The sequence below is a fragment of the Palaemon carinicauda genome, chromosome 5, assembly GCF_036898095.1.
Source record: "Palaemon carinicauda isolate YSFRI2023 chromosome 5, ASM3689809v2, whole genome shotgun sequence".
In the NCBI taxonomy this organism is placed as follows: Eukaryota; Metazoa; Arthropoda; class Malacostraca; order Decapoda; family Palaemonidae; genus Palaemon; species Palaemon carinicauda.
Genome location: NC_090729.1, coordinates 167,892,001 through 168,014,500, shown reverse-complemented (window position 1 = coordinate 168,014,500; position 122,500 = coordinate 167,892,001). Strand labels below are relative to the sequence as shown.

The following is a 122,500-nucleotide window of genomic DNA, read 5'->3' as shown; positions in this document are numbered from 1 at the left end:
TTTCTTAGCTTTTAATGTTCCCTAATCTTTAGGTAGTAGGTTGCTGAAGTAACAGCCACCCGTTGAGTTACTACTGTATCGCTGAATGGTCTGCATTTTCCTTTGCCTACACACATTGCATAGTCTGGCCTATTCTTTACATATTCTCTCCTTTTCTCTTACACCTAACAATACTAAAATAAAAAAAATAAAAAAAATTAACTCAAGGGTTAACTACAGAACTGTACATGTTCACTGGCTACTTTCCACTTGGTATGGGCATAAGAAACTCTTTAACTGGGGTACGCTGCTATTTCAGGAGGAGCTAACTCCAAAATCAAGCCATTGTTCCCTAGTCTTGGGTAGGACCACAGTCTTCCAGTCTGGGGTAAAGTTCTCTTGCTTAAGGGTACACTCAGGCAGACTATTCTATCCATTTCATTTTCTTTCTGGGCTATTTTCCCTGTTGGCATCCTTGGCCTTACACCTTCCTGTTTTTTCCAACTAGGGTTGTAGCTTAGCTGATGATGATGATTATAATTGATAAACAAAACTGCTCAAAATATTTCTTACACATTTCCCACAATATCCTACTTTTAGCCTCAGGCTGTAGGCTACAGTATATATCGTATCTTTTTCTAATCTTTTAGTTTTTTTCAATTCCCTCTATAAATTTTGCCCTTGTACATTTATATCTTGTTCTTTATTAAAGGCTATACATATTTTTTGTATTTAGAGGAGTCTTCTCTTATTCATGTCTGTATACTAGTTTTGTTTTCATGGCAGACTTTTTTTTTTTTTTGAGAATTACCCTTATACACTTTATATTCAGTTTTCCTGCCTTTTTGAGTTCTACTACTGTCTAGTAATTTTGATTGTTAAATCCCTGTCTCCTTTACCTGCATTATCTAGAACAGATTTATTTAATTTTTAGTAGCGATCATATTTTGTTCTTTCTTTTAGCAAAGGGACTCGATATAGCCTACCTACCACAATGACTTTGCTTATATCACTTAGTTTTTACCTGAAACTAACAGTTCTTTGTTGTTATCAAGTACTATCTGCTAAGATATTACATTATCAATCTTTTCACATATCACTTTCTGCTTTTTATTGTCAATTATTGGTTTACAGAATTACATATTTTTTTTTTCTTATATATATTGTTTTGTTTCTTGGAGGCATGTATTTATCCTTATCTAAAATATTTTATCATCTATATTAAGCTACAAGTCTCGGTATACTTTGTAGGAATTTTTCATACCCATAGTGATTTTTTACATTCTCACTTTACTCCTAATAATACTCTTCTTTCTCTGTTCCTGTTAAAAGTAAATAGTTTACAGCCTGTTATCTTCTCCGTCTTATCTTCCTATCACATATGGTTTTTGCAGATAATGGGAGTTATGACGAAGTTACTTAATCAGTGGTGCCTTTTCTTCTTATATAGACTTTGCTTTACATGTTCTTTATATTTTACTTATATCTTCCCATTTCTTGTCTTCTTTCTACCTTTCCTGAAGTACACGGCAATAAAGCAATCACTTTTTCCCATAAATTTAGTCCATGGAATATATGTTATTCAGCTTATATCACTAATGTCTAACTAACCTACTGCTCAAATATTACTAAGGTATATTTGGTGTATCATCTGGCTCTATCTCTCTACCAACCCCTTTAACATTCCTTCAGCGTGACATTTCATTTACGCCTTTGGAAGTTCAAGCCATTCACAAATAAGTAAACCCCTATTCTATGGCTCAACCCTTCTAGTTAGTAGAGTGTTTTAGGTTACAGGTTGCCCATTCCACAAAACTATTATTGTGGGAACACTACTAGAGGTGTAGGTGCAAAGCATTGTAATCTGCAGAAATTTCATTGTCATTAGTTACCTCCTACACAGACAGCACAGCTTTAAAACTTTTCCTAACTTCCATAGCCTGTCTAATATATTAAGTAACCCTTTTGTTGTCTATTCTAATTTCTATAATTCTATGGTACTGCAGAGTTTTCTTACTTTTTTACAGTAAATATATATGCTCTGTTGTCTCTTCTGCCTCTTCTTATTCTTGTTTCTATATTTCTTTAAGTATAATATTCAACCTTGTCATCATTACTATTACATCTTCCTTGGTGTTAAGTTCACCCATGTAATCTTCTGCTATTACCATTTTCAAACCTCTCCTTGGTCATTTCTGCATTTTTTTTCTATTCTTCATTCAATTTCAATTGCCACTATACATTTTACTTCTTTCAAAATTTCTTGCTTTCTATACTTACTTTCTTGTTACTAAAAGGCTTTCCCCATATAGTTCCCTTATTTGGTCTTCCATTATCTCCTTAATTAGTCGTTTATCACCTGGTGTAATGATGATGTGAAGCAAGTCAAGAGAGATAGAGAGTAGGATTTATATAACCATAACCTAGTGGTCGGAATTTTTAAAGCTTAAACTTGAGATTCGAGAACAAGAGAGGTGATTGTGCTGTCCAGTGGGTGCGGTGACAATCCTCTATGTATCTTGTTTTACTAATTATTGGTTAAACAAACATCTGAGATACATTTGTTGGAAATTCAACCTGGAAAATTTCACAAAGAATGACGACCAAGTGGAATGTATACGAAAGTTTTCAAGCCTTACTTCAGGTAATCAGGGCCATTTGAATAAAACAGGGTAACTTGTGTGCTATAAAGAAGTTTTGCAATAGCATATATTTCACAAAGAATTTGTTTTCGCCATGAATGGTTCACGTGAAACTTTTTCCTTTAACCATAGATATTTAAACTTTGTAATATTTATATACAATTTTTCTCTCATTTTCTCTTGAATAACAAAATATTTAATACTTACAATTGAAGCTGTTAAAAGAGACTGAATCTCTCTCTCAAATAAGAATCCAATTTAATGTTTTTACTTTATCCATTTAGACAGACTGTTGTGGGCATCCTGTGGCCTTGAACTAGTTGTTATTTGTAAAATAGATGCATTTCAAATCACTTCAATGATAGGCTTACACTTGCATTCTGTACGAATAAGCGTCCAACATTGAAAAAAATATGGAATTAAGGAAAAAATGTGTGATTTTCCTTGTAAAGAGTACAGAAGACCTGTGTAAAACAGCCAGGAGGCTGTGATATGCCAGGGATGTGGGTGTTGGCAGTGTCGAACCTGTAAAACAGGGATATGAAGGGAAAGGTATAGAAAAGCTGTGACTCGAGGGGATTGAGAATATCGAGTGGGAATGCATAGAATGTAAGGTAAGTAATTTCTTCAATCCTTTGAAAATATGGAAACAAAAGAAATAACATACAGTGTAACAAACATTTTCTTAATATCCATGAAGAAAACCAAATTATAGTGTGTGTGTTTGTGTCTGCAAACTTAGTCTGCTAATTATCGAATTATCCTTAACTCAGTTGCAACATAAGTTAACTGTTGCAGTTGGGAATCCTTGGTACTTTCCTCACTCCCTTAGGAAGTTGAAACACTGCTGTCAAGTTAAACTTTGGCAATCAGGCCAATATTTTTAATGTTTTCCCTTCATTTTAACATCTGCAGTACAGTATACTGTACACAATTTTTACTAGAAAAATAAATAAATTTAGAATTTTTCTGCTAACTTGGAAAAGAAATATTTCAAAAGCACAATTGGGGAAATGGGGGACCAAATGTAGCTGTCTCGTAATTTTCATTGCTTACTTCCTTGGCGTGAGCAAACAGGGGGCAGATTGACCAATTTTTTCTGAGGGACTTTCATACAATAAACTTCCCAGCAATAAAAATGGTATGTGTAGCTTGGAATAAGCACATTGTCGTGCACAAGTTACACAATCTAATGGCACCTACTTGAGTAATGATGGCATCCTTCTGTTCTCTCTCCCATAGAGAAACTATTTAGTCGTAAATTCCATAGAAGTAGCTCTGGCAAACTCATACAAGGTAAGGGGCAGCAATTGTGAAAACCCTTCTGCAAGATAATTGTGTCTTGTTAACTATCTACATACATACTGCGCATAGACCGTGCTGGATGTTTCCAGTGCTGGGGTAACCCTTCCGGTCGATCGTATGTTTATATGTAAAAGGGTCCACATGTTTTGGTAATATTTTAGTATGTTTCCAAAGTCTATAAGGCTATTTAACTGTGAATGCCCTCGGTTCTATTCTGTTTAGTCATTCAATCTGTCAGTTAGTTGTATCCACATAGTGTTCTATTTATATTTGCTGATATTCTATAGAAGAGTGTTTATCAAGATGTAATAAGCCATCTGATAATTAACGTAAGATGGTATGTGTCAATTCTATATTGCCTACTGCTCACGCCAATAATGTCACTTATTAACACAGAGGCAGCTAAATGGGTATTGAATTCATCAAAGTCTATATAAAAGATTGCCGATTTTATTTATTATGAGTCTGGAACTGACACTGCTACAGTGAGTGCTGAGTGCCTGTGACTGAAGTACTGATTTCACCTATTCATCACTAGATATACAGGGAAGTGACCACTATTTATCGATTATAAACACAAACTTAGTAACTTCTAGAATTCACAATCCATTGTTTACAACAATATGGCAGAAGCAAATTTTAAGTGATACACGTTTCTCAATAGTATATATTACAAGATAAGCTATAACCCTACTTGGGAAAGCAGGATTCTATATGCCCAAGGGCTCCAACAGGAAAAAAAATAGCCCAGTGAGGTAACAAAACCAACAGAAGTAATAAACAATCAAAATAAAATATTTTAAGAACAGTAACAACAATAAATTAGATCTTTTGTATATAAACTAAAAAAAAAATTAAAAAACAAGAGGAAGAGAAATAAGCTAGAACAGCATGTCTGAGTGTACCCTCAAGCAAATTAACTCCATTCCAAGAGAGTGGAAAGCCATGGTACAGAGGCTATGACACTACCCAAGACCAGAGAGCAATGGTTTGATTTTGGAGTGTCCAATCCTAATTCAAGAGAAAGTTATAAGAAATAGAGTCATTTGTTAGATGTTTATTTAGTTGCATCTGGCATGTCGGCAAAGAACAAAGCTGTCCAGCGAGCAACTGTTTTATACATTGCGGGAACATCATTTTGGCATGTGGACACTTCCCTTGAAAAAAGGAAGTTGAAACTGCTATCATAAAGAAGGATTGATTGATTACAAGTTATTTGGCATCCTAACATCCAAGGTCATTGATACTGATATGTTATACATAAAGAAATGAATAAATAAATGGTAATTCATTTCAAAATAATGCAAAATCACCCTTATAACAGTTAAATAGCTCTCAGAAGACCTGATTCTGATATAATTTTAAAAATACCACTAGTTTGGTACTACACATCATGCCCATGAATCTTGGCAAGAAGGAACCGGCCATCCTTACCTCGAGCCTCAAACAGATGTCTATTTCTTTCAATACTATAAGTGGGCATTTTATCAAATATCTCACTGTCAAGGGTACCAAACATTCATCCCAATATGGCTGATGTTGCCCAGTCATCAAAAACTCATGTCAACCGTGTGGGACCAATACGGAGACGACAAAGACGCGTCTCCCACTTTTGGGGCATCATGTTATACCTCCAAGGAGATAGGCCATTTGATATTTCTTTCATCTTATTTCCATCTAGACTATCCCAATGCTTTTGCCAATTGTTAAAAAAAAATTTCTTGATGGAAGTTCAAAATCATTACAGGGAACGGGATACCTTTCTTGGTAGCAACTCAGATGCAGCATTCTTTGCCCGGAAATCTGCCATTTCATTCCAAGACACATCTACATGTGCTGGAACCCAACAAAATCAAGCAGTTATACCTTTCAGTCCAATAATAAAAAGTCATTCTAAAATCTTTAAAACTAAAGGGTTACTGGAATTAAAAACTTCTAAAGCTTGAAAGACACTTCTTGCTTCACCAAAATTGGTAAAATTTCCTTACTCCTTTGGCGCTATTTTCTCAATAGCAGTTAGTATGCCATACAGTTCAGCAGTAAATATGGGAGCTGTTAGAGGAAGTGCACCTCTACAATTAAAACCATTACTTTATACTCAAAATCCAATGCCAGCATCAGATTTGGAACCATCAATGTATATATAAAAGTTGATTCCCTATGTTCTGCAATATGTTCTATAAAAATGACCTGGCTTCTAAGTCAAGTCATTCTTTTTAATACAAATGAAATATTAAAAAAAAGATATCTCTGGTAATTTCCACAGAGGGGTTGATATCTTATATGGAAGCACCATACTTCTAATTATATGACGACTGTTTAATATACATCTTTCATCCAAAAACCATAAGGTTGAAGAGATTTTGGGTGCAAATCAAAGTAGGTTGAGTGCCTTACAAGGCTTGCAGTCTGAAAGGCTAAAGAATGTCTTTGCAACCTAAATCAATAATGATCAATAGAAGACCTTTGGTAAAGGTCTAAAGGTAACTCTCCAGCGTCAACAAGGAGGTTTGGGATAGGTGAAGTTCTAAAGGCTCCTGTGGCCAATCTGATACCAGTATGGTGTATAGAATCTAAAATCTTTAGTTAACTTGGGGTGGCTACGGATTGATTGATGGATTCATTTTAGGTTTTCTGGCATCCTGACATCAAAGGTCATTGATACCGATATTTATTATATATAAAGAATAAAAAATATTAAATTAAAACCATAAAAGCAAAGATGTCATTATAAAAGTTAAATAGCTTTCAGAAGACCTGCTTCTGAAATAAATCGGAAAATGCTGCTAGTATAGTATGACATATGTCTAAGAATCTTGGCAAGGATGAACCTGCCATCCTTACCTTGAACCTCAAACAGATATCTATTTCTCAAGTTGATATAATTGGGGCATTCAATCAACAAATGCCTCACTGTTAAGGGTACCAAACAGTTGTTGCAATATGGTTGGTGCTGGCCATTTAGCAGAAACTTCTGTGTCAACCGAGTGTGACCAATGTGGAGATGACAAAGAGTAGTCTCCCACTTTCACAGCATCATGTTATATCTCTAGGGGGTTATAGTTTCATTATTTCTCTCATCTTGTTTTCAACTAAATTATCCCAATGTGGTTGCCAATTATCATAAACCAAATTCTTAAAGCTAGGTAAAAAAATCATTACAAAGAATGGGATACCTTCTTGGTAGCAATTCTGCTGCATCATTCTTTGCCAGTAAATCTGCCTTCTCATTTCCACACACACCTACATGTCCTAGAACCCGAGAAAATTTAATTTTTATACCCCTCAGTCCAATAATAAAAAGCCACTCTAAAATCTTTAAAACTAAAGGGTTATTGTAATTAAAAACTTCTAAAGTCTGTAGAACACTTCTTGCATCACTAAAAATGGTAAAATTGCCCTCATCTTTTAATGCTATTTCCTCACTAGCGGTTAGTATGCCACATAGTTCGGCAGGCAATAAGTATAGAGGATACTAGATGTGCACCTCTACAATTTAAAGCACAACATACTCCAAATCTAACTCCAGCATCAGGTTTGGGGCCATCAATATATTTATAAGTCAATTCCCTATGTTCTCCATGTTCTATAAAGAGCAACCTGGCTTCTAAGTCAGTCATGTTCTTTTTTATACCAATAAAATATTTACACAGAGATATCTTCGGTAATTTCCATGGACGAGTTGATGATATCCTACATGGGAGCACTTTATTTATACCTACAGTATATCTAGACTGTCTACTAATGTTTTTACACGGGAACCATAAGGTTGGGGAGATTTTGGGTGCAACTCAAAATATCTAAAATGGCTTACAAGGTTTGCAGTCTGACAAGCTAAAGAATTAGGAATTCTTTGCAACCTAAACCAATTATTATCATTATTATTACTAGCCAAGCTACAACCATAGTTGGAAAAGCAAGATGCTATAAGCCCAAGGGCTCCAATAGGGAAAAATAGCCCAGTGAGGAAAGGAAGTAAGGAAATAAATGAGAATAAATTAACAATAAATCATTCTAAAAACAGTAACAACGTCAATACAGATATGTCCTATACAGTATAAACTATTAACGTCAAAAACAGATATGTCATATATAAACTATATAAAGACTCATGTCAGCCTGGTCGAAATAAAAAAACATTTGCTCCAACTTTGAACTTCTGAAGTTCTACTGATTCAACTACCCGATTAGTAAGATCATTCCACAACTTGGTAACACCTGGAATTAAACTTCTAGAATACTGTGTAGTATCAAGCCTCATGATGGAGAAGGCCTCGCCATTAAAATTAACTGCCTGGCTAGTATTACGAACAGGATAGAATTGTCCAGGGAGATCTGAATGTAGAGGATGGTCAGAGTTATGAAAAATCTTATGCAACATGCATAATGAACTAATTGAATGACGGTACCAAAGATTAATAACTAGATATATAGATTCGGGTCTGAATGTACTCCCCGAATATGACAGAAATGGACAACAACAGTTTTGCTTGTCGAAAACGTAAATCCATCCATATCAGCCCACTGAATAATCTTGTCAATTGAGAGTTGTAGTTTTCTCTCAACCACTGCCATTCTAGCTACAGCAAATGATATAGAGAGATCGTCTACAAATAATGTTGAGAGAGGATATCCCATTAATGGCTAGTGCAAATAAGGTTACACTTAGCACACTACCCTGGGGAACTTCTTCCTGACATTTCCTCTCTGCTAGAGCTTCCCCCACTCTCATTTAAAAATATCTGTGAAATAAATAATTGAATTAACAATGATAGCTCTCCTCGAAATCGCAAATTATGAATGGTTTTAAGTATTCTATATCTCCATGCAGTACCAGATGCCTTTTCAAGGTTTAAAAAAAAAAAAAAAAAAAAAAAGACTGTTACATGGTGCTGTTTGGAAGCAAAGGCTTCACAAATAAAAGACTGAGTCGTATCAACAAATCAGTCGCTGAGTACACTTTTCCAAATCCACACTGGATGGGTGATAAAATACTTTTCTTTCGAGGTACCACATTAGTCTTGCATTGACCATCTTCTCCATGATCTTACATAAGCAAGATGTCAATGCAATTGGTCAATAATTTGCTTCTAAAATCTTATCCTTACAGGGTTTTAAAAAGGCTAAAATCATGCCATATTCTGTTAATAATGCTTAATACAAATAACTTGGTATTAACAGGTACTGTACATGTTCAATCATTGCACATGGAATTCCATCGGGTTCAGGGGCTGTATCATTACACATAGCAAGTGCGGAATCAAATTCTCTTTCAGTAAAAGGAGAATTGTATGACTTGACTTCCTGTTGCAAAATTCTAAATTTTCTTCTCTTCATTGCTCCTAAACTGGTAACCAGGAACTGCTTCACACTTGCATTATACATTTGAGAAATGATAAGCCAGGGCATTGCACACCTTAGTTACTCCAGTCACATAATGATCAATCACTTTCATAACTGGTGGTGGGCTGGGGGTGAATTTGCCTGCTATCTTTTTTACTTTCCTCCACACAGATGATGATGGTGTTCTACTGTTAATGGAGGAAACAAAAGATACCCAAGACTTGCGCCTAGCTTCTTTCATGGCATGACGGAACTTTGCTCTACATTTCTTGTACAGTATATGATTAAATTCTTTTCAGAACAGCGTGTGCGCAATCAAGTTAAAGATCTTCTTGTGGCTCTGTGCAGGACAGTTAGTTTTGAGGACCACCAGGGGACTGCTCGTCATTTGAATAACCCTGCTGTTTTAGGAATTGAATTGACTCCTGCTGTATGAAGAGTTCCATTCAGTAAGTCTATGGCATCATCAACACTTGCAAACTGTTCTGCATTCCCTTCAATTTTGCTTAGCTCACGAAATCTATCCCAGTTGGCTTTGTCAAGATTCCATCATGACGAATCTCTGTAAAGGTGGTCCGTTGTTGGTGTTTATAATGATTGGTGCATGATCACTAGTATGCCAATCATCTAATGTTCTTCAATTAAAATCTTAAAGTCAGTTACAGCTAGCAATCTACAGTATATGTCAATAAAGGACAAGATACCTGTCTGAACATGAAAGTGTGGGGGCTCTTCTGTATTAAGGAGTCCTACATCTTCGTTCTCCACAACTAATGATATAATATTACCCCTTGTTTATGCCAAAACATTGCCCCATAAAGGATGTCTACTATTAAAACTTCCCAGTAATAAAAAAGGTTGTGGGAGTTCTTGAATCCTCTCTAACAAATTATCTTATGATATGTTATCATTTGGAGGCAAGTAAAGAGAGCAGATTGTGTATTTTCTCCCTATATCTATTTGCACAACCACTGCCTGCAGAGGGGTACAGACATACAAAGATATTTGGGGAACATCTCGATGAACGTATATGTCTTACGACATGGGTCCCAGTCGATCATATGGTGTCCTATAGCTAACATACTCTCGAGGACAAGAAGTATTAGCATCGAGCTTGCTCTCCTGTCGACATACAATTATAGGAGTGCGCTTATGAATGAGGAGCTCAAGTTCTTCATATATGGCCCTTAAAACCTGACAATTACATCACTAAATGGAGGAAAAAAAACTATAGTCTACTTTTTGGAGGAAACCTTGGATGAAGTCTTCCCATTGGCAATTTTTGATCCAACACTATTCCCCAGCAATTTCTCTAGAGAGGGTCTTGATATATTGGGTTTTGTGTTTGTCTTTTTCTTTGTGTCCTATTGATTAATGTGTTGTTGGACTTATACATGAATTTATAGTTTATTTAAGTTGTCTTCGAGTTAAGAAACCTCAGCAGACAAGACATCAAATTTAATTGAAGTCGTAACTTTAATGTTTCTTATGGAAGGGGCCTAGAGAGATGGAGGTCTTTTTTTTATTAAATGGTTGTGAACTACCAGGTTTTTGCACCTTCCCCACTACAGATGCACTGGGTAAATTGATTCTGATGTGAAACCTCCACCAAATCAGGCAAGGACACAGCCTGAGAGAGGTTTGTACTATTGTTTAGACCAGGAGTAGATGGTCCTTTAATATCTTTCTGTTCTTTTTAATATCTTTATGTTCTTTAAATATCTGTTTTGATTTTTCTACACATTCCGGATATAATTTTGCAATTGGACTTCCACCTTCCTTAACTACTTTCATATCTTTCTTTGTGTGTGAAGTGAAGACACTATATTTGTTGGTGTGTTTTGGCAAGTTTTTCTTCAACACAAGTGAAACTAATTGCCCTGGCCTTATCTGCTTTTCAAGAGTTCTTTTAAAGGCCTCTTTAAAAGTAACTTTTCCATGGTCCTAATGGCCTGAATTTCTTTTTCAAAAAACTTGACACAGGTTTTAGATGTAGCTGGGTGTGCTTCCCACAGTTAATACAATTTGAATTTTCTGTGCATGCTCCACGACTATTTTTTACACAGTTGGCACAAACAGCTGGCTTATTTAGTTTTCTTTGCACTTATGGCCCAAATGGCCATTCATTTGGTAATGATAACATCGCAAGGGTGACGGTATGTATGGTTTTACCTTTAAAGATAGTCAACCTGCATTAATAAAATTGGGTAGCCTACATTGATCAAAGTTTAGACTAAAGTGGCTAGACGAACACGTTCTCCTACTCTCTTTCTCATTCTAACTATTTTTACTACTCCTTGATTTTTCAGTTCATCTTCAATTTCTTTTCCCTCTATCTCTAACAGCTCTGGAGCATATATCATACCCCTACTCTGGTTAATAATGGGGTGAGAAAAGAATTTGACATTATGACCATCCAAAGTTGAAAGTACTTTTAATCTTTCACTTTGTATGGAGGATAGTGTCTCTATTAATAGAATACCATTTCCCCGGGGAGGAGTTTTAGGCTGCCCTCCACATACGTTTACTACTTCCCTATTGGCTTCAAAAACATTCACATTTTCAGGTCTTCCATTTTCAAAGTCTAAAATTAAAAAAAAATCATAATTCACTAATTCATAGTGACCAGGTAATATTTCAGCTTTTCTATATTTTTCTGTTCTGCAGATAACCCTTATTCTCTGTCTCTCTTCTTCTCTACATAGTGTGAGTAGGCTTCTAATGTCACAATATCAGAACCCGAGATGGAATTGTTAATACGGAGTTCCATGTTCGTATTTTCGAGGTCGTCACCAGAGAGGTTGGTTTCCAAAGGAGCAAGCCGGTTATCAACCTCTAATCAGAGGATGTCAGTTTTCCTATCCTATGTGGCTCAACATGAGAAAGGGTTTCAGCTGGGACCAGTCCTCTATTACAGTGGGCATACACTGATTGATGGAGGTAGTTACCTCACCCACTGATGACTCAAATGCCTGGCCTCACCCATTACCCACAAACATGGGAGGACTTAAAACTGAATCACTGGAGTCCGACTCTTAATAGACTAAGTCTGCACCCAATGGGGTCTACCATAGGGGGATGGCATCTAAATTTGAAGCATATACAAAAACTGGTCAATGTTCTAATAATGGTCATCAACAAATTTCAGATAGAGCCAGAAGAGAAAAACTGAAATAAAGGAGAAGCCTTATAGAGGTTCAGTCTTAGTATGGTCTCTTAGAGCTTAATAAAGGAGAAGTCTTATAGAGATTTTCAGCAAAGTAGATGAAAAAGATATATTTTGGCATGTAAAATTATCATGCAATCTCAAAAAACTAACGACAATAACAACACCTTGGGGAAGATTTCGATGGACAAGGCTTTCACGTGATCTAAAAGAACATTATCAAGTGTGATATTTCAAGAGCTGCTGATATTGTTGTGCTAGGACATGGAGGCACCAGTGAAGCTGAAAAGGATGTGAAAGGGTACATATCCTCAGAGCAAAGTGTGACAGGAATTCGCGTCCAATTGTACATTACGTAACGTACTGTACAGTACTTGTGTACCCAATATAATTTTTGGTATGCAGTATATATAAAAGTATATTTACAAAAATAAAAGTTTAAATATTACAGTACAGTACATGACTTAACTTACCAGACAATATTCTGCAATAAGGTACAGTTGGTGGGGTAGATGATAAATCGTGCAATTACAAATTGAACAATGAAGGTACATAACTGCACGGCATGACACATCTACGTGGACAAGCCAGCCATCACTGCTGCAAAGAATGGGTTAGTCCCGAATAATACAAAAATCGTATAATAGGACTGTGCAAGTACTAGAGTTATGTACAGTACTTTATATATACAGTTTAAAATATTAAACTATAAAAAAACACTGTTAAAGTTAATGTTACAGAGTAATTGTTAATTGAACTTCAAAGTTATAATTTCATTTGTATAGAAAAAATTAAACTATTAATGCAGTTTATCAAAATAATGTCCAAACCTTTAGTTTTACCAGTAATTTTTAATCAAAATTAAAAGTTGTACAATTACAATAATGTGCAATGTTTAATTCCTATTTTATGGTACTTTACAACTCTTAACTGAACCATTTATTGTACATACGATACAAATGGGAAATTTACTAAAACAAACATCTTTCCAATCAGCAAGGGTAGGATTATTGTCTGCACCAGGGGTTCTCAATCTGGGGATTTTGGGGGTACGTAACAAGTTTCTCAAATTACTTCAATTTTGAGATTGCAAACCTTTTTGTAGAAAGTGGGCTTCATGTGCTACGCTGGATGTTCTTCCACTAGAACCGGGTCAAAAGTACCAACACTTACAAGGAGCGATGTGAAGCCTCTTGAAGTTTTCATTTGTTTGTCCTAGTTATTTGCCACCGAAATATGCCAAATAATTATGAATACCATTGAAATTTGTTGTATGTAACATTTTATTAGAAAAATTACTTGATCATCATTAAGATAACGATAATAAGACATGAAACTGTCATGGTTGTTATTATTACGATAGAAAAAAATTGGAAATTTTGGAAACTCAAAACATGGAAAAACATTTTGTGGGTAAAGTACATCCCTCACTATACAATGTACATGAACCTTATAAAGTATTTAATTATTAATAAATGTCAATGTTAAATGTCAATGGTATTCATAGACACCTGGCATAACAGTGTTAAATTCCCTCATTACAAGTAAATAAAAAATAAAGAAACTCCATATCACTAGTAGGTAAAATTAGTTTTGTTGTTTTATGCCATCAGGCTTTCCACCAACAAGTGGATCATGAAGCTGCCTTATCTGAACAGTTACTTTCTTGTATCAACGCAGTCAACAAATCACTTACAAGTTACTTGGTAACTGTAACTGATTTTGTCGAAAAGCTGCAATTTTTTAAATGAAACTCAAACTTTGTGAATAAAAAGTGACAGTGGGCCAGTATAACGTTTTTGAGATTATGAATGAAAGTTTGTCAACTCTGTGTAAAGATAGCGTGGATGAGATCAGTGGTCTCACTCAGAAGCACTTGCTTTCTCTCAATCAAGTGTTTGATAACTATTTTCTTGATATCACAGACTTATATTAATAACTAATTCAAAATCCATTGAAGATGGACCCTAGATCCCTTACATATGAATTACATTTATTCATTAACTTTGTCAATGATTCACCTGTAAAAGATTCTTTCCATAGTTTGTCATTGACCAAATTCTGGTCAACAACGGCAAGCGTTTCTACTTTAACAAAGAAACGTATACAGAACCTCTAGATGTTTCCTTCTACATACCAATGTGAGCAGGGATTCTCAACACTGTGCTCGATTAAAAACAAGTTATGTACACGTCATACAGTCTAAGACAAGAATTGACTTGATAGCAAACAAACAGGCCCAACCACCTCATCAAATTAGTCTATATTGCCGTCACACACCAACTTCCCTTAGGGTTGTGGTGGCCTGTTGATAACGTCCTTGCCCGGTGATTACCAGACTGGGGTTCAAGTTCCGCTCAAACTCGTTACTTCCTTTGGTCGTTGCATCCTCACCATCCTAGTGAGCTAAGGAGGGGGGTTTAAAGGAATCTATAGGTCTATGCGAGTCATCAGGAGCCATTGCTTGGCTCTCCCTGGTCCTAGGTTTGGTGGAGAGGGGGGTTGGGGACTGATCATATGTACTGTACCTAAGGTCAGTCTCCTGGGCATTGTCCTGCTTGCTAGAGAAATGTACCATCCCTTGCCTCTGACCTTCATGAGCAACCTTTAACCCTTTAAAAATCTTAACCTTTAAACCTTTATTATTTTAAAGTCAGTAACTAATCACTAATAATTAGTTGCAAGGCCTAACAATCCGGATTAGTTCACAGTCAGAGGAACACAATGCCGCCTTATTTTTTTTATGCTCATGACACTGGTCATGCACAGTCATTTCCCCCATGAGCAACTAGATACAGTATAAGTTGTATAATGTATAGCACCTCTACCTCACAGTCACAGTTATTGGGAGAATGTGCCGGATTTATTTCAGTTTTATTATTTTCATATGCTATTCTCACACACACCGACTTACTTATCACTGTAACTATTAAAAAGTTTCAACTAGCTGCAAGCGGCACTAGTTCACTACCACAATGATCGAAAACTAACTGATATAGTTGCATTTTAGTAAACGGTCCAAAGCACAGCTGACCTCGCCTCTCTGCAGGTGAGACTTATTTCCCTTGTGCATTCTACGTATAGAAATAATACTTTGAGGGAGGGTATTTGGTAAAGTCTAAAGACTAATATCTTTGTGACTCGAGTTCCTATGTTAAAGACCAGTCGCACTGCTAGTTTTACAACCACACAAGGCTCTACAGGCCGCTAACAGTGCATAGCAATTGATTTTAACGAGGGTAGGATTCCAACAACTTTGATCACATATTGAAGCAAAGAGAACCCCGGCTCATTACCAAGGACAGTTGGTGAGGGCTTCCTCCCTCCTATGAGTGAGTCACCCCCATAAATAGCGAAGGGTTTTTATTTGTGCAGGAATAAATGAGAAATTTGTAAGCAATTTATGTTTTCCCAACATACAAACCTGTAACTATTAATACAAATTGGCCCACCACCCTGTCTCCCAAGAAGTCCTGCCAGTAAGCAAAGTGGTTGTTCTGCCCAGGTGTGTGAGTGAGTGGGGTAGCCGTGCTAGACCATTCTCTGCTAATTAGTGGTTGGGGTACTTATCCCACACTAAAATTATCATGACTCTTCTTTCAGCTTCGCAGAAAGTATTACCCATATAAATAGTTTCAGGTTTTTATGTTATGGAAAATACAACTTATTTATGCTAAATTTGTCATGTTTACCAAATATTGTATTCATGTAGATGAAATTTAGGACCTGATTACCCTTTTCTTTCATAATTTTCAGGCTGGACCTTACCACTTGGCTTTGGATGGAGTATTGATCCTCTGCATTATTTGGCTTTTTACAGCTAAGAAAAGGCCATCTAGACTAATCAAACTAACTAAAGAAGTAAGATATTTTTCTTCTAAGACTGGTTGATGATAAAAGTACAGTATAGTTTATACGTTTGTTCCTATGCAAAAGCAAACCTTTTGTCTTTTAATATAGAAGATACTTTAAGCAATCCGGATTGCCATTGAATTGTTAAAAAATTAGCTGGAAAATAACTGGTGTGAGATGAGGGGGGCTTCACTTACCCAACTGCCCGGCTAAATCAAGCTAATCAAGACATTAGCGGCTTGGTAAAAGGATGTGCTACTGTATCTCTTCGTTTTGTTGTTGGATTTTCTCTCTCTCTTGGTTTATTTGAGTAAAGTACTGTATTTGTTTGGCATACTAGTTATGGAAGCCTGTAAAATGTGTGATATAAGTAAGTGGCCTGGGAAAGGCATGTTTTGTGGAAGGTTTTATTTGTTCCTATGCAGATACAAACCCTCATCATTTACTGGGTTAGTGATGGTGCTGTTTTTCTTACAGCCATATTGAGGAATTACCATGGGTCTGGCAACATTGTACAATTGCATCACAGACCCACTATTGCTTCGGTGAAAGTGCTAGCTTTTGTATTCTCACGCTGCTCTTGGTCAAGACGATGTTCGTTTATCCGTTACAGACCTTACTACAATGCCTTTTGTAGTGCTTTTCCTTACCCTCAAAATTGGTGTTAAACCTCAACTGTTCATGTAAACCTGCCAAAGTTTTGAAGGTTTCCCCTGTGGCCCCTTCATGAGCAGAGTGGAAATTGATCACCATCCCTTATGTGCAACGTGTAAGAAAAAGATATGCGAAATGAACTCCTAGTGATATTTTTCTGGGTGTGGTCACCCTCCCAATGGGTGAAGTATAAAACCACAGAGAAAAGAAGCATCGTTTCCCTCCAATAGATTCTTCCTCAAAGGGAAGCAAGAAGCTGGCGCATTCTTTTCCCAACCGAGAACTTTCCCTGTCTGATCCTTTGTTATCAGTTTCTTGAGATGTCAATAACAAAGGATAGCAACCGATCTTTTATGCATGAGTTTATTGATGTAATGTTTCCTGCCCTCCTTAGCAAGGCCGAGAATACCATTAGTGATCCCAACTTCAGCATCTGCCCTTATTCAAACTGAGGATAATGCCTCAGTAGAAGTGCCTCTGATATCACAAGAGTTTGAGAATCATGGTCATTTTTCATCTCCTCCTCCAATTGTGTGAAGCTCTTATGAGTGGTAATTTCAGATGTGGGGGTTCAGAGACACTACTCCTCAGTTCCAGAAGTTTCCCCTAAACCAGTAATGCATATATCACCACAACGTGCCCTGAAACTTATGTCTTGTCATTCTATGACCGTACACCATGCATCTCTTCATATGCCTACTATGGCATTGGAGGATTCTTATTATTCGACTTCCCTCATACATAAACTTTTCCTGTCTTTACACACAGTTCTACAGGTACAGTTACCCCTAAGAGTAAAGTGGTGAAACATTATTCTCCTAAAAAATCCTCAGCCCTTCCTCTTACCCCACAGGGTTCTACAGGTTCAGCTTCTCCAAACAGGGAAGTACTGACTTTAGGACAAAAAGATCAACAGATTAGATATTGGACTAGTGCTAATGCCTCAGCAAACCTGCAAACAACCCCTTTGTACTTTTTTTCACAAAGCTTCAAAGTGTTTGCTAGTGCATCCACATGAATGAGCCACACGCCATAGTACTTGTGCACCCTATGAACGCACCACCACTTTGTGTCCTCCTGTTGGTGTCCCCTGAAAGTGCTACCCCCTAATATTTTGCATCCCCTGCTGAAGCTGAATGCGCCCCTGCCATTACAAGTTTCTACTTCAAGGGTTTTGCCCTCTATCCCATTATCCATTTTGGAAATTGTCAGATGTTCATCAGTGATTCACAAGTCAAAACCTTCAGACCAATGTAGGGAATCTTTGGTGTTAGAAGTTAGATTGATTGATTGATTTAGTTTTCTGGCATCTTGACATCGAAGGTCATAGACGCCGATAGTTTGTCATAAATAAAGAATAGATAGAATTAAATTTTAAACCATAAAAGTGAGGTTCATTTAAAAGTTAAATAGCTTTCTGAAGACCTGCTTCTGAAATAAATCTAAAAATACTGCTAGCATAGTACAACACACACAGCCTAAGAATCTTGGCAAGGATGATTCGACCATCCATACCTCAAGTCTAGAACATTTATACATTTCTTAAGGTGCCAAAAGTAGGGCATTCAGTCAACCTTGGTCTCAATCTACTGATAGAGTGCAGAGCCTTATGCTCCATTTACAAAAGTTATTCCTCCTGCTTCCCAGTAACATACGCTAATAGTATATAAACATCAAGACCCCGAGTTCTCCTTAAGAATTTCAAGTTATATCATAGATACAGCACAGAATCTACAGTTGAAAGCTTGGAAAGATCTGATTTTCACACAAAAGATTATAAATTATAGAAATCTAATTTTCACTGTTCATTAGCTGAGAAAGAGGTTAAACTCCACTATTCTGTAATGAGACTTTCACTGGAATGGGTGACATTCAATTGTGATTTTTCTTGATCTCCCCAACTCTCCTCTGCTTATACAACAAAGGTTTGGCATGAACAAAAAGATGTTCCAGAAAAGAATAAGAATTCCAGGACAGTTTCAAAATAGAAACAAAGTCCGTCAGTATCCAGGCTAAGATATGTCTTCAGGTCCTTCATCCCTTTTGGTTATTGAAGATTTTCCGTAACTTTCTTCTGCAGCCGATTCCTGTGGGGTGACACATGCTGCTTCTCTGAAGGTTCCAGTGTAGGGTCCAGGCAAAGCATCCATTTTCTTGAAAATATGGAGTCTTATTCGCTGTATTAACAGCCGTGGAGAAGCCCCTCACTCTCCTGTGGTTGGGAGATTTATTGATGGTTTCTTCCTGGAACTCCATAGTGCCTGTTGTAAGTTAACATTCCTACTTTAGTGTTGTTAAATGAACCAAATAAGTAAAATCTTCCTTAGGACAAGCAGGTTGGCAAGACTACTTTCTCCTGCTCTCTCCCGTCAGCATAAGTTTTACATTCTTATGGAAGCATATACCAATCCCTTACCTACTGACCAGAATGTGGCTCCCCAGACACGAGGTACCTCCGGTGATTGACTTATCCAATAAACAATGCCTTCTCTGCCTCAGAGTTGCAGATCTAGAGCCTGCAACCACATTAGTCTTTTTAAACTTGTACATTCTAAAGCTAAAACTCTAAAATTCAGGCTCCACCTGTGTGCCTTTATCTGGGGGTAATTAGATCCTCAAAAAGAAGGCTGCTGTTTCTTCTAAATTTTATCAACATGTATGTTAGTGATATATTTGCCCTGAGAAACACTTGTGTTATAAACCACTCAATACTTTTCACCTGTGGAAATGGCCATAGAAGTTGAGAAATGGGAGAAGTCTAGCCAGGCTTCTTTTTCCAGGAGAGTAGCAGCAAAATAATTTTCCACTCTTCCCCCAGCTATGTCTAGACCATCTCCGACAAAGCAGATACCCTAGCATTGTCTTCTGCCAAAAATGGACAGCACACAACAGTAGAAGTATAAGAGACATGGATTCCCCATCTTCCTTTCAATATGGAGGTAATCTCTCATCCAGAAAGAACAGATCTCTGCAGTGCCAGTTATGGGTGGCATGTCTCCCAATTCACTACCAGTGGGGGAATGCCAGCAAAGTCTTTGGACAAAAGAAGTTGAGAAATGGGAGAAGTCTAGCCAGGCTTCTTTTTCCAGGAGAGTAGCAGCAAAATAATTTTCCACTCTTCCCCCAGCTATGTCTAGACCATCTCCGACAAAGCAGATACCCTAGCATTGTCTTCTGCCAAAAATGGACAGCACACAACAGTAGAAGTATAAGAGACATGGATTCCCCATCTTCCTTTCAATATGGAGGTAATCTCTCATCCAGAAAGAACAGATCTCTGCAGTGCCAGTTATGGGTGGCATGTCCCCCAATTCACTACCAGTGGGGGAATGCCAGCAAAGTCTTTGGACAAAGTGGCAATTTTACAGGGCAGAACCCTGGGTGGTGGAGGTATTCCACTCAAGGTATCACATCACGTTATAAAAATGACAATTTCCTCTAACGCAGACACTGATGATCCCATCGTTTTATTAGATGGGATTCTGGAAAGACCTTTCACATAAAGAAGTGCAAAACATGCTGGATAAAAATGCCATCGAAGAAGTCTTATATGGGTCCCCAGAATTTCTCCAGCAACCTCTTCCTAGTTTGGAAACTGGAGACCTATCATAGGTCTTTCCTACTTGAATTAGTTCATCCTACAGGTCTGATTCAAGATAGAACTACAAGCACAGTTATCTAGACAATCCATTAGAATGACTTCCTGTTGTCCATAGACCTTCAAGCCGCATACTTCCATATACCAGGCTATCTGCGATCGAGGAAGTACAACAGTGTTTTTGGCATAAATTTCCATACAAAGGTAGAATGATTGGCTCCTCTACTTACTCTTCCTCCACTCTGTAAAGTGCAGTAGCCAGAGTGCCAGACAAGGAATTGCGTGAAGGCTTCTCAACAGATTAGTGTAACCTTTTTCTCAGACAGCATTGGTGAAGAGGTAACTTCCCAATATTCTAACAATAGTGAGAAAGGGTAAGTGTCTACCTACCATCTATAAATGTGTCTTAGCCTGACAATTTTAACAAAATATCCTCAGAGTTAGTCGCTTTCTCCTTCACCTAATACAAGTTTCCCCATAAACTAGTATTACTCTATACCTTAACTGCTTCCACATCAGAATTATTATCTGATCAAGATACTATTGATGTCGTCTTCTTCAATTGGAACCAGGTAGACTGACACTTCCAGGAAGAAAAAAATTAGCCTTCCAGTTGGATCATAGGGACTCCCTCCCACCAAGACATGCGTGTATTCTATTAACAGACAAAATTTTTTTTTTTTGCACAGGAACTTTTTTTCTTATGTCCCACACTTCATCTACTTTTTTTGCACAGAAACAAACACCAAAATTCTTTAGAACTACACAAATCTGTTTCCTTCAATCAAATTTTCCCCTTCAACTACCTGTCTTGTGACCTGACGCCAAAGGTTGAATATAGCCCGACTAGGTTAAGAAGTTTACCCTACACCCACCTGTCATCATCTTAATACATTGCTAACGAATCAACATGCATTCAGCTTCCACCAGAGCATCTCCTATGTTAATGGATTCAAGAAAAATATAAATTACTGTACTTTTAAAATTTGGTATATTTGACGAGTCTATTATGTTGCCCTATTGTATTTAGTTATCTTCAGTACCATTAGGATAGGTCTTACATGTCATGTAAAATGAGTTCTCTCAGTTTCCTTCTGGCTTATGAACACCATCTATTTCCATTTGTTGTATTTAATTTTACTCTCATATCTACCATCATTCTGCTAAACGTTTCTCTCCTTTTCTCATTTATAATTTTTGGTTATTTTCAAATAGCCTTTAGTCTTCATCTTATGGTCATATATTTGTATGAATTTTATGAAAGACTGGTACTTAAAAAATGTACTTGTGAAACGAGCATTAAGAGTATTAAATGTTTTTTTATTTTTTTTTTTTTTTAGGTTTTGCTTACCAATAACCAAATTACGTATTTATAGCATTTTATCATCCGGAAATCATGCAGACTGAAATGGAAAGTAATATAAAATATCATTTCTTGATGTAGGAAGAAGACGACCTTATTGCAGAGTGGATTCCAGAACCTCTTGTTCCAAACCCTCCTGAAGCAGACCATCCTTCATTAAATACCAGAACTGTTCATGGAAAGGTGAGTAGGGTCAGTGGGAAACTATCTTGGAAGTTATATATTTCTAATGCTTATAATGGTAATGGGAACTTGTTGAAGTTAGATGTTTAGAAGTGCAGATCTGCCTCAATTTGGATACTTTAATTTTTTTTCTAATCATTTGGCAGGTAATTTTACATTCTAAAAGTTGTACATGGAAACTTCTCTTGACATTTTAATTTTATATATTTTATCAGTGTAAAAGTTATATTTTGTATATGTACATTTTCTATTCACTAGAAGTGAATGTACAGAATGTAGGCTATAAAATTCCCTACCTTTACATATTTGAATGACAAAAATTAGCCTAATATTTAATTAAAAAAGTTCGAATTTTTTTTTCTTAAAAATTCAAAATTCAATTTGTTCCTATACAGATACAAACCCTCATCCTTTAAAAGAGCATGATTTCATTAAAGCTGAAAACTCAGCAAACTAGATTTTATAAGAGATATCCGTAGTTATAAGTGGGCAGTAGAGAAGCCATACCACCTGCAAGCTCCTTGATTAGCCACTTGAATTCAGCCTTGAAGCTATACAGACATACTCTTGGTGACTGAATTTGGTTAATTAAGTTTTTCATTTCTTTCCAGTCTGATTGGTTGATTTTGAGAATGGAGAAACCATGTGGGCAAGCAATCCTGCCCTGACACTCCTGGCCTTAAGTGTGGAAAATTATGAGTGGGAGATTAGTGGATCCCAATTAATTTGTAGGGGCCTTGACTGTAAGGAGTCATTGCCTTGTAATGAATGTATATCGTGGCCATCACGGGAGGAAAAAGAAGGCTAAACAAGATACTCCTCCAAGATCTGGCTTGCAGGCACAGTGTTCTTTTAAACCTTTTTTAGGCTTCTGACTGTACCTCCTTCTTCACCCCTCCCTGGAGGGGGTAACCGAGACAGATGGGGAAACTTGAATTGACCTTAACACAAGCTCCAAGAAAGTTTGTCCTGCCCACTCTTCCTAGAGAGGAGGGCAGTTCTCAGCTGGTTTAGGAATTTTCATCTTAAGAAAAGCCTCACCCTTCTTGTGGAGGTCTTTTTTTTTTTTTTTGGATGCTGGCCTTTTTTACCCAATTTTTTTGTTTATCACAAAGATGGAGTCCCTATAGCTGGTCTTTAGACTTAACGGCCCAAGAGACAGTAGTAGCTTTATCAACTCAATGTTGGTAGGACCACCGCTGGTGATCACAGAGACGACCTTGTATATGAAGATGGATCTCCTTTCAGTTCCTCTGGATCTCATGCTTGGTCAGATGCATAGGATAAAAAAAATGTGGTGGACATCCGAACTCCGAGACTGTTTCAGGCCAAAGGTCAAAAGCAGAGAAGACTCATTCCATAAACTGGAGAGAACTTTGGGACCATTCGGTGAGGTCTTCCAGTATTTCAAGACCATTTGGCAGACTCAGTAGTGGCAGTCTTTGTTGACATTTGATGGCCATCTCTAATTGGAGTTAACGGGGGGGGGGGGGGGGGCCTCGGTCGGAGCCCATAATCTTGAGGCCCTCACAATTCTGTGTTGGGCTGAGAGGATGAGGACATCTTTAATTCCCAAGTTTTTTCTGGGTCATCTCAACATCTTGCTGGAAGCCCTATTGAGAAGAATCAGGTTTAAGGCTCAGGAATGACCCTTTGCCAGGATGTCTTCATTGACCTAAAGAGGTGGTGGCCAGTAACAGGCAATCTGTTCAGCATTCCTCCAAACTTTATATGTCAGGTCTTTTTCTCTTCTTTACCAGATCCTCAGAGCATCTTGGCGAGTAATCATCTGTAGGATCTTTTGATCCTCCTATTCTGCCCTAAAAAGGGGGAAATTTTACTATATCACCTCTCCCTGTCAATGTGGATAATTTTGCCTAATTATACAAAGATAATGTTTATTAATATGCAATGTTCATGATAAGATTAGTAATACCTGGATAATTTAGCTAGTCCCACATATCCATCCCAACATCTGGTTTTACACAACAGACTAGAAAGGAGAGTGAATTTTTGTTTCAGCCAACAGAATAGGAGGTACAGAAACAGGGTTGCCTATGTGGTTAAACTGAAAATAGCTCTTGTAAATCAGTTTATGCAATGGAACACAGATTGCTAATTGTAAATCAGAGTAAACAGTGGAACAGATTGTTTAAAGAATTATAGATTTTATTTTGAAAGTTCCCTTTTCATTAACTTTTCCAGGTTGGCCGTTATATTGATTTAGGAACTGGTGACAAGATGTTAAATCTTGGAACTCACAGTTACTTGAACTTAGGTGAGCGACCAGAGGTTGAAAAAGCTGCTCTGCTGTGTCTAGACAAGTATGGTGTTGGGTCTTGTGGTCCTCGAGCATTTTATGGTACAACCCGTAAGTACTTCATAACTCCCAAAAATTGGTTGTGAATTTGGTATGAAATTTATTGCTCATCTTCATTCATTAATGATTTGTCTGTATGTGGGATATTTTGCCTAAAATATCTTGTGTCCTAAATAGTATATATTTCTTCATCCTACTACACAGTCCCTGTGCTTAGTGAAATTTATGGCTAACAAAATTTTATTTACTACAGTTGATTTCATTAAACACTTGATAGTAAGTTTGTCACCTGTCCGCTAAATACTGTAAGTTTTATTTGCATCTTCAAGTTTTAATTTATAAATTTAAAATTCAAATTTTAATGAGGTAACATTTTAGATGATTTATGGTAGACAGTACTGTAATGTTATTCATAAGTACAAGCCCTGTGAAGAAGTAGGAATAAACTATCTGATAATATGGATTACCTCTCCTACTAAAATCTCATTTTCCCCTGCAGAAGTTCACTTGGAGTTGGAAGACAGACTTGCAGCTTACTTTAATTGTGAAATGAGTGTCCTATATTCATATGGATTTTCAACAATAGCTTCTGCTATTCCGGCTTTCTCTAAAAGTTGGGATATTATTTATGCGTAAGTATTATTTCTATGAATTTCACCAGAGATTCATATGGCTTTCATACTTGAAGCTACCTAATTGTAGAAATCTTATAGAATTTAAGATATCCTCTTCTCCCTCACTTTTGTGGCATATATGGCAGCATATGGTAATGATCGTGGATTCCATCTTCAGTCTGCTCATGAAAAGCAATCTAGTTAGGTGTCCATTGTTCATGCTCCACTAATCAATGATTAAGAATTTTTATTACACATGCTAGTAAGCTTTAGCTTAAATGGGATGTCTTCACTTGGGTTTAATGTGTGTGTGTGTGTTAATTGTTCAAGTGAATTCTAACTAGAGAATAGGGATCCTCATTCAGAGAGTCATGTGTCGTGGGGAACAATGTACAAGTCTGAACGAGTTCGTGAGGACTCACACAGAAAATAAATTTAAATTCAGGGGAGAATCACAAAAAAACTAAGTTAGTGGATTTAGGCTGTGATGGGGATATTACTGCTCGGGCTATTATAGACCGAAGTTCATAGTACTAATGTGCTTAATACAGTCCTCAATTTTCCTTGCAGGGAAAAGTAAGCAATCTTAATGCAACCTGAGAAGGCTTAATCGCCTTCAAGCTTTAGCAGTGTTACAAGGCTAACCTGTCCCAATTTGAACACTAAGCTAACTCCTTATGTTTTGCCTAGTGGTTCAGTGTACTATTTAGTTCTATTGGTACAGAGCATTATTGAGTCAACCGCCTCCCCATGAGCAGGAGTCTCTCCAGTTGCTCTACATTCTTTTATTGTGAAACCCTCTTTTTCTGCAATCCTGTCAGCTACCCTGATTGGTTAGGAGTATGGATACATGTATTTCTACTCCCACTGAAGCCAGTGTAGCGGAGCAACCTTTCAGTGGTATCATTAATAATGTGGTTTGTATTATAACTATGGTGCCAGGAACACCAATTTTCACCAAGCCTATAACAACAGCTGGTCGGGCTCAGAAACCGTTACATCATGATTTACCTGGCAGTCCTAATAAAGCCTAATGAAGGCTCAGGCCTAGGCATGTCTCAACATTTCCCCTAGTGGCATTAATACTAGAGATAGTAAATCTAAAATGGGAACAAAAAATATATTTTTTCAAGAGTGAATGCTTCACGAGAAAAGGATCCTGACTGTGAGAGATATATGGACTTGGAAGATACCAAGACAGATTAAGAATACCGTTTTCAGGATTCCCGTAAACTTGTTACAGAAATGTTTCCAAAGAAATTACTTCAGGTAAGTTCAGACAATACCTTTTCTTCTATGTTATCTCATGCTATTCATTCAAAGAATTTATACCACAATTTTCCAGTATTTTTACTAAGTGGATAAATTGACGACTCAGGTTACAGGGAAAACTACTGCTGCTATTTCCCATTTGCTGTTTAAGCCTCATCTTCCAAGGAAGTGTCAATTTACAAAACAAGTCGGATAACATAGCTTTCTAGGATCAGGCTAATCTGTTGATGCCCCTGGTGAGACTCAACAAGAGGCAGTCATTACATTTAGGTTTGTTTGTACTCTTACAATCATTAATCCTTCAATAGGGAGTATGATTTCAGTAAAGAGGGAAAGTCAGACATTAAAATTTAGGTAGTCACTAGCAAGTAGCAAGGGAAGCCTAAGTCCCCTGCCAGCTCACCGAGTAGCTGCTTTGAATTCAGCCACTTAGCAGTACAGTCATATGCTCAGAGCTAACAAACTACTTTTTTACACTTTTTCTTGCAGATTGTTGTGTGTTTGGCAGATGTAGAAACCCCTTGCGGACTTAGAGGGCATGTAGACCTACCTAGGTGTTTCCAGCCATTAGTGTCGAACCTTAAGAGCAATACAGTTTTTCTTGCAGATTGTTGTGTGTTTGGCAGATGTATAAACCACTTGCAGACTAAGGGCATGTGGACCTACCCAGGTGTTTCCAGCCATTAGTGTGGAACCTTATAAGCAATACCTTCATGGCTCCCCATTATTTTGTGACTGTCTTTGAGTGGTCATAACTGCTTACAGTCCTAACACTGTAACGAGTGTAGGGAACGGCCATCCCCCTAGTGGCTAGATTAAAGCAAGATGAGGATGAGGTCCAAATTACATTAATTTTTTGGAGTCTTCCTCAAAGTCAAGAGTAATTCACTGGACCTCTCCTTTCTCCCACTAGTACTCTGGCTTTTGAGCCTCCTCTGGGAATAAGTGAAAGAAGGATGTCAACGTTGAACTAATCTTTGGCCAAGCCTAGAGTGGGACTGCATTGTCTGCTTTCCCTGGAGAAGCAGGTACTCCGTCCCCTTGGGAGATACCGGAACTCTTATTACTGATGACAGTGAAGCTGAGGACCCTTCTGCCTCTTTAAGCATTGAAGGCATTCCATCAATGGAAAGACTTTCGGAAGCCCTAGCAATACCAAAGGATAAGTCTTCTCTTTCTGTCCCACTTTCCCCTGCCAACCCTGCAGAGGAAGTACTTGCTGTGACCACCTTTGCCCAGCCTAGTACTCAAGAAGTTTTAATTTATTAGCAATCCTCTGCTTAAGCAGTGCTGTCACCTCTGTGTTTGATATCTAGTAGCGGAAAGAGAAACCCACGACCTCCCTCCCCTCGTAGCCACATTCCTTCTGCAGTTGGACTATATTTCTGCTAGTCTTCATAAGGAAGAAAAGAAGGAACACCACTAAATTCCTTGGAATCAATACAAGGATGTCTTCAGTTCCCCCTAGGAAATCTCCCTTTCCTGCATTTAAAAGGTGTATCTTCACATCCTCTGAAAACAAATTATTTTTCTGTTTTTCAGCCAAAATAGCCTTTTAAGCACATCAAACCAGACTTCTCTGGCTTGGGAAGATATCTGCGGGGTTGCAGCATCTTGGCTGGTGAACAGATGAGGATTACCCTCTGTGAAATGGCCGAGTAGAGACTTGGCTTTTTCCAAAATGGCAAGCGAGTCCATGGCAATCCCTTGCGATGCTGTACTTGACCCACACAAAAGGGCCTTTTCCATCTTTATCATTCCCTTTTCCCTCGCCTTTGATACAACCTTTGCACTGCAAGGGGGCACTAGCAGCCACAGCAGAACTTATCATAGTTGCTCACGGTAATCTCTTTCACCTCGGAAAGTCTTCCAACAGTAGCATATTTCATCCCTTCCTTGCACTTCACAACTTTTGCCTTCTCTTCAAAAGTCATTACCATCCTCTGTTTGGCAAAATCTTTATAAGTCAAAGCAACTCTTTTAGGGGGGCATGATGTTGAAAAAAACACAAAGCAAAACTGGTGCAAAAAAGGACTGAAACAGGAGTGAGGCAAGTCAGCAATAGGTGGGATGTTGTGCTTGGTGAAGAGTGAAGCGGCACAAATCATACCAGGTGCAAAGGAACACTGTCCGTCTGAACTCATCGAGCCAAGAGAGTACTTGTTGCGAAACGGCCTATGTGATTTTCTATTCAGTAGTTAATATGGCTCTCTGTATCAGGAATGATCAAACCGGCAAATGACAAGGGCTGACTGTACTTGATTTTCAAAATTACTTTTATCAACTTTCCTCATACCTGACCACCACTATAATCCACAAAAATAATCAGTTCATTAATGGATCAAATGTTTCACAGCCAAACAAGATAAACTACACAGTTTAATTTACTACGGTGCTGATAACAGCCCAAACCAGACTGTATGGACCTTCATGCTCCACAACATAGAAAAAGTCTCAGGCTGTGTCAGTATCCATCATGACTGGCCATTGAACACCGCAACAGAAGAGCACAATTTCAAACTTAGTCTGGTGCGAACACCTCAACCCAGTTTCCAGTATGGTCATTCATTTGTTGTATGGGCATGCACTTAATCAGTCAAATGGCCCCTATCATGCACCAAGAAAGATTGGGTATAGAGCCCTCAACTTTCAAACATTCAACTCAAGAGATACAAACAAATCCAACTGAAATCACAAATCTACGATATTGTATCAAAAGTTCATGATGAAGTACTGTAATTAACAAATATTATATAATTTAAAATGGTAAGCAAGACGACATTTGCAACATAAAACAGGATTTTGTTGATTTTTGCAGCTCAAAATTTTAGGCATGTGAGTAGGTGAAGCCAACCTTAAGTCAAATTCTAACAAAATTGTACTAACAAACAATTCGACTTACAAACTGCTTCTTGTAACCTATTGAGATAGGAAGTTGGAGGACTTTATGTGCAATTAAACATTATATAGTGTCTTCTTCGCTCCTAGTATAATTGTCATCCATCCCCCAACTGGTGGTACAGAGTGAAGCAAGTCTGAAATAAAAAGAAAAATATCAATTGAATGGGAAAATTAAATAATGAATAAAACAAAAGTAATTTGAATTTTCTACACACAAACCATTATTCAGGATTAAAATTACTGTACAGCAAACAATAAAAATTTGATCCTTCTCAATGTCAAGCACCTGATTATTTAACATTGCCAAGCAGCCTATTACTCTACATTAGCAAATTGCATGTGCTGCCAGTGTTGCCAAGTGATATTCCTACACTTTCTCTATGAGTAAACATACAGTATTATTAAGGGGATGACAGTTTGACAAGTATATCTTAAGTCAAAGTCACCTTACATTGAAGGTGACACCAAGTCGATCATAATAAACATAATATAAAGTGAGTGACTTTACAGGTTAAACAAAATACAAGTATTGCCAAATGAGTGGTCTCTTTACTCTCCAACATAAAGAGATTTAGAGCTGGTGGGAAAAGACAAATGTGGACACATTTGTGATATCCAACACCAATATTGAAGTCATTTCACTCGTCGGTCCCAGATTCTCTGACATGGAAAGTGAATGCTATATTATAGGACTGATCGAACTGAGATCTGTGTGTGTTTCTGCTGCTCTTGATGATTTGAGCATTGATAATCCAGTTTTGGTTTCTTCAGATTAGGATGATACTAATGGCTCCCTTTTGGCAACAGAGAGGGTTTTACCAATCCAGTAAGTGGTCTGCTGTTGAATTGCCAAGAGAGGTTGCCTTCCAGGAACAACTTTCTCAGTAATCCAGTTTAGCGAGCTCTTCACACAAGCCTTTAAATGCTTCACCTAAGTGCATGAAGATTGTCCAATATACTCTTAGAGGAAAAGGGTTTTCAAGGTCCCCTAGATTGTCTATCATAGTAAACAAGAAGCTCTTCACCAATAGTTTGTATAGGAAACAGTGGCAAGTGTATTTTGGTGTGCACAGGTCCAAAAACATTACCCAAATTGAACTAGTTTGTATATTGTAGAGTTTTACGTTAACAAGAGTGTCTTGGTTCATTGGTTGGTGTATGTATTTAGATTATTGTATTGGAATTGTTAACCTATTACCCTTATACTCTCATCCATCAGTGTGGGGGTAGTCAGCCATATTAACCTCAGGCGAAATACATATACTGAAAATAATGAACATACGCTTCGATCATAGTCGTATGGCGACGTATAGTCACAATAGTATGTTACAGAATTCATAGCTATTAGTGGAAGGGAAAAGGGGAAATTTTGAATCTAACAGACATCAACCTTTAGCTAGCTTTAAGTATGAAGTCATACAAATATGAACATAATGGTACAGTATTGTATAATTAATTTTATCAAAATTTGCAAATTTTAGCCTTTATATAATAAGAAGGTATTTAGCAATATCATAGCTTTAAGATGATTGAAAAACAGTACATGCATTTGTCTTACCTCTTTTACAGAGATGAAATGGTGAACTTCTCCATACAGAAAGGCTTGCAAGCTAGTCGTAGCCGTATTCTATTTTTTAGACATAATGATGTGGAACACCTGGAAGAATTGTTGAAAGAGCAAGTTATTCTTGATAAAAAGGTTAGTTACCTTGGTCAATAGTAGTTTTGAAATTCTATAATGATTATTTAGAAGAAAGAGGATAACAAGATGCATCCAATATTCATCATTCATATATAATCCAGTAGTTATGTACAGTACTCTTTTCAGTCTTTAAGAATATTTCCTTTGAGTGTGGATACAGAAAAAAATGTAGAAGATGATAATGGTTAGAATAACAATGTTTCAACCCTGAGACAAAGAATAAAGGGATTTTGACGTAGGAAAAATCTATTTCTGGGCGAAGGACCTGTGCCGCCCAGTGAATAAGCTCCATTTAGCACTTATCCCTAGGTAATTTACTGCTAAATATACCAGAGAAAAAATGTAAAGGAGTGCTAGGTTAACTAGCTCGCTCACCTATTGGTGTCGGTATAAAATTGGGCGTATAATCCAGAGGTCCCGCACTATTTAGATTCATCCACGACAGAAACCCCAATAGAGGAGAGCCGTTCAACCTCACTCGGTACTACTAACAATGCATCCGCTCAGAACCCAACTCCTTAGCACCCAAAGTTTGGGGACTCCAAGGGAGAGGAGCTGGGAGGGTTCACTGGGCGGCACAGGTCCTTCGCCCAGAAATAGATTTTTCCTACGTCAAAATCCCTTTTCTGGGCTCGAACCTGTGCCGCCCAGTGAATCTATACAAGAGAAAAATGTCACCAAACTTGCAAAATAAAGGAAAAAACATAAGCGTAAGGGAAATACAGGATGCTTTTAATCAGAGATGAGTACCAAAAAACAATTATAAGGGTATCTTAAATATGAACATAAATCCAATAAGGTAGGTATAATAATGCCGTGAGTGATAATATATACAGATACTCAGGAGTATAAAAATTTTCAAATATAATAACAGTATTCAGGTGCGAGACCAACGAATACAATAGGGTATAAATGAGGCAGGTAAGAGGGAGAGATAAAGAGACAAGGCATTAACCTGTGAGTTACCTGGGAGTAACTACGCTCCCTGCGGCTACTGTAGAAAATTTTAGGGCTTCCAAATGTTTAAGGTAGTGTTTCTTGAACACTGACGGTGATTTCCACCCTGTATACCTGGAAAGGTCTGTAAAATTCATGTGGTGAAAGAAGTTCACTGAGGTAGCAACTGCCCTGATATCATGTGCAAGAGGAAAAGAGTCAGGGTTAGCTTGTTTAATAAAATACAAAATTTGTTGCCTGATCCCTTTAATAGTAATGGTACCGCCTTGTTCTCTAACGAATAGAGGCCCCGAGGAGTTAGAGGAGGTCCGGGATAAATAAGACCTAAGAGTAGTAACAGGGCACAGAGACGGATCTTGCGTGAGGGGAACAATTTTCCAGGAGGACCATCTGTTTTGAGGGTCTTCGTTCTTAGCCAAAAAGAATTTGTTAGGAGAAAGAAGGACCTCTCCCGAAGGCAGGAAGTCAATATGACCAGGGTCTCTCGACAAGGCTGCCAATTCAGAAATTCTTGCCCCGGAAGCCAAGCTCACCAGGAAAAGTGTTTTCCTGAGAAGGGGAATGTAATCACAAGAACTGTTAATGGTATCAGAAGCCAATTTGAGTACGTCATTAAGGAACCAGGTCACCGGGGTAGGACGAGTAACCGGTTTCAGTCTGGCACAAGCTTTCGGAATTGAAGCTAACAAAGAGTCGGTTAAGTCTATGTTAAAACCCACTAGGAAGATCTTTTTCAGAGCCGATTTAATAGTGGTGATAGTATTGGCTGCCAGACCTGATTCTAATAAAGATCCAAAGAAAGTGACTGTAAGGTTCAAGTTCATACAGTTCACGTCTGAGTCTATTAAAAATTTTGCCAACTTTTTAACTGCAGAGTCATACTGGCGGATGGTGGAATCCCGTTTATCCGATTCTAGGAACAAGGTGTTTTGAGGATCAATATTGGCACCATGCATAGCCGCAAACTTCATAAAGTCCATAAAGTTAGGGCGCTCTGAATGTTTGAGAAAGCGTACACAACGCGTGTTTGTACTATCTGAGACAGAACCGGATTGGGTATCGGGTGAGGGTATAGTCTCAACTCTCGCAGGAGAGGATACCAGTTGCTCTTGGGCCAGTTGGGTGCGACCAAGGCTACTTGTCCCTTGAAGGATCTCAGTTTGTCTAGAACTTTCAGCAAAAGATTCACCGGGGGAAAGAGATAAATCTTTTCCCAGGTGTCCCAATTCTGTGACATGGCGTCTGTGGCGTAAGCCTGAGGGTCTAGATTGGGAGCCACATATACTCTCAATTTGTGGTTGGATTCCGTGGCGAAGAGGTCCACTTGGAGACCGGGAACCTGAGAGAGAATCCACCGAAATGACTTTAGATCGAGTGACCATTCCGATTCTAGAGGGGAGGTCCGGGACAGGGCGTCTGCCACTACATTCCGGACTCCCGCCAGGTGGACAGCTGAAAGATGCCAATGGTTCAAGGCTGCTAGGGAGAATATGGCTACTAGCACATGGTTCAGAGGCCCTGACTTTGACCCGCCTCTGTTGAGGCAGCGGACCACCACTTCGCTGTCGAGGACCAGACGAAGGTGTTGTTTCTTGGGAAGAACGAGACGTTTCAGGGTTAGAAGAACTGCCATGGCCTCTAGCACATTGATGTGAAATTGGCGGAACAAGGGAGTCCAAAGACCTTGAACTTTCTTGAGCTGAGAATAGCCGCCCCAACCTGATAAGGATGCGTCCGTGTGAATGATTAATTTCGGAGGCGGAAATCGAAGGGGAACTGACTTTGACAGACTGTTTGCTCTTGTCCAAGGAAGAAATCTTTCCGGTTCGCCCTCGAACGCCAGACACGATTGATATCTTTCAATTTTGCCTTCAGAAGAAGATCCGTCACTGAGGCAAACTGAAGAGACCCCAGAATCCTCTCTTGGAGTCGTCTGGAACTTACTTTGTCTTTGAGAAAGCGTTTGGTGTTCCTTGCAATCTCTAACCTCTTGGGTCTGGGAAGACACAGAGTATGAGATATAAGATCCCATTGCAGGCCGAGCCATTGGAACTTCGATTTTGGAAGAAGACGGGACTTCTTGAAGTTGATCTGGAAGCCTAGAGATTGAAGATAATGGATGACTTTGAGAGTGGCTTTTAGGCAATTTTGGGAGGTGTCTGACCAAATGAGCCAGTCGTCCAGATAGGCTACTACTTGAATCCCTTGATTCCTGAGTTCCTGAACAGCGACTTCTGCTAACTTTGTGAAGATCCTTGGGGCGATGTTGAGCCCGAAAGGCATCACCTTGAAGGAGTAACTTTTGTCCCCTAAGCGAAAGCCTAGGTACGGACGGAAGTGTCTCGCTATCGGGACGTGATAATAGGCGTCTGTAAGATCGATAGAGGTGGTGACGGCCCCACGGGGAAGTAAGGTCCGCACCTGCGAGACGGTAAGCATTCGAAACTTGTCGCATTGAATGGACAAGTTGAGAAGGGATAGGTCTAGAATCACTCTTCTCTTGTCCAAATCCTTCTTCGGGACACTGAACAGCCGACCTTGAAACTTCAGGTGTTTCGTTTCTTGTATGGCGTTCTTTTGTAAAAGATCCTGGACAAATTCGACCAGGTCCGGAGTGGAATGTTGACGAGATTTGTTCGGAGGAGGAGGTCCTTGAATCCAACTCCACCCCAGTCCCTTGGAGATGATACTGAACGCCCAGGGACTGAACCTCCATTTGTTGCGGAAGGCATAGAGCCTCCCCCCTACCTGCCGCACCTCAGTATTGGTTTGAGGAGTTGCCTCCACGTCCGCCTCGGAAATTCTTTCCTCTGCGAAAGGCTCTTCCCCTGCCTTTGTTCTGGTTAGAACCACGGTGGTAGCCTCTACCTCTACCATAACTCTGGGAAGAGCTACGAGCCTCGTAAGACTGGTTAAAGGCAGGAGAAGTGGAGGAGGCACCAGAAAGCTGGCTCTTAGGGAGCAGAACGGTGACATAGTCATCCGAAGGAGCCTGAGAGGTGGAAGGCTGTGCAGGGACAACAGGAGATGGGGGAAGAGGCAGCCGGAAGTTGGACGAACCACTCTGCTGTTGCCTGAACTGGGTGGAGGTATATGGACGAAGCTTCTTCCTACCCCGGGCTTGATAATTTGCGGGGTCATATTTGCGTTTCGGGGTCAAACCCCAACGGGCTTTAAGACTCTGATTAACTCTAGTGGCCTCCGCCAAGACTTCCTCTACGAGATCCTCGGGGAAGAGATTTGAACCCCAACAGGAGGACCAGATGAGCTTATTAGGTTCATGCCTAATCGTCGCCTCAGCTAGGACATGCTTGCGACATCTGCGTTTAGCAGTAGCGAAGTCATACAGGTCATAATATAAAGACTGTAATGTAGCCTTGTTGAGAGACTTAAAAATACTCTCCGTATCGTAAGTCAAGGCTATCGACTCCGTGGATGTGGCCAAGTTTAGAGTACGGCCCACACGTAGGCGGGAATCATATTCCTGTTTAATGAGGGATTCCGGGAGACGGGGAAGCCTCTCACTAAACAAAACTGAGGCACAGTCTGCTGCTAGCTTGCCAGAGGTAAAGGTGGTATGGACGTTGTCCCAACACTCAATGCCTGAAGGAAGAAGGAGGAAGATTGGATCCACCTCTCGGATGGGAGGCAAGGGCTTCTCCTCCAGAGCATATTGGAAGGCAAGCTCTGCCACCTTATTGACGCATGGAGTCAAAGTGTTCTTGTCCATTAAGAACATCGTAAAAGAGCTTTTATAAGGCGTCAGCATGGTGTTAGTGCAGCCGATGTCGTTCAAAAATCTGGCCCAAACAGATTGGGCTTGCTCTTTAGGGAAGATGACCGTCTCTTTGGGGACCTTGTCTAACCGAACTAAAGCTTCCTCGGTAAGCCTGGCATAACCATGAAATGGAAATGCCAGACCAGGAGGAAAGAATTCAAAGTCCTCTAGAGGACGAGTGCCAAGGCCCTCCAAAGTCAACATTCCGTCTGAGAACGGGGAATGAAGAGCCATACGCCAAGGGTTGTTCTTGGCAAACGGCGGGAGCTTAGAGGCATCCGGGATGAGGGAGCTTTGGACTCTCTCCGGAGCTCCTTGCTCTAAAGCCCCAAGTCTCTGACCGATGTTAGAGAACATCGTGTCCATCTTAGACTGCATCTCCGAAACCAACTTTGCCTGCATCTCCGACACGATGCGAAGCATGGCTGATTCGGAAAGGCCCGGGCTAGCAGCAGGAGGGGCGGAATGAACTCCCGGGTCGTGAGACTTAGAGGAGGAACCAGAGGCCTTTGATGACAGGTCTGTACCTTGTTTAGAGCTATGGGAAGTCTTGTGGGGCTTGCGAGCTTTGGGTAAGGTTCTTGATGTAGACTTATCCTTAGGAGGGACCGGGTATGATCGTTGAGACGAATCACGGTCCCCAGAAAATCCATGAAAAGAAGAGCGATCAGAAGAAGAAGAAAGAGCGGGGCTGAGGATAGGAATCTCAGCGCCGGAAACACTTGCCTCACTTACCACCCTACCTGTATCCGGCTCGTCTAGTAACATTGGTTCGACGTCCAGGTTCATGGAGGCAACATTGTCCTCCAGACCTCCGGGGGCGTCCGATGTATCTTGCTCTGGGTCGATGAGACCCGTTATGGTGGCATCAATGTGGGCAATGATAGGAGCTGCCACATGCCTAGCCACAGCGGCTGAAGACTTAGCGTTGGGGTAAACCATGGAGCAGTAGTCCTCAGATAGGACGTACGGCCGCTTAGACTTCACATTCCGGGCAAAACCACCAACCCACACCTTCAGTGTGGCCCGAGCCGCAGACTTTTGCTCCGGGGATGCCTGAAATAATAGTGGGAATTATAAAAGGGAAGACTCCCAATGGTCCTTCAAGACCATAGAGATCTTACTAATAGTAAAATAAGAAGGCAACTTAGCCAACGGGACTCACCGAGTCAGATCCAAGGGTAGTGATGAGGTCGAAGCAAATCACACAGTTATCCGGGTGCCATACCACAACGTCTTCCAGTTGAACCCCACAAGGGGCATGAGATCGGCAGACGGAGTGGCCACAAGGCTGGTGCATAACAGCTGCACAGGCCGGCATCAGACAATGCACCATCTATAAAAAGAATAGTATATGAGAAACTGTAATTCCCTTAAGTAGGGGCTAACAAAGGTCTAACACAAGATTAGAGCTTAACTGTAATATTCTTAAGTAGGGGCGGGTCCGGAGGACCCGGGCCTAACATAGATCTAATACAAGACTAGAGCTTAACTGTAATATTCTTAGGTAGGGGCGGGTCCGAAGGACCCGGGCCTAACAAAGGTCTAACACAAGATTAGAGCTTAACTGTAATATTCTTAAGTAGGGGCGGGTCCGGAGGACCCGGGCCTAACATAGATCTAATACAAGATTAGAGCTTAACTGTAATATTCTTAAGTAGGGGCGAGTCCGGAGGACCCGGGCCTAACATAGGTCTAACACAAGATTAGAGCTTAACTGTAATATTCTTAAGTAGGGGCGGGTCCGGAGGACCCGGGACTAACATAAGTCTAACTTAAGACTAGAACTTAACTATAATACTCTTAAGTAGGGGCGGGTCCGGAGGACTCGGGCCTAAACATAAGTCTAACTTAAGACTAGAGAGTATAGTTGTCCATTCCGGTCGAGCCGGGAGCATAAAAAGGATACAACAAAGGCTTAAGACACATAGTGTCTGATTTCCCGGGGCGGGGTTAAGACCCGGGCCGGGAAATAAAAGTATATCCATAAACCAGTTCATAAATAGGAACTCCGAGATAGTAATCTGTCATATATATAATTATATATAATCATAGGAACTGTTATAATTAATTAATAGGGGGGCGGAACTGTAGATAAGAACCGCCAACCGAACCCGGAGGGTTTCGTATAACATAAAAGTGTATAAAATAGGGTGCACCGGGATCCAACTCTGTTGACCGGTGGCCAACCGTCTAGACAGAGACGAACCCGCCGGGACACCCGGAGGACAAAGTCCATAAACACTGAACTACCCCCTCTAAAAGGAGGGAAGGCAACGGTCCCCTAGGGGAGGGGGGAGGGAAGCCTAGCCGCCCACCTAGCGAGAGGGGGAGCTTGGGGGAGGATCACGTGATACGGAGCAGCAGGGCTACCAACTGACGATCCCCAACCAGACAGATCACACGGAGTAATAGCACAAATATTCATTATAATAGTAATAGCGGTGACAATCATATAAATATACACATAAAAAATTTAGGGCAAGGCCGCAACATAATAAATAAATCACAAAGGACACACCTGATGACTTATAAAATAAAATTGCCGCCTAGTAACGAAGGTCGGCAAGCCATAACGATACGTAACTGATATCGGCCCTAAAAATGAACCACGAGGGTTCTAAACGCTTAATAATGAATATCCACAATAACCAATAACATTTAGATAAAATAAAAATAATACACATAGTAACACCGCGAGTGAAACTAAAAGCTCTCAACAGGAGTACCAACTGTAGCGAAGTCGAGCAAGATCGGTATGAACGAAGAGAATAAACTCCTATAATTTAAATATTAAACGATCTAGAATGCTCAAAACACAGCAAAACATAGCTTGGTACTTAACTTAGACGGTGTCTCCTGGGAAACCGACGAAGAAGCCATAATCCAGTGGGAAAAAGCAAAATATGAGAGCACAACAAAAAAGCGGGTTACGATCACAGGCGTGCTAAAAGGAGTTGAGTTCTGAGCGGATGCATTGTTAGTAGTACCGAGTGAGGTTGAACGGCTCTCCTCTATTGGGGATTCTGTCGTGGATGAATCTAAATAGTGCGGGACCTCTGGATTATACGTCCAATTTTATACCGACACCAATAGGTGAGCGAGCTAGTTAACCTAGCACTCCTTTACATTTTTTCTCTGGTATATTTAGCAGTAAATTACCTAGGAATAAGTGCTAAATGGAGCTTATTCACTGGGCGGCACAGGTTCAAGCCCAGAAATAAAATATTAGATGGTCAATTCTTTAGATTTTCATCAGTTCCACAGTATGCATTAAGTCGTCTTCTTTTCCAGGATCCCAAGAAAGCTAATAGTACACGCAAGTTCCTGGTTGTGGAGAGCATTTACATGAATACAGGAAAGATGTGCCCCCTACCTTTGTTAGTGAAATTGAGACAAAAGTATAAACTACGTTTATTCATCGATGAGTCCATTACATTTGGTACTCTTGGAAAAAATTGCCGAGGAATTACAGAGTACTTCAACATTCCAGTATGCCAATCCCTAAGTTTTTTATGGTATTTTTTTTCTATTAACAGTAATTGTTTATTATAGATTTTTCTATTAACAGTGATAGTTAATCTTATAATTAATGTTGTCAATAATGATGAGCATAGATGCAGCAATAGAAATGTGGTAAATTAACCATTTTAATCATAAAGTACTTTAATGAAACCACTATCCCAGATCAAAATACTTGTGTATTACTTAAAATTTTTGTTCTTAATAAAGATACTTTATTGAAACTAGAGCAAGGCAAAGCTAAAATTGGACAGAGGGTAGTAAAATGCCAATGGGAAGCTGAAACTCCTATTTTTGGGGCTAAAGGGATTCTTTAAAAAACTTCTAATACCTAGCAGCATAGTACTCAAGACACACTAAAGTGATATATCCAACTATGAATATGGTCCTATCTATAAAAAAAATTTGTGGATTACATATACAGTGATAACTCTTGCTACGAAAGCTTCTGCAAACAAAGTTTTCATTCTGCGAAACAAGATTCAAAGATTTTTTTGCTTCATATTGCCAAAAATATTTCATGCTACGAAACGAGGTATAGTATGAGACCCCAGCGCCTCAGAGACGGATTTTTAAATTTGCGCGCCGCAAGCCGTGAACTCGCCACCATCCTCCCGCACCCCCATTGGTTATTATTCTCTTACTCTGATGCTAGTTATCGCCATATGAGCCTGCTCTTCTATTGGTCAAAATCTATTCCATCGTGCATCTACGAATCAGTGTTCCTCGATCATTTTGTTTCGGCAGTGCTATCATTAACATTGAATTCATGTTGGTGATTTCGCTGTAGTGGTCGGCAGACTATGGCCAGATGTAGCACTCAGACTGCCTAGTGTCTGACGGCCGACCACACTCCGGTTCACTATACAAAAAGAAATGGTGGAATACCCAGAAATCTGGGTAAAAGGTAAACAATCAAGGATGAACTGGGCACTGGGCACCACCTCTTGATTTTATACGGGGCAAGGGGACCCAGCTTGAACCTTACTTTCCTATCATTTTTGGGGGGGTTCCCCGTCTCTCTCCGCAGTGCTATGCACAGAGTCCTAAATAAGAGGAGCAGTATGCTTTCTAGGTAAGATTTATTTGTATATAAAAGTAATTGAACATAAGGAGAGGATATTAACTAAAATCATACAAAGGGAGATATTAAAACTTCAGGCTGGAATAGGGGGACCTCTCACGCAAGGAGCACACTGAAAGAGGATTAACAACATACATTTATTACAAAATTCAAGAAAAAAAAAATATGAAAATGCAGGTATACAAACCAGAAGGAGAGGCATAAATATCTCCATACAGAACCTCTTAGGAATCAATCCTTACAAACATTTAATCCACATATATAAAAGTACAACCAAAGCCCAACACAACTGTATATATATTTGGGCTAAACTCTAATGCAATTTAAATAAGCTTGTGTTACGATCAAAGTTATTATAAGACCAGGCTGCACATCTAACCTGTCTCTACATTTTTACCTTTACACCAGAAAGACAAAAAAAATTCTATAATATATTAAGAAAAAACCTATTACCCTCAGTGCTACATGCAAAAGGGATAGCTAAATATCACATACAGCATCACGACAAACTTCAAAGCTTAATGGAGAACCCCACCACATTGCGGTTCAAGATCCACACAGCGAGTGAGCAGTCTAGACAAAAATCTCCAGCCACCTATTCATCCGTAGGGTTTACTTTCATTAAAGTGTCCACTGTACTAATATCCGAAGACTCCCCCCCAGTCAATAATTGCTTGTCCTCACCTAACACTTTCAAAACCACAGGGAGTCCCAATCGCTCTCGCCACTTACCTTTAATAGGCTTCAATACAGGATTCTTTAATTCTTTGTTTGGCAATTTTCATCTTGAAATAAATTTCTAGAAGATGAACCCCGCTGCACTCAATGGGGTCTCTCAGAGGGTGATGGCATCTAAATTTGTACAGGTTGAGATGGCATGCCATCCATCCCACCCTGTGCCAAATCCAAAGCAGCAGCCAAACTATAATCAAACAAGCCAAACTCATCAACAAGATTATGCCCGAGAGGAAGAAATTGGAGAATAAAAGAAATAACCAAAAGGGAAAGAGAAAGTGCTGACTAATTTAGTTGGATCAACAATTGGGCACCAAGGTCCAGTGGGAAGGCAATTTCCACTGTTCATCAGAGCCTAGCTCTTAATCCCTAAGTCCCCATCCTTGTCAAGGCTTCAGCATCTCGTGGGGAAGGAGGTTAGGAATCATACTTCCTAAACTCACCTTGCTCATCCAGAATCTGATATTTCTTTGTTATGGCTAAAATACAAATTAGTTCCCACAAGACAATTCCTCCCACATATTGAGTTATATATAAACCTAAAGTCTCCTGTTGTAATTTGGGATCAAACTTTCTGAATGGCTCCATAACCAAAGAAAAAATTGAGGATATACAGACTGTGTGGATAGAAAATCCCTCTCTCTCACACTTGCTGTCTTGTTAACGATTCCCAACTGCTATACCAAAAAAATATTTAAATATTAAAGACCTTTTTATATTTGTAAGATGAATACAATTTACTGTAGAAAATTAAAATGTCCGTTTTGCAACTTATCTACTTCAAAGCATAAATTCTTCACATTACCACTACCTGTCTTTCGGTATTTTAAAGTAGACTCTGGTAAGTTACTTTTATGACATTCTAATACATTCTAATATACAGATGCTTCATGCTATGTATACATAGAGAGTACTGTACTTATCTATGAATCGAAATAAACACATCAAGCCAGAACTACTAAAATTAAGATTTGATTCATAGCAAACCCATCGCTTCAAGTGTCCACTGTGCTCGTTACAAAAATGTTCAAATATAAAAATTAATTGCAGAAAAAAAGTAGCAACAGCAGCAGCAGCATGGCATAACCAATAGGTGTACTCGCTTAGTGAGCTCAGGTGATTTACACCTTGAGAAGTCAATAAGAAAAGCTTTTAGATCTATCATATTAAAAATCACAATTTATAAGGTCTCTTTTTTTTTCATTTCAAGCAGTTCGATAGGGCTGCTCTGTCACATTGTGAGAATCTCACAAAGTTTATTAGTATATGCAATAAAATATAATTTTTACCTTGGTTTCTTACCTAGATGAAAGAGGTTGACATGATAATGGCCACTTTGGAAACAACTGCAGCCAGTGCAGGGGGGTTTTGTGTTGGAACCAAGTTTGTTATCGACCATCAGCGTCTCTCGGGGCTTGGTTACTGCTTCTCTGCTTCATTACCGCCAATGTTAGCTGCTAGTGTCATTAAGGTACATCACAGGGTTACTGATAAGAAACATGCATAATGTCTTAATATTTTCTGATTTTGATAGGTCATCAGATTTTTGGTTAGTCTGAATTGGGCTTGAATTTAATTTAGATTTTAATGACAATTTACCAGAGATGCAGTATGGTATACTGCAAATGCTTTAGCTGCATAATTCTAATTGTGTAATATATGATGACCACAAACAATTTCGTAATTTTCATGTAAATTTTGTGGTGAGAAAAGAATTTTTCCCAAAAAATAAGATCTGATACAGTATAGTGTCCTAAAGAACTTGACCATCCTTTGGAATATGTTAATCATATGATTCGTTTAGAATTACCTAGAACAGAAAAAAAATTTTCAGCACTAAATGGTACAATAGAGAATGAGCAAAGAAAAAACCCTCCGGTTGATTTACAACTTTTTTATATGCTGATTACCTTACTAATTAATCTAGGCAAGACTTCTAATTTTTGCTGGTTCATAACTTCTCACTCAACTATAAAATTGCAGGTTATTGATATACTAGAAACTGAGGGCCCTGCTCTAATGCAAAAGTTACACGACAACTGTCGCCAGCTTCATGTTGCTCTTTCTACTCTTCCTCACAAGGTAATCTGTTTTTTTATACTTAATAATCTGTATATGGAATACTGCATTTTGAAACTTTTCTCCTTTCCCCAATCCATGTTGTAGGGCTTATATATCGATGACATTTGTGCGCTGTTCGATACAGAGCTTGAAGTTCCAATAGGAAATTTTAAAAGCCTTCAATGTCCTGGATCCTTCCATAAAACATTTTAGATCCTGTATATCATAAAAATACCTGAAGGTTTCAAAATTAATTTGTACCAAAAGGGCACACAAAGGAATTCATATTAGTTCCTATGGGACATACCAACCATAATCCTTTAATTAGGGAGATTATTTTGGCGGGAGTTGGAATCGGTCATTGAAATTGATAATGAGCAGTTATCCACCGAGAGTGGGGATGGGACTTCCTTTTACCTTAACTGCTCTGGTGTGAGGATATGCTGCTCCACTGTTCAACTGTATTCTTTTTCTTATCAGTGTTGTTTGTTTGTGATGGAATGAAAACAAGAACTTCCCGATTTCTGGCCACTGCAACTACTTCATGGCAAAGCCAGTTGTGGATCTGCACACCTACATGTCTGTATGTGGACATCCTCTTGTGCCAAGTGTTGATGGTGGCCTCCAGTGCAGAGGCAGACTTGTGCTCTGAGACGGAAGAGGAATACAAGCCATTCGTTGGAGTTGAACTGAGCAACACTCAAGACAATAACAGAGAAGACTGCTGTTGCCACTGCTGGATTAATCCCTGGGGATTAGGATGCCGGGGTCAAGAAATCGAGCATCAACACCGAGTTCCTTATCAGACTTTGTTGGTGCATTAGGAACCCCGAGTGTTTGTCACTCCCTTTCGAAGGCTTTAGGATCTTCTGACCTGACTGTGCAGGCTATAAATAATGAATTTGATCCATGGAGGGTTTGATATCTTAAATGGAAGCACCTTACTTCTAGCAATATCAAGACTGTTTAATAATATTTGTTTTACCCAAAAGCTATAAGGTTGAGGAAATTTTGGGTGACACTCAAAATATGTTAAATGCGTTACAATGTTTGCAGTCTGATACAGTAAAGAATTATGAAGTCTTTGCACTCTAAACCAATACTAAACAATATGATATTTTCATAAAATAAATTTTTAGACATACTTACTTGCTGCGAGTTTTGAATTTCTGCCGGGACGGCAGAAATTCAAAACTCGCAGCAATCGCAGATTGAGTAGCCAAGTGTAATACCTGCACGCCCTCTGGCAAAGGTACTAGAACCATCCCATGAATCCTCAGATTTTCCATGCCCATAGAATGTCTCTAGAGGGGAGGAGGGAGGGAATTAAATTTATATAACCACCGGTTAAGTATGTTTAAAAATTTATTTTTTTATGAAAATATTTTTTAAACACAAGACTTACCTAGTGGTTATATAAATATAGCTGATTGACAACCTTGGTGGAGGGTCAGAGACAGCCAACATTGTTGGAATTTAACTTAAGAGTTAATAAACAAGCTTAAGGGTGCGTACCCGATAAGGAAGCTGACTTCAATGAATACTTTCATTATGTCCGCTTTCCTTATGAGATCCAGCGATTCACCCAGGGGGCTGAAGACCTCTAGGAGCTGTCAAACCTGTGTAAAAAGCTCTATGATGACAGGACCACCTCCAATACCCTTGTTCCGGGCGCTCTCAAGGAACAAACTGACCACCTGACTAAAATCAATGATTGTGGAAGACTGTCGCAATCTCCACGAACAACCATAAAAATACAGAAGTTCCAAGAGAAGAAAAGGGTATTAGGATTATGGGAACGTAGTCATGGATCCTTCCCCACTACTGCACTCGCTGCTACGAATGGTCCCAGAGTGAAGCAGTCCTCATAAAGAGTCTGGACACGTTTCAAAATAATGTGAAGCAAACACAGATTTACTCCTCCAAAAGGTTGTGTCCTTAATGCTTCACAACAATCTATTCTGCTTGAAGGCCACCAAAGTTGTTACAGCTCTAACTTCATGCGTCTTGGCTTTTAAAAAATTGAGGTCTGCCTCACTGCAATGCGCATGAGCCTCTCTTATTAAGAGCCTGATGAAGAATGAAAGTGCATTCTTTGACATCTGTAACGAGGACTTCTAGACCAAGCACCAAAGAGCATCTGACTTGCCTCGCAACTCTTCCGTACAGTCCAGATAGAACTTCAGGGCTCTTACTGGGCACAGGACACTCTCCAACTCCACGCCGATCACATCCGAAAGGTTCGGAAACTCAAAAGCCTTGGGCCAAAGTTGAGAAGGGCGTTCGTTCGTGGCAAGAAAGCCTAACTGCAATGAGCAGATACTTTTATCTCGACAAAACCAACGTTTTAGCTAAAAACATGAATCCCACTGACTCTGAGTTGTCGCCAGACTGACCAAAAATAGTGTTTTAGTCGCGTGGTCCTTAAATGAAGCTGAATGCAAGGGCTCAAACCTGTCACTCATAATGAACTTAAGATTCCAAGCTGGTGAATCCTGGAGCTGTTGCTTTGATGTTTCAAACGATTTGAGAAGTTTCTGTAGGTCTTTAATATTAGATAGGGCCAAGTTTTTATGCCATGAATACGGTTGCTAACATACTCTTGTATCCTTAGATGGTAGAGGATGACAAAATGCGTTTCCTTCGAAGATATAACAAGAAATCAGTAATCTGAGTTATAAAAGTACTGGACGAGGAAAGAGAGTTGATTCTGCACCACTCTCTAAAAACCTCGTACTTGGATTGGTAAACCTTGATGGTAGAAGTCCTCCTTGCTCTTGCAAAAGCTCTAGTTGCTTCCTACGAAAAAATCTCTAGTTCTTGTGAGTTTTTCGATAATCCGAGACTGTTAGATGAAAAGCTTGGAGATTTTGATGGTACCATTCCAAGTGGGGTTGTTTGAGTAGATCTACTCTTAATGAAAGACTTCTTGGAGTGTCTACCATCCATTCCAGTACCTCTGTGAACCACTCTCTGAGGGCCAAAAGAAGGCCACTAGAGTCAATCCGTCCTTTCGTGTGACACAAACTTTTGCATCACTTTGTAATGAACTTGAACGGTGGAAATGCGTACATGTCCATGTCACAAGCTGTTTGACGCTCGACGTCGCGTTCTGCGTGACGCTTGACGTCTCGTCCTGTTAGATGCTCGACGTCACGTCTTGCTGGACGCTCGACGTCACGTCCTGTAGGACGCTCGACGTCACGTTAGCTGGATGCTCGACATTACATTCCGCTGGACACTCGACGTCACGTTCCGCTGGACGCTCGACGTCACGTTAGGCGGACGTTCGACGTCACGTCTGTCTGCTTGACTCCTTGGGGTAAAGTGGCTAAAACAAGATATTTAACGGGGAAGTTGTAAAGACGTTTGTCAAAAAGAACCTCTCGAATAGTAGCCTTACGACGCTTGGCGTCCAGGTGAGAAGTTACCCGATGCTCAGGGTCCGGGCCTGCTACTCTCTTGTTGTTCGCCGGTTGATAAACCCTCATGAGCAAAGAGAGATTCTTTTGCATATCTTGCAGCATATTAAAAATATGGTCAAACTGTTGTGGTACAGGAGAAGTCACGTCTACCACAAGCTCTCTTTCTACACCGTTTAAAGAACACGCAGAGCGTCCAGAGGATGAAAACCAGTCTGACGGTGGAGGAGGATGACGAAAAAACTTTTACCTCACCTTTCCTATGATGAAGGCGAGCGTCCTGGGAAGCGTCAAAAGGTATGCACAAGGAGGCGTCTGCTCGGGAGCTAAAGCCTCGTTTCCTTTTGTCGTTCGACATTCCTTCTCCCAGGAGGTGGAGAGCTTGGAAGAGGTCTATGGTCGACATTCCTTGGAAGAGGTCTATGGTTAGAACGTTCGACATTCCTTCTCCCAGGGTTTAGGGAGCTTGGAAGAGGTCTATGGTTAGAAGAATGACAGGTCCTAGCAGACGCACCACCTATTTGAGGGGTGGTGCTTAGGCCGAAACAAAGAGCCCAAAACTGGACAACTTCCTCCTATACACGAACCTTCAGGAATTGCTTGAAGTTCGGATGGATGAGGATGCGGAAGGAAGCATCCTGGAGGTCTAATGAGACCATCCAGTGGACCTTTCCTACTGCTGTAAGGACTGATTTTGATGTCTCCATGGAGAACTTTGACTTCTGAACGAAGGCGTTGATAGCAGTTACATCCAGGACCGGACAATAGCCTCCCTCTCCAAAAAGAGAGGCATTTGATGTTGCATAGCCTGTCCCTTTGGCTCCTCTCTGTATTTGGCAGAGAGGTCTCTTGGAGTAACTAATAAAGGATTGATTGATTGATTGATTTAAAGTTTTCAGGCATCCTGACATCTGAGGTCATTGACGCCGGTAACATTTAATTTATGTATACAAAAATAAAAAAATAAAATAAAATAAAAAATAAAAGAGTATTCAATAAAAATCATAAAAGTTGAATGTCATAAAAGTTAAATATTTTTCAGAAGACCTGCTTCTGAAATAAATCTAAAAATGCCACTTGCATGGTAGAACACATAATTTCCAAGAATCTTGGCAAGGATGAACCTGCCACCCTCACCTCGAGCCTCAAACAAATATCTATTCCGCAAGTAGTTATAATTGGGGCATTCGGTCAACAAATGCCTTACTGTTAAAGGTACTAAACAGTCGTCACAATACGGTTGGTGTTGGCCCTTCAGCAGAAACTCGTGTGTCAACCGAGTGTGACCAATACGGAGACGACAAAGAGACGTCTCCCATTTTCGGGGCATCATATTATACCTCCAAGGAGATATGTCATTTGTTATCTCTCGCATTTTATTGCCATCTTGACTATCCCATTGCTGTTGCCATTTATTGCAAACCAATTTCTTGATGTCAGGTAGGAGATCATTACAGGGAATGGGATACCTTCTTGGCAGCAACTCGGATGCAGCCTCCTTAGCCAGTGAATCTGCCTTTTCATTCCCAGACACACCTACATGTGCTGTAACCCAAAAAAATTGAACTGTTATACTCTCCGTCCAATAATGAAAAGGCATTCTAAAATCTTTAAAACTAGAGGGTTATTAGAATTAAAAACTTCCATAGCTTGAAGGACACTCCTTGCATCACTAAAAATTGTAAAAATGATATTTTAATTTTAAAATAAATTTTTGAATATACTTACCCGGTGAATATATAATAGCTGCTGCTCAGCGGCTCGACAGAAAACACACACAAAAACTCGTGAGCGATCGCTATGAAGGTTGCGGGTGTGCCCACCAGCGCCAACTATCGGCCAGATACCACACATGCATGTAAACAAGCCTTCAATTCTTCTCGTCCCGCTGCGTCTCTATTGGGGAGGAAGGGAGGGCCTTTAATTTATATATTCACCGGGTAAGTATATTCAAAAATTTATTTTATAATTAAAATATCATTTTTAAATATTTAACTTAGCCGGTGAATATATAATAGCTGATTCACACCCAAGGCGGTGGGTAGAGACCAGAGTTAATTAAGTTTACAGCGTATATGCTTAGAGTTTTTGACAGTTATCAATATAACAAAACCCAAATATATAGGTACCTGGTAAGGAAGCTGACTTAGACGATTACTCTGCCTTGTAAGTCTGTCTTCCTCACGAAGCCCAGCGATCCTCTTAGGATGCTGAAGGACTCCCAGGAGCTGAAGTATGAAGGGTTGCAACCCATACCAACAGGACCTCATCAAACCCCTAATCTGGGCGCTCTCAAGAAATGACTTTGACCACCCGCCAAATCAACCAGGATGCGAAAGGCTTCTTAGCCTTCCGTACAACCCAAAAAAACAATATTAAAAAACATTTCAAGAGACAGATTAAAAAAGGATATTGGAATTAGGGAATTGTAGTGGTAGAACCCTCACCCACTACTGCACTCGCTGCAACGAATGGACCCAGTGTGTAGCAGTCCTCGTAAAGAGTCTGGACATCTTTTAAGTAAAATGACGCGAACACTGACTTGCTTTTCCAAAAAGTCGCGTCCATGATACTTTGCAGAGATCTATTTTGCTTGAAGGCCACGGAGGTTGCTATAGCTCTAACTTCGTGCGTCTTAACCTTAAGCAAACATCGGTCTTTCTCATTCAAGTGGGAATGAGCTTCTCGTATTAAAAATCTGATAAAATATGACAAAGCATTCTTTGACATAGGCAATGATGGTTTCTTGACTGAGCACCATAATGCCTCAGATTTACCTCGTAATGACTTAGTACGAGCTAAATAGAACTTAAGAGCTCTAACAGGACATAACACTCTTTCCAGTTCGTTACCTACGATCTCTGATAAGCAAGGAATATCAAAAGATTTAGGCCAAGGACGAGAAGGCAGTTCATTTTTGGCCAGGAAACCAAGTTGAAGAGAACAAGTGGCTTTTTCTGTAGAAAAGCCGATGTTCTTACTGAAGGCATGCAGTTCACTGACTCTTTTAGCCGAGGCCAAGCACACTAGGAAAAGTGTCTTGAGAGTGAGATCCTTCAGGGAGGCTGAATGTAATGGCTCAAACCTGTCTGACATGAGGAACCTTAGGACCACGTCTAAGTTCCATCCAGGAGTTGCCAAACGACGTTCCTTAGAGGTTTCAAAAGACTTAAGGAGATCTTGTAGGTCTTTATTGTTGGAAAGATCTAAGCCTCTATGCCGAAAGACCGAAGCCAACATGCTCCTGTAGCCCTTGATCGTGGTAGCTGAAAGGGAGCGAACTTTTCTCAGGTGTAAAAGAAAATCAGCGATTTGGGCTACAGAGGTACTGGACGAGGACACAGATGCTGACTTGCACCAGTCTCGAAAGACTTCCCACTTCGACTGGTATACTCTAATGGTAAAAGCTCTCCTCGCTCTTGCAATCGCACTAGCTGCCTCCTTCAAAAAGCCTCGAGCTCTAGAGAGTCTTTCGATAGTCTGAAGGCAGTCAGACGAAGAGCGGGGAGGCTTTGGTGTACATTCTTTACGTGGGGCTGACGTAACAGATCTACTCTTAGAGGAAGACTCCTTGGAAAGTCTACCAGCCATCGAAGTACCTCGGTGAACCATTCTCTCGCGGGCCAGAGGGGAGCAACCAACGTCAACCTTGTCCCTTCGTGAGAGGCGAATTTCTGCAGTACCTTGTTGACAATCTTGAATGGTGGGAATGCATATAGGTCCAGATGAGACCAATCTAGAAGAAATGCGTCTATGTGCATTGCTGCTGGGTCTGGGACTGGAGAGCAATAGATTGGAAGTCTCTTGGTCATCGAGGTTGCAAAGAGGTCTATGGTGGGTTGACCCCAAGTCGCCCAAAGACTCTTGCACACGTCCTTGTGGAGGGTCCATTCCGTAGGAATTACCTGACCCCTCCGACTGAGGCAGTCTGCTAAGACGTTCAAGTCGCCCTGGATAAACCTTGTTAACAGGGAGATGCCTCGATCTCTTGACCAAATGAGCAGGTCCCTTGCGATCTCGTACAGCGTCAGGGAGTGGGTGCCTCCTTGCTTGGAAATGTATGCCAAGGCTGTGGTATTGTCGGAGTTGATCTCTACCACTTTGTTTAGAAGAAGACTCTCGAATTTCATCAAGGCCAGGTGGACTGCCAAAAGCTCCTTGCTGTTGATGTGCATGCTCCTCTGACTTGAGGTCCACAGACCTGAGCATTCCCGACCGTCCAGGGTCGCACCCCAACCCATATCCGACGTGTCTGAGAATAGTACGTGGTTTAGGTTCTGAACTGCTAGGGAAAGTCCCTCTCTCAGACTGATATTGTCGTTCCACCAATTCAGGCATGCCTTTACTGGTTCGGAGACCGGGATTGAGACCGTCTCTAATGTCTTGTCCTTTTTCCAGTGAAAGGCTAGATGGAACTGGAGAGGTCGAAGGTGTAGCCTTCCTAGCGAGACAAACTGCTCCAGGGATGATAGAATTCCTACTAGACTCATCCAATTCCTGACTAAGCACCGTTCTCTCTTCAACATCAGTTGGACTTTGAGCAGGGCTTGCTCTATTCGGGTGGCAGACGGAAAAGCCCGAAAAACTGGACTGCGAATCTCCATCCCTAAATACAGTATAGTTTGGGATGGAATCAGCTGGGACTTTTCGAGGTTGACCAAAAGTCCCAATTCCTTGGTCAGATCCAATGTCCAATGAAGATCCTGCAGACAGCGATGACTGGACGAGGCTCTGAGAAGCCAGTCGTTCAAGTAAAGGGAGGCTCGGATTCCCGATAAATGGAGGAATATTGCAACATTCCTCATAAGCCTCGTAAACACGAGAGGAGCAGGACTTAGGCCAAAGCACAGGGCCCGAAACTGGTATACCACATTGTTGAAAACAAACCTCAGAAACGGTTGGGAATCTGGGTGTATGGGGATGTGGAAGTACGCGTCTCTTAGGTCGAGAGAGACCATCCAGTCTCCCTTTCTGACCGCTGCTAAGACTAATTTCGTGGTCTCCATGGTGAACTTTGTCTTCGTAACAAAGACGTTGAGTGCACTGATGTCTAGCACCGGTCTCCAACCTCCTGTCTTCTTCGGTACTAGGAAGAGACGGTTGTAAAACCCCGGTGATTGAAGGTCCGAGACTTTCACCACCGCTCCCTTCTCTAGCAATAGAGACACTTCTAGGTTTAGGGCTTGTCTCTTTGACTCCTCTCGGTACCTGGGAGAGAGGTCGATGGGGGAAGTCGCTAGAGGAGGTTTGCGTACAAATGGAATTTTGTACCCCTCTCTGAGCAACCTCACAGATTGTTGGTCTGCGCCCCTCTTCTCCCAGGCCTGCCAGAAGTTCTTCAATCTGGCTCCTACTGCTGTCTGAGGCTGTGGGCAGTCAGACTCTGCCACGTTAGGACTTGGCTCCTCTCTTCTTTCCTCTCTTTCCCTCGGCACGAGTACTTCCCCTGCTGGGAGCTCTGCCACGAAAGGGCGGAATAAATCTGGATGCCGGAGTGTCTATCCTAGGTCTAGCAGAAAAGGATGTAGAAGGAGTCCCTTTGCGAGCAGAGGAGCCACCAAGTCATGGGTGTCCTTCTGCACGAGTGAAGAAGCTATGTCCTTAACCAATTGTTGCGGGAACAAAAACTTTGTTAAGGGAGCAAAGAGCAGTTCAGATCTCTGACAGGGAGTAACTCCTGCCGAAAGAAATGAGCAAAGGGACTCTCGCTTCTTCAAGACTCCCGACGTAAAAGAGGAGGAGAGCTCATTGGAACCATCGCGGATGGCTTTATCCATACAGGACATAATCAGTAAGGAGACATCTCTATCAGCCGATGAGATTTTCCTACTTAAGGCTCCCAAACACCAGTCAAGGAAGTTGAAAACTTCAAAGGCTCTGTAAATGCTTTCAGCAGATGGTCAAGGTCCGAGGAGGACCAACTAATCTTCGAGCGTCTCATGGCTAGGCGGCGGGGAGAGTCTACAAGGCTTGAGAAGTCACCCTGGGCAGAGGCAGGGACTCCCAAGCCGAGAACTTCTCCCGTGGCATACCAGACGCTCGATCTAGACGAGAGTTTAGACGGAGGGAAGGCAAAGGCCGTCTTCCCCAAACTCCTCTTGGTTTCCAACCAGTCGCCTAAAAGCCGTAAAGCTCTCTTGGAAGAGCGAGAGAGCACAAGTTTTGTAAAGGCTGGCATGTTAGCAGGTAAGCCTAGAGCAAACTCAGACGGTGGCGAACGAGGAGCAACAGCGACGAAGTGATCGGGAAACAACTCCTTAAAAATTAACATGACTTTCTTAAAGTCCATTGATGGAGGAACTGTTCTAGGTTCGTCTACATCCGAAGGATGATCATCATGCTGAGGGTCAGCAACGTCCTCATCTGAAGGATCCTCATCTGACAACTGTTGAGTAACAAGCAAAGGGGTTGGCAATGCTTGACACGCAGCGTCCACACGCACTGGTGCATTAGTAGCGGACCAGGACGCAACGTCATGTAACTGCTTAACAGTCTGTGAACTGTCAACAACAACAGGAGCGGGAGGACGCTCGGCGTCCACTCGAGACTGTTTTGACTGCCTAGTCTGAGCAGTCAAAACAACTCTAGACTGCGCTGGTTGACGCTCAGCGTCAAAACAAGTCAACTCCGCTGGTTGGCGAACGTCCTGAACGTCAACAGGAGCATTAGGAAGTGGCCTAACGTCCAAATGCGGCTGAAAGTCAACACGTGACCGCATCGAGTGAGGCTCTAGATAGCGTGACTGACGTGACTTAGCTACGCCAACGTCAACAGGACGAGCAAATGTTCGTTTGGGCGGCTGAAGGCCAGGATCTCGATGAGATAAACGGCGAGGATGAACGTGAACCTTATCGGCAGAATAGTCTTCCATAAGGGAGGCGAGCTTAGTCTGCATGTCCTGCAGTATAACCCATTTAGGGTCCACGGGAATGGGTGCGGTAAACGACGGGGTTAACGTCTGAGACGGCACAACCTTACCTACACCAAGACTCTCTGAGCCTGTGTAACGTTGTTGCTTAGGCGGCGAGCAGTCATCCGATGACTGCAACGGGTCAGAACTGTCCCAATGACTACATCCAGGACGCTGGACCTGTCCTGAAGGGACCGACTTTCGCTTAAGGGGCCTAGAAACCTTACTCCACGGTTTCTTATGCGAAAAGCCTTCGGATGACGAGGAGAAAATGGGCTCTCTCGTCTTATGGTAGGGGCGATCTTGGTGAGATACACCTGATACCATAGAGGGAACGTCTGTTCGCTGATCAAGGCCTCTCGAACCCATAAGTCGTACGACATTACTTCTCCCCTGGGCTTGGGAGCTTGCAAGAGGTCTCGGACTAGGTGAACGACAGGCACGAACAGACGAACCCTCGGTCGCAACACTGTTCACAACACTTTGCGCACTAATCACTTTCCCACTTTCCGCCGTGGCACTATGACACTTAAGTTACTTCACGTCAGCCATGAGTTGATTACGATCAGTTGCTAACGCTTCAACTCTTTCACCCAAGGCATGAATAGCACGTAACATGTCTTGCATAGATGGTTCCTGAATGCCAGAAGGGGGATTAGGTACAACCACTACAGGGGAAGGATTAGGGTCAGGGGCATGTGGAGAGGAAAAATCTACTGACCTAGAGGAACTCCTCCTTACCCTATCTCTCTCTAGCCTACGAGAATACTTATCGTATTCGAGCCAATCGAATTCCGAAAGGCCCACGCATTCCTCACACCGATCTCCTAATTGACAGGTTTTACCCCGACAATTAGAACACACAGTATGTGGGTCGAGAGAGGCCTTTGGAAGACGCCTATTACAGTCCTTAGCATTACACTTACGAAATCTAGGGGCTTGTGAAGCGTCAGCCATTTTGAATTAGTCAAAGAAAGTCCAAAAAAAACAATCCAAGTCATCAACAATTAAATCTGTCCAATAAAGAGTTCAAGAGTTTAAGTTGAGGAAAAACACCTGCACTGCGAAAGCTCAAACCAAAATGAAGTACTTCACCAAATATGTTGAGAAAACTCCAGGTTATACAGCGAGTATTGATACGTCTTGTCGTCAAGGTCGACAGAGAAGAATTGAAGGCTTGTTTACATGCATGTGTGGTATCTGGCCGATAGTTGGCGCTGGTGGGCACACCCGCAACCTTCATAGCGATCGCTCGCGAGTTTTTGTGTGTGTTTTCTGTCGAGCCGCTGAGCAGCAGCTATTATATATTCACCGGCTATGTTAAATATTTAAAATTACCCTCCTTCTCCAACGCTATTTTCTCAATAGCGGTTAATATGCCATACAGTTCGGCAGCGGTCAGAGGAAGTGCAACTCTACAATTAAAACCATTACTATGTACTCCAAATCCAACGCCAGCATCAGATTTGGAGCCATCAGTATAGATAAAAGTTGATCCTCTATGTTCTTTAACATGTTCATTAAAAAGAGACCTGGCTTCTATGTCTGACATAGTCTTCTTATCTCCAATAAAATATTTACAAAAAGATAACTCTGGTAACTTCCATGGAGGCGTTGATGATACCTTGAATGGAAGTACCTTATTTCTCATTATATCCAGACTGTTTAATAATCGTTTCACCCGAATGCCATAAGGTTGAGGAGATTTTGGGTGCAACTCAAAGTATGATGCGTGTCTTACAAGGCTTGCAGTCTGAAAGGCTAGAGAGTTAGGGAGTCTTTGCAATCTAAACCAATACTGAAGAATGGAAGACATTCGGTAAAGGTCTAGAGGTAACTCTCCAGCATCAACAAGGAGACTTGGGATAGGCGAGGTTTTAAAAGCTCCAGTAGACAATCTAATACCTGCATGATGTATCGAGTCTAATATTTTTAACCGGCTTGGGGTGGCTGAAGAATATACCTCACAACCATAACTAATTTTGGAAAAAATCAAGGCCTTGTATAATTTTAAAATAGTATTGCGGTCTGCCCCCCACGATGTATGGGACAATACTTTTAAGATATTCAGAGCTTCAACACATTTAGCTTTTAATGCTTTTAAGTGAGAAACCCATGTAAGCCTACAATCAAATATCAAACCTAAAAACTTAGCTTCTCTTGCACATGGTATCCGTTGACCTTTAATGTATATATCCGGGTCTGGATGTACTCCCCGGATACGACAAAAATGGACAATGGTAGTTTTACTTGTCGAGAACTTAAATCCATTCATGTCAGCCCACTGGATAATTTTATCAATAGAGAGTTGGATTTTTCTCTCAACCATTGCCATTCTAGTGCCAGAAAATGATATTGAGAGATCATCCACAAATAATGTTGAGAGAACATCCTGAGGAATGGCTGAGGATATCCCATTAATTGCTAGTGCAAAAAGGGTTACACTCAGCACACTACCCTGAGGAACTCTTTCTTCCTGGCACTTACTCTCTGATAGAGTTTCCCCCACTCTCACTTGAAAAACTATGTGAAAGAAATGCCTGAATAAATAGTGGCAGTTCTCCTCTCAATCCGATTTCATGAATGGTTTTAAGTATACCATATCTCCATGTGGTATCATATGCCTTTTCAAGGTCAAAAAATACTGTAACATGGTGCTGTTTGGAAGCAAAGGCTTTACAAATAGAAGACTCTAGTCGTATCAACACATCAGTCGTTGAGTGCATTTTTCGGAATCCACATTGAATCGGTGATAAAGTACCTTTCTTTTCAAGGTACCACATCAGCCTTGCATTAACCATCTTCTCCATGATTTTACATAAACAAGATGTCAATGCAATAGGACAATAGTTTGCTGCTAAAAACTTGTCTTTACCGGGTTTTAAAAAGGCTAAAATAATGGCTAGTTCCCAAACACTTGGGTAACTATGATCATGCCATATTCTATTAATAATACTTAAAATAAATAGCTTCGTATTAAAATGTACATGTTTAATCATTGCATATGGAATTCCATCGGGTCCAGGGGCTGTATCATTGCAATGAGCAAGTGTGGAATCAAATTCTCTTTCAGTGAAAGGAGAATTATACGACTCTTCCCTTCTTGTTGCAAAATTTAAAATTTTCTTTTCTTCAGTGCTCCTATACTGGTGACCAGGGGCTCCTTCACACTTGCTGGATACATTTGAAAAATTATTAGCCAGGGCATTGCTAACATCATTTGCTTCAGTTACATACTGGCCATTCACCTTCAACACTGGTGGTGGGTTGGGGGTGAATTTGCCAGCTATCTTTTTTACTTTCCTCCACACAGAAGATGGTGCTGTTCTACTGTTAATGGAGGAAACTAAAGACATCCATGACTGGCGCCTTGCTTCTTTCATGGCACGACGGAACTGTGCTCTACATTTCTAGTACATAATTAAATTCTCATCAGTTCTGCGTCTACGCAATCGTGTTAGAGATCTTCTTGTGGCTCTGTGGAGGGCAGTTAGTTCTGAGGACCACCACGGGACTGGTCGTCGTTTGAATAACCCTGTTGTTTTGGGAATTGAATTGACTCCTGCTGTATGGAGAGTTCCATGGCATCATCGATATTTTCAACTTGTCCTGCATCCCCCTCAATTTCGCTTAGCTCACGAAATTTATCCCAGTCCGCCTTGTCAAGATTCCATTGTTGAATTGATTATGGGATTTAGGCATTAAGCCAAGCACTGGGGCATCAAAGGCCATTCAGCGCTATACAACGAAAATCATTCAATCATATCTGTACACTCACACCATTTAGTATCATTTTAACCTTTAATACAAATCGTAACACTTTCATACAATAAAATCTAGATGTGAAATAAATAGGGATTAAAAGGGTAAAATAAATAAATAAATTAATAAAATCAATTATAGCTCGTAATATAACCCAATACTTTGTATAAATTTTCTCAAGTTCAGGGTATTACAGTTTTCCCCCAGTATATCTCTTAACGGTTTGTCCTGGAGTAAATGTGTCCTCCTCTGGAGATTAAAAACAGGACAATCGACTAAAATATGTTTAACATCCATTGTCACTTGACAGGTATTACAAAGAGGGGCCTGTCTCCCTTCCCCACTCTTCATTAAATAATTGTGCGTTGCATGTGTATGGCCAATACGCAGCCTAGTTAAAATAATGGTATCCCTTCTACTTGTAGAATTACAAGATGACCATTTATCCACCAATGGGTGGATTTGTTTCAATTTTGTATTGGTGGTCAGTTCAGACCATCGAGCTTGCCACTTATTTTTACAGTAAAGATGAATCTCACTTTTAAGATCTTTGTAAGGAATACTCAAGGGGGATGGATTACTTAGCCCTGAAGCTTCCTTTGCTGCCTTATCTACTTGTTCATTCCCATCCACCCCAACATGGGCAGGGACCCAACAGAAGTGAACACTGATACTCTTCCTAGATTGCAGAAGTACTAACCAGTCCTGCACCTCTTGTACTAGATGATGGCCTGGCATAATTTGTTTTAATGAGAGTAAAACACTATTGGAATCCGTAAAAATTGTATAAAAACTATTTTGGTTGCCATTTTTAAAAATATGTTGGACTGCGAGAATTATTGCGTACAGCTCAGCAGTAAAAATTGAACAAGAGTATGGGAGTTTCCTTCTAATAACAATATCCCCCACCACAGCTGCACTTCCAACTCCTGCAGCCGATTTGGAGCCATCTGTAAAAACATGTTTCCCATGATGTTGAGCAGCATGATTTAAAAACTCACTTTTCATAACCCTACTAGGTAAGGTATTTTTCCCTCCTGCCGTAAAACATACTTTAACAGGTGGATTACACCAAGGAGGAGACTTGGGATATCCTACCTCTGCTATCTGTGCTGTTAACAAGCCTACTTCTCTAGCATCATTTTTCAGCTGTACTTCCAAAGGCTTAGGCACTCTAGATCTGTTAGGAGCCCGATCTAAAGGCGCCCTAACATATTTACAGTTAGGATTGTTTCTCACAGCAAGGGACCTAGCTAAAAACCTCAAACTCAACTCCTCTCTGCGAATGGAAAGGGGAGGTATGCCAGAATCAACATAGAGACTGTCAATGGGAGATGTTCTGTAAGCACCTGTGCAGATGCGAAGCCCAGCATTGTGAACAATATCAAGTTTTCCAAGTAAAGTCTTTGTAGCTGACCCATATATTTGGCATGCATAGTCTAACTTGCTCAGACACAAAGATGTATAAATTCTAAGCAAAGTTGTTCTATCAGCACCCCAATCAAAATGCGATATCACTTTCAGAATGTTCAGTGACTTCTTAACCCTGATAGATAGGTCATTTATATGGGGACCAAATGTCATTTTCTTGTCGAAAATGACTCCAAGAAACTTGACACTATCCTCATATGGCAAAATACAATCATTTAAGAAAAGGGTGGGGATCTCTTCCCTTTTACGAGTACGAGTAAAGCGAATGGCTTTGGTCTTCTGAGGAGAAAACATGAATCCGCGAGAATTTGCCCATGCGGAAGCAGCATTTATTGCAATTTGAAGATTTTGGCATGCTTGTAGTGCAGATGATCCACTACAATAAATTGCAAAGTCATCGACAAATAGTGATCCTTGTATGCCAGGAGGTATGTGACTAATGAGACTATTAATTGCAACAGCAAACAAGGTCACACTCAATACGCTGCCTTGGGGGACACCTTCTTCTTGCATGTAGGATGAAGATAGTTCTGACCCTACTCTCACTTTAATGGAGCGGTTTGATAAAAATTCTTCAATAAAAGAGAACATATGTCCTCCTATACCCCACGAGGCCAATTGCTTTAAAATACCACCCCTCCATGTGGTGTCATATGCCTTTTCGAGGTCAAAAAAGACACCCACCACCTGGTTTTGGTTAGAAAAAGCATTTGAAATTTCCCTTGATAACATCAGCAAAGGGTCTAGAGTACTTCGGTTCTTCCTAAAACCAAACTGTCTGTTAGATAAAAGATTTTTTGATTCTAGATACCACACAAGTCTGTTGTTGATCTTTCTCTCAAATAGTTTGCATATGCAACTGGTCAAGGATATGGGCCTATAACTAGATGGCAGTTCTGGGTCTTTACCAGACTTGTGGCCTGGAATTACAATTGAAGTATGCCAGGAATCAGGAGATGTATGGGAAGCCCATAGACCATTAAAGGTTTCTAATAAAAATTCCTTGGTATCCACTGGAAGATGTGATATCATTTCATACCGGATGCCATCCTCACCTGGGGCAGTTAAAGAAGAGCTGGAGATAGCATTTTGCATCTCCTCCATACTAAAAGGCAGGTTAAAAGCTTCAGTATTTGAAGAAGCAGGAGGAACAACAGATGTTGATGCTCTAATTTGTTGAAATGCTGGGGAATAGTTGTCAGCACTTGATACATAAGCAAAGTGCTTAGCAAGAACCTCTGCTACATCTTTGGGGTCAGATATATATCTATTATTTTCCCTTAATATTGGTAGAGGCTTAGGGACGAATTTACCTTGAAGTTTTCTAATCTTGTCCCATATTTCCTTTGAAGGAGTTTTGGTATTAATATTAGATATATATTTCTTCCAAGATGCTCTCTTTGCTTTTTTAAAAATTCTTTTTTGTTTGGCACAGGCTCTGAGATATGCTATTCTATCTGCTAAATAGTTTGTCCTCAAGTATCTTCTGAAGCAAGTTCGGGTCACTTTTCTTGCGTTGGCACATTCTTTACTCCACCAAGGAACTACAGAGCGATGAGGTAAACCGCATGTCTTAGGTATAAACTTGCTAGCATTATCATCAATAATATTTTCAAGATGTTGATAGGCATGCACTGGAGATGTAAATTCATCATATTCTTTATCAGTGTGTGAACAGTTTTCATAAGCTGCCCAGTCTGCCTCATCTATCTTCCATTTTGGTGGACACTGAGAAGGAAGATTATGGACATAATTTAACATTATTGGCCAATGGTCACTGCCATGTAGGTGTTCATTTACTGACCAAAGGTAGTCCAATCGAATGGATGAGGAACAGATTGACAAATCAATGGCTGATGTAGAGTTGTGGACTACATCATACCTAGTTGGAGAACCATCATTCATTAGTATTACATCATTGTTGTCGATTAATTCTTCAACAAGATTACCCCATCTATCGCACACATTTCCACCCCATAAAGTATGCTTTGCATTAAAATCACCCATTAAAATAAAAGGGGCAGGAAGCTGATTGATCAAGTCTTGGAGGTCAGAAAGTCTAAGCCTTCTTGGATTACCAGCATGATCTAAGAGGAAAAGTTCTAAGGATGGTTCAATATATAGCGAGCATAAAGTAATTTTTTTCCCGATATGAGTTCTAACTGCACATGCCTGTAGTGGTGTATTGAGTGGGATTGTTTCAAATTTTACAGATTTGTGAATAATAAAACCTGTACCACCTTGAGCTCTTGCAGCTTGCAAAGGAGGGGATCTACAAAAATGATAATTGAGTCCGGGATTAAATGGTTTGTCACTGATCTTGGTTTCCTGTAGGCAAATTACCTTCGTGTCTGAGTCCCTGGTTAAAGTTTTTATTTGCTCAATGCTCGTACTTAGACCTCTGCAATTCCACTGGATGATAGACATTATCTTTTGTTATTATTTTTCTTTGTCTCATTTGTCTTTTGGGACTTTTCAGATGAAGCCATGTAATGCCTGGAGATGGAAGGCTTTACTAGGCCACCACTCTTCTTTTCTTTCTTTCTAGGATCTTTATAAGAGTCAACCTTAGGATCATGAGCAGTAGGGCACTTACCTGACTTAGATGAAGGTGAGGATGATGGGGACCTTTTCCTCTTTGGAAGATCTTGTTTTCCAATCTCCATCAAATCAGGTAGAGATTCTGCCTGAGACAATACATTTAAGGTGGTGGAAGCCACATTGGCTTCCTTGGAGGATTGTGCTAGAACTTCAACAGTTCGAGCACTTAACCCAGAAGGCTGGGCTACTACCTCTAGGGGAGATGCTCCTATCGGTGACAATACTTTTGGTGTGTTGGACACCATATTGACCTCTTTGGAGGTTTGTGCTCTGGCTTTTATAGCCTGAGCACTTGACCCAGATGGCTGGGCTACTACCACTAAGGGAGATGCACCTGACGGGCCAGGTGCTGCCACTGGTCCCCCTGTGGTAGTAAGGGGTAGTGGATTATAATCTTTTGTTGGCATCTTAACCGCGCGAGCAAAATTAAGTTGCCGATTGAGTAAATGCTTTGCATAACCTACACTTATATGTTCAGCATTTGCTTTCAAGATTGCAGCTTCTTCATTCTTGTATTCTCTACATCTTTTATCATTTGGTTTATGATTATCTTTACAGTTTGCACAGGTTGTATCTCTGTTGCATTGGCCATGTTCTAACAAAGAACAGTTAATACAGATCTTCGTATTATTGCAGTACCGGGAAGGGTGACCGTACTTGAAACAATTAAAGCATTGTAAAGGCCTAGGTTTATATTCTCGAACACGTACTCTTTCATTCTCAATAATTATATGATCTGGTATAACAGGGGTTTCAAATGTTAAAACTACCATGCTTGTTTGAGGGATCTTACTTACTTTCCAAACATTAGCAGGGCACATGTCCAGAATTTCTGGTTCTGAGAATTCATATAGATCTTTATCAAAAACTACTCCTTTACCATAGCTGAAGCTCATATGTGGTTTAATATCCTTAATAGGATCAATTTCTGCAATCTTCATGCCACAAAGCATGTGAGCTTGAGTATCTGATTTTGCATTAATCAAAACAGATTGCTTACCGTATCTACTAATATCCTTACTTTTAATTAAACCAACTTTTTTTTGTATAAATTTACTAATCTTATAATAGTTATAATTATCTATCTTTCCAGATGCAATTATCCATGTTGGGGGCTTGGGGGTTCTTACTTCTGGAAGTCTATGCTCTATTTCTTTTTCCATCCATTCTTCTGGTTTATATATCTCTAGGTGTCTTGGTGCTTTATCACATAAAGCCCCAGAAATCAAACAATTGTCAATTTTTATGCTCTCTAAATTTTTATTTGCTTCTAAAGCAATCTCAAAACTTGAAAATGATACCCAAGCTTCCCAAAAGCCTTTACTACCATTAAGCTCCATTAAAATTTCTTTGATTGCTCCAAATCTACAGAAGGCTTCATGAATTATGTCATAGCTACAACCAATTGGTATGTTTTTTAAGTGGAGAATTTTCAGATTTTTTGTTGGATCTGGTAATGAGCCAGAACCAGAGGGTAAAGTATTACGGTTATTACAAGCATCATTTTCCACCAGTGCCGATAAATTGTCTTTAACAACACTGGTCAAAGAAGTATTGTTGGAGGAATCCTTTTTATTGCCGAGGTTGTCAACAGAGCTTTCCCTATTTAAACAAGCAGAAGTCGTCAACGGTGTCTGGGGTTCGCCATTTGATCCAGGGGTACGGGGAATATTAAGTTTACTCATTAATTATTTTTTCAGGGGGAGGGAAGGGGTCATAATAACAATGGAAAAAAAAAACAATGGAAAAAAATATAGTTTAAGGGAGAGAAAAGATTAAGACTGTCTGAAATTCCAAAGAAGACACCGTTAGCCTTTCCTGGAATTAATTTCTCCACCAATGACACCTGTGAAAGCTGCTTACCAAATGTCCACTCCCTACCCTACCACAAAGGGATGGTACCACTATGATTAGAGTGGCTCAAGTGTATGCCAAACCCGCTTGATGGGACTGAGAGCATTTCAAGAATACAATCATCCCCACTCTAATCATAGTGGCAGGCAAACCGGACAGAATGCCGAGAGTCCTATCTCTATAAAATAGCCAACCCCTGGAATCCGAAGGCAAAATTTCCTAAGAGATAGTTCCGCGTGCCAGTATGGGAATACTGACACTCCTAGGTGTCCAAACATTTTCGGGCAGTTGGCAAGACCACCACAGCTCCCACAATTGATTTTGAAATAAAAACCGATCATGGATACAATGTCCCCTCTAAAAAACCTGGACAGTGAAATGGGTAAAAGAGTTTTGACAGCAAGGTTGGAGACAGCTGATAATTATGAAGGAGGAATAAGCAATAAGAGGTAATAGAAAAAGAATGAGAGAAATTTAGAGTCAAACTGAGGAAAAGAAATTCCCCAGTTCGAGAGCCCTCTTGCCCGTCACAAGCCTTCAGCACGGGAATGATATGCCGTGCTGAAGCCCAATGACTTCATCAAGGCATTCTCTCGTTAAGAGGGAAGATTCCATTGTGGCGATCCCTGTAAAGGTGGACCATTGTTGGTGTTTATAATGATTGGTGCATCATCACTAGTATGCCAATCATCTAATGTTCTCCAATCGAAGTCGAGAAGGCAATTAGAGCTTACGATTGATAGGTCAATACATGACAAGGTACCTGTCTGGACATGAAAGTGTGTGGGCTCTCCTGTATTAAGGAGTCCCATATCTTCATTTTCCACAATTGATGATATGATATTTCCCCTCGTGTTTGCTAAAACATCACCCCACAAAGGATGTCTACCATTCAAATCTCCAAGTAAAAGAAAAGGTTGAGGGAGTTGTTGAATCACCTCCAATAAGTTATCATACAAAATGTTATCATTTGGAGGCAAGTACAGAGAACAAATTGTATATTTTCGCCCTATGTCAATCTGTACAACCACTGCCTGCAGAGGTGTACGAATAGACAGAGAAACTTGGGGAACATCTTGACGAACGTATATGAGACTTCTGCCATGGCTCCCCACTTGGTGATCATATGGTGTCCTATAACTAATATATTCGCGAGGACAAGGGGTATCATGATTAAGTTTGCTCTCCTGTAGACAAATAATTATGGGGGAATGCTCATGAATAAGGAGCTTAAGTTCTTCATATTTGGCCCTTAAACCCTGACAATTCCATTGCAAAATGGAGGAAAAAACTATGGTTTATAATTTGGTAGACCCCTTGGATGGAGTCTTCCCATTAGCAGTTTTTGATCTAACACTATTTTTAGGTAGTTTTATTAAAGAGGGTCTTGATAGATTGTGTTTAGCATTTATGATTTTCTTTTTGTCTTTTTGATCTGATTGTTGAGGAGGTTGGTGGACCTCCACTTGAATTTCCAATTTATTTAAATTGACTTCCAGATCAGAAATAACAGAAAAATCATCATATTTATTTGACGTCGTAATTTTGATATTTCTTATGGAAGCGGGCGATTGAGATGGAGGTCTCTCTCTTTTCCGATTAGTAGGTTTTGAGCTACCAGGTTTTTGCACCTTCCCCAATACAGGTGCACCTGGTAACTTGGTGTCAGGTGGCATCTCCATCAAATCGGGCAAGGACATGGCCTGGGAGAGGTTAGTACTATTGTTGGTAATGGGGGACGAAGGCTGTACAGAAATGGGCAATGACCCATTTTTAATACGCTGTGGCAGAGCCTCAGAAGGCAATATGATTACCTTGTCATGCAGTACTTTATCATCAGAGGTTGTATTTCTTTTCTTAGGATTACTGGCAGTGCTAGGTGGGGTTGCTGTCTCCTGTGGTAAATTTACCTTTGATTTTAAGGCCTTTGCATAGCTGGTTGATTTATTCAACAGTCTTTTTGCATGTCCCACACTTATGTGTTCTAAACTTGATTTGTTTAGGGCAGCTTCCTCCATCTTATACAGTTCGCATCTCCTATCAGTTGATTTATGATTCAAATTGAAATTTGAACACCTGGTCTCAAGTGTACATTCTCCATGATAAGTTTTGGAGCAAATACCACACATTTTTCCATTTTTGCAAACTTTGGATGGGTGTCCAAATTTAAAACAATTAAAACATTGCAGGGGCTTTTGTTTGAAAGGCCGAACTTTAATCCTTTCATTTTCAATAAAAATATTTTAATTATAAAATAAATTTTTGAATATACTTACCCGGTGAATATATAATAGCTGCTGCTCAGCGGCTCGACAGAAAACACACTCAAAAGCTCGCGAGCGATCGCTATGAAGGTTGCGGGTGTGCCCACCAGCGCCAACTATCGGCCAGATACCACTCCTGCATGTAAACAAACCTTTCAATTCTTCTCGTCCCACTGCGTCTCTAATGGGGAGGAAGGGAGGGCCTTTAATTCATATATTCACCGGGTAAGTATATTCAAAAATTTATTTTCTGGGGCGGCCTGTGACGGCCGGTGAGAAAGGTCCTTCCTTATACCTTTCCTAATATAAATCTTCCAAATATACTAGAGAAAGATAAAAGCATGGAATGCAGAGGTTACAACCCTCGCGCGAACACCTTGTAGGTGTCGTGTATTAAACAAAGGCGTGTGTAAACCACTATTCACAGGTTGTCTTCCATTTAGATAATTCCTTCATCAATGGGGAGGGCCGTGACAGGCCCTAGATAACATGGTTGAACTCCCCAACGACACCTACCACGCGCGCCCTCTAGGACATCCTTCTGTAATTGGACTTGCATCAAGCCGAGTTTTTTTTGGGCACAGTGTTTTTTCGAAGAGTTTCTCGTTATTTCAACATGACTGACGTTGTTACTTCACCCTTACCAATGTTAAGTACCATAGTTTGTTTTGGCAGCTTTTGACAGTACCGGGCATTTGTTCTGTTTCCATTATGGTGGTTTTTAGTTTTGGAAGCGATTGTCCTGCCGAGGTATCGGCAGCCATTTTGGGTATGTTCGCTTCGGTAAATTTTCTAGTTATTTTTGCCCATCTGGTACTCTGTCAGCTAGGTTATATCACTTACGTTTTATGGCCTTTTATGTTATCATTAATTATTATTAGTTTTTACTAGGGTATTTATTTGCTTGCAAGTCCAATTTGGACCTACGAAGAATAGCGATTTAAAGATAGCGTTTTAAAGCATAGTAGTGATTTAAAGCTTAGCGATTTAGTCTGTTAATTTGTACCCTGGAGGGTTCGTTTTAGACTATATCCTTGTTTATTTGTTACGTTGTCGTTATTCTTCGTTATTACTATTACTAAGAAAAGCAATCAATTTTATTAATTTCCTTATTTATTGTGTGATGTTAATTTTTAATATGTAACATTGAGAGCGAAAACATAGAGTGCTCGTTTCCTGTTCTACAGGTATGAGTTACCCTTTCTCTCGTTTTCTTTGAGTAAGAGAGGTGAATTTCCCGTTCTCCGTTTTTATACGATCACGGGTTATTCAGGCCTTCTCTCAGTATCAGAATTGATGATAGTACGTTTAATATTATAAACGATTTATTGATGTGGTTACTGTTAATATAGCTAACACTATTATTAGGTACGTTAGTGTATGAGTCATTAATTGGGGTCGTTTTATACCGACACCCTTAGCTCCGCCTCGAGTTATGCTTAGCTCCGCCTTGAGTTATGCTTAGCTCCGCCTTGAGTTATGCTCCGCTATAATGGATACTCATTGGGTGAGAACTAATTATCGTTCCGGAGCAGATTTTTGGAGTGCAACGGTGAAATCCGGCACTCGGACTCCGGCTGAAGCCTTTTACACACGAACCTTTGTCATGTTTGATCACAATTACACCGTTAAGGCCCCCGTTTTCATCGTATCTCCGGCTTCACTGGAGATAACTCATTCATTGAGGTTAATGTTATCGTACCGGAGACGGTCACGATATCACGATGACGGGCCTTTGCTACCGGACCTCCGTAAAAACAGAGATCAAGCAGGAGTCCAGAACCGGGGTTAACAGTGTGATACCGATGAAGTTTAGAGATTCATGCTACGTGGTTACTGGTTTTCTATTATAATTTCTTAATTTATTAAGGTGTTAGCTACTACCATACTCACACATAATTAAGATTTAAGTGTTTCTGATTCATAAGTCAATGACAAGAATCTCAAGGAACATCCAGACTTATGTCTTCTTTCTTTTTACAGAAAGTCCGCTGCACTGCCAGGGGCTGCTCTGCTGCCTTTACTGATCCCATGGGCCATGATCTATGCCGGGCCCATGCCCATTGCGCCATATCCTTCTCTCGGGAACCGGGACAAGCCCCCTATACGATATGGTTTCCGGAGTCATGCATGCTCTGTTATGAGCTGTCAGCCCTACTCCTGAGCGAGGAGGTAAGTTGGTTCTAGTGTCCCTGTTAATATCCTTTGCGAAGAATTAATTGCTCTTTATATATTGACTTCAGTTTTGGCTTCATCATTAATTCCCTCTCTCCTCTTTCAGGCTGATGATGAATCTCTCAGGGAGGCGAGAGCTACTCTCCGGCCTTGGGTGTCAGGGTTTGGGAGGAATGCGCCGGCTGGCGCACCCTATCTCCTTGATGGAGACATGGCTTCTCGCCTATTCCCAGGCTCTACTACTGCAGCAGTTCCACCGGAGACAGCGGCCCCGTTAATTGAAGTGGTTAGAGCAACCATTCTAACTGAGGAAGAGGTTTTAGTGACGGAGGCCGAGCCCTACCTAGGTCTGGACGAGGAACCCATGGATGAGCAGGTAGGTGGTGTTGAGTTGGTGGACCCCCTTTCACCCCACACTCCTTCCTCTACTACAGTACTTCCTTTCACGGCTTTGATAAACCTACGGCTTCTCCTCGAGGTCCCTCCGTTCCTGTACGACCCAAGGTGAAGCCACTACGTACCTTTAAGCCTTCAGCTTTGCCATTATCAGTGTCACCGGTTCCGGGACCCTCAAAGGATCCTGATGTTCATATTACTATACCTAAAACCGTGACTCCTAAGAAGTCAAAGTCCACTAAGTCCAGGGCTTCGTTAGAGGATCAGGCTCGGGAGCCCCCTTTATCCGCCGCCATGGTCAGGGATATTGTGAAAGAACAGATACAACAATATCTTCAACAGTCTAGGGCAGACCGAGGAGCTATGACGGAGCTCAAAGATATGGTGGCAAGTCTCATCCGTTCCGGAACTCAGATGCCCCCTCCTTCAGCCCCGGACGCATCGAAGTTACCTCCCTTCGAGAAAAACAACCCTTGGAGGTTTGCCTTACATGCTCCATATATTGATGGTGCCATAACTCTAAGAGGGCATAGGCACCCGTCCTCTAGAGGACTTAGAATTTTACCCTCCGGGACTAGAATTCCCATTCAACGGCTTCGTCCGATTGAAAGAACATGCCTTGGTTAGGTTAGACAAGGTACCGAAGGAAACGGTAATATTCCCTAAAGAGCAGGCCCAAGCTTTCTGGGCCAGGACGTTGTCAGACTGGGGGTGCACTAATTGCAAGCTCACCCCACACAAAGGAGCCTACACCATATTTACAGCTTCTCCAGTTATTACCTTGCCTATTACAGCTAAAGTGGCAGCTCTTACTTTTCAAGCTATCAAAGAAGGTTCTGCCATGCCGGCTCTTAAAGAGACCGATCCCACCTCCATGCTCATTCCGAGTACCGTTACTATCTGGGATGATGCCCCCGCTACTTTCACAGTAGGGAAGTTAGACCCAGACTGTGCCTCTAATCTGTTCTCCGAGAAGCTTCCTAAATTACCAGATATTCTTCTCAAGACTGAGTTTGAGGCACGGAATAGGTTGGCTAGGTCTCTCCACTCCATTACCTCCGTGGAGTTCCTAACCTCACTTTATCCGACTGAGACCTTGTTCCGGGTATTCACAAAGAACCTGTCTCTGTCCTTCCAAATCGACTTACACGAGTTTTGTTCGGCTCGGGTTAGTTGCAGGAAGCACGTTCTTTCTGAGGCCTCGATCAGGCATGAACCGAATAGGCTGATAGCTTCCCCCTGCTGGGGTAAGAACCTTTTTCCTCAGGAGGAGGTGAACAAGGTACTACAAGACGCTGCGAGAGCAAATCAAAATTTGCAAGTGAGGTGGGGCCTCACTGCCAAAAAGAGGGTTGAAGGTCAAAAACAAACCTTCTTCAGGAAGAAACAGAGGTTTGCCCCTTACAAGACGAGCCGAGGTCACTACCAACAATCGCCGATTGCCCACTTGTCTTCACAGTCTCCCACTGCTTCGTCTCCTCTACAGCCGAAACACCCTCAACAGGTGGTCTACCTCACTGCTCCCCCAGGTACCCAACCCAACCCCGTTTGGATGCCCTCACCCGCATACAACCCTAGCTACGGACCCTCAGGTCCCTTTCGTGAACACCAGAGATGTAGCTACAGGGCTAGAGGACAGTTCCGTCAACGAGGCGGACCTAGGACAGGGGGTTCTCGAGGAGGGAAAGAACCTAGATTCACTCCCTCGCAATGATATAGTTCCGGTAGGGGGGAGACTTTACCACTTTCGAGACCGTTGGACCTTCAGTCTGTGGGCTCACAGCATAGTCTCCAAAGGCTTGGGGTGGAAATGGTCACAAGGTTCTCCTCCTCCACCAGTGACCTTCTTCCAGAGACCCACAACCATTCTGAGAGAGTACACCACCGAGTTACTACAGAAAAAAGCAATCAAACGGGTTCGATCGCTGAAGTTCCAAGGCCGCCTGTTCACAGTTCCGAAGAAAGGCTCGTCAACATTGAGAGTGGTCCTGGACTTATCAAAGCTAAATTCTTACATCCTCTGCGACAAGTTCCGGATGTTGACCATCTCTCAGGTACGTACCCTGCTTCCCCGTGGGGCCGTCACCACCTCTATCGATCTTACCGACGCCTATTATCACGTACCAATAGCTCGAAACTTCTCTCCTTACCTAGGTTTCCGTCTAGGCAGGAAAGCCTTTGCATTCAAAGTCATGCCCTTCGGCCTCAACATTGCACCCAGGATATTCACGAAACTGGGAGAGACAGTGTTAGAACAACTCAGGAACCAAGGGATTCAGATCGTTGCTTATCTGGACGATTGGCTTATTTGGGCTCGGTCAGCCCTGGAGTGCAACAGAGCTACGAAGAAAGTACTTCATTTTCTCGCCAACCTGGGATTTCGGGTCAATCTCCAAAAATCCCGCCTACTTCCATCAGACTGCTTCGAATGGTTAGGCATACAGTGGGACCTTGCACAGCACAAGCTGGTTCTACCTCCCAAATAGGTAAGAGAAATAGCTTCCAAGGTCAAGAATTTTCTAAAACACAGACAGGTGTCCAGAAGAGCCTTAGAAAGAATCCTCGGCCTTCTTCAATTCGCTTCAGCACCAGATCGCCTATTGAAAGCCAAACTCAGACATCAATCGAGTTTGGAGAAAGAGAGCCAGAGTACCTTTAAGAGACAAGGTCTCGAAAATCCCCTCTGTCTTGAAAATGAGATTACAGCCATGGTCCGAACCGAAGAACCTCTCCAAATCGGTTCCTCTTCAATTCCCACCCCCACAAGTGACAATTCATACAGACGCGTCTCTGAGTGGATGGGGGGGGTTACTACAAACGTCAGATGTTTCAGGGCTCTTGGTCACCCGCCATGAAACACTTCCACATCAATGTTCTCGAAGCCATGGCAGTGTTCTTGACCCTGAAGAGGCTCTCTCCTCCGAGGTCGACCCACATCAGAGTAGTGTCAGACAGCACAGCCGTAGTACACTGCATCAACAGAGGAGGATCCAAGTCGCCCAACCTGAATCAGATCCTGGTCGCTATCTTCGCCTTGGCAGCAGAAAAGAACTGGTTCCTGTCAGCAACCCACCTAGCGGGAGTCCAGAATGTGATAGCGGACTCACTATCCAGGACGAAACCACTGGAATCAGAATGGTCTCTGGACATAATTTCATTCTGGTGGATACTCAGGCTGGTTCCGGGCCTTCAGGTAGATCTATTCGCAACTCAGATGAATCACAAACTTCCTTGTTATGTGACACCAAACATGGACCCTCAGGCTTATGCCATAGACGCATTAACCCTGGATTGGAACCATTGGAGGAAGATTTACCTATTTCCACCAGTGAATCTTCTAATGAAAGTATTGCACAAACTACGCTCCTTCCGGGGGACAGTGGCCTTAGTAGCACCTCACTGGCCAAAGAGCAGTTGGTTTCCTCTCCTCCTCGAGCTGAAACTCCGACCCTTCCGGATTCCATTCCCCAAACTAACCCAAGTAATTCAAACACAGACTGTGTCAGATTCCTCAAGGATAGCCAAAACCCTAACTTTGTGGACTTCATGAAGTTTGCAGCTTATAAAGACGCAAACATTGACCCGGAAAACGTTCTCTTCATCGAAGCGGACAAAAGGGACTCGACAATTCGTCAATATGATTCGGCTGTTAAGAAATTAGCAGGTTTCCTAAAGAATTCAGACCACACTCGTATGACTCCAAATTTAGCCATCTAGTTCTTTAGGTTCTTATTTGACAAGGGCTTGGCAGCTAGCACTATAACTACCATCAAGTCAGCTTTGAAGAAGATATTCCTGGTTGGGTTTAGCATTAACCTAGCTGATTCCTATTTCTCATCTATTCCAAAAGCATGTGCTAGGCTTCGGCCGTTGGATCGGCCGCAAAAAGTGTCTTGGTCTCTGAACAATGTCCTCAAACTCGCGTCGGACACTGACAACGAGTCCTGCTCTTATATCACTCTGCTTAGGAAGACGTTATTTCTATCAGCTATGGCCTCAGGTGCTAGAATCTCAGAACTAGCAGCGCTCTCACGTAACCCGGAAAACATAGATTTCCTCCCTACAGGCGAAATACTGCTTACCCCAGACAGAGCTTTCCTAGCTAAAAATGAGGACCCGCAAAATAGGTGGTCCCCTTGGAAGATCATCTCTCTTCCCCAGGATCCTTCGCTGTGTCCAGTCACTACTCTCAGGACCTTTTTAGCTAGATCTGCCACCTGCTCGTCTGGCCCCTTATTTATCAGGGAACAAGGTGGTACTATGACCATTCAAGGTATCAGACAACAAATCCTCTACTTCATTAAACATGCTAACCCGGAATCATTTCCCCATGCTCATGATATACGGTCAATAGCTACCTCTATCAATTACTTCCAGAACATGGACTTTCATGACCTTAAAAAATACACGGGCTGGAAATCTCCTATGGTTTTCAAACGCCACTATCTAAAGAACTTACAGGCCCTTAAATACCCTACGGTTGCAGCGGGGAGTTATATCCCCCCATTAATCTCTGATTATTTCTTTATTCCATCTCTTCTCTCCTCCCTCCTGACCACCTCTCACACCACGTCGCCACTCTCCTGGGTGGTTCGTTAGCCCTAAGTTATTTTGCCATGTTTAAATGTTATGATTTAACTGTTATTGTAATTACCATTCCTGTAAAGTTTAGATATGCTTAGACATGTAAGGTTGATACCTTTTACGACGGGACACTCAGGTGATCCCTGGTCCTCATATTATTTTAGCATTACATCCCCTATGCCTATGGCTAGTTTATGATTTATGTTTACTTACAGTATTATATTATTGCCTTACATGGTGTTTGTTTTCTCCTTATTATGTTATTAATTTATTGGGCTTGGAAGGCATTATCTGGTACATTCTCACCGGCCGTCACAGGCCGCCCCAGAAAAGGGATTTTGATGAAGGAAAAATCTATTTCTGGGAAGAGGCCTGTGACGCCCGGTGAAACCCTTCCCGGTTATTTGATACGGACCCCACCCCTCTTTTTTCCTTGGCAAGCCATATGTTCTTGCAGAAGGATGTCCTTGAGGTCACGCGTGGTAGGTGTCGTTGGGGAGTTCAACCATGTTATCTAGGGCCTGTCACGGCCCTCCCCATTGATGAAGGGATTATCTAAATGGAAGACAACCTGTGAATAGTGGTTTACACACGCCTTTGTTTAATACACGACACCTACAAGGTGTTCGCGCGAGGGTTGTAACCTCTGCATTCCATGCTTTTATCTTTCTCTAGTATATTTGGAAGATTTATATTAGGAAAGGTATAAGGAAGGACCTTTCTCACCGGGCGTCACAGGCCTCTTCCCAGAAATAGATTTTTCCTTCGTCAAAATCCCTTTTATAATTAAAATATCATTTTTAAATATTTAACTTAGCCGGTGAATATATAATAGCTGATTCACACCCAAGGCGGTGGGTAGAGACCAGAGTTAATTAAGTTTACAGCGTATATGCTAAGAGTTTTTGACAGTTATCAATATAACAAAACCAAAATATATAGGTACCTGGTAAGGAAGTTGACTTAGACGATTACTCTGCCTTGTAAGTCTGTCTTCCTCACGAAGCCCAGCGATCCTCTTAGGATGCTGAAAGACTCCCAGGAGCTGAAGTATCAAGGGTTGCAACCCATACTAACAGGACCTCATCAAACCCCTAATCTGGGCGCTCTCAAGAAATGACTTTGACCACCCGCCAAATCAACCAGGATGCGAAAGGCTTCTTAGCCTTCCGTACAACCCAAAAAAACAATATTAAAAACATTTCAAGAGACAGATTAAAAAGGATATTGGAATTAGGGAAGTGTAGTGGTAGAACCCTCACCCACTACTGCACTCGCTGCAACGAATGGACCCAGTGTGTAGCAGTCCTCGTAAAGAGTCTGGACATCTTTCAAGTAAAATGACGCGAATACTGACTTGCTTCTCCAAAAAGTAGCGTCCATGATACTTTGCAGAGATCTATTTTGCTTGAAGGCCACGGAGGTTGCTATAGCTCTAATTTCGTGCATCTTAACCTTAAGCAAAGATTGGTCTTCCTCATTCAAGTGGGAATGAGCTTCTCGTATTAAAAATCTGATAAAATATGACAAAGCATTCTTTGACATAGGTAAGGATGGTTTCTTAACCGAACACCATAACGCTTCAGATTTACCTCGTAATGTCTTAGTACGAGCTAAATAGAACTTAAGAGCTCTAACGGGACATAACACTCTTTCCAGTTCGTTGCCTACGATCTCTGATAAGCAAGGAATATCAAAAGATTTAGGCCAAGGACGAGAAGGCAGCTCATTTTTGGCCAGGAAACCAAGTTGAAGAGAACAAGTGGCTTTTTCTGTAGAAAAGCCGATGTTCTTACTGAAGGCATGAAGTTCACTGACTCTTTTAGCCGAGGCCAAGCACACCAGGAAAAGAGTCTTAAGAGTGAGATCCTTCAGGGAGGCTGAATGTAATGGCTCAAACCTATCTGACATGAGGAACCTTAGGACCACGTCTAAGTTCCATCCAGGAGTAGCCAAACAACGTTCCTTAGAGGTTTCAAAAGACTTAGGGAGATCTTGTAGATCTTTATTGTTGGAAAGATCTAAGCCTCTATGCCGGAAGACCGAAGCCAACATGCTCCTGTAGCCCTTGATCGTGGTAGCTGAAAGGGAGCGAACTTTTCTCAGGTGTAAGAGAAAATCAGCGATTTGGGCTACAGAGGTACTGGACGAGGATACAGATGCTGACTTGCACCAGTCTCGAAAGACTTCCCACTTCGACTGGTATACTCTAATGGTAGAAGCTCTCCTCGCTCTTGCAATCGCACTAGCTGCCTCCTTCAAAAAGCCTCGAGCTCTAGAGAGTCTTTCGATAGTCTGAAGGCAGTCAGACGAAGAGCGGGGAGGCTTTGGTGTACATTCTTTACGTGGGGCTGACGTAACAGATCTACCGTTAGAGGAAGACTTCTTGGAAAGTCTACCAGCCATCGAAGTACCTCGGTGAACCATTCTCTCGCGGGCCAGAGGGGAGCAACTAACGTCAACCTTGTCCCTTCGTGAGAGGCGAACTTCTGCAGTACCTTGTTGACAATCTTGAATGGTGGGAATGCATATAGGTCCAGAGCAATAGATTGGAAGTCTCTTGGTCATCGAGGTTGCAAAGAGGTCTATGGTGGGTTGACCCCAAGTCGCCCAAAGACTCTTGCACACGTCCTTGTGGAGGGTCCATTCCGTAAGAATTACCTGACCCCTCCGACTGAGGCAGTCTGCTAAGACGTTCAAGTCGCCCTGGATAAACCTCGTTAACAGGGAGATGCCTCGATCTCTTGACCAAATGAGCAGGTCCCTTGCGATCTCGTACAGCGTCAGGGAGTGGGTGCCTCCTTGCTTGGAAATGTATGCCAAGGCTGTGGTATTGTCGGAGTTGATCTCTACCACTTTGTGTCGAAGGAGACTCTCGAAGTTCATCAAGGCCAGGTGGACTGCCAAAAGCTCCTTGCTGTTGATGTGCATGCTCCTCTGACTTGAGGTCTACAGACCTGAGCATTCCCGACCGTCCAGGGTCGCACCCCAACCCAAATCCGACGCGTCTGAGAATAGTACGTGGTTTGGGTTCTGAACTGCTAGGGAAAGTCCCTCTCTCAGACTGATATTGTCGTTCCACCAATTCAGGCATGCCTTTACTGGTTCGGAGATCGGGATTGAGACCGTCTCTAACGTCTTGTCCTTTTTCCAGTGAAAAGCTAGATGGAACTGGAGAGGTCGAAGGTGTAGCCTTCCTAGCGAGACAAACTGCTCCAGGGATGATAGAGTTCCTACTAGACTCATCCAATTCCTGACTGAGCATCGTTCTCTCTTCAACATCAGTTGGACTTTGAGCAGGGCTTGCTCTATTTGGGGGGCAGACAGAAAAGCCCGAAAAACTGGACTGCGAATCTCCATCCCTAAATACAGTATAGTTTGGGATGGAATCAGCTGGGACTTTTCGAGGTTGACCAAAAGTCCCAATTCCTTGGTCAGATCCAATGTCCAATGAAGATCCTGCAGACAGCAATGACTGGACGAGGCTCTGAGAAGCCAGTCGTCCAAGTACAGGGAGGCTCGGATTCCCGATAAATGGAGGAATTTTGCAACATTCCTCATAAGCCTCGTAAACACGAGAGGAGCAGGACTTAGGCCAAAGCACAGGGCCCGAAACTGGTATACCACATTGTTGAAAACAAACCTCAGAAAAGGTTGGGAATCTGGGTGTATGGGGATGTGGAAGTATGCGTCTCTTAGATCGAGAGAGACCATCCAGTCTCCCTTTCTGACCGCTGCTAAGACTGATTTCGTGGTCTCCATGGTGAACTTTGTCTTCGTAACAAAGACGTTGAGTGCACTGACGTCTAGCACCGGTCTCCAACCTCCTGTCTTCTTCGGTACTAGGAAGAGACGGTTGTAAATCCCCGGTGATTGAAGGTCCGAGACTTTCACCACCGCTCCCTTCTCTAGCAAAAGAGACACTTCTAGGTTTAGGGCTTGTCTCTTTGACTCCTCTCAGTACCTGGGAGAGAGGTCGATGGGGGAAGTCGCTAGAGGAGGTTTGCGTACAAATGGAATTTTGTACCCCTATCTGAGCAACCTCACAGATTGTTGGTCTGCGCCCCTCTTCTCCCAGGCTTGCCAGAAGTTCTTCAGTCTGGCTCCTACTGCTGTCTGAGGCTGCGGGCAGTCAGATTCTGCCACGTCAGGACTTGGCTCCTCTCTTCTTTCCTCTCTTTCCCTCGGCACGAGTACTTCCCCTGCTGGGAGCTCTGCCACGAAAGGGCGGAATAAATCTGGACGCCGGAGTGTCTATCCTAGGTCTTGCAGAAAAGGATGTAGAAGGACTCCCTTTGCGAGTAGAGGACGCAACCAAGTCATGGGTGTCCTTCTGCACGAGTGAAGAAGCTATGTCCTTAACCAATTGTTGCGGGAACAAAAACTTTGATAAGGGAGCAAAGAGCAGTTCAGATCTCTGACAGGGAGTAACTCCTGCCGACAGAAAAGAGCAAAGGGACTCTCGCTTCTTTAGGACTCCCGACGTAAAAGAGGAGGAGAGCTCATTGGAACCATTGCGGATGGCTTTATCCATACAGGACATAATCAGTAAGGAGACATCTCTATCAGCAGATGAGATTTTCCTACTTAAGGCTCCCAAACACCAGTCAAGGAAGTTGAAAATTTCAAAGGCTCTGTAAATGCCTTCAGCAGATGGTCAAGGTCCGAGGAGGACCAACTAATCTTCGAGCGTCTCATGGCTAGGCGGCGGGGAGAGTCTACAAGGCTTGAGAAGTCGCCCTGGGCAGAGGCAGGGACTCCCAAGCCGAGAACTTCTCCCGTGGCATACCAGACGCTCGATCTAGACGAGAGTTTAGACGGAGGGAAGGCAAAGGCCGTCTTCCCCAAACTCCTCTTGGTTTCCAACCAGTCGCCTAAAAGCCATAAAGCTCTCTTGGAAGAGCGAGAGAGCACAAGTTTTGTAAAGGCTGGCATGTTAGCAGGTACGCCTAAAACAAACTCAGACGGCGGCGAACGAGGAGCAACAGCGACGAAGTGATCAGGAAACAACTCCTTAAAAATTAACATGACTTTCTTAAAGTCCATTGATGGAGGAACTGTTCTGGGTTCGTCTACATCCGAAGGATGATCATCATGCTGAGGGTCAGCAACGTCCTCATCTGAAGGATCCTCATCTGACAACTGCTGTGAAACAAGCAAAGGGGTTGGCAATGCTCGACACGCAGCGTCCACACGCACTGGTGCATTAGTAGCGGACCAGGATGCAACGTCATGTAATTGCTTAACAGTCTGTGAACTGTCAACAACAACAGGTGCGTGAGGACGCTCGGCGTCCACTCGAGACTGTTTTGACTGCCTAGTCTGAGCAGTCAAAACAACTCTAGACTGCGCTGGTTGACGCTCAGCGTCAAAACAAGTCAACTCCGATGGTTGGCGAACGTCCTGAACGTCAACAGGAGCATTAGTAAGTGGCCTAACGTCCAAATGCGGCTGAAAATCAACACGAGACCGCATCGAGTGAGGCTCTACATATCGTGACTGACGTGACTTAGCTACGCCAACGTCAACAGGACGCACAAAGGTTCGTTTGGGCGGCTGAAGGCCAGGATCTCGATGAGATAAACGGCTAGGCTCAACGTGAACCTTATCGGCAGAATAGTCTTTCATAAGGGAGGCGAGTTTAGTCTGCATGTCCTGCAGTATAACCCATTTAGGGTCCACGGGAATGGGTGCGGTAAACGACGGGGTTAACGTCTGAGACGGCACAACCTTGCCTACACCAAGACTTTCTGAGCCTGTGTAACGTTGCTGCTTAGGCGGCGAGCAGTCATCCGATGACTGCAACGGGTCAGAACTGTCCCAATGACTACATCCAGGACGCTGGACCTGTCCTGAAGGGACCGACTTTCGCTTAAGAGGTCTAGAAACCTTGCTCCACGGTTTCTTATGCGAAAAGCCTTCGGATGACGAGGAGAAAATGGGCTCTCTCGTCTTATGGTAGGGGCGATCTTGGTGAGATACGCCTGATACCATAGAGGGAACGTCTGTTCGCTGATCAAGGCCTCTCGAACCCATAAGTCGTACGACATTACTTCTCCCCTGGGCTTGGGAGCTTGCAAGAGGTCTCGGACTAGGTGAACGACAGGCACGAACAGACGAACCCTCGGTCGCAACACTGTTCATAACACTTTGCGCACTAATCACTTTCCCACTATTTTCCGCTGTGGCACTCTGACACTTAAGCTCTTTAACGTCAGCCATGAGTTGATTACGATCAGTTGCTGACGCTTCAACTCTTTCTCCCAAGGCATGAATAGCACGTAACATGTCTTGCATAGATGGTTCCTGAGTGCCAGAAGGGGGGTTAGGTACAACCACTACAGGGAAAGGATTAGGTTCAGGGGCATGTGGAGAGGAAAAATCTACTGACCTAGAGGAACTCCTCCTTACCCTATCTCTCTCTAGCCTACGTGCATACTTATCGTATTCAAGCCAATCGAATTCCAAAAGGCCTACGCATTCCTCACACCGATCTCCCAATTGACAGGTTTTACCCCGACAATTGGAACACACAGTATGTGGGTCGAGAGATGCCTTTGGAAGACGCCTATTACAGTCCCTAGCATTACACTTACGAAATCTAGGTACTTGTGAAGGGTCAGCCATTTTGAATTAGTCAAAGAAAGTCCAAAAAACAATCCAAGTCATCAACAATTAAATCTGTCCAATAAAGAGTTCAAGAGTTTAAGTTGAGGAAAAACACCTGCACTGCGAAAGCTCAAACCAAAATGAAGTACTTCACCAAATATGTTGAGAAAACTCCAGGTTATACAGCGAGTATTGATACGTCTTGTCGTCAAGGTCGACAGAGAAGAATTGAAGGGTTTGTTTACATGCAGGAGTGGTATCTGGCCGATAGTTGGCGCTGGTGGGCACACCCGCAACCTTCATAGCGATCGCTCGCGAGTTTTAGAGTGTGTTTTCTGTCGAGCCGCTGAGCAGCAGCTATTATATATTCACCGGCTAAGTTAAATATTTAAAAATATGGAAAGGTACATCAGCATCCTGGAAAGTACGTATAATCATTGAAGTTCCAGGAACCTTATGCACTTTCCATACATTTAATGGACACATAGAAAGTATCTCCTCCTCTGTAAATTCATACAGGTCCTTATTAAAGACCACTCCCCTTCCATAACTAAAATTTAGATGAGGTTTCATTTCCAATGTAATTTCATCACTGCCTGTCTGTAAGTTAGACAGTATTGCAGATTGAGTCGAAGATTTGGCATGGATGAGATAACTATTCTTCCCAAAACGAGATATATCTCCAGGTGCTATGGTTCCTACTTTTTTTTTGGATAAACTTACATATCTTAAAATAATTTCCTATTATCCCTTTAGGTTCAGCTAAGAGCCACATTGGTGGTTTGGGTTTTCTCTGTGAAGGCATGGGTACATTTCTATCTTTTTCAAACCAATCAGCAGGTTTGTACACATCCAATTCCTTTGGGACCTTATCACAAAGAGCTCCCATGATGTTCAATTCGTTAATTTTGATACTACTAATATTACTTATGGCATTAAACGCTTCATCATGACTTTCAAAAGATATCCAAGAGTCCCATTTTTCATCTCCAAGTCTCATCCTTATTTCCTTTATCAATCCATAGCACTCAAATGCTCTATATATATATCATAATTTGTCTCTAATGGGATTTGGGAAACATGAAGGAATCGTAGTTTCCCTGTGTTACCCAAATTGCTAGATTTTTTAACATCAGTAGAGTGGTCCTTTTTAGTTCGAAGGTCGTCAACAGAATTTTCCTTAATTACAGTAGCAGAAGTCGTCAACAGTGCCTGGGGGGAGTCAGCAAATCCAGGGGATGGGGAGTCAGCATTTGAAGGGTCCATATTTAAGGGTGGGATTTTCATGTTTTTTGTTGTTGTTTTGTTGGGGTACCTGCTTGAGAATTATAAGAAAGTATCATACGTTGGAAAGGAAATTTGTATTCTCCACTATCGGCACAATGAGAGTATACTTCCCAGATGGTCCACTCCATACCCTACCCGAAGGATAGCATCAAAACAGATATAGAGGCACAAGTGTAAGCTAAACCCGCCAGTTAGGACTGAGACCAAGGTAATATGGAATCATCCTCCCCATATCTGTAATGATGGGCTTCCGGCCAAAAGCCAAGAGTCCCACCTCAAGGATTGGATCCCCCTGGATTCCGATGACCCAACCCTTGAGAGTAGTTCCGCCAAAAAGGTCCAAACCATCTTTGGGATGGCTGAGATCATCCAATACTCTCATACTGTATATAGCTTTGAATGCGAATACTTCCCAACCGTGATCCCTTCTCCCATTCATCTAAGCAGGCAGTAATAACGAATGTGGAAATATCCACGCCATTTAAATAAAATAGAAAAAAAATAGATAAATAAATAAATGAACAAATAAAATAAATAAATATATATATATGCATACATCTACATATATATATATATAAGTAAGAAAGATAATAATCATAGAGATAGGACAGCAAGATGAAAGAAAGTTCATAAAATTAGGAGAAGGTCGAAGTAATATTAAGCAGAAGAAAAAGATGCAAGAGAGAAATTTAGATTCGAACTGGGGGAGCAATTTCCCGAAGTTCGAGAGCCCTCTTGCCCGTCACCAAGATTCAGCACGGGAATGAAATGCCATGCTGAAGCTCAATGACTTCATCAAGGCATTCTCATTAAGAGGGAACTAATAAAGGAGGTTTCACTAGAAAAAAAAAATTTCCATCCATCCTTTAGTAATAGCACGGACCAAAGGTCTGCTCCTCTCCTCTCCCAGGCTCGCCAGAAGTAGTTAAGTCTGGCTCCTACCGTTGTCTGTGCAGTTTAGAGAAAAAGTATGCAGAAACTTTTTGCAGATTTAGACACCAACCTGTGTTTTTGACCAACTCTTGAGGGAGAAGAGAAGAAGAAAAAAGGGTGGTGCGTACCTCAATTCTGACTTACGATTCAAAATTATCCTGCCTGATTGTCTACATTCCTTAAGAGATTCAGCGATCCCCCCTGGGGGCTGTAAAAGTCTCTGTGGGGCTGTCACAAGGTCCTCGACCTTAACGTGGCTAGACCTCCACCCTCGCTATCCTGGCATACCTGATAATGAAGCTGGCTTCATGGGTTTTTATGCCTCATTTAACTGCATTCCTCGAGACACTCAGCGATCCACCCAGGGGACTGTCACAAGGTCCTCAACCTTAACGTGGCTAGACCTCCACCCTTGCTATCCTGGCATAACTGATAAGGAAACTGGCTTCATAGGTTTTTATGCCTCATTTACCTGCATTCCTTGAGAGACTCCGCGATCCACCCAGGGGGCTGTAAAAGTCTCTGTGGGGCTGCCACAAGGTTGTTATCCTGGAATACTTGGATTGCATCCAGTCTCCCATCATCCTCAAAGCTCTATTAGATGATCGAGACAGCACCATCTTAGTAAACAGATTTAAACGCTCGCGATCTATACGCTTGGAGCTATGCTGACACGCGGCGTCACGTCCAACTGGTTGAAGTTCGACGCCACAAAACTGCTTGACGCTCGCGACATGTCTAACTGCTTGACACTCGACGTCAAGTCCAACTGCTGGATGCTTGACATCATGCAACTGCTTGACGCTCGGCACCACATGACTTTCGGAACAATGACGCTCGCGATTATAAACGCTAGCGATTCAGACGCTCGGGAAAAAGACAAAGAAGTTGCACTCCATTACAAACATCATGTCAAACTCTTACAGCAGCGTTAGTAGCTTGCTGTCCAAAGCTCTGACGCTCGGCGTTAGATAACACTTTTACCTCGCCTTACCCACGACTGACATAGTTTTCTCCTTCCGCCATTGTTTTCAAGAATAGGTTCCGTTAGTTTTACAGTAGGTTGAAAAAACTTCTAATCCTACCTTGCAAGCTATGAACATAGCGATCAAATACCAAAGAAAATCAAAATAAGCCAATGCCAATAACCAATTTAGTAGTACATCACCAAGATAACTGCCAAAATTCAGGTTAATAATGAGTGAATATCCAACGGTGTGAGCAGCAGAGAAAAAAGGGATTTTGACGAAGGAAAAATCTATTTCTGGGAAGAGGCCTGTGACGCCCGGTGAGAAAGGTCCTTCCTTATACCTTTCCTAATATAAATCTTCCAAATATACTAGAGAAAGATAAAAGCATGGAATGCAGAGGTTACAACCCTCGCGCGAACACCTTGTAGGTGTCGTGTATTAAACAAAGGCGTGTGTAAACCACTATTCACAGGTTGTCTTCCATTTAGATAATCCCTTCATCAATGGGGAGGGCCGTGACAGGCCCTAGATAACATGGTTGAACTCCCCAACGACACCTACCACGCGCGCCCTCTAGGACATCCTTCTGCAAGAACATATGGCTTGGCAAGGAAAAAGAGGGGTGGGGTCCGTATCAAATAACCGGGAAGGGTTTCACCGGGCGTCACAGGCCTCTTCCCAGAAATAGATTTTTCCTTCGTCAAAATCCCTTTTCTGGGGCGGCCTGTGACGTCCGGTGAGAATGTACCAGAGAATGCCTTCCAAGCCCAATAAATTAATAACATAATAAGGAGAAAACAAACACCATGTAAGGCAATAATATAATACTGTAAGTAAACATAAATCATAAACTAGCCATAGGCATAGGGGATGTAATGCTAAAATAATATGAGGACCAGGGATCACCTGAGTGTCCCGTCGTGAAAGGAATCAACCTTACATGTCTAAGCATATCTAAACTTTACAGGAATGGTAATTACAATAACAGTTAAATCATAACAATTAAACATGGCAAAATAACTTAGGGCTAACGAACCACCCAGGAGAGTGGCGACGTGGTGTGAGAGGTGGTCAGGAGGGAGGAGAGAAGAGATGGAATAAAGAAATAATCAGAGATTAATGGGGGGAGATAAGACTCCCCGCTGCAACCGTAGGGTATTTAAGGGCCTGTAAGTTCTTTAGATAGTGGCGTTTGAAAACCATAGGAGATTTCCAACCCGTGTATTTTTTAAGGTCATCAAAGTCCATGTTCTGGAAGTAATTGATAGAGGTAGCTATTGACCGTATATCATGAGCATGGGGAAATGATTCCGGGTTAGCATGTTTAATGAAGTAGAGGATTTGTTGTCTGATACCTTGAATGGTCAAAGTACCACCTTGTTCCCTGATAAATAAGGGGCCAGACGAGCAGGTGGCAGATCTAGCTAAAAAGGTCCTGAGAGTAGTGACTGGACACAGCGAAGGATCCTGGGGAAGAGAGATGATCTTCCAAGGGGACCACCTATTTTGCGGGTCCTCATTTTTTGCTAGGAAAGCTCTGTCTGGGGTAAGCAGTACTTCGCCTGTAGGGAGGAAATCTATGTTTTCCGGGTTACGTGAGAGCGCTGCTAGTTCTGAGATTCTAGCACCTGAGGCCATAGCTGATAGAAATAACGTCTTCCTAAGCAGAGTGATATAAGAGCAGGACTCGTTGTCAGTGTCCGACGCGAGTTTGAGGACATTGTTCAGAGACCAAGAGACTTTTTGTGGCCGATCCAACGGCCGAAGCCTAGCACATGCTTTTGGAATAGATGAGAAATACGAATCAGCTAGATTAATGTTAAACCCAACCAGGAATATCTTCTTCAAAGCTGACTTGATGGTAGTTATAGTGCTAGCTGCCAAGCCCTTGTCAAATAAGAACCTAAAGAACGAGATGGCTAAATTCGGAGTCATACGAGTGTGGTCTGAATTCTTTAAGAAACCTGCTAATTTCTTAACAGCCGAATCATATTGACGAATTGTCGAGTCTCTTTTGTCCGCTTCGATGAAGAGAACGTTTTCCGGGTCAATGTTTGCGTCTTTATGAGCTGCAAACTTCATGAAGTCCACAAAGTTAGGGTTTTGGCTATCCTTGAGGAATCTGACACAGTCTGTGTTTGAATTACTTGGGTTAGTTTGGGGAATGGAATCCGGAAGGGTCGGAGTTTCAGCTCGAGGAGGAGAGGAAACCAACTGCTCTTTGGCCAGTGAGGTGCTACTAAGGCCACTGTCCCCCGGAAGGAGCGTAGTTTGTGCAATACTTTCATAAGAAGATTCACTGGTGGAAATAGGTAAATCTTCCTCCAATGGTTCCAATCCAGGGTTAATGCGTCTATGGCATAAGCCTGAGGGTCCATGTTTGGTGTCACATAACAAGGAAGTTTGTGATTCATCTGAGTTGCGAATAGATCTACCTGAAGGCCCGGAACCAGCCTGAGTATCCACTGGAATGAAATTATGTCCAGAGACCATTCTGATTCCAGTGGTTTCATCCTGGATAGTGAGTCCGCTATCACATTCTGGACTCCCGCTAGGTGGGTTGCTGACAGGAACCAGTTCTTTTCTGCTGCCAAGGTGAAGATAGTGACCAGGATCTGACTCTGGTTGGGCGACTTGGATCCTCCTCTGTTGATGCAGTGTACTACGGCTGTGCTGTCTGACACTACTCTGATGTGGGTCGACCTCGGAGGAGAGAGCCTCTTCAGGGTCAAGAACACTGCCATGGCTTCGAGAACATTGATGTGGAAGTGTTTCATGGCGGGTGACCAAGAGCACTGAAACATCTGACGTTCGTAGTAACCCCCCCATCCACTCAGAGACGCGTCTGTATGAATTGTCACTTGTGGGGGTGGGAATTGAAGAGGAACCGATTTGGAAAGGTTCTTCGGTTCGGACCATGGCTGTAATCTCATTTTCAAGACAGAGGGGATTTTCGAGACCTTGTCTCTTAAAGGTACTCTGGCTCTCTTTCTCCAAACTTGATTGATGTCTTTGAGTTTGGCTTTCAATAGGCGATCTGTTACTGAGGCGAATTGAAGAAGGCCGAGGATTCTTTCTAAGGCTCTTCTGGACACCTGCCTGTGTTTTAGAAAATTCTTGACCTTGGAAGCTATTTCTCTTACCTTTTTGGGAGGTAGAACCAGCTTGTGCCGTGCAAGGTCCCACTGTATGCCTAACCATTCGAAGCGGTCTGATGGAAGTAGGCGGGATTTTTGGAGATTGACCCGAAATCCCAGGTTGGCGAGAAAACGAAGTACTTTCTTCGTAGCTCTGTTGCACTCCAGGGCTGACCGAGCCCAAATAAGCCAATCGTCCAGATAAGCAACAATCTGAATCCCTTGGTTCCTGAGTTGTTCTAGCACCGTCTCTCCCAGTTTCGTGAATATCCTGGGTGCAATGTTGAGGCCGAAGGGCATGACTTTGAATGCAAAGGCTTTCCTGCCTAGACGGAAACCTAGGTAAGGAGAGAAGTTTCGAGCTATTGGTACGTGATAATAGGCGTCGGTAAGATCGATAGAGGTGGTGACGGCCCCACGGGGAAGCAGGGTACGTACCTGAGAGATGGTCAACATCCGGAACTTGTCGCAGAGGATGTAAGAATTTAGCTTTGACAAGTCCAGGACCACTCTCAATGCCGACGAGCCTTTCTTCGGAACTGTGAACAGGCGGCCTTGGAACTTCAGCGATCGAACCCGTTTGATTGCTTTTTTCTGTAGTAACTCGGTGGTGTACTCTCTCAGAATGGATGTGGGTCTCTGGAAGAAGGTCACTGGTGGAGGAGGGGAACCTTGTGACCATTTCCACCCCAAGCCTTTGGAGACTATGCTGTGAGCCCACGGACTGACGGTCCAACGGTCTCGAAAGTGGTAAAGTCTCCCCCCTACCGGAACTATATCATTGCGAGGGAGTGAATCTAGGTTCTTTCCCTCCTCGAGAACCCCTTGTCCTAGGTCCGCCTCGTTGACGGAACTGTCCTCTAGCCCTGTAGCTACCTCTCTGGTGTCCACGAAAGGGACCTGAGGGTCCGTAGCTAGGGATGTATGCGGGTGAGGGCATCCAAACGGGGTTGGGTTGGGTACCTGGGGGAGCAGTGAGGTAGACCACCTGTTGAGGGTGTTTCGGCTGTAGAGGAGACGAAGCAGTGGGAGACTGTGAAGACGAGTGGGCAATCGACGATTGTTGGTAGTGACCTCGGCTCGTCTTGTAAGGGGCAAACCTCTGTTTCTTCCTGAAGAAGTTTTGTTTTTGAACTTCAACCCTCTTTTTGGCAGTGAGGCCCCACCTCACTTGCAAATTTTGATTTGCTCTCGCAGCGTCTTGTAGTACCTTGTTCACCTCCTCCTGAGGAAAAAGGTTCTTACCCCAGCAGGGGGAAGCTATCAGCCTATTCGGTTCATGCCTGATCGTGGCCTCAGAAAGAACGTGCTTCCTGCAACTAACCCGAGCCGAACAAAACTCGTGTAAGTCGATTTGGAAGGACAGAGACAGGTTCTTTGGGAATACCCGGAACATGGTCTCGGTCGGGTAAAGTGAGGTTAGGGACTCCACGGAGGTAATGGAGTGGAGAGACCTAGCCAACCTATTCCGTGCCTCAAACTCAGTCTTGAGAAGAATATCTGGTAATTTAGGAAGCTTCTCGGAGAACAGATTAGAGGCACAGTCTGGGTCTAACTTCCCTACTGTGAAAGTAGCGGGGGCATCATCCCAGATAGTAACGGTACTCGGAATGAGCATGGAGGTGGGATCGGTCTCTTTAAGAGCTGGCATGGCAGAACCTTCTTTGATAGCCTGAAAAGTAAGAGCTGCCACTTTATCTGTAATAGGCAAGGTAATACCTGGAGAAGCTGTAAATATGGTGTAGGCTCCTTTGTGTGGGGTGAGCTTGGAATTAGTGCAACCCCAGTCTGACAACGTCCTGGCCCAGAAAGATTGGGCCTGCTCTTTAGGAATATTACCGTTTCCTTCGGTACCTTGTCTAACCTAACCAAGGCATGTTCTTTCAATCGGACGAAGCCGTTGAATGGGAATTCTAGTCCCGGAGGGTAAAATTCTAAGTCCTCTAGAGGACGGGTGCTTATGCCCTCTAGAGTTATGGCACCATCAATATATGGAGCATGTAAGGCAAACCTCCAAGGGTTGTTTTTCTCGAAGGGAGGTAACTTCGATGCGTCCGGGGCTGAAGGAGGGGGCATCTGAGTTCTGGAACGGATGAGACTTGCCACCATATCTTTGAGCTCCGTCATAGCTCCTCGGTCTGCCCTAGACTGTTGAAGATATTGTTGTATCTGCTCTTTCACAATATCCCTGACCATGGCGGCGGATAAAGGGGGCTCCCGAGCTTGATCCTCTAACGAAGCCCTGGACTTAGTAGACTTTGACTTCTTAGGAGTCACGGTTTTAGGTATAGCAATATGAACATCAGGATCCTTTGAGGGTCCCGGAACCGGTGACACTGATAATGGCAAAGCTGAAGGCTTAAAGGTACGTAGTGGCTTCACCTTGGGTCGTACAGGAATGGAGGAACCTAGAGGAGAAGCCGTAGGTTTATCAAAGCCGTGAAAGGTAGTAGTAGAGGAAGGAGTGTGGGGTGAAAGGGGGTCCACCAACTCAACACCACCTACCTGCTCATCCATGGGTTCCTCGTCCAGACCTAGGTAGGGCTCGGCCTCCGTCACTAAAACCTCTTCCTCAGTTAGAATGGTTTCTCTAATCACTTCAATTAACGGGGCCGCTGTCTCGGGTGGAACTGCTGCAGTAGTAGAGCCTGGGAATAGGCGAGAAGCCATGTCTCCATCAAGAAGATAGGGTGCGCCAGCAGGCGCATTCCTCCCAAACCCTGACACCCAAGGCCGGAGAGTAGCTCTCGCCTCCCTGAGAGATTCATCATCAGCCTGAAAGAGGAGAGGGAATGATGAAGTCAAAACTGAAGTCAATATACAAAGAGCAATTAATTCTTCGCAAAGAATATTATCAGGGACACTAGAACCAACTTACCTCCTCGCTCAGGAGTAGGGCTGACAGCTCATAGCAGAGCATGCATGCCTCCGGAAACCATATCGTATAGGGGGCTTGTCCCGGTTCCCGAGAGAAGGATATGGCGCAATGGGCATGGGCCCGGCATAGATCATGGCCCATGGGATCAGTAAAGGCAGCGGAGCAGCCCCTGGCAGTGCAGCGGACTTTCTGTAAAAAGAAAGAAGACATAAGTCTGGATGTTCCTTGAGATTCTTGTCATTGACTTATGAATCAGAAACACTTAAATCTTAATTAATGTGTGAGTATGGTAGTAGCTAACACCTTAATAAAATAAGAAATTATAATAGAAAACCAGTAACCACATAGCATGAATCTCTAAACTTCATCGATATCACACTGTTAACTCCGGTTCTGGACTCCTGCTTGATCTCTGTTTTTACCGGAGGTCCGGTAGCAAAGGCCCGTCATCGTGATATCGTGACCGTCTCCGGTACGATAACACTATCCTCAATGAATGAGTTATCTCCAGTGAAGCCGGAGATACGATGAAAACGGGGGCCTTAACTGTGTAATTGTGATCAAACATGACAAAGGTTCGTGTGTAAAAGGCTTCAGCCGGAGTCCGAGTGCCGGATTTCACCGTTGCACTCCAAAAATCTGCTCCGGAACGATAACTAGTTCTCACCCAATGAGTATCCATTATAGCGGAGCATAACTCAAGGCGGAGCCAAGCATAACTCAAGGCGGAGCCAAGCATAACTCAAGGCGGAGCTAAGGGTGTCGGTATAAAACGACCCCAATTAATGACTCATACACTAACGTACCTAATAATAGTGTTAGCTATATTAACAGTAACCACATCAATAAATCGTTTATAATATTAAACGTACTATCATCAATTCTGATACTGAGAAGAGGCCTGAATAACCCGTGATCGTATAAAAACGGAGAACGGGAAATTCACCTCTCTTACTCAAAGAAAACGAGAGAAAGGATAACTCATACCTGTAGAACAGGAAACGAGCAGTCTATGCTTTCGCTCTCAAGGTTACATATTAAAAATTAACATCACACAATAAATAAGAAAATTAATAAAATTGATTGCTTTTCTTAGTAATAGTAATAACGAAGAATAACGACAACGTAACAAAAAAACAAGGATATAGTCTAAAACGAACCCTCCAGGAGGGTACAAATTAACAGACTAAATCGCTAAGCTTTAAATCGTTACTATGCTTTAAAACGCTATCTTAAATCGCTATTCTTCGTAGGTCCAAATTGGACTTGCAAGCAAATAAATACCATAGTAAAAATTAATAATAATTAATGATAACATAAAAGGCCATAAAACATAAGTGATATAACCTATCTGACAGAGTACCAGATGGGCAAAATTAACTAGAAAATTTACCGAAGCGAACATACCCAAAATGGCTGCCGATATCTCGGCAGGACAATCACTTCCAAAACTAAAAACCACCATAATGGAAATAGAACAAATGCCCAGTACTGCCAAAAGCTGCCAAAACAAACTATGGTACTTAACATTGGTAAGAGTGAAGTAACAACGTCAGTCATGTTGAAATAACGAGAAATTCTTCGAAAAAAACACTGTGCCCAAAAAAACTATGCTTGCTTCAAGTCCAATTAAAGAAGGATGTCCTAGAGGGCGCGCGTGGTAGGTGTCGTTGGGGAGTTCAACCATGTTATCTAGGGCCTGTCACGGCCCTCCCCATTGATGAAGGGATTATCTAAATGGAAGACAACCTGTGAATAGTGGTTTACACACGCCTTTGTTTAATACACGACACCTACAAGGTGTTCGCGCGAGGGTTGTAACCTCTGCATTCCATGCTTTTATCTTTCTCTAGTATATTTGGAAGATTTATATTAGGAAAGGTATAAGGAAGGACCTTTCTCACCGGACGTCACAGGCCGCCCCAGAAATGTTATTTTTATAATAAAATAAATTTTTGAATATACTTACCCGGTGATTATATAAGCTGCAGCTCTGCTGCCCGACAGAATAACTCCACGCTCAAAATCCGCCAGCGATCGCTATGCAGGTAGGGGGTGTACTTCAACAGCGCCATCTGTCGTGCAGGTACTCAGTACTCAATGTAAACACAGAACTCAATTTTCTCCTCGGTCCACTGGGTCTCTATTGGGGAGGAAGGGAGGGTCCTTTAATATATAATCACCGGGTAAGTATATTCAAAAATTTATTTTATTATAAAAATAACATTTTTCAATATTAAACTTAGCCGGTGATTATATAAGCTGATTCACACCCAGGGGGGTGGGTAGAGACCAGCATTAATTGTTTACATTATTATGAGCTAAGGATTTTGTTATTTCATTTTAGCAGTTATTCAAAATAACAAACATAGAATAAATAAGTACCTGGTAAGGAAGTCGACTTGAACAATTACTCTGCCTTTTTAAGTACGTCTTCCTTACTGAGCCTCGCGATCCTCTTAGGATGCTGAGCGACTCCTAGGAGCTGAAGTATCAAGGGTTGCAACCCATACTACAGGACCTTATCAAAACCTCTAATCTAGGCGCTTCTCAAGAAAAGAATTTGACCACCCGCCAAATCAACCAGGATGCGAAAGGCTTCTTAGCCTTCCGGACAACCCAAAAACAACAATAAAAACATTTCAAGAGAAAGATTAAAAAAGGTTATAGAATTAGGGGAATGTAGTGGTTGAGCCCTCACCCACTACTGCACTCGCTGCTACGAATGGTCCCAGGGTGTAGCAGTTCTCGTAAAGAGACTGGACATCTTTAAGATAAAAAGACGCGAACACTGACTTGCTTCTCCAATAGGTTGCGTCCATTATACTCTGCAGAGATCTATTTTGTTTAAAAGCCACAGAAGTAGCGACAGCTCTAACTTCATGTATCTTTACCTTCAGCAAAGCATGGTCTTCTTCATTCAGATGGGAATGAGCTTCTCGTATCAAGTCTGATATAATAGGAAACTGCATTCTTTGACATAGGCAAAGAAGGTTTCTTAATAGAACACCATAAAGCTTCTGACTGTCCTCGTAAAGGTTTAGTTCGTCTTAAATAGAACTTAAGAGCTCTAACAGGGCATAAGACTCTTTCTAGTTCATTTCCAACCATATTTGAAAGGCTTGGAATATCGAACGATTTCGGCCAAGGGCGAGAAGGTAGCTCGTTTTTGGCTAGAAACCAAGCTGTAAAGAACATGTAGCCGTTTCAGATGAAAATCCGATGTTCCTGCTGAAGGCGTGAATCTCACTGACTCTTTTAGCTGTGGCTAAGCAAACCAGGAAAAGAGTCTTTAAAGTGAGATCTTTAAAGGAGGCTGATTGTAGTGGCTCGAACCTTTCTGACATCAGGAATCTTAGTACCACGTCTAAATTCCATCCAGGTGTAGCCAAACGACGCTCCTTCGTGGTCTCAAAAGACTTAAGGAGGTCCTGTAGATCTTTGTTGTTGGAAAGATCTAAGCCTCTGTGACGGAAGACTGTTGCCAACATGCTTCTGTAACCTTTGATAGTGGGAGCTGAAAGAGATCTTTCTTTCCTCAGGTATAATAGGAAGTCAGCTATTTGGGTTACAGAGGTACTGGTCGAGGATACTGATACCGACTTGCACCAGTTTCGGAAGACTTCCCACTTCGACTGGTAGACTCTAAGAGTGGATGTCCTCCTAGCTCTAGCAATCGCCCTGGCTGCCTCCTTCGAAAAGCCTCTAGCTCTAGAGAGTCTTTCGATAGTCTGAAGGCAGTCAGACGAAGAGCGTGGAGGCCTGGGTGTACCTTCTTTACGTGTGGCTGACGTAGAAGGTCCAATCTTAGAGGAAGAGTTCTGGGAACGTCCACCAGCCATTGAAGTACCTCGGTGAACCATTCTCTCGCGGGCCAGAGGGGAGCAACTAACGTCAACCTTGTCCCTTCGTGAGAGGCGAACTTCTGCAGTACCTTGTTGACAATCTTGAACGGGGGGAATGCATAAAGGTCTAGATGGGACCAATCCAGTAGAAAGGCATCTATATGAACTGCTGCTGGGTCCGGGATTGGTGAGCAATATATTGGGAGCCTCTTGGTCATCGAGGTTGCGAAGAGATCTATGGTAGGTTGGCTCCATGTGGCCCATAGTCTCTTGCACACATCCTTGTGTAGGGTCCATTCTGTTGGGATGATTTGACCCCTCCGACTGAGGCAATCCGCCATGACATTCATATTGCCTTGGATGAACCTCGTTACTAGAGAAAGGTTTAGATCTCTTGACCAGGTGAGGAGGTCCCTTGCGATCTCGTACAACGTCATAGAATGGGTCCCTCCTTGCTTGGAGATGTACGCCAAGGCCGTGGTGTTGTCCGAGTTCACCTCCACCACTTTGCCTTGAAGGAGGGACTTGAAGCTTTTCAAGGCCAGATGAACTGCCAGTAGCTCCTTGCAGTTGATATGTAACGTTCTTTGATTCGAGTTCCACGTTCCCGAGCATTCCCGACCGTCCAATGTCGCACCCCAGCCCGTGTCCGATGCGTCCGAGAAGAGAACGTGGTTGGGGGTCTGAACAGCCAGGGGCAGACCCTCTCTGAGGTTGATACTGTCCTTCCACCAAGTCAGTGATGACTTCATCTTCTCGGAAATGGGGATCGAGACCGCTTCTAGCGTCTTGTCCTTTTTCCAGTAAACAGCTAGGTGAAATTGAAGGGGACGGAGGTGTAGTCTCCCTAACGAAACGAACTGTTCCAGGGATGATAGCGTCCCTATCAGACTCATCCACTGTCTGACTGAACATCGTTTCTTCTTTAGCATGTTCTGGATGCATACCTGGGCTTGACTTGTTCTGGGGGCCGACGGAAAAGCCCGAAAAGCTTGACTGTGAATCTCCATCCCTAAATACACTATAGTTTGGGATGGGACCAGTTGGGACTTTTCCATATTGACCAGGAGACCCAATTCCTTGATCAGATCTAGAGTCCACTTTAGATTCTCCAGACAGCGACGACTGGAAGACGCTCTTAGAAGCCAGTCGTCCAAATAGAGGGAGGCTCTGATATCCGCTAAATGCAGGAATTTGGCAATATTCCTCATCAGCCTCGTAAACACAAGAGGAGCCGTGCTTAGGCCAAAGCACAGGGCTTGAAATTGGTAGACAACCTTTTCGTAAACGAATCTCAGAAAAGGTTGGGATTCTGGGTGGATGGGGACGTGAAAGTATGCGTCCCTTAGGTCTAAAGAGACCATCCAGTCTTCCTTCCTGACCGCTGCTAGAACTGACTTTGTGGTCTCCATGGCGAACGTCTGCTTTGTGACAAAGACATTCAGCGCACTGACGTCTAGCACCGGCCTCCACCCTCCTGTCTTCTTTACCACTAAGAAGAGACGGTTGTAGTAGCCCGGGGATTGATGGTCCCGGACTTTGACTACCGCTCCCTTTTCTAGTAAGAGAGACACCTCCTGCTTCAAAGCTAGCCTCTGTCTTCCTCTCTGTACCTGGGAGAGGGATCGATGGGAGACGTTGCTAGAGGGGGTTTGCGGACAAACGGGATCTTGTACCCTTCTCTGAGCAACTTCACAGATTGTGCATCTGCGCCCCTTTTCTCCCAGGTCTGCCAGAAGTTCTTGAGTCTGGCTCCCACTGCTGTCTGAAGAAGGTGGCAGTCAGACTCTGCCTTTAAAGGACTTGGTACCTTTCTTCTTCCCACGTCTCCCTTCGGCACGAGCACCTCCTCTGCTGGAGGTTCTGCCACGAAAGGGCGGAATGAATCTGGACGCTGGAGTGTCCATCCTGGGTCTAGACACGGTAGGCAAAGGGGTGGCTTTGCGGGCAGAGGACGCAACCAGGTCATGGGTGTCTTTCTGAATCAAGGAGGCAGCAATCTCCTTTATCAAGTCCTCTGGGAAGAGACACTTTGAGAGAGGAGCAAAAAGAAGTTCCGATCTCTGACACGGTGTTACTCCAGCTGACAGGAAAGAGCAAAGGTTTTCCCGTTTCTTGAGGACCCCAGATACGAACGAAGCCGCAAGCTCACTGGATCCGTCACGTATGGCCTTGTCCATGCAGGACATAATGAGCAAGGAAGCTTCCTTGTCAGAAGGGGAGATCTTCCTGCTCAAAGCTCCCAGACACCAGTCCAAAAAGTTAAAAACCTCGAAGGCTCTAAACACTCCTTTCAACAGATGGTCTAAGTCTGAAGGAGACCAACATATCTTAGAGCGTCTCATGGCTAGCCTGCGGGGAGAGTCTACTAGACTTGAGAAGTCGCCCTGGGCAGAGGCAGGAACTCCCAAGCCGAGAACTTCTCCCGTGGCATACCAGACGCTCGATCTGGAAGAGAGTCTCGCAGGGGGAAACGTAAATGCTGTCTTCCCAAGGTTCTTTTTGGACTGCATCCAATCTCCTAACACTCGTAAAGCTCTCTTGGACGAGCGGGCGAGGACGAGTTTCGTAAAGGCAGGCGCGGATGACTGCGTGCCTAAAGCAAACTCTGACGGAGGAGAGCGTGGAGCCGCAGATACAAACTGATCAGGATACATCTCCTTGAACAGTGCAAGAACTTTCCTAAAGTCCAAGGAGGGTTGCGTGGTCTTGGGTTCGTCGATGTCCGTATGTGGGTCGTCAATGTGTGCAGCGTCGTCATCATCAGAGAGTCCAAGTCCATCATCTGAAAACTGAGGAGGAAGCGGCAAAGGAGTAGGAATCGGCTGGTCAGCTGAGTCCGGCAGCACGGGTGCACGCGTGACTGAACCGGACGCAACGTCATGGAACTGTTGCCCAGTCTGTGAACTGGCAACAACCATAGCAGCGCGGGGACGCAAAGCGTCTACTCCAGACTGTCTAGTCTGCTGTGGGCGAGTAGAGGTAACCACACTGGGTTGCGGAGGTTGAAACAAAACAACTTAGGCTGTTGTTGTAACTCGCGAACGTCAACGGAAGGTTCCGTGCGTCGCTGAACGTCAACATGCGGCTGGCAGGGTACACTGGAACGCATGGGTGGCGGGACTCTCACAGCTGGAGTGCGGGAGAAGGTAGCCTCAGCGTCCACTGGACGCACAACCGTGGGTGGTTGTAGGCTAGAGGTTGGTGCAGCGTCAACCTTCTCCGCACGAAAGTCCTGCATCAATGACGTTAACTGTGACTGCATGGTCTGCAGCAAAGACCACTTAGGGTCTACAGGAGCAGGTGCGGCAACAGACGGTGTTACTGCCTGATGCGGTACCGCTTTGCCTCTCTTAGGAGGTGAGCAGTCGTCGGAAGACTGCAGCGAGTCCGAACTGACCCAGTGGCTACAACTGGGCCGTTGGACTTGCGCGGAAGGGACCGACTTGCGCTTAAGAGGCCGCGAGACCTTGGACCATGGTTTCTTTCGAGAAACCTCTTCCGCAGACGAGAAATAAATGGGCTCTCTCGTCTTCGTGTGGGTGGGGCGATCTTGGTTAGATACGCCCGAAACCACGGAGGGAACGTCTGTTCGCTGATTAAAGCCTATCGAACCCTTTGGTCGTACGACATTGCTTCTCCCCTGGGCTTGGGAGCTTGCAAGAGGTCCCGGACTGGGAGGACGACAGGCACGAACAGACGAACCCTCAAGCGCAACACTATCCACAACACTTTCCACAACACTACCACTCACTTTGTCACTACCCACTGCACTCTTGCACTTCAACTCCTTGACGTCTGCCATGAGTTGGTTACGGTCACTAGCCAAGGACTCGACTCTCTCACCCAGAGCCTGGATGGCACGCATCATATCTGCCATCGAAGGTTGTTGAGTGCTAGAAGGGGGATCAGGAGCAACCACTACAGGGGAAGGAATAGGTTGTGGGGCATGAGGAGAGGAAAATTCAACGGAGCGAGATGAACTTCTCCTGACTCTATCTCTCTCTAGCCTACGTGTATATTTCTGGAATTCAATAAAATCGAATTCCGAAAGCCCAACGCATTCCTCACACCGATCTTCCAATTGACAGGTCTTATCCCGACAATTGGAACAAACGGTGTGAGGATCGATAGAGGCCTTCGGAAGACGCCTTGAACAGTCCCTAGCATTACACTTCCTGAACTTAGGGATTTGAGAAGGGTCAGCCATTTTGAATTAGTCAAAGGGGAATTCAAAATCTATCCAAAGTCGTCAACAAATAATCCGATATCAACAAAAGAATGCAAGGATGTATTGAAGATAACGTCTGCAAAGCGAAAGCTCAAAACTAGAAATGTGTACTTCACCAAAATATGTGAAAACCAATCCAGTAAGCAACAGCGAATTTAGTAGGTCGTGCCGGTGGCACGACAGAGAGAAAATTGAGTTCTGTGATTACATTGAGTACTGAGTACCTGCACGACAGATGGCGCTGTTGAAGTACACCCCCTACCTGCATAGCGATCGCTGGCGGATTTTGAGCGTAGAGTTTTTCTGTCGGGCAGCAGAGCTGCAGCTTATATAATCACCGGCTAAGTTTAATATTGAAAATCTGAGGATTCATGGAATGGTTCTAGTACCTTCGCCAGAGGGCGCGCAGGTGTTACACCTGGCTACTCAATCTGCGATTGCTGCGAGTTTTGAATTTCTGCCGGGACGTCAGAGACTAAAGCTATATTTATATAACCACCGGGTAAGTCTTGTGTTTAAAATGAAGACTTTTAGTAAAGGTCTAAAGGTAATTCTCCAGCATCAACAAGGAAGCTTGGGATTGGCGAAATTCTAAAGGCTCCTGTGGTCAATCTAATACCAGTATGATGTATAGAATTTAATATCTTTAATTGGCTTGGGGTGGCTGAATTATGTTATTTTCATTAGTAAAATTAATTTTTGAATATACTTACCCGATAATCATGTAGCTGTCAACTCCGTTGCCCGACAGAAATCTACGGACGGGATACGCCAGCGATCGCTATACAAGAGGGGGGTGTACTCACCAGCGCCATCTGTGGTCAGGTACTCCAGTACTTCTTGTCAACACCACCTCAATTTTTCCCTCGGTCCACTGGTTCTCTATGGGGAGGAAGGGTGGGTCAATTAAATCATGATTATCGGGTAAGTATATTCAAAAATTTATTTTACTAATGAAAATAACATTTTTCAATATTAATCTTACCCGATAATCATGTAGCTGATTCACACCCAGGGGGGTGGGTGAAAACCAGTGTACATGTTAATCAAGAAGCTAAGTATCCCGTATTTCATTTTTATCAGTTATTCAAAATAACAAATGAAATTATAAGTACCTGGTAAGGAAGTCGACTTGAAGAATTACTCTGCCTTTAATAAGTACGTCTTCCTTACTGAGCGCAGCGGTCCTCTTAGGAGGCTGAACAACTCTTAGGTGCTGAAGTATAAAGGGTTGCAACCCATACTAAAGGACCTCAACACAACCTCTAACCTAGGCGCTTCTCAAGAAAGAATTGACCACCCGCCAAATCAACTAGGATGCGGAAGGCTTCTTAGCCCACCGTAACAACCCAAAACAACAATAAAAGCATTCAAGAGAAAGGTTAAAAAGGTTATGGGATTATGGGAATGTAGTGGTTGAGCCCTCACCTACTACTGCACTCGCTGCTACGAATGGTCCCAGGGTGTAGCAGTTCTCGTAAAGAGACTGGACATCTTTGAGATAGAATGATGCAAACACTGACTTGCTCCTCCAATAGGTTGCATCCATAATACTCTGCAGAGAACGGTTCTGTTTGAAGGCCACTGAAGTAGCCACAGCTCTCACTTCATGTGTCCTTACCTTCAGCAAAGCAAGGTCTTCATCCTTCATGTGAGAATGAGCTTCTCTAATCAGAAGCCTTATGTAATAAGAAACTGCGTTCTTAGACATAGGCATCGAAGGTTTCTTAATAGCACACCATAAGGCCTCTGATTGTCCTCGTAAGGGTTTTGACCTTTTAAGATAGTACTTAAGAGCTCTGACAGGGCAAAGAACTCTCTCCCGTTCGTTACCCACCATGTTGGAAAGGCTAGGAATTTCGAACGATTTAGGCCAAGGACGTGAAGGAAGCTCATTTTTTGCCAAAAAACCGAGCTGTAAGGAACATGTAGCCGTTTCAGATGTGAATCCTATGTTCCTGCTGAAGGCGTGAACCTCACTTACTCTTTTGGCTGTTGCAAGGCAGACGAGGAAAAGAGTTTTGAGAGTAAGGTCTTTGAAAGAGGCTGACTGGAGAGGTTCAAATCTAGATGACATAAGGAACCTTAGGACTACGTCTAGATTCCAGCCTGGAGTGGACAAGCGACGTTCTTTAGAGGTCTCAAAAGACCTAAGGATGTCCTGCAGATCTTTGTTGGAGGAAAGATCCAAGCCTCTGTGGCGGAAAACTGCTGCCAACATACTTCTGTACCCCTTGATCGTAGGAGCTGAAAGAGATCTAACATTCCTAAGATGTAACAGGAAGTCAGCAACTTGGGTTACAGTGGTACTGGTAGAGGAAACTGCATTGGCTCTGCACCAGCTTCGGAAGACTTCCCACTTAGATTGATAGACTCTGCGAGTGGATATCCTCCTTGCTCTGGCAATCGCTCTGGCTGCCTCCTTCGAAAAGCCTCTAGCTCTAGAGAGTCTTTCGATAGTCTGAAGGCAGTCAGACGAAAAGCGTGGAGGTTTGGATGTACCTTCTTTACGTGAGGTTGACGTAGAAGGTCCACTCTTAGAGGGAGAGTCCTGGGAACGTCGACCAGCCATTGCAGTACCTCTGTGAACCATTCTCTTGCAGGCCAAAGGGGAGCAACCAACGTCAGCCGTGACCCTTCGTGAGAGACGAACTTCTGAAGAACCCTGTTGATGATCTTGAACGGCGGGAATGCATACAGATCGAGGTGGGACCAATCCAGCAGAAAAGCATCCACGTGAACTGCTGCCGGGTCTGGAATCGGGGAACAGTACAATGGGAGCCTCTTGGTCATCGAGGTAGCGAACAGATCTATAGTTGGCTGACCCCACAGGGCCCAAAGTCTGCTGCACACGTTCTTGTGAAGGGTCCATTCTGTGGGGATGACTTGCCCCTTCCTGCTGAGGCGATCTGCCGAGACATTCATATTGCCCTGAATGAACCTCGTTACCAGCGTGAGCTTTCGACTTTTTGACCAAATGAGGAGGTCCCTTGCTATCTCGAACAGCTTCCTCGAATGAGTCCCTCCCTGCTTGGAGATGTACGCCAAGGCTGTGGTGTTGTCGGAGTTAACCTCCACCACCTTGTTTAGCAGGAGGGACTTGAAGTTCATTAAGGCCAGATGAACTGCCAACAACTCCTTGCAATTGATGTGAAGCGTTTCCTGTTCCTGGTTCCATGTCCCCGAGCATTCCTGTCCGTCCAATGTCGCGCCCCAGCCCGAGTCTGATGCGTCCGAGTAGAGATGAAGGTCGGGGGTCTGAACAGCTAATGAGAGACCCTCCTTGAGAAGAATGTTGCTCTTCCACCACGTTAGAGTAGCCCTCATCTCTTTGGAAACAGGAATAGAGACCGCCTCGAGCGTCATATCCTTGTTCCAGTGAGCTGCTAGATGGTACTGAAGGGGGCGGAGGTGGAGTCTCCCTAACTCGATGAACAGGGCTAACGATGAAAGAGTCCCTGTTAGACTCATCCACTGTCTCACCGAGCATCTGTTCTTCTTCAGCATGCTCAGGATGCACTCTAGGGCTTGGTTGATTCTTGGGGCCGACGGAAAAGCCCGAAAAGCTCGACTCTGAATCTCCATTCCCAGGTAAACGATGGTTTGGGAAGGAACGAGCTGGGACTTCTCTAAATTGACCAAGAGACCCAGTTCCTTGGTCAAATCCAAAGTCCATCTGAGACTCTCCAGACAGCGACGACTTGTGGGGGCTCTTAAAAGCCAGTCGTCTAAATAAAGGGAGGCTCTGATGTCCGCCAAGTGAAGGAATTTCGCAATATTCCTCATCAGTCGCGTAAACACAAGAGGTGCCGTGCTTAGGCCAAAACACAGGGCTTGGAATTGGTACACAACCTCTCCAAAGACGAATCTCAGAAAAGGTTGGGAGTCTGGATGGATGGGAACGTGAAAGTAGGCATCTTTCAGATCCAACGAGACCATCCAGTCCTCCTGCCTGACCGCTGCTAGGACCGACTTCGTCGTCTCCATTGTGAACATCTTGCCAGAAGGTCTTGAGTCTGGCTCCTACAGCTGTCTGGAGAGGAGGAAAGTCAAAGCTTGCTTTTCGTGGACTTGGCACCTTTCTTGGACTTGCCCCTGTGACCGTCTGGACGGGAACTTCCTCGGCTGGGGGCTCTGCCACGAAAGGGCGGAATGAATCTGGTAGCAGGTGTATCAGCCACCGGGGTGCGGTAAGTTCTCGGCACTGAAGGTACGATTTTAGCCTTACGTGCTGAAGAGGCCATGAGGTCATGCGTATCTTTCTGGATAAGAGCCGCAGCCATCTCTTTGATTAGCTCCTCCGGAAACAGGAACTTGGAGAGAGGAGCAAACAGCAACTGTGACCTCTGGCAAGAGGTGATACCAGTAGATAGGTAGGAGCATAGATGTTCCCTTTTCTTGAGGACTCCTGAGACAAAAATAGAAGCAAGTTCGCCAGAACCATCGCGAATTGCTCTGTCCATACAGGACATGATCAGCATGGCCGAGTCTTTGTCAGAAGGGGCAGTCTTCTTGCTCAAGGCCCCCAGGCACCAGTCGAGGAAATTAAAAATTTCGAAGGCGCGAAAGACTCCCTTCAACAAGTGGTCCAGATCAGAAAAGGTCCAGCAGACCTTAGAGCGTCTCATAGCCGACCTACGGGGAGAGTCAACCAAACTTGAGAAGTCGGCCTGGGCAGAGGCAGGGACCCCCAAGCCTGGTTCCTCTCCCGTGGCATACCAGACGCCCGACTTAGAAGCCAGCTTAGGAGGAGGAAACATAAAAGATGTCCTTCCCAGTTGCTGCTTGGACTGCAACCAATCCCCTAAAACCCTCAAAGCTCTCTTAGATGATCTGGCGAGGACAAGCTTGGTGTAGGCAGACGTAATAGGCTGCATGCCTAGAGAAAACTCGGATGGAGGAGAACGAGGGGTTGCAGAAACAAAGTGTTCAGGGTATAACTCTCTGAACAGAGTCAGGACCTTACGAAAGTCTATGGAAGGTGGCGACGACTTGTGTTCCTCCACATCAGAAGAAGGATCATCCAGGTGAGCAGCTTCATCCTCAGAAACCTCATCACCTGAGGGTTGAGAAGCGAGAGGTAACGATAAAGCGGTATGCTGAATGGCTGAATCCTGTAGAACGGGTGCATGCGCACTTGCGGATCCATCATCAAGTCTCTGCTGAAGAGGATGAGGGCTGGCAATGACAAAGTCATGAGGCTGGGATGAAGGAGGTTCTACGTAGGTCTGAGGAGCAAGCGTGGTCAGAAGCGAATGCTGTAAGGCATGAGGCTCATGCTGCATGGTATGCGGTTCATGTTGAATGGGAAGAGGCTCATGCTGCGAAGAATGCGGTTGCTGCATGCGTTGAGGCGGCTGCCTCATAGCATGAGGTTCCTGCCTCAAGAGTTGCGTCTGCCTCAAGGGTTGAGGAGGTAGCTGCGCAGAGAGAGGCTCTTGCCTCAAGAGTTGAGGCGGTTGCCGCATAGCATGAGGCTGCTGCCTCAAGGATGGTGGAGGTTGCCGCAACGCATGAGGCTGCTGCCTCAAGGATGGAGGAGGTTGCCGCAACGCATGAGGCTCCTGCCTCATGGGTAGAGGAGGTTGCTGCAAAGCATGAGGCTCCTGCCTCAAGGGTTGAGGAGGTTGCCGCATAGCAAGAGGCTCCTGCCTCAAGGAAAGTGGAGGTTGCTGCATAGCGCTGGTACCTGGCAACTCCCAATGCGGCAGCTCACGCATGGAGGCAGGAGGAGCCTCAACATCATACGTCTGGCAGGGTGGACTGCGCAGAGGTGGAGGAGCGCTCGCAAGAGGAGGTGTGCTAACCTTCTCTGCCTGAAACTCCTGCATCAACACCGCAAGCTGAGACTGCATTGTCTGCAGCATAGACAACTTGGGATCAACAGAAGTTGGAGCAGAGGCCTGTTGAGGCATCGCTTTACCTCTCTTAGGAGGCGTGCAGTCATCAGATGACTGCGGCGAGTCCGAACTGGCCCAGTGGCTACACCTGGGCTGTTGGACTCGCTCGGTCTGGACCTTACGTTTAAGAGGTCGTGAGACCTGGGTCCAGCGTTTCCTCCTGGAAACTTCTTCCGCAGACGAGGAAATAAAGGGCTCAATCGTCTGGGAGTGGAAGTGACGATCTCTATCAGATACGCCCGCAACCACTGAGGATACAACTGTGCGCCGATCAAGGCCTGCCGAACCCTTTTGCCCTTCGACATTGCTTCTCCCCTGGGCTTGGGAGCTTGCAAGAGGTCCCGGACTGGGAGGACGACTGGCACGCACAGAAGTATCCTCATGCGCAACACTGACACTGACACTAGGCACAGCACTGGCACTACCACTTCCCACTGCACTTTTCACTTTAAGTTCCTTGACATCTGCCAAGAGAAGATTGTGGTCACTCACTAAAGACTCCACCTTATCACCTAGAGCCTGAATGGCACGTAACATATCCGACATATCAGGCTGAGCACTCGTAATAGGTTCGGGGGTCACCACTACAGGGGAAGGAAAAGGTTGAGGATCATGGGGGGAGGAATAAACCAAAGAGCGAGAAGAACTCCTCCTAACTCTCTCCCTCTCTAACCTAGCCGTATACTTGAGGAATTCATTAAAATCGAATTCCGAAAGCCCGGCACATTCCTCACATCGATCTTCCAACTGACAGGATTTTCCCCTACAGTCGGAACAAACGGTGTGAGGATCAACCGAGGCCTTCGGAAGACGCCTACTACAAGTCCTAACACTACATCGCCTTTGTCTAGGAGCTTGAGAGTGGTCGGACATCTTGAATTAGAGAACAGTCAAGGGGGGATTCCAAATTAAAGCAAAGATCGTTAACCATTAAATCAATTTAATTCCAAAAGCTATCTAAGCTAAGGGAAAAGCTTCCTGTATAGCAAAGGCTAAATTTCAGAGCAATACTTCACCAAAACCGTGAACAAAGACTCCAAAATCAACAGCGTATCCATGTAGGTCTTGCCGGCGGCACGACAGAGGAAAAATTGAGGTGGTGTTGACAAGAAGTACTGGAGTACCTGACCACAGATGGCGCTGGTGAGTACACCCCCCTCTTGTATAGCGATCGCTGGCGTATCCCGTCCGTAGATTTCTGTCGGGCAACGGAGTTGACAGCTACATGATTATCGGGTAAGATTAATATTGAAAAGTATATTTTACACCCATAGCTAATTTTTTCTAAAAAACTAAAGCCTTGTATAACTTTAAAATGAATTTTGCAGTCTGCCCCCCTTAAGATGTATGGGACAAATCTTTTAAAGATTCAGAGCCTCAAGACATTTAACTTTTAAGGCTTTCAACTGAGGAATCCATGTAAGCCTGCAATCAAATAATCCAAAAATCTAGCTTCACTTGCACATGGGATCCATTATCTTTAATGCAAATATCCGGGTTTGGATGTACTCCCCGAATACAACAGAAATTGGCAACAACACTTGCTTATTGAAAACAAATCCATTTTTGTCAAATGTGTTAGTTTTCTCTCAGCCATTGCCATTCTAGCTCCAGCAAATGTTATGGAGAGATCTACAAAAAGGGTTTAGAGAATATCTTGGGGAATGACAGGGGATATCCCATTAATGGTTAATGCAAATAAGGTTACACTTAACACATTACCCTAGAATCAAAAGGCCAAATTTTTGTTAGGGATAGTTCCGTGTGCCAGTATGGGAATACATACACTCTATGGTCCAATCACCATCAGGTACAGTAGTTGGCTCCCACAATTGGTTTTGAAAAAAATTCCTATTCTGGATATGGAATCCCCACCAAAAAGTCTAGACAGTGAAAATGTTGAAAGTTTTGACAGCAAGGGTGGAGACAGTTGATAAATATGAAGGAGGATGAAGCAACACTAATAGAAATAAGTTGAAAGAAATTTAAAGTTAGAGTTAAAAATAAAAAAAAAATTCCCATGTTTGAAAACTCTCTTGCCCATCACAAGACTTCAGCAAGGAAAGGATATGTCATGCTGAAGCCCAATGACATCAGGGCATTCCCTCATTAATAAGGAGAATAAAAGATGGCTGTTCCCTCATCCCCTTCCTTGGGTTTGATTGCAGACTAGACGCAGTGGAGCCACATGATTGAGCAACTTTTTTTTTCAAGAGTTTCTCCCTCCATCTTGCCAGATGAGGATGCGGATGGTCAGATGTATGCAACCCATTTTCTTAATACCATACATTCTAACAACATATACACCACATGGATATACATTTCCTTGACTGACTACCATTTCTTGGTAGTAACCTCATTTAACACCTAGTCTCTCTTCATGACTAGGTCATTAAGAGGTTGACAAGTTATAATTTCACTCCTGTACAGGATATTACCTGGGATAGTAAATCAGACAGTTTGGTTGTAAGAACATCCCACCACCTGAAAGTAAGTCTTGTACAGGACATTACCTGGGATAGTAAATCAGACAGTTTGGTTGTAAGAACATCCCACCACCTGAAAGTAAGTCTTGTACAGGACATTACCTGGGATAGTAAATCAGACAGTTTGGTTATAAAAACATCCCGCCACCTGAAAGCAAGTCTCCTATTAAAGGACAGATTTGTGTAGTTAGGGAAAATAAAAATGTCTGGAAGAGCTTGTGATATTCATAGACCTTTGTTGATTTTGTCCCTTTAGTGCCACCAACTAGAGTGGAGATGTAAGAATGGAGTAGATATTTTATGCTTTTTGTTAGAGGTCAGGAACTGGGTGGCTCTGGTGACGTCAGCATGATGTCTACAAGCTAAGTGTTGATACAATAAATCTTATTGTTAAAATTCCTTTTTTCATGACAAGTTTTTGGCTTGTTAAAAATGGTTAAAGACCAAGTTGAAACCATCCAAGCAAAAATAATGTTGCTGTTGGTGGCAGGTTTTTAATGATCTTTACAGTCAAATAATTTTAGGCACTGTATATGATGTGTCATGTTTTGTTAATGGAAGGTTTTTGTATTTTCTAACTTTTATTAACAGGTTGAGCTTAGTGGTGATGAGATAAGTCCTGTTAAGCACCTCAGACTCAAAGAATCTACAGGTGTGCAGGAAGAGGATGAAGCAATTCTGCGCAAGATTGTTAAAAAGGTATGTTAATTATTTTTGAAACCTGTGTACAGTATTGCCTTCATTGGTGCAGTGTTTTTTAAATTAATTTCTAATCCGTGTACAGGAAACTTTTTTTGAAAGACGAGATTGGGTTCCCAAGACTTACTGAATCTATCAACGAATATTTGACTATCTCTTGGATTGGGGTCTAGGAGGCTATTCAAGTGTTCTTGTGCAACCTGGGGGCTTTAAAGTAAAATTTAACAGGTTAGACAACAAGAAAGAAAGAAGAAAGTGTGAATGAAGGTATAGTTGAAGACCTTCAAGTAATGTCTACAATGCTCTACTCTGATGCACTGACAGCACCAATCCTCTATGGGGACAAAACCTAGATTAATACGTACATAATGGCCCTGTTATTATTATCATCATTACTTGCCAAGCTACAACCCTAGTTGGAAAAGCAGGATGCTATAAGCCCAGGGGCCCCAACAGGGAAAATAGCCCAGTGAGGAAAGGAAACAAGGAAAAATAAAATATCTTAAGAACAGAAACATTAAAATAAATATTTCCTATACAAACTATAAAAACTTAACAAAACAAGAGGAAAAGAAATAAGATATAATAGCGTGCCCAAGTATACCCTCAAGCAAGAGAACTCTACCAAGACAGTGGAAGACCATGGTACAGAGGCTATGGCACTACCCAAGACTAGAGAACAATGGTTTCATTTTGGAGTGTCCTCCTCCTAGATGAGCTGCTTACCATAGCTAAAGATTCTCTTCTACCCTTACCAAGAGGAAAGTAGCCACTGACAATTACAGTGCAGTAATTAACCTCTTGAGTGAAGAATTGTTTGTTAATCTCAGTGTTGTCAGGTGTATGAGGACACAGGAAAATCTGTAAAGAATAGGCCAGACTATTCGGTATATCTGTGGGCAAAGAGAAAGTGAACCGTAACCAGAGAGAAAGATCTAATTTAGTACTGTCTGGCCAGTCAAAGGACTCCATAACTCTGTAGTGGTAGTATCTCAATGGATGGCTGGTGCCCTGGACAACCTACTACCTAGAAGGGGAAACATTTTCTTAGTCACTAAAAACGATAATTAGGAATGATCTGTCCAAATACTGTACTGTTGCACTTATCTATAAATATGCACATGACCATGCTAAAGTAAATAAAATAGATAAAAATTAATTAGTGATATGGGGGTATCATTAGAAAAGACCAAAAAGGTAATGAATTAACGAGTGTCACTACCTCGAAGTCCTAAACAGACAACTATAATACTCATCTTGGGAGCAGGGATCTCCAAAATGTCAGATATCTTCAAAAACAAAAAACAACACAGAGCAATGGAAAACACGTTTGAACTTTCGCTGGTGCTAAAGAGGAATGAAAGTAGTGGGGTGGGGAGGTGTAGGGGTGAAGGGAGGATAGTCGTAGTAGGGGATGTTGATGAAGGAGAGGTCTAGCTGGTGAGGGACCTATGGTCATGGTTCTATCACGCCCCAGTATCTATACCGACACTCATTGAGTGAGCGAGCTGGGTTAATTCCTGGCATTCCTTTTTTCTCTGGTATATTTAGCAATACTTATGCCTTAGAAATGGTGCTTTAAGGAACATTTCATGGAGCGACACAGGTCGAGCCCAGAAATAGATTTTTCCTTCGTCAAAATCCCTTTATTTGGGTCTATAAATTAACTTAAGTGTATGTTTGCATAGGCTAGCCAGGGTTAAGCTTGGCTTTTAGGATATCCTAACCTAAACCAAGTAATTTTATTATTTCTATGACAGCACTTTGGTCTTGCTCATAACTTTTGTGGACCTGTTAGTGTAGTCAGTTGAAGGATTACTGTATGTGGATGACTAATATTTTATACTATTAATCGATAAAAGGGAAAAATTTATTTTTCCATAAGAATCAATTTTAGGTGTTCTAGATTACAACTTTGGATATGAACTCATGGATTGCTTTTTGTATATAGTATAGTAATTTTTGTTTAATTTCCAATATTGGGGATTATTTTTTAAGACATCCCCATCACTCATCTGCATAATTTCAGTAAAACAGTTCTTTCATGTTTTTCCCTTCTAGGCTGAGAAGTACGGCATAGCTTTGACTGTAGCAGCATACCTACAGGATCAGGAAGCCCACCCTCCACCTCCATCAATAAGAATAACAGCCAACAAGGATTTGACCAAGAAAGAAATTGATAAAGCTTTCAAAGCTCTTAAGCAAGCAATTGACGATGTTATAGAGTAACCTGTGGTATGTTGTATTGGGGAATATCCATCTCTGATTTTAGGGGACAGTTGAGTTTGTATAATTTATACAAAAATATAATAGTAATAGAGAAACTCATTGAGAGAATCTATTCTTCATCTTGAGTTTTTGTGCATTGCCAGCAACTTCCTGCAACAAAAACACATGATCAAGAAAAAGGCATTACAGAAATGCATGGAATGCGATACTTTTACTGCGGTAAGCTGGATGATATATTGAATTTTACTTTGTACATTTGTATAGTACGGTATAGAACTTTTAGTAAAGAGCTTATTCAGGGTGTTTTAACTAGTACGATTAATTTTGGGCTCAAGCCATGGCGTCCTGATGGAAGGTTCCTTTTTGGTAGCTTCCTTGGGTATATAACTTGATGCATAAGTTCATCTGTAGGACGATTAAGTTGAAGGCTTAAATTTCATTATATTTTCACTAAATATTTTTTAATGAACTACTGGGATGTCTGCAGCTTGTGTTGTTTATTATCCTTTCAGAAGTGATCTTTTATTTACAATTGCTGTTCCCACTAAAATTAACAGTGCTGTGGAATGGGTGATGACTACAAGACCAAATCTAAATATACTGTACAATTTCTAAATTAGTCTAGTTTTCCTAGGAATAGAAACTTGAGTACAGTGTTTATTTAGGAGTAGCCTTTGGCAACAGCTGATTCCAATTGTGGAAACTTCATAAGATATATCTCTTCAAAGTGTGAAGTATGCATGTTCAGATTAATGCACATTCACATGATGAAAAAAAATGGATTACCTGAATAAAATACGTACCAAGGGACACACTGCAGTACCAGAGTGAGAACACAAATGACTCTCTACATTAAATTTCAATTAATAAATAACTTTACAGTCAGTCCTCCTTATTTGCGGGGTTGGGTAACAAACCGGTGCAAAATTGGAGAATTTGCGAATGCTTGCTGCCCTCGGGAGAAAGAGCTCATAACTTAGCAAAAAAAAAGAGAGAGAGAGAGAGAGAGAGAGAGAGAGAGAGAGAGAGAGAGAGAGAGAGAGAGAGAGAGAGAGAGAGAGAGAGAGAGAGAGAGCGCACATCAAATCCATTGTCTTTTTTTGGGCTTGAGCCATGTCGTCCTGATGGAAGTTCCTCTAAGGCAGCTTTCTAATTGGGATATTTCTGAGAGCTATATACCAGAGAATTTAAGAAGTAATAACAGGGTTCTATACCCTGGAGCAAATATCCCAAGAAATATCTTGCATGCAACAGAGACGTGTTTAAAACAAGCCACGGCTATCCTTCTCCAAAAAGAGTTAATCTTGTCTCGAAGGATATGGGATAGGATTGGATACGTGGGCGAGAGCGCCCTTACAACTTTCAATCCCAATGTGCTGCTGCGAACAATTGCTGGTTCATCATTTCTTCTAGCAGTGCCATTTTGACTACTGTATTTGCTTCGGAGTTTTTATGCGAGTTATTTTGGGTTTTTGAGTGCTTTTGGTATCATGGATGCTGCTGCTTCTTTCTCAACGACTAAGTTGGCCATTTCCTTTTGTGTTGGATAATTTCGCATCTCCCCTCCGGTATGTTTCCGATGTGCATGCTTTTTTCGCCTGCAGCTGTCGCATGGCCGAAGCCGGCGGCTCATGTATCCAAATCTATCGGAAATATTTTGTTAATTTGTCATAGTTTAGTAGGATTGGGTTTTATACATTTTTACAATTCTGTTAAGATAATGTGTTATAACCTTTTCCTATTTTCTGCATATATGTATTTTATGTCTTGACTTAGGCTAACTCTGATCTTGGCCGTTGGCCATGACTGGTAAATATGTACTTGTGCACCCTGACCTTCTATCACATAACCTTGCAGGTTTTAGGAGGCTGCCCATCCTCCCATGCTATTGATAGTCATGGTGGGGAGCTGCAGCCCTGAAAATCCTTCTGAGAGCAGTGGATAGTGTTTTACAGTTGACCTAGGATGACTGTTTCACTTGTCTACTTAGCCCAAGTGTTTGGCCAGGCAGCACAGGTAGTGGGAACTTGTTTGATGCCAGTGTCTACATTCTGTTGATCCTCAGAATGCAACCAACCTTGTTCTAATGCTGACAGGTAGACCTCCCTTTGGTGTCACCTTACCCATTCCTAGGTTTCCTTACTTAGTTTTTGGTAGGCTGGCAGCCAGTTGTGAGGACTTTCTCTGTGCCTTCTTATTGCAGACCCCCTTGAAACAACGTAGTTCTAATGCTAAAGTTAGGCCTTCCTGTCATGCTGCTTCACCACTTAGAGTCTACCTTTCCCCCCTCACCCCACCCCCTTGTTTGCCTGCTGGTTCATCTACTTGCTGTAGAACATAGTTCCCCTCCCAGTCCAGTTCCCTGGCGACTGAAGTGTCTCTCGTTGCTATATAGACGGACGGGATAGCTTGTGGGCTACCTAGTCTGGCCCCAGATAGGGAAGATTTTTATTCCTTTCTTGGATTAACTCTCTGCCCCTTTACAGACCACTTTTGGGTGGTCTAGTTGCCCCTTCCCCTTTCTAGTTAGGCCATAATCCTTCACTGTCCTAGGAACTCAATTCCTTTGTCATGTCTACATACCGTAGCATTTGAGTATCCCTCATCTGCTATATAGGCTGGGCTTGCCTGCTCAGCAGTCTTCTTATGGCCTAACCCTATTTAGGCAGAGATCTAGAACCTTTTGGGGTTCTCCTCTGCCTCCTTGGTACCTCAGTAGTTGCCTGGTCTCTGGCTGCAACTTCTCAACCTGGGCTATGTATCCTCTGCTGCAGTCTCTTTGACTCTTTTGCCAGTTTTTGCGTTATTGTTGGCTGTGGGAATCGAGGACAAAGAGATGACGAGTTTCTACCGCATACCGGCAGTTATTCAGAATCAGGACAAGATACAGAAGAATTATCCAAGCGCAGACGTGACTTGTGGTTGACCAGAATATCACGGGCTGATCTATGCGAATCCTCACTACCCTATGCACGTATCTGTTCTGATCATTTCATATCAGATCAGTCTCGGCTAGGCCCTAAAAGTATCATTATTCCTGTGTAAACATGCTATATCCGATCGCATGGGTGACTTCACAAGTATCATCGTCAGTTCAGTGTGTAGTGTGTGTGGGGGAGGGGGCATCTCAATTTTTAAACATCAAAAGGGGCATCTCAGATTTTCAAAACAAAAATTAAGAGCGCCCATATTGGCTATATTAACAAAGGCTACTTACCTAGGTCTCTATTTCGTCAAGGTGCTCATGCCTATATATAATTATGTGTATATTTATATTCATTTCAATTTGTGTATTAAATTGCGCAGACATACAGGCCTATGTGATGAATAAACATTGATTATAAATAATAATAATAATAATAATAATAATAATATCTGAAAGCTGGTTTAACCCGAAGTGGTCTTCAGCTTATATATGAAACATCGAAAAAATAATTAAACTTGCGCAATTAATTACAAGGAGGCAAAACGATCATCCATGAGCATTACAATAGAGTTTGTCCATCATATGTTTATATGTATATAAGAAATTATAGCATTTGTAACCAAACACAAACACATGGTTAGGCATGAACGGATAGAGATTTGACATTATAATGCAAAACTTTAACATACATTTTGACAAATCAAAAACTATAATACACAAGGTTAGGCTAAATGATCAATATTAGCTTTATAATTATAAACATTCTCTTCATTGGCCCAGTGTTTATCTAATTTTGGACTTAAAAGCATTAAAGGGAAAAACAACAAATTCTGGATGCAGATTATTCAATAGAACTAATCCTCAATATTTTGACTGAATGAATTCTGCATCTGGTATGGATCTAGGCCATCAATTAGATTGAGTTTCTGCTTGTAAAACCGCTTATCATCACCCGACAATTGTTTGACAAAGTCGCTCTCATTGTCCATATTTGATGTAGCAGCCGCCATGTTTTCGCTTTGTATGTCCTCCAGCAAAGCAGCCGGCGATTCCCAATGACGTCATTGAAAGGACTCTATAGCAGGTGACAACTCGATCGGCAGATAGACCTAATCACTCCTTCCTCTAGCCAAGTGATAAATTTAGTTAAATACCCAGGAATTATGCGAGAAACTAATGTAAGTCATGTAGGGCACAATGATCCCCTGTGTCATATGACCAGAAAACAGCACTTCAAGTAAATTAAGTACACACATCAGCAACGAAGAAAAAAAAATGTATGAAGGTGGGTAAGAATACGGCAGTGTAAGGGGGGTCACAATGGGGCATTAGCCCTCAACCCGTTAGGTAATTAGGCAAGGACACAGTTTGTAGGCTGGATTGGAGAGGGTGAAGTTTAGGTTAGTTGGTGTTTATGTTTTACGGCCACTGATATACTGTACAAAGGCTCCCAATGACCTTAACTATTGACAGTCCTCAATTCCACCACTTGTCTACAAGACCTTCCACAATTACCTGTAGCTCTTAAAATAATCATCACTTACATGCCGTAACAACAGCTCATCACAACCTAACCAAACTATATAAGGATTCTTTAGCTAGAAAAAAAATAAAAAATATTCGCCCAGTCAGTACCGCTGCGCTTTTGCAGTGTTACCAGTTCTTTACTTTTTAGTACATTTAAATTTTACATTTAAAATACTTCGACAACTTCTAACAGTACTAATAGTATACCCCTAAAGGTAAATATATGATACTTTAATTTCTAGCTAAATACATGAACCATGTTTTTCCCACTCGTTATCTTGTGTTTTATGCATTTCTGACCAGGATTATTGAGTTTTTGGACTTTATATAGACAACAATGGGAGACCCCAGGGCGAAATCAGGGTGGTTTTTTTTTTTTTTTTTTTTTTTTTTTTTTTTCTTGGTGGGGAAATGTAATAAATAAGTGATTTACAGCAATAATGATTGTCATAAATGCAAACTTAGCACAAGACAACCAGATGTAATACATATGGTTCATGTGACTGAAAACAGGCCAAAATGTGATTATTTAACGCTTTTGAGATTTGAAAGAAAAAGGGTACAGAACCTAACATACCTACCCAACCTAACCTAGTAATTCCCAGGTCACAACCCCTAGGCTGGGGGAACACACCCCTAGGCTGGGGGAACACACCCCTCACCCCCTCAGGTCACAACCCCTAGCTGGGAAGGGGGGGGGGCAAGCCCCGACACCCCTCCCAAGGACACAAACCTTTCCAGGTTACAACCTTTGGTTGGAACCCCCTTCCCAGGTCACAACCGCTCGTCAGACACCCCCATTCCCAGGTCACAAACAAAGTAAATCATAAATAAATCCTTACAATATGATAAAAGTAAATAACAAATAAATCCTTACATTATGAAAAAGTAAGGCACAAATAATTCCTTACCTTAGGATTGACACCGTTTTTTTTTTTTTTCTTTTCTTTTGACAACCTTAACAGAAGCTTTGCAGTAAAATGTGTTGGCCTTCCTAAAAAATGTCAGAATCAGACCTTCGAGGCATTATTTCGTCGTTATTTTTCTAATTTCACATGAGTAACAATAGCCTTATACCAAACAGAGCATTTCCACCATATTCAATTGCCGACATAAACGAAATAACACTTAATTTCGAAATAGATTGATGTACTAACCTTCAAGACGTCTTCACGGGATGGTGGTTGCATTTAAACTGAGGCCCTGAGGGGAAGGCGAAGGTCACGAAGGTGGGAAAATAATGGCTATTGTAGAACAACATCCGGGAACTTATGAGGAAATACTTATAGGCTGATAATTGGTTAAAAAACAAAATAAACACCTGACAGAAACGTCACTGTAAATGCACAGAAAGCTCCCCAAACCATGGGAAAAAGCGCATGCCCAAAAAGTCTCCTTCAGTCTCTCGGATGTAAACAATGGAAAGTGAAATACATACTTCAAATTTTAATAGACATACCCAAGTTATAATGTCCCAGCCCCTATTAAAAAGAGAAAAATACCAAACCAGCCAGCACTCATCCACTTCTAATAGCGAATTCCAGTTTCGCTACAATTTAGAGTATCATATATTCAAACCCCTAAAATTAGCCCCGAAAATCCTTAAGTGACATTACCCTGTAATGAAATACAATAATACCAAAATCTTTAATACTACTGTATTTCCACAAACCCAATCTGCTATTTATACATTTACCATTCTCGCTGGAGTAACTATTAAGCCTGAATACAAATGCTAGCGAAATAACTGATAACGATACAGAGCAAAATAGTAACTGGAAAGGAATTATTTTTTCATACACCAAGGCCCGCCTGAACAGACCTTTAGTGTTTGATGGAGGGCGAGAAATAAACCTCTAAAAGTAAAAGTAAGTACCTTTTGCCGATTGAAATATCAAAGATTCCCACAAGTGATATTTATAAGGTGATAAGTTAAGGGGTAAGGTTTGGAAATGTTGATAAACATTAGGAGTCTTTACATATATTGTGATCTGTATGGGACATGAGTTCACTGAAACCACTAAACCCCCACCCACCAATAGTAGGAGTCTTAAAAAACAAGAGATAAAATCCAGACATTGAAACATACGCTTTATCACAAAAACAAAGACAATGCACAATACGGATTATACGGTGACGATTCACAAATGAGTTGAGACTTGGGAGTTGGGATCAGTGATGCCAGAAGGGTTAGTCTGAAAATCCCCAAACCTCATGTAAAATATCCCCAAACCAACCCAAAAATCCTCATGTTCACAAACACATTATCTTCTGATCCTGTAAGCTTTACTACACTAGAAATTACCTATTTTACTTCATATAAGTGCAAGTAAACTAATTGCAACAATATGGAGGTCTACTCATCTTTGTTTCCTCTTCATAGAAATTTGTATAGAATATCCCCATTAGACACCCCAAATTCCCAAATCTAGGGATAAATTCCTATATCTGGCAGCACTGCTTGGGATAAGTGGTCTTGTTTATGCAAGGACAGTAAGGGGAAGACCGTAAAACTCACCCGTATTAGCTCTCCGATCATTGCCATCTATTGATAACGCGCCCAATTAAAATACAATGTAAAGTCCTACGAACGCAACACTGTATAACTATTTGCAAATATAAAAAAAAAATCGATGTCTATAAAATACAATACCGTATTGGAAATGGGCATTTCCTAAATGCAAATATTTCTGATGAAATTTCTTTGCTCTAATCTCTAAAACTGAATCTAGATATGAATGATGGCGAATCCAAGTCTCATTAAAATAAGAGCATGGCATATAATTCATCACCGCTCAATTCAAAAAAGAATATCAGGATTTGTGTGTGACCAATAATATCTTCCATCATTTTTACAATAAAGCATTATTTTCATTATTACCATTTACAAGGCTAACAATTACCGTAAATTACTTACATGTAGCCTATAATAAAAGATGATAAGATAAACTTAACCTAATTGTATCATAGATGAAAGACATTATATTTAACAGTTCCAAGATTCCAATACCTAGACCGTGGTTCCATTTGAGTTTCCGCATGTCACATCGATCTATAACGACACTGTTTCAGCAGTAACTCCAGTGAGGCTTCAGTATAAACCTTCCACCAGGACCACGACTCAGACGGTTACTTGCCATCGTCGAATGCAGAATTGCAGTTGGGAGAGGCTTGCCTGTTGTAGCTAAGTTGAGTTCCTTTCACGGTCTCTTCTTTTCAAAATGAGAATTTCAAGTAAGAGGACGTTTCTTTTGTTAAAACATACATACGATTATGCATAGAGGATATATTGTTTATATGTTTTCTACCTTTTATCTTTTTATGTGATGTTTATGCCTATATATGCGTGTGTATATTTATTGTGGAAAAGTGCCCGTTGTCTCCTTTGTCATCATTCCTTTTTATCTTTATATTAAACTGTCTATAATCTAATAAAAAAAATATTATCAATAGTTTTCACATATTTTTGCAGAAGTTTTGTTAATTTTCTTTTTTAGATATAATTGCTTTAATCTTAAAGCATGAAAGAAATCAGATGAAAACAAGAATTGCAAATTAATCAGCAGATGAGTTTACCGGATTCACGTTATTTCTGTAAAAAGGCATAACTCATTTTTTTTTCACTAATCCAGGCACGTATTTCAAAGATTTACTTATAATAAGAAAATGTTTACAAATTCGCATTGGATTCTCTTAATTTATCGTCATTTTTATTCCATTAAATAATTTTCCAAATTGTTTTTATTATAGTGCAAACTTAAGTAGGGTTTAGAGAATAACGTAAAACCAGGACGTTGTTTGAGAATAATGTTTGAAAAGTAATAAAACTGGAAATTTGCTTACGATTTAATTGTTTGAGATAAAGAAAAATAAGTATTCAAGTAATCGAGCATATTATGTGGGAAGATTATATTCAAACTAGTTTGGATTTGGAAATGGTTCTGAACCTTTAGGAATTTTTTAATAACCTTTTGGAAACTTTCACTCATTGGTGATTATTTTTTTTTTATTTGTAAAAATATTGTTAGTTCCAAAATTATTTGAATAATCTAATAGGTCTATACTAGTTACAATTAGAAATTAATTCATTTTAAAGCACTATTATCAAATCAAGGTAAATTTACTTTTTTACGCAATAAAGTTAATGGTATCAGTCGCTAAAACGGAGGCCGATGGGACATACGAATTACTGTTATGATTTATCCCAGTCCCGTTTGGAACAAGAAAGATAATGGGAAAATGTTAAAGTTTAAATTGAAAGTGGGTTCCATGTTCCTCGTTGCTCTCTCCACAACACTGTGATTGTGGGCACACCACTAGATGATGCGTAGCAGATGCAAAGTTCTGCAATCTGCAGAAAATTCATTATCATTAGTTTTCTCTTACACAGAGAGCACAGCTTGCATACTTCTACTTCTAACTTCTGAGACCTTTCCAATATACCTGACAACCTCTTAAGTTGAGGTTTCTAAATTCCCTATTTATATGTTGTTATTTCTAAATTTTCTTAACTCATTACAGTTAAAAATATGCTCAGTAGTATCCTCTGCCTTCCTACACAACGCACAAAGCCTATCATTATCATTCCTGTTTCCATAATTTTCTGTTAATTCTGGCATATTTAACCTTGTTTTCATAACTATTACGGCCTCGTTAGTGTTAAGTTCTCCTATGTAATCTCTTCTACTATTACTATTCACAAACCTCAGTTTGGTCATCTCTGCTTTCTTTTCTTCTATTTTTATTTTGATTTCATTTGCCGCTTTACTTTTTATTTCTTTTTTGAGTTCTTGCTGTTTATACTTTCTTACTTCTTCAGTTTTAATATATTTATTGCATATTTATCTTATCTGATCTTCCACTATTATTATTATTATTATTATTATTATTATTATTATTATTATTATTATTATCCTTATTATTATTATTATTATTATTAGCCAAGCCACAACCCTAGTTGGAAAAGCAAGATGCTATAAGCCCAAGGGCTCCAACAGGGAAAAATAGCCCAGTGAGGAAAGGAAATAAGGAAATAAATAAATGGTGAGAATAAATTAACAAAATATCATTCTAAAGACAGTAACAGCGTCAAAATAGATATGTCCTATATAAACTATTAACAACGTCAAAAACAGATATGTTATATATAAACTATAAAAAGACTCATGTCAGCCTGGTCAACATAAAAACATTTGCTCTAACTTTAAACTTTTGAAGTTCTACTGATTCAACTACCCGATTAGGACAATCATTCCACAACTTGGTCACAGCTGGAATAAAGCTTCTAGAATACTGTGTAGTATTGAGCCTCATGATGGAGAAGGCCTGGTTAACTAGCCGTTTGGCATCTTCTGTTATGATGTAATGAAATAGCATCACCTTTTTATACTCTATTCTATTTTCAACTGGCCATATTCCTGTTTCTGCTATTAGCCCCCAGTATGGTGTGGTAGCAACCTGTTCAAACATTCCTTTCATAATTTTGTACTGTATACTCTCTAGTTATTTCATTTAATTTTCTTTTTATTACACCCCATGTTTCAATATTTGCAAACAAAAGTCCTTGTAGGAACAGGAGTATGGCCAGTGTCTTGCAAAATAGAATGTAAGAAAATAATGGACTTCCATAACATTTTAAACTTCGAGAAAACAGAGTATTCAAAGAGATAATTGGGACTTAATTAAGAACCCCTATGGAAAGTGCTGGAGTAGCACCATTGATTTTTTTTTTCTGGAAATAAGGAATGGTAATAGAAATAAGATATTTGGGGGGGGGGAGGTCCTTGAATAGAAAAAATAAGAAAATAATTATGGAAAAGGTAGAGGAAACTAATGAAGAAAAGAAGAAAGGGATAAAAAAAATTAAGGTTCATAGAAGGAAATGGCCCTTATATTGAAGGCTAGGTTAAACATGCTCAAAATAAAAGCTAATTTCAAGAGAAAATACACAGGTATGCTGCAAAATCCCAGCAGAGAGCTAGTGGTATACATACACAAGGACATACATCTTAAAGAAGAGTTTAGAAATTACCAAACATGTATCATGTGTACTATCCCAACTGATTTGAAGGTAAAAAGGGATAAAATTAAAGTTTAATATTCTTAAGATTTTCATTATTATTGTTTTTGGTACTGACAAAAGCTCGACTACAGGGACACTAAGTAGAGCGCAGATCTCCGCCACGGCATCTTATTTCTCAACCTTTGCACCGACCTCGACTTTGACCTGTGACCTGGGACTTTCAAAATTGAATTATTTCCCCGTGTCAACCTAACAATTTATCCCTAAATGTTTCACTACTCTATGAGTAAAACTGTGGCCAGGAAGTTGTTCACACACAAACAAACGGACAAACAGGGGTGAAAACATAACCTCCTCCTAACTTCGTTGGCATAGGTAATTACAGATATAAATAGAAGATTAGAAGCTTTGCACCTATCTATTAAGTGATAGAGTGCCTGCAAACGTATTTTGCTGAGTGAGACGTTAGGAACCAGGAACAATTTAGAGTTTCTGATTTTCTAAGCGTGAATGCGCAAAAAGACAATGCCGGCGTACGATAACTATAGCATAAGAAAATTTTGAGGACGTATTATACACTTATATACATATTCCAAATTATTATTATTATTATTATTATTATTATTATTATTATTATTATTATTATTATTATTATTATTATCATCTTTCTTCTTCTTCTTCTTCTTCTTCTTCTTATTATTATTATTATTATTATTATTATTATTATTATTATTATTATTATTATTATTATTATTATTATTTAAAATGAAGCTACTTAATTCCTCTGAGAAATAATGCAAGTCCAAAAATATATTATTATCCTAAATTCGCTTTTCTTAAAATCTCTAAAAAAAAATACGAGAAGAAATGTAGGTGAGCCGTGTCAGACAGCACAAGTTGTATATGCACACCATGAATATAATGTTCGATGAAGCCATCGTAACTGAAGCATTGAAAATATGCAAATATACGTGATATTATCAGATCAACGGAAGTTTTTTTAAGTGTCTTAGAATATTTGAAATAAGAAGGAAGAAATGATACTGAATAAACATTGGCTTGAATTCTTTCGGTGTATCAATAACTTTGCTTTGATAAGTTCTAAGGAAAATTGGGAGAGAGATAATTTGAAAAATGACTTTAGTGACTAAAAAATCGGTGCATTGATATTCGAAGTTAATCAACTAATAAGCATGAATAGATAGAAAAATTTTACTTTCATTTATATATATATATATATATATATATATATATATATATATATATATATATATATATATATATATATATATATATATATATATGTGTGTGTGTGTGTGTGTGTGTGTGTGTGTGTGTGTGTGTTTCTGGAGGAATTCTGCAAAAAAAAATTACCACTTTGATCACAAATTCACGCAAAAAAAGCATCACCAGCATCCCATTGCTTCGTGAACCCATTGTGCACGTCTCATTTCCACTTATCATTTTCGACGAGTCTCTCCTAAACTGTTTAAAGGTCACTGACAAGTGGCAGAAGCTTTCTCTCCGCCCTACCTAGGATCACGGAGGGTCAGGTAATGGCTGCTGATGATTCAGCATATTAAACCTTGGATTCACTACTTCTCCCTTCCCTCGATGATAATAATAATAATAATAATAATAATAATAATAATAATAATAATAATAATAATAATAATAATAATAATATGGCAGTTAGCACAGCTCGAACTGTTAACCCATGGTATGCGAGTTATGAAAATTTTCCTCTAGGCTACCACAACCTGTTTCTCTCCCTGGATGGATTAACCGGTGATGAAGTGTGGGACAGAGGTAGATGGAGGACGCTGGCCAGAAACATCGACCCCACATAAAGGTGGGAAAAGATGCAGACAAAGAAGAAGAAGAAGAATGGCATTTGAAGGTTATAATCTCACCTGCGTGTATATCTGTCTGTGTGTCAGCAGTATATACGAACAGAACGGGTGAACATAATTGGATTTAATAAACCAGACGAGTTCAGAAGACGACCTTTTAGAGAGAATTGCACTTTTTTTTTTCTTTTTGAGAAACTTGACCGGAGTCTAATTGGATTTTTATTGGAGGCTAGTGCGCAAATTACAAAGAAAATGAGGTTTCTATGGTAGCCTATCAATGTTACACAAATGGTTGATAATTTGCTGTGCTTATTTCAGATTGGGTATTTGTCACTCTAATATGAGAGATACATTGGAGTTATAGCATCTTGCATTTGCAACTAGTGCTGTAGCCTACGCTTGCAAACAACAACAACAACAACAACAACAACAACAACAATAATAATAATAATAATAATAATAATAATAATAATAATAATAATAATAATTCACTAATGCATCTGTATTTTTTCCACTGCTGGGTGGTAAACGGTCGCTCTGAAGGCTTTCGCTATACTGAAATGGCTTCTATTTATCCGGAATTTTGTTTACATGCATATTTATATTATTAATTGATAATAATTATAGTTGTTTTGTTTTCCCCTTTATATATAAAGATATTAGGGGCATGTGGTGTTCGTGAGGGTAGTGTTCTTGGCCTACTACTTTTCATACTATATACACACATGTGGTTTGGTCTAGAAAACAAGCTCTTTACATATGCAGATGATGCTACTCTCTGTATAAATTCCATCTCCTGAATGTAGACCTGGAGTTGCTGAATTCTTTCATGGAGATCTGGCTAAAATTAGTGCATGGGGGAAAATATGAGGCATGAAGGTGAATCCTAACACGACGCAAAGTATGATTGTAAGTAGGTCGAGGACAGTGGCTCCTCAACATCCAGCTCTTAGCATTGATAATGTTTCTTTAACTATATAAAACTATTTCAAAATTGTATGTGTGATTCATGATTGCAAATTTACCTTTGAGAAATAAATTCGGTCTGTTTCTTCTTCAAATACACAATAATAGTAATAATAATAATGATAATAATAATAAGAAGAAGAAGAAGAAGAAGAAGAAGAAGAAGAAGAAGAAGAAGAAGAAGAAGAAGAAGAAGAAGAAGAAGAAAAAAAAAAAAAAGAAGAGCAATTAGAGATTTAAAACCTCCTCCAATGAATATTGCCAATATTTTACTCAAGTCTACGAACAAGACAATTCTTTTTTTCATATGCTGACCGTGGATGAATCTATTGTAGCATTTACAGTAACTAAAGTCCTCGGACAGTGTATCTCCATTTTCCTATGATGGTTCTAGATGGCAAAAAAAAAAAAAAAATAAAAAAAGAATAAATAATTAAATAAATAAATAAATAAATAAACAAAAAAATAAAATTAAAAAAATACAATTCCGGATCTAGAATCCGGATCCGGATTATCTCCAAAATTTGATGGTGTCGTCTATGACCTGGGGTCTACCTGTGGTGAAAATTTCATCTAAATCCGTCGAGAAGTTTTGACGTAATTATGTTTACAGACAGATAGCCTATACAGAAAGATAAATAAATCTTAGCAGGAATAATAATAATAATAATAATAATAATAATAATAATAATAATAATAATAATAATAATAATAATAGGCCTAATTCCAGACAAAGTTTGTTCTGCCATTTCATGACTATTTATGTTGTTAGCCTACTTATATGAATAATAATAATAATAATAATAATAATAATAATAATAATAATAATAATAATAATAATAATAATAATAATAATAACAAATCAAACTCGAAAAAAGGCAAGGCCACCTGTCCGAGATTTTTGTGTCATGTTCCACTAGAGTTAAAGGGCAATGTCACGCAATCACGTTTTCTATGAAAGTTTAACAATTTCCACAAGTAATTTCGTGGTGCATTGGGTACTTACGTATCTCATTTTATATGGAATGCGTGTGGCTTTAATTTCTCACCAGTAGCTAATTGTATATATATATATATATATATATATATATATATATATATATATATATATATATATATATATATATATATATATATATATATATATATATATATGTGTGTGTGTGTGTGTGTGTGTGTGTGTGTGTGTGTGTGTAGGCATATCCCTTTCTGAGTGATCTTAACGTGGTGAAAGGGTTTGTGTATCGCCATGATCAGTAAAGTTGTACTAGTCAGTACCACCCATACTGGGTTGGTTTGTTGTGAACGATCAGACAGAAATCTACCCCCAATCACCAATCCGCACTGGCCAGCGTGGTGATGAAAATGGGCCAAACGCCAGACATTAATAGACATGTTTGAGGCCTTTGTTCTGCAGTGGAGTATAGACGGCTGCATTTGTTATATATATATATATATATATATATATATATATATATATATATATATATATATATATATATATATATATATATATGTATATATATATATATATATATATATATATATATATATATATATATATGTATATA

General features: G+C 41.6%; 1 protein-coding gene across 1 annotated transcript; it reads left to right on the top strand.

Annotated features, from left to right (window-relative positions):
• The first annotated feature begins 13,000 nt into the window (after nt 1-13,000).
• LOC137641257 (serine palmitoyltransferase 1-like) lies at nt 13,001-107,798 on the top strand. The gene is made up of 12 exons (XM_068373687.1): nt 13,001-13,048; nt 14,049-14,141; nt 16,159-16,296; nt 21,984-22,085; nt 24,291-24,456; nt 24,905-25,037; nt 30,762-30,891; nt 38,924-39,121; nt 42,277-42,441; nt 42,954-43,052; nt 105,299-105,406; nt 107,468-107,798. Exons 1-12 carry the CDS (start codon nt 13,001-13,003, stop codon nt 107,633-107,635), a joined length of 1,548 nt encoding a protein of 515 aa, XP_068229788.1. The 3' UTR covers nt 107,636-107,798.
• Nucleotides 107,799-122,500: the final 14,702 nt, after the last annotated feature.

What these genes read in the sequence shown, in the direction of transcription:
- LOC137641257 (XM_068373687.1), top strand. Translation starts at nt 13,001, where the DNA reads ATGACACATCTACGTGGACAAGCCAGCCATCACTGCTGCAAAGAATGG. An exon ending in TAATCAAACTAACTAAAGAA is followed by an intron (nt 16,297 to 21,983) that starts GTAAGATATTTT and finishes TTCTTGATGTAG; the next exon opens with GAAGAAGACGACCTTATTGC. An exon ending in TGCGCAAGATTGTTAAAAAG is followed by an intron (nt 105,407 to 107,467) that starts GTATGTTAATTA and finishes TTTCCCTTCTAG; the next exon opens with GCTGAGAAGTACGGCATAGC.